The following is a 112,805-nucleotide window of genomic DNA, read 5'->3' as shown; positions in this document are numbered from 1 at the left end:
ACAGGTCTGCGGTCAAACGACCACCCCACATCACTGTCAAACGCTCCCTAAAACACTTCAAGAGAAGGCCTTTCTAATCGACCTGGCCCGGGTATCCTGGAAGGATATTGACCTCATCCCGTCAGTAGAGGATGCCTGGTTATTCTTCAAAAGTGCCTTACTCACCATCTTAAATAAGCATGCCCCATTCAAAAAATGTAGAACCAGGAACAGATATAGCCCTTGGTTCTCTCCAGACCTGACTGCCCTTGACCAGCACAAAAACATCCTGTGGCGTTCTGCATTAGCATCGAATAGCCCCCGTGATATGAAACTTTTCAGGGAAGTTAGGAACCAATATACACAGGCAGTTAGCTTTCCTAAGGCTAGCTTTTTCAAATAGAAATTGGCATCCTGTAGCACAAACTCAAAATAGTTCTGGGACACTGTAAAGTCCATGGAGAATAAGAGCACCTCCTCCCAGCTGCCCACTGCACTAAGGCTAGGAAACACTGTCACCACCGATAAATCCACTATAATTGAGAATTTCAATAAGCATTTTTCTACGGCTGGCCATGCTTTCCACCTGGCTACCCCTACCCCGGTCAACAGCCCTGCACCCCCCACAGCAACTCGCCCAAGCCTCCTCCATTTCTCCTTCACCCAAATCCAGATAGCTGATGTTCTGAAAGAGCTGCAAAATCTGGACCCCTACAAATCAAATTATCTGCCGAAATTGTTGCAACCCCTATTACTAGCCTGTTCAACCTCTCTTTCGTATCGTCTGAGATTCCCAAAGACTGGAAAGCAGCCGCGGTCATCCCCCTCTTCAAAGGGGGAGACACTCTTGACCCAAACTTCTACAGACCTATATCTATCCTACCCTGCCTTTCTAAGGTCTTCGAAAGCCAAGTTAACAAACAGATTACCGAACATTTTGAATCCCACCATACCTTCTCCGCTATGCAAGCTGGTTTCAGAGCTGGTCATGGGTGCACCTCAGCCACGATCAAGGTCCTAAACGATATCATAACCACCATCGATAAAAGACAGTACTGTGCAGCCGTATTTATTGACCTGGCCAAGGCTTTCGACTCCGTCAATCACCGCATTCTTATCGGCAGACTCAACAGCCTTGGTTTCTCAAATGATTGCCTCGCCTGGTTCACCAACTACTTCTCTCATAGAGTTCAGTGTGTCAAATCGGAGGGCCTATTGTCCGGACCTCTGGCAGTCTCTATGGGGGTGCCACAGGGTTCAATTCTCGGGCCAACTCTTTTCTCTGTACACATCAATGATGTCACTCTTGCTGCTGGTGATTCTCTGATCCACCTTTACGCAGGCCCTTCTTTGGACACTGTGTTAACTAACCTCCAGACGAGCTTCAATGCCATACAACTCTCCTTCCGCGGCCTCCAACTGCTCTTAAATGCAAGTAAAATTAAATGCATGCTCTTCAACCGATCGCTGCCCGCACCTGCCTGCCCGTCCAGCATCACTACTCTGGACGGTTCTGACTTAGGTATTTGTAGTTGTCCACATATTCTAGGTGTCTGGTTAGACTGTAAACTCTCCTTCCAGACTCACATTAAGCATCTCCAATCCAAAATTAAATCTAGAATCGGCTTCCTATTTCGCAACAAAGCATCCTTCCCCCATGCTGCTAAACATACCCTTGTAAAACTGACTATCCTACTGATCCTTGACTTCGGCAATGTCATTTACAAAATAGCCTCCAACACTCTACTCAGCAAATTGGATGCAGTCTATCACAGTGCCATCCGTTTTGTCACCAAAGCCCCATATACTACCCACCACTGCGACCTGCATGCTCTCGTTGGCTGGCCCTCGCTTCATATACGTCGCCAAACCCACTGGCTCCAGGTCATCTATAAGTCGTTGCTAGGTAAAGCCCCGCCTTATCTCAGCTCACTGGTCACCATAGCAGCACCCATCCGCAGCACGCACTCCAGCAGGTATATCTCACTGGTCACCCCCAAAGCCAATTCCTCCTTTGTCGCCTTTCCTTCCAGTTCTATTCTGCCAATGACTGGAACGAACTGCAAAAATCACTGAAGCTGGAGACACATATCTCCCTCACTAGCTTTAAGCACCAGCTGTCAGAGCAGCTCACAGATCACTGCACCTGTACATAACCCATCTGTAAATAGCCCATCCAACTACCTCATCCCCATACTGTATTTATTTATCTTACTCTTTTGCACCCCAGTATATCTACTTGCACATTCATCTTCTGCACATCTACCATTCCAGTGTTTAATTGCTATATTGTAATTACTTCGCCACCATGGCCTATTTATTGCCTTACCTCCCTTATCATACCTCATTTGCACACACTGTATATAGACTTTCTCTACTGTATGTTTGTTTATTCCATGTGTAACTCTGTGTTGTTGTTTTATTTGTCGAACTGCTTTGCTTTATCTTGGCCAGGTCGCAGTTGTAAATGAGAACTTGTTCTCAACTATCCTATCTGGTTAAATAAAGGTGAAATAAAATCAAATTTAAAAATTGCTCCCTCAAAAGTGGATACATCTGTGGCATTGTGTTGCGTGACAAAATTGTGCTTTTTTAGAGTAGCCTTTTATTGTCCCCAGCACAAGTTGCACCTGTCTAATGATCCTGCTGTTTAATCAGCTTCTTGATATGCCACACCTGTCAGGTGGATGGATTATCTTGAAAAATAATAAAATGCACACTAACAGGGATATAAATACATTTGTGTACAACATTTTTGAGAAATATGATTTTTGTGCATATGGAACATTTCTGGGATCTTTTATTTCAGCTCATGAAACATGGCACCAGCACTTTACATGTTGCGTTTATATCTTGGTTGAGTGTTGTTGGGTTATTTTTTTAAAAGAGCAAGGTTGGTTTGCTGATGATGGGTTATTGAGATATGACCCAGTGGGTCAGATCAGAAGACTGGAGGCTTGGTTTAGCAGGGCTTTGGCTTTCAGGAAGTTATTTTGGCCACCTGTGAGAGTTAATGTCATTCCGGTTCATCTGTTCTGTTGAATTTTTATCACATGCTACTGGCCAACACTGACAAGTTTGTAGCTTTAATGAATCTTACAGAAGTGTATGAATTTCTTAAGTCCATGCAAATTCAAGCGTGAGATACCCAATGGTATATTAACCACTTTGTTACCGTATCTAAATATTGTTAATATAATCTTTTAACAATCTTTATTAAATCTGCAGATCCATCCATGGTGTAGCAAGAAATTCAGGTTGCTGGCAACCGAGAGGTTCGGAGTTCAAATCCCATTGAGATGAACTTCCAAGTAATCAGAATTTAGCTGGTCTGCAACACCACACCCATCACTATCATATTTTCCAGCATGATGTATTGCAATTATTATTATTTCAGTATCTGTGTTTTTGCATTATACATTGACTGATTAATTAATCAAATTTTACACATTTCATACATTTATAAACTAGTTGTTCTTCCACCCGTTACTGAAATGGTTTTCCACTTTACCTTTTTAGTTAGTCTCATTCATGTGTCTTCCTAACCCTGGCAGTCATTCTGAATGCAGATTGTGGGCATCAACGCTGGCGGGTTTCCAATAGGAATTAAACATTACATTACAAGCCAGCATAATGTGACTTGATGCTTGTTTTAATTTAGCTTATGTTGGTCACCAGTATCCAAAACATAGTGAAGGCTGGCCACCAACAAAAAAAACGAAACAATGAAGGCTGTTCACCAGGGAAAACACAACTAAGTCTGGTCACCAGAAAAAACGCAATGAAGGCTGGTCTGCCAGCATAACCAGCAGAGATATGCAACTCCAGTCGTGGGGGCCAGAGTAGTGCCACACTTTTCTCCCATCCCGTGCAAACACAGCTGATTAAAATGAATTGCATTCTAAACTGAATATCATGATTAGTTGATTATTGGAGTCAGGTGCGTTAACCGGGGCTGTGGCAAAAGCGTGACACCAATCAGGCCCCCGGGGACTGGAGTTGCCTATCTGTATCGATGTGCGCTGAGCGTAGGGAAGCAAGTTCAGGGAGTGAATACATTTTAATAAATAAATTAACAAAACAAGAAACACAAACAGCGCACCAACATGAAACAGAAACAATGACGACTGGGGAAGAAACCAAAGGGAGTGACATATAAAGGGCAGGTAATCAAGGAGGTGATGGAGTCCAGGTGAGTGATGAAGCGCAGATGCGTGTTACGATGGTGACAGGTGTGCGCCATAACGAGCAGCCTGGTGACCTAGAGGCCGGAGAGGGAGCACACGTGACAGTACTCCCTCCCGATACGCGATCAGCAGGATCGCCGGCTCCTCTAGGTCATCAGGCTGCTCGTTATGGCGCACACCTGTCACCATCGTAACACGCATCTGCGCTTCATCACTCACCTGGACTCCATCACCTCCTTGATTTCCTGCCCTTTATATGTCACTCCCTTTGGTTCTTTCCTCAGGCGTCATTGTTTCTGTTTCATGTTTTTGTGCTGTTAGTGGTGCTTGTTTGGATTATGTTTATTTTATTGAAACACTCACTCCCTGAAATTGCTTCCTGACTCTCAGCGCGTATTGTTACGCTGGTAGATCTGAGCTAGACCAGCTTGAACAGCATTCGACCAGCACTGATCAGCATTGACCACCTTGAAATGTATGTTGGTCTATGCTGTTTTTTTCAAGAGGGTTAATGGGGAGGTCTGGAAAGATGGAGCAGAGAAGAGATACGGGAAAGAGAGGCTTAGAGAGAGCGAAGACGAGAGAGGGCGAGGAAGACAGACTATTACGTTATCTAAAGTATCTCCATTTTGAAATGTCCTCTGCCTCAGACTCATTCAAAACTGTACTAAAGGCATGGATAGGCAACATTTACAAAATACAACTACAAAATACAATTACAACATACCATAAAGATCAATGTATAAAAATAAACTACAAAATACTTGCATTTTGTAATGTATTTAAATATATAAAATACAAAATAAATTTGCAAGCAGCAACAACAACATTCTCAGTAACAGTTTTCATAAACGTTTTACTTGCTATGACTATGATATGTTGTTTATCTATCTTAGTTAAATGCACTGACTAAGTCACTCTGGAAAAGAGTGCTAAATAACCAAAATGTAAATGTATATGTGAAAATGAACAAAGCTAAATTAACTGCAAACCACACTGGGTATTATTATTGGCCTTGTTTCATGGCAGAGCTCATTAGATTAATACTCAGCATGCTTTGCAATTGTTCCTTTTTACATATACATTTATATTTAGTTAATTTAACATATGCTCTTATCACACCACAGTGCTATCATACTTCTGATGCCAATGCAGTGTTAAATGGAGCCACAAAATGTGAACTGGTATAGAAAAGTATTTTGTATTTTGAAAATACAAATTGCAGCTCTCAAAAGTATCTTGTTACAAAATACATTGGAGTGTTAGTTCAGCACCGTGTAATTCAAATGTCAAAATACTCAGAAGTAATTGAAATACATATTTCAAATACATGTAACAGAAATACAGCCCATCTCTGTACTCAGGGATGGGCATAAATCACAAATTACAATTACGAAATACAACTACAAAATACCACAAAGATCAATATATCAAAATAAAATATAATAAATACACTTTTACAAAGTATTGTATTTAAAGGCCATGAAAAGTCAAAATCATGTTTTTTATGAAAAATTCTTACAATTACTATTTAATTTCTTAAAACCTTTTTTAAGGGGGTAGATCAGATTTAATATTGCAGATATATTGTTTTTCATTAAATTTGTTGATATTTGGATGAAACCAGATCAAAGTAGGATGACCAAAGTATGAAAAATGACTGTTGGTTCTACATTGATAAAGTTTGACCATAAAGTTACTGGTCCCCTCCCCATGTCAAACACTTGGATTCAGGAGGTGGGATTATTAAAATTAACTCTCATTTTAATACACCAATGGTAACATGTTATTCTCTTACCTAATTTAAATAAGTACCACCTTGTAACCAACATTGGAGAAGATATGTTTGCAGAGGGGTGTGGTTTATTTTAGCAATAAGGCCAGAGGGGGTGTTGTATATGGCCAATATACCACCGCGAAAGCTGTTCTTAGGCACGATGCAATGCGGACTGCCTAGACACAGCCCTTAGCCGTGGTAAATTGGCCATATATCACAAACCCCCGAGGAGCCTAATTGCTATTATAAACTGGTTACCAACATAATTAAGGCAGTAAGTATACATGTTTTGTCATACCCGTGGTATACGGTCTGATGTACCATGGCTTTCAGCCAATCAGAATTCAGGGCTCAAACCACCCAGTTTATAAATAGCTATATACTATAGCTACTCTACTGGTGCCAAAATTTGACTGTCGGGTGTCAGCAAATATAATTAAAAGTTTACACATTTCATCTATGGTAATGATACATCATTAATGCAATTTCAATGTTTGAGTTGCTTTGTGTATCACCAAATTAGCTTGAGATGATTTTACAGCAACACTGCATCCAAGAGCTGTCAGTCAAGGGGAGCTCATAAATATAAGCTCCCAAGCCCACTCAGCCTCTTTTCAAACTTCTTGGTAGTTAGCCATTGGCGATAAAGTACTTTTCTCCAATTTGAGCATTTCTACCCTACTTTTTTTTATGGGTGATATTTTAGTCACTCAAAAGGCTATTTTACATGGGAATCAGAATGACTGTTCAAGACCTTTAATGAAAATAAGAGCGTCTGCTAAATTAACAAAATGGAAATGTATATGTGAAAATGAACAACTTTTAATACCAATGTAGGGTGAAAGGGGGCTACAAAATTGTTAACCGCTATAAAGAAATGGTATAAAAAAGTATTTTGTATTTCGAAGGTATCTTGTTACAAAATTCATTGGAGAGTAGTTCAGCCCAGTGTAATACAACATACTCAGACGTAATTAAAATATGTATTTCAAATACGTCACAGAAATACTGCCCATCTCTGACTGTACTTTCCTTATGACGTGATCACGTGTGATCTCATGTGATTTTATTTGAAGTTAATGTGATCATTTTAAAACATCTCGTGAAATAAGTTTGACGACATGGGGATTCAAAATGTCAACATGTGATACCATGAAACTACACGTGACAACATTTGAGCACATGTGAAAACCAAGGTGTCAAATGTCATTCAGAATATTTTACTTTAAATGCATAGTTGACATTACTTGAATTTAAACAGTCATAGTCGCCTGCAGGTTTTATCTAGTTCCCCGTTAGTTCCAGGGACACCCCCCCCCCCCCATCAGTTTTTTTTAACATTGTGTCATAGTCCGCTGGATCATTTGGGATTTAACCTCACTTGGATTTGAACTCACAACCTTTTGTTGTTAGGTAACTGAATTTCCTTCCTGCTGAAACACCAGGTCTATGTGGACTAAAGGTGACTAGAAATGTCACGAAGTTTTTCAAAAACACATTTTCACAGGATTTCACATGTGAAATTTGGTGATTTTCCATGTGAGATAATGTGTTTTTTCTGTAAGGGGGGGCTCTGTACTGTGTCTCGTTATCTCTCCTGGTGTTATGACAGCTGGACGAGAGGAAAATCCTGCTGGGTACCATGTAGCTAGCACAGCTACAGCCATGCTTATTTGTCTTTCTTTGTCTCCTTCATATGACACTATGAGAACAGTACAGTACAGAAGATTGCTCATTAGTCTCTCAATCAGTCTAGTGCTTCTCTAGGTCATAAACCCTCTGTGACCTAATATATTTGTGTTTGGTGTACATATTATACACAAGCCTGGGGCTCAAACGCATTACAAGCGAGACCAGAGTGACAAATAAAGAACGAAAGATAGATAGATTTAATAGAACTTTACATATAGACAGAGTGAATGCATGGAGTCTAATATTTATGGTCAGCATACAACAACCATATGACACACACCACTATCAGTAAGTCATTCTTAATTCCTCCAACCTTGTCTCAGTGCTGCCCATTATGGTAATCTACAGTGGTTCTTCCTTTGAAAATTGCGGCGTACTACAGCGCAGCTTGCGCGGTGCCGCAGAATTCTATGGCACGTTATTTAATTGTCAATCATTGTTGCAAGAATGACTCAATTTACCAGAAACTGACACCATCTCATCTACCACAAACGGTCGCGGCATAAGCTCAAAACTTTTAAATGAAGAACCACTGTAGCAAGGCAGGTGCCACATATTTAACAGGCAGTTTACACACACACTCACACACAGCCTACCACAATTTTCTCTCATTCACACTTGCATTATCATAAATGCACACAGTCACACAGAGACCAGGGTTTAAATGGCTCCACTGCAGTGCTTGGTGGATGGTAAATAAATCTGACAGTGCACTTCGCTGTGACTAACAACCAGAGCGACACCCAATCCTGAGTCAAGGACAGGGAAACTGGGACATCCATCTCCCCAGGCATTGGGGAGGCAGACCAGCCTAGCACAGAGTAGCACTCAATCCCAACCACATTGCACTACAAAACGGGTTCACCCGGAACTCACATTGGCTACTTCCTTCACGTCATTGACTATAGCTAGTTTCTAGGAAGTATGTGTCAATTCTGTCAATTGGTGGAGAAAGATATTAATATTGACGACACATTATTGACAAGTACTGACATGAGAGTAGGCCTAGTGGGAGTTACCGTGGATGTTGATGTCAAACATCAGATTTGGCCAGAATGAGTGCATAATATTTTTCCTGGAGATAGGTTTCATGTTTTTACCTTACACCTATTTGTTTTAGAGTCTCAAAGGACACAACGTCCCACAGAGGTTAAACACACTAAACAATATAGCTGAGAAAGTCATATGTGGGAGTACTGGCTCCTGAAACTATTTTTTTTTAATGGGCTTTCATGCTTACAGTATGAGTTTATGTGAGATATGCTGCTGGTCTCACAGGGGGGGGAAACTATCAAATAGAAGCTTATAAGCACCATCCAACAGTTGTGAATCTGTACTCAATCAGAGATATGAATATAGAACTACAAATCAAATCAAAATTTATTTGTCACATACACATGGTTAGCAGATGTTAATGCGAGTGTAGCGAAATGCTTGTGCTTCTAGTTCCGACAATGCAGTAATAACCAACGAGTAATCTAACCTAACAATTCCACAACTACTACCTTATACACACAAGTGTAAAGGGATAAAGAATATGTACATATAGATATATGAATGAGTGATGGTACAGAACAGCATAGGCAAGATGCAGTAGATGGTATCGAGTACAGTATATACATATGAGATGAGTAATATAGGGTATGTAAACATAAAAGTGCATAGTTTAAAGTGGCTAGTGATACATGTATTAAATAAAGATGGCAAGATGCAGTAGATGATATAGAGTACAGTATATACATATACATTATATTAAGTGGCATTGTTTAAAGTGGCTAGTGATACATTTTTGATCAATTTCCATAAATTTCCATTATTAAAGTGAGCTGGAGTTGAGTCAGTATGTTGGCAGCAGCCACTCAATGTTAGTGGTGGCTGTTTAACAGTCTGATGGCCTTGAGATAGAAGCTGTTTTTCAGTCTCTCGGTCCCTGCTTTGATGCACCTGTACTGACCTTGCCTTCTGGATGATAGCCGGGTGAACAGGCAGTGGCTCGGGTGGTTGTTGTCCTTGATGATCTTTATGGCCTTCCTGTGACATCGGGTGGTGTAGGTGTCCTGGAGGGCAGGTAGTTTGCCCCCAGTGATGCGTTGTGCAGACCTCACTACCCTCTGGAGAGCCTTACGGTTGTGGGCGGAGCAGTTGCCGTACCAGGCGGTGATACAGCCCGACAGGATGCTCTCGATTGTGCATCTGTAGAAGTTTGTGAGTGCTTTTGATGACAAGCCGAATTTCTTCAGCCTCCTGAGGTTGAAGAGGCGCTGCGCCTTCTTCACAACGCTGTCTGTATGGGTGGACCAATTCAGTTTGTCCGTGATGTGTACGCCGAGGAACTTAAAACTTACTACCCTCTCCACTACTGTTCCGTCGATGTGGATAGGGGGGTGCTCCCTCTGCTGTTTCCTGAAGTCCACAATCATCTCCTTTGTTTTGTTGACGTTGAGTGTGAGGTTATTTTCCTGACACCACACTCCGAGGGCCCTCACCTCCTCCCTGTAGGCCGTCTCGTCGTTGTTGGTAATCAAGCCCACCACTGTAGTGTCGTCCGCAAACTTGATGATTGAGTTGGAGGCGTGCATGGCCACGCAGTCGTAGGTGAACAGGGAGTACAGGAGAGGGCTCAGAATGCACCCTTGTGGGGCCCCAGTGTTGAGGATCAGCGAAGTGGAGATGTTACCTACCCTCACCACCTGGGGGCAGCCCGTCAGAAAGTCCAGTACCCAGTTGCACAGGGCGGGGTCGAGACCCAGGGTCTCGAGCTTGATGACGAGTTTGGAGGGTACTATGGTGTTAAATGCTGAGCTGTAGTCGATGAACAGCATTCTCGCATAGGTATTCCTCTTGTCCAGATGGGTTAGGGCAGTGTGCAGTGTGGTTGCGATTGCGATTGCGTCGTCTGTGGACCTGTTGGGGCGGTAAGCAAATTGGAGTGGGTCTAGGGTGTCAGGTAGGGTGGAGGTGATATGGTCCTTGACTAGTCTCTCAAAGCACTTCATGATGACGGAAGGGAGTGCTACGGGGCGGTAGTCGTTTAGCTCAGTTACCTTAGCTTTCTTGGGTACAGGAACAATGGTGGCCATGTTGAAGCATGTGGGGACAGCAGACAGGGGTAGGGAGCGATTGAATATGCCTGTAAACACACCAGCCAGCTGGTCTGCGCATGCTCTGAGGATGCGGCTAGGGATGCTGTCTGGCCCAACCACCTTGCGAGGGTTAACACGTTTAAATGTCTTACTCACGCCGGCCACGGAGAAGGAGAGGGGGGGCCGGCAGTCCTTGGTAGCGGGCCGCGTCGTGGAACTGTATTATCCTCAAAGCAGGCAAAGAATGTGTTTATTTTGTATGGAAGCAAGACGTCTGTTTCTCTTTGCACGACCCCTGAAGACACCCAGTGGCTGTACTGACTCTGACAACATATCCTGAGAGAACCATGTTTCCGTCAAACAGAGAATGCTACAATCTCTGATGTCTCTCTGGAAGGCTACACTTGCCCTAGTTTCGTCCACCTTGTTGCCTATGGACTGAACATTGGAGAGTAATATACTCGGAAGCGGTGGGTGGTGTGCACGCCTTCAAAGTCTGACCAGGAGGCCACTCCGTCTACCTCTCCTGCGGCGACGTTGTTTTGAGTTGGCCTCTGGGATTAGATCCAATGTCCTGGGTGGTGGTCCGAACAAAGGATCCGCTTCGGGAAAGTCGTATTCCTGGTCAAAATGTTGGTAAGTTGACTTCGCTCTTATACCCAGTAATTCTTCCCAGATGTATGTAATAACACTTAAGATTTTCTGGGCTAACAATGTAAGAAATAATACAGAAAACATTTAAATACTGCACAGTTTCCTAAAGACTCGAAGTGAGGCGACAATCTCTGTCGGTGCCAGATTTTGTAAGGGTAAACATGTGTATGTGAGAGGAATAAATCCTTAGCCCTAATCCCAATATCAGCATATTTGAACTGAGAACCAACTGTACTATATGAACATACATCAGACTCCAGTAGTGGAGGCTCCTCAGAGGAGGAAGGGGAAGACCATCTTCCTCAGTGAATTTCATTTAAAAAAAAATTCAAACAGCTACCATCTGTCCTCCTCTGGGTACATTGACTTCAATACAAAACCAAGGAGGCTCATGGTTCTCATCCCTTCCATAGACTTACACAGTAATTCTGACAACTTCCAGAGGACGTCCTCCAACCTATCAGAGCCCTTGCAGAATGAAACTGACATGTTGTCCACCCAATCAAAGGATCAGAGAATGAATCTAGTACTGAAAGTATAAGCTACAGCTAGCTAGCACTGCAGTGCATAAAATGTGGTGAGTAGTTGACTCTAAGAGCCCGAAAGACAATAGCTGAACAGTTTTGAACAAATTAATTTCTTCGTAGAATGCATCTAGCTAGTTTAGCCTACTCAAACACCCAGTTAAAACAGAAAGGGATGCTATGTTAGCTATTTGGCTATGGCTATCCAACACTGGAGCTCTTCCAAGTCAAGGTAAGCTTTTGGTTTTATTAATTTATTGCCACTGGTGCCCGCCGCTGTAACTATTAAACTGCTTGCTGTACACTGTACTACATGATTGTAGCGGGTTTACTAACGCTTTAGTACTACTATGTTGACTATGATGTTAATATGGTGAAAACAATGTAGGCTATGTGTAGCTGTTATTAGTTATGTTATAAAAGTTTGGCTTGGAAAGGTTTTTGCCAGGTCACAGACAGTTGTTATATTGTGCACTGAATTTCACAAGTGTAGGGAAAAGGTGAGAGGAGAAGAGAGTGTAGATGCGAGAAGGAATTATATATACACAACAAGCAAAATGATCATGCAGTTTATATGTGGCTGAGTTCTGTGTTTGCGTGTGATCAGGGGTGTATTCATTCTGACAATGCTGTTGTTGAAAATGTTTGTTCAACCGAAGCAAACGGAACGAAACGGGGATAAACATACCTGAATTTGTTCAATGCAAACTCTTATTTGCAACTGTTGGACTAATGACTACAACCTAGATCAGCTAGATGCAGGCAAGAGTGTGGAAGGAGGTATTGAATGTGTCACCGCCTTTCACCTTGATTACTCTAATTTCTCTCGACCTGTCCACCTACTTTATAAACTTTTATTTGTAGGCTAGTTTGTAGCAACCTCATGATGGGTATAGGGAAAATGTTTGTATCGTGTAGTAGCCTAAACCTATCGATGTTACATTGAGCTGGGTGAATGTAATATGAATGACAGTCATCTAATATGCTGTAAAAGAAATAAGGCCATGCTTATAAAAAATTAAAAATTGTCCTCCCTCATCTTAAACGGCACTGATCGCCACTGGACACCAGTGATCAAGTGATAAAATACGAAGCAAGTGTATACAATGGTCATGACAGCCCTCATAGTCCTTCACACAGATTGGAATTTGGATTGTGTCTTCTGTCTATAATACATGGATGCAGGCTGGGGACTCATGACATAATGAGGGTGTCAGGTGATATGTCGGGTCATATATACTGTAACTTATCCAACAATATGGATGTGTTCATGTTTAAAAGCAGTTTATAAGAGGACTTTCGAATAGTGATACAATTCTTATAATGATCATTATTTAACATTCCCCAGTATTTCTACACTTTTACCTCTATTTCTCATCTGATCTCCATCAAAGTCTACAACCAAGGCACTTGTGGTCACTCAAACAGGATATTTGCCTCAAACATCAACAGCAATGTTATTACATGATAATCCATGGGAATGTTGTATTAGACAAGAAGATATCCTCTATGTTAAATAATGAACAGAAAAATTCAAATATTTGTTGAGTAGATTTGAACTTGTATTTATTAAAAGAGAAGATTGAATATTTGTTTGTTGTTCATTAAACTGTGTGCTGGGAGGCAGATTGAACTCAGATTGAATTAATCTTTTCCCGACCATGTGTCCAATGCTCAGCTGTGAGGGCTTCAGCACTAAGCTATTCACTAGTAAACAGAGGTAGGCTATAGCCTCACCATAACTGCTAAAGCTAAATGGGAGTATCAAATAGTATGTGTATAGAATTATATAAAGTAAAGTTTAAAAAGAAGAGAACCATGTGTATTGGGCTGTGATCAGAAAAGCAAGTTAAGAATAAATATGACTTCTATATAGTTATACTACTTATACTGTGACATTCATAAAAAATCCACAGTTTTAACATGAATGGGATCATAGAATAATCCAAAACAAGTAGATTATGTGTAATGAAGAGTAAAGTAACATACTAACTGCTTTAAAACTTTACACTTATTGTACACAATGACCAACATCTCTGAAGTATATATTGGAAATATTTCATCCTTTTGATTAAGTAATTGTGTGTTTACTGGTTCAGTTTTTCCAAAGCCACACCGTGTTCTGTTTTTAGGTGAATATTTGGACTGAAGTCATTATCTCCTAGTGAGGTACGTTAGTATTTTCTTTCGAGCCTCTGATGACACATACAGGAGGGGAGGCGATAGGGAGGGTGTGTCACCTTGGGAGGTCCTTGGTTTTCCACACTATTCTAATCCTAACTAGGTTACCTACATAGAACATTACCTCTCCTAGCCATACTGATAAGGCCACACCATTTCACTAGGGAGGTTATCACACTAGAGCAGTGGAAACAAACCTTATTTGAGTAAAAATCACCTTCTGAGTCAAAATGCAAGCCAAGATCTACTGTTATATATATTTTTAACATGACTTAAAAAAACATAAGCCTATGCAACACTAATGTATTAAAAACAGTACTGTAGTAATGGGGTTTGTGCAGTAGGCTATAGGCCCAAAACATTATATTGGCTTTGCTTCAATTGCCCTGTTCTTCTCAGACCATTCAAAAAATGTAAATGTCAACATATTTGATGTAGGCTATGTGATCACACCGGTAATAGATCAGTTGTTGTATTATTTGTGAGGCACAGCTGAGTGAGCATACACTTACATTTCATTTTTATTTTATTTTACTGGGCTGATATAGCCTGCATCTGATGGTCAGTCTCAGTGGAGGGAAAGAGCAGCAGACTGAGAGTCTGCCTCTCAACCTCCTTCCGCTTTCGCTTTCAGCTGATGGCAAAACTTGAGTCGCACAGCATTATTTCTGCCTCATGCACAAATTCATGTTGTTACTCCTATGATCAGAAAAAGTAAAATATTCCTCGATATTGAAAAAGACCCAGGCTTCTAATAACAAGAATGCAAGCCTATTGATACACTTTCCTACTCAGTCATTACAACTACAGTGCTGGTTGTAGCACTCCTTCCATGACATAGACCGGCCAGGTGGTCGAGGTGATCCCTTATTGATGTCACTTGTTAAATCCACTTCAATCAGTGTAGGATTTGTAAGCCTTGAGACAATTGAGACATGGATTGTATATGTGTGCATCCCCGTGGAACACTTTCGACACCTTGTAGAGTCCATGCCCCGACGAATTGAGACTGTTCTGATGACAAAATGGGGTGCAACTCAATATTAGGAAGGTGTTCCTAATGTTTTGTACACTGAGTGTATGTTACCTTTACAATTAACATTGAATTGAACAATGTTAATTCTCTCTCTCTTTCTCTCTCTCCCATCATTCCTCCCTCCACCTACAACCCTGGCACCACTTTCCCCATGAATTCTCTCCTCCTCTCCTCTATTGCTGCTCATTCAGCCAACCCCTCAGTTCACGGCCCACTAGCTCTCCAGTCTATGGTTCACCTCCATGCCCCTACTTTCTTGTGGTATGCTTGGGAGAGGGGCTAGCATTACCCAGGGAGAGTAAAGTTTCCCGAGGAGCGGCAGGGGGTCAAGTCTCTCAGGTTACCACGTGTTGGCAACTGCTTGCCCTGCAACCTCTCAGCTGACACCCAACAGGCCGCATACTGTATTTGTATGCTTGACGTAAGTGAATAGAGACATAGGGTTCCATTCCATCAAACTCGTATTACGGGAAAAAAATATTATAGATTAAGAGAATGCATGGTCCAATAAATAATCCCATTAGTTTCATTCAATTGGTTTCAATCAGTAAGCATAGTAATGTAAGTGATTTCAAGCTTTTTCTTAGTGGGGCGCCAATGCATTTATTATGCAATGCTGGTTTGATTACATTGAACCCACGGTCCAGGCAAGCCGCTTTATTTGAAGGACCATTATATCATCATAACTGATTGGGTGATAAAATATGTACTGCACTTGGCATTGTGTTATACTTGGCACTGAAGCAATCATTTCATCAGACAAGCCAATGATCAATTGTATTATTATTACTGACTAATATTTAATTATCTCTGCCATCAAGGATGTGGATATTGTTACACAACAAAGAGCTCTTGTTTAGCAAAAATCTATTATTTTATTGGAGCATGTATATAAGTGATTGAATATAACCATTTATTTTCACTTTGAACATGTTTAGTGGTTCGCCCTGAACAGTTTTTAGTAGTTTCACTTGTGGATGTGGTGTAAGGGTGTGTGCAACAGTGCTGGTATCTGTTTTGAACAGGCATCTAACCAGAAGATCCAAATTTCGTTTCAGTTGTTGATTGTATCAGTGTCTACTGCATGCTTGACTACAGATACACACATCAGCTTGCACGCACGCACATAAAACAACCCATATCTCCCTAACACATTCACGTGAAGACACATGACATGACATGTAACAGCATTCACATGCAAACACAGAAATTCACACAGACACACACTTTTTGAACATAAAGTGCTCTTGGTTCACCCCACTGGACACAAACTGGTTGAATCAATGTTATTTATCAATATATTGTGACGTGGAATCTACGTGGGAAAATAGATTGGATTAAAAAAAGGAGTAATTGAGGGTGGTATTTCAACCGCAGGATTGTGTCATCGTGGTAACCAAATTCAACCTCGACAAACCTATCTTTAACTTACATTTTTTGGTTGAGATGGAGATGTGAATCCAACATGGAAATTCTTTTTTTGTAGACAAAAATTTAAGCCAGACTAAGTCAGTGGCACTGATGATAAATCTCCTTCAAATGTTGATATTTGTCACATGTGCTCCCTCTCCGGCCTCTAGGTCACCAGGCTGCTCATTATGGCACACACCTGTCACCATCGTTACGCGCACCTGCGCGTCATCAGACTCACCTGGACTCAATCACTTCCCTGATTACCTTCCCTATATATATGTCACGCCCTTTGGTTCCATCCTTTGAGTTGGCGTCCTGAGGCTGGAGGCGAACGTACCTGGGAGGGGGTACCGTCAGGTATGCGCTCTCTCCGGCGCTCTAGGTTGCCATGCTCCTGCGTCTCAGCCGGATTGACAGGTTTCCTGCGCCTCTGCAGAGTTGTCCGCTCCTGATCCCCAGGATTGTCATTTTGGTCGGTGTCCTGCGGTGGTAGCCGGCGTTGGGAAGGGGGTACTGTCACATGTGCTCCCTCTCCGGCCTCTAGGTCACCAGGCGGCTCATTATGGCGCACACCTGTCACCATCGTTACGCGCACCTGTGTGTCATCAGACTCACCCGGATTCCATCACTTCCCTGATTACCAAAAAAAAAAAACTTCCCTGATTACCTTCCCTATATATGTCACGCCCTTTGGTTCCTTCCCCAGGCGTCATTGTTTCTGTTTCATGTCTGTGCATTGTTCGTGTTTCTTGTTTTGTATTATGTTGCGTTTTATTTAAAACACTCACTTCCTGAACTTGCTTCCCGACTCTCAGCTCACATCATTACAATATTTGGTTGCATTGACAACCAAGCAAAATTCAATATCACTTTTGATATACAATAAATAGCCTATTAACTTGTCGACAAGATAAAAAATGATATATTGTATTCACATCTCCAACTCAGCCAAAAATAACAGTTAAAGAATGGGATTAAGGCAATGGCTCAGATGGAACTATTTAAAGCAGTAGATACATATCCTTTGAATATTGATATTTGGTTGCATTGTCAACAATAACTATTCAATATTACTTTTGTAATACAGTAAGCCTTAACTTTAGGCTCTTTCGGCCATCTTACAAACTAATGTAACATTGAAACTTAAAATGAGTATCACATCCATGGTCACATTTTGATGTGACTTTAACAATACATTTCTTCTTATGTAATCATAATGCGTGCATGTTAAAAATAGCATGCATAGGTCATCGCAGGTCTGTGGAAATATACAATTGTTGTAAACTGTGCAGAATCTCAGCATCAATCACTTGCACCATGTATTTTTAACTGGATCGGTGCCCCGAAATCGGGACAAATGTTGCTCAATATGTGATAATGTGACTAGAATGACGGTGTAAACAGCCAACTTCCCGGGACATATGCATATCTTATATGGGCAGAAAGCTTAAGTTATTGTTAACCTAACTGCAATGTCCAATTTGCAGTAGCTATTACAGCAAAAAAATACCTTGCAATTGTTGGAGGATAGTGCACAACAACTTATCACGGCAACTGGTTTAATACATTCACCTCTTTAGGGAAATAATGTACTTGCATTCAGTAATCTTGCTCTAATTTGTCATCCTGAGGGTACCAGAGATAAAAATGTAGCATAGTTTTGTTTGATAAAATCAATTTTTATATTCAAATGTAGAGACCCCACTGCTGTCTCTGGCTCCACACCCACCATGCCTGGCCATCTAGATGTTTGAAGGTTAATGTATTTTCTTTAGGGAGGTACTGATGCAACATGTTTGACATTCCTAGGAGTATGTCAAATGTTTTATTACCATAGCATTTTTGTATGTTCTCTATAGTTATGTACTTGAAAATGTATCAATTGACCAATTCGGCACATTTGGGAAAACTGGTGAAGGACACCTGGCAGACTTGATATAGAATATTGTGTGATGATGTAATTCTTCAATGGATCAGTCTGAAACTTTGCACACACACTGCTGCGATCTTGTGGACAACATCTAAATTACACCTAGAATCCTACTTCACTGTCTCGCCTTTCTCTTGCATTTCAAAGATGCAACAACAAACAAAAAATCGAAAGTGCATGTTTTTTGGTTTGTATTATCTTTTACCAGATCTAATGTGTTATATTCTCCTACATTAATTTCACAAATCCACAAACTTCAAAGTGTTTCCTTTCAAATAGTATCAAGAATATGCATATCCTTGCTTCAGGTCCTGAGCTACAGGCAGTTAGATTCGGGTATGTCATTTTAGGCGGAATTTGGGAAAAAAAGCGCCGATCCTTAAGAGGTTTTTAATGTAATCTCAACAGCAATCCAGGTAATTTGGTTCTGCAATAACAGTGTTTCCCGATTCTGGTCCTCAAGTACCCCCAATGCCTGATTCAGCTTGTCAAAGGCTTGATGATTAGTTGACAAGTAGAATCAGGTGTGCTTGTCATTTGAATTTTGCTGTGCTTTTAAATGGTTGAAAGTGCAGTGAGACATTTGGATGACAACTAAACCAAATATCTGACATTGTTTTTCCATTGGAATTTGGTTTAGATGGTTAAAAGAATAGTGATAACACATCAGAAATTCTACTGACTTTTGGCTGTCTTTTTGAGTGGGTGAATATAGGTTATAATCTCATTGATCAATTTCTCAACCAAATATTACCCAATTATCCATGTTGAAATGACGTGGTGTGCTCAGTGGGATTGTTGTGCATGAACAACAGTAGTTGGTCCCGTTTTTGAAAATGAATCTTTGTGGAAGGATTATTCAAATCCTCTCTGCCCCTGCTCCCTCATACATATACAGCATATAATCATGTGGATAAGAGATTCAGTGAAACCAGAACAATATCAAATTCCCCAAAAGGTCTAAGCTTGTAGACATAACCTTTATAAACAAAGAGACTTAGAATTACAAGATGGCCGTCTTAAAATGCTTTGGAATAATGCTAAAAATCTCTCTTTTATGCAATGTGTTGTGTGCAATAGTCAAGGGGTACTGTGAGAGACAAAGAGCAAAGTACTGTATGTATCACAAAACATCCCTTGCACCTCATGGGAACATAGGCCTTTGCACTTTGGCGCCATGTTTGTACAAGAAAATTGGTTTGAATGTAAACAAGAGTCTATGCAAAGAGATCTAGTCATTGATAGCCCTATACACAAGCCAAACAGTTTTTTGAGGTCTGCAAGGGACTATGGGGACATTCTTCAGAGACACTAGTGTATGACAGCCCTCATGCTCATAATCATTTTTACAGATTGGAGATTGGAATGTGTGTCTATAGTGCCTGGATGCAGGTTGGGGCGTGAGATATGAGAATATCAGGTGAGGTGCATAGCTCACGCGCAGCTGCGCAATGTGAGGCGCCACCAAAGGACTAGGATCGTGGGATCGTGGCATATCTCAAGTCATAATTCAACTCCGGATGATATGGCTTGTATATCATTTGACAATGACATATTGATAGAAGATTTTATTTGTGAGAAGCAAATGACTTATTGCTCTCTCTATCTCACACGCACATGTAGATGCAGTCTCTTACACTATTTTGTGGTTTGTCTGTCTGTGTCTGCTTATGGAGACTTTTGGGGAAGTAGGTTTATATTTTTCACAGGAACATAAGCATGTGATTAAATAAAGCATCTGTACAGATAGGACCTTTACTTTCTCATAATGTGAAAAGTTCAGAAGGTGAAAAGTTCAGGCAATCATGACTTCAGCAGCCATGCGTTATACATAGTTATACATAGATCGTATGAGGAACAAGGAAGGCTACCCTTGAGTGAAACTGAAAATGTTTCATGTGGGGGCTTATTGTACTATTAAGTATTCCAAATACATAATAATAACAATACTTTTTTACAAATAATTTAATCCAACTGATGTACAAAATATTGGAACAAACATGGAACATACAATACATTCACGTGACAAATTCTGCATAAAGTGATAGGTGATAACATCGTTCCTTTGAGACAGCCCTGCACATCTGGACAATACATTGACCTGCTGTACAAGTTAAAATGGCACTCAGTTACTATAAACAGGAAAAAGAGTGCAGACAATATTGAACTGTTCATTGAATTCACTCAGAGCTCAGGGTCACCGGTCATGCGTCATGGGTATAGGGCCCTGAGCTGTTCCAGATCACATAGTCAGGGAAAACTCAGGGCCTCGTGGGAAGAAGAAGGAAGAGGGAGAGTTTCAAGGAAGAAAATGCGTTACTGCATTTATTGGTTGAGTTTTGATTGCAATTCAACTTTATTGAGTTAGAAATGCACCTGAGGCTCGAACAATGGTTGCATCATCCAAAATGTTGTCAAACTTTAGCTTTGGCAGCAAACATGGGAACGGTTGACTTCCTATTTGACAGCCAATAAATAGACGCAATTGATGTCTATAACATGGTAATATACATGTATTTCGTTTTATGACGCATAGAGACAATTTAGTTTTATATTTGTGTAACCAGTGTCTGCCGCTAAGTGTATGGCCACTCATCACATGATCTGCAAAATGTCCCCCTGTACATTGTATCACAGTGTTAAAATTCCACTCTGTAAACAATTCACAGACATGTTCTTATGTAATCGTTTACATGTACTATACCTTCCACCCATAGACCCAACTTTTTCTAGTGACCGTATATATAACACTAACTGCACACACCAGCCGGTTGCTTACTGTGTGATGTGTATACATTAAAAGGAGAAATTCACACCGGAGGGTAAATGTGTAAAAAAAAAAATAAGATACACATGCTATGGTCACTTTGAGGTCATTCTGTTTCAGGAATTACCACGGCTATGTGAGCTATATGGATCACTCCAATATATTGGTATCACTCTGCGGCGGAGGGATACATCTGAGGTGAGGATTTACAGATTTTCTACTGGGTACACCTGTGGTCCACCCCTATATATAGACCCCATGGCCACACCTCATTTTTGAGGCGCCTCTAGCACCGTAGAGGATTGGAGTGATCCATATAGCTCACATAACCGTGGTTACATACATAATCTTCGTTATGTTTCACTATATTGGATCACTCCAATATATTGGTATATCCGTACCAGATTTAGTCGGTGCTAGAGGGACCTGGCCAGCCAGCGGCGAAGTCCCAACGCGGGACCGAGACGCAGGGGCCGTCAATGTGGAAGGGGGGTCCCGGCACAGTCCCCGGAAGGGGAGGCGATGCCCAGGACCGCTGAACCAACCACAGAGGGAGGTGCCACATTTACCCGATAGTACCTAGCAAAGGAGCAAGAGGAAGCCCAGCTGGCCCCAGTACAAATATCAGAGAGGGGCACTCCTCTCAGTAGAGCCCAGGATGCAGCCACAGCTCGTGTTGAATGTGCCACCACAAATCCCAGCACTGGCCTGCCAGCCAGGCGGTATGCTATCGTAATTGTGTCCACGATCCAGTGAGAGAGCCTCTGCTTTGATAGCCCAGCCCCCAGGACACTCTCACCATAGCAGACAAAGAGCTGTTCTGTTGTTCTCACTGACCGTAAGCAGCCAGTGCCCACACAGGGCATAGCATGCCGGAGGGAGGCCCAGACTACCCCGCCACTTCCCGGGGGGTCGTAAGCAGACAGGATAAAAGGGATGTTCACATACCTGTCTGACAGAACCTTCGGGAGGAATGAAGGGTTGGGGCGGAGAGATATACTCCTCCCACCTGGGTCCATCCGGTAGCACTCAGAACTTACCGAAAGAGCATGGAGCTCACCGACCCTCTTCATGGAAGTAATCGCTACCAAGAAAGCCACAGAGGTCCTGGTGGCTATGACATGGAGTACCACAGGGGACAGTGTGCATCGTACAGGGAGGCAAACAGGTCCACCTGCGCCCTCCCGAACATGTCCCACAGGTGCTGCACCACCTGGGGATGTAGGCTCCAGTCCCAAGGTGGCGGGCCCTCCCTCAAGAGCATATCCACTGCCACATTCAGGATGCCAGGTATGTGCGCTGCGCGTAGAGACGCTAGACGTCGCTGAGCCCAGAGAAGGAGCTCCCATGCCATAAGATGGAAACGGTAGGACCTCAGTCCACCCTGAAGGTTTATGTAAGCCACCACTGTGGTGTTTCCATTGTCACCAGGACTTCAGATGTGGAAGGAAAGACCGCAGGGCCAGCAGTACAGCTCGGAGCTCTAGTGTATTGATGTGCCTGCCGCTCCAAGGAGGTAGCCAACAGCCGCTGTCCGACCTGCCCTTTGAGGAGTCTGTGCTGACTAGCACCCGGCGACACATCCTCAGCATCTCCACCCCACCTGAGAGAAAGGAGCGACAGTGCCACCTCAACAATGCCCTGAGGCACTGTGTGGTCACCTGCAGCTGGCGGTAAAGGTGGCGCTTCGGGTGCAGCCGGTGGGAGTTGAACCACCTTTGAAGAGGCCGGAGATGCAGCAGGCCCAGGGGAATTAGCAACGAGGCCGCCGTCAGCAAGCCCAACAGGCGTTGGCAATACCACCCGCCCCTGCTGAAAGCGAGGCAAGATAAGATCGCCTGAACCCTTCTGGTGGGCAGGCGTGCTCTGATGAGGACTGAGTCCGGTTCCATGCCAATGAAGGCCAACCTCTGGGTGGGCCAACCACCACCCTCTCTGCATGGCTCAAACCCAGGCAGTGCATACACAAGGTATGCACATCCCCAGGGGGGAGGCCACCATCACACCTGTCACAAAGGGAAGCCATAAGCTCAGCCAAGCCAACAAGACCACCGCGTCTACGGTGCAGGGAGCAGCATGTTAAAGCAGCATGTTAAAGCAATTCACAACACACACATAGACCAAGCCAGTGGGCAAGTTGTGTAAGGTAAATTACAGTTTGTGGCAGCAAGAGCCGCCATACTAATGGATGCACACGGAGTCGTAGTGTAACGCTAACGAAGCACAAGTACGACAAATCACGGGCGGAAGGTACAGATCAACCACGTGCAGCGAGTGGAACACTCAAGAGGAGGGGCTGGCCATGTGGCCAGCTGCAAACAGCCAGTGAGTATACTTCCACGCAAGATATTACACTTACCAGTGACTTACCAAGCAAACTTCCGAAAGTTTGTACCTCAAAACATACGGACGCCCACAGAGAAAATGAAAGAGAACATGCGGCCATGGGGTCTATATATAGGGGTGGACCCCAGTCGTGACACAGGTGTACACGGGAGTAAATCTGTAAATCCTCACCTCGGGTATCCCTCCGCCGTGGATTGATACCAATATATTGGAGTGATCCAATATAGTGAAACATAACATAAGTTGCGTGCAAGTAGTTATTTCTCATTAAGCCCCCTCCCAAACGAAATACTCATTGAGTTAGTAAACTGTGCTGTGCAGTAGGGTGGGATTGGGTTGGGTTGCCCCCAATCGCCAATCTCTGTCTGACCCTTACAGCTGGCACTGTATGGCTTTCTGATAACTGCAGTGTCTCTCTTATCTCACTCTACAACTCTGCAAAGTCATAATACAGCTTGGTCGTTCCACAAAATGAGTGCCTTTTGCATCCCTTGGATATTTTAAGTAGAAATTGTGTGAGAATATAGAATTTTAAAACCCTGTTATATTAAATGAAGTGCCCTTTAATATAAACCCCATGGAAAATTCAATAAATCTGATTTTTAACATGATTAAAGAAGACTTGCCAAAGTGCATTTTGAATTGTCCGTTTTTGCACCCTGTGTGACTTCTAGGAAGATTTTAACCCACTTAACCCTAACATTTCTCCAAGTTGTAACAATCATTGTAAAACCCTATTTATTATGTTGCCTTGACAAAGTCATTTCTGGCTATTATTATTTATTTAATATGATTATTGATTAATTTTAAGGTAAAACCCTGTTACATGAACAGAACTCTCGTTTTAATATGGTGAAACTATTCCTTTAAAAATATATATATTTTAAAGAAACATTGAACATCTTATAGTCAAACCCTAGTGTAAAAGCAGGTGAGCTGGTTCTACTCTTTTTGGCAATTTTCTGGTGTTTTGTAGTGGAAAACTGAGTGGGTCGAGTATGACACATAAACCCTGTAATCCATAGAAACTTGCATTCAATTGCCCCTCCCTGTTGCACACAACAAGCTTCCATTCGCCCTGTCACAAGGGGATTTATGGCTGATTTAAGATGAAATTGTCAACCCTGTTACTTTACTTGGTACTTACTATGATCACTTTTTTATTTAACCACTTGAGATGGGAAAACATGTTTTTTATTAAGTTGACCATGTGCTCTTTATGGCAGAATATAAAAATGAGGTGAAACAAAATGTTTTTCGTTTTTTGCACCAAATGACACTACTCAAAAGGCACCCACTTGGTGGAGCAACCCAGTGTCATGTACTGTATGCATATGGACTCATAAATGAACACATGCAAGAGACCATTCAAAGAGAAAATGACGAGTGAACTGAGAAAATAAATGTGTATACTGTATCAAATGAAAAAATGATAGCAATTATTATGTCACATCGACAAAGCAAACAAGCATTATTTCAATTCCATAACTATTTATTGAATGTGCCCACTCGAAAACTGACAGGATATTTTGTGGTGTGTACCAGACAATAAAATCCCCAATTGATTTCTGCTCTGCTGTATCTCTCCCCTAGGCCCAGAGCTTGTGTAAGGGTATTAGGCCTGACAGCTCCACATTAATTATGACAAATGGCCAGACGTGAGACAAACCCTGGGGTTCAGGGCTTAAGCAGGAGGATGTTGCGGCGCGCGCTTGTGAAAGTGTGTGCGTGCATACAGTATGGCTTCTGCTTATCACACTTTTGCATCAATGTGAAAAGGTTAAGAGAAGGGTAAGAGAAAGATAAGCAAACATAATTCGATTTATAGCAGGTAGGGACAGATACTATCTTTTCTCTCTCACTAAGATGTGCTTCAGAGACACTTTTGAGATGTTTCACAATAATAATAATAACTTGCCGGATGAGTAAGATGAACTCAACTCTGGGATCACAGACAGCTGCAAAATAGAAAACCACTCTAGAGAAAGAAATTGTAATATAGTATGTATCTTATTGGTGAATATGAACAAAGTTACAGACAATACATTTTTTGGGGGATTGCTCATTAAATCCTCACTGAAATATTAATTGGATTAATACATTAAGAACACATTTATATTGTGAGTGCTCTTTTGGGGGGATAGAAACTTTTTTTAAATTATTAGCCCCTCTAGTTTATTTTGTATTAATACCTGTTTTCCCATAATCAATCAATCAAATTTATGAAGCTATTTTTAATTCAACAGTCCATCATCAGGCATCAGAAAGCCGATTGGATTTTCCTGTCTCTGTTATGTTGTCTGTAGAGCCAGACAGCTACTGTACTGTACAGTCTCTAAACCGCATCATAAGCAACTGACCTCAATTCCTGTTTTGACATATGGTGATTCCGTGCAGAAAATGAGGGAAATTCGTGTAAAACATGGCATGGCTTCCTCACAAACAGAATGTCAGCAGACAGTGTATAATGATGGTGTATATAAAACATTCAATTTGCTTGTTTGAATCAGGTAGCCAACAAGTTTCCAACTTAAAAAACTCAACACACATACTATGTGGTGAAAAAGTATTTGCCCCCTTTCTAATTTTCTCTATTTTTGATACTGAATGTTATCAGATTTTCAACCAAAACCTAATATCAGATAAAGAGAACCTGAGTAAACAAATAACAACAATTACATACTTATTTGACTGTGTGAAAAAGTAATTTCCCCCTTAAACTCAATAACTGGTTGTGCCACCTTTAGCTGCAATGACGCCAACCAAACACTTCCTGTAGTTGTTGATCAGCCTATCACGTCGCTGTAGAGGAATTTTGGCCCACTCTTCCATGCAGAACTGTTTTAAATCAGCGAAATTTGTGGGTTTTCAAGCATGAACTGTCTTGCCACAACATCACAGGGATTAGGTCTGGACTTTGACTAGGCCATTCCAAAACATCCAAAAACATATTTTTTTGCCATTTTCGTGTGTTGATTTGGGGATGCTTTGCTGCCTCAGGATCTCGACGACAGGCCTTATTAACAGAAGGAACCATGAATTCTGCTCTGTATCACAGAATTCACAGGAGAATGTCATGCCATTCGTCTTTGAGCTGAAGCTGAACGCAGCTGGGCCATTCAGCAAGTCAATGATCCAAAACAGACAATCGTCTCTACATGAAAATGGCTAAAAAGCAACAAATTTGAAGTTTTGGAATGGTGTAGTCAAAGCACTTAATGCTTGAAAACCTACAAATGTCGTTGAGTTAAAGCAGTTCTGCATGGAAGAATAGGCCAAAATTCCTCAACAGTGATGTGAGAGACTGATCAACTACAGGAAGCATTTGATTAGAGTCATTGCAGCTAAAGGTGGCACAACCAGTTAATCAGTGTACACAGGGGCATTGGGTGTTGCATAACTTTGTTTATAAAATTAATTAAACAAGTATGTAATTGTTGTGCTATTTGTTCACTCAGGTTCTCTTCGTTTAATATTAGGCAGTTGTGCAAAGTACTTAAGTAAAAATACTTTAAAGTACTACTTATTAAGTCATTTTCTTTGCTACCTGTACTTTACTATTCATATTTTTACCAACTTTTACTTCACTACATTCCAAAAGAAAATAATGTACTTTTTACTCCATACATTTTTCCCTGACACCCAAAAGTACTCGTTACATTTGGACAGGAAAATTGTCCAATTCACACACTTATCAAGAGAACATCCCATGTCATCCTACTGCCTCTGATCTGGCAGACTCACTAATCACAAATGCTTTGTTTGTAAATTATGTGTGAGTGTGCCCCTGGCTATCCGTAAATACATTTAAAAAAATAGAAATTGAGCCATCTGGTTTGCTTAATATAAGGAATTTGAAATGATTTATACTTTTACTTTTGATACTTAAGTATATTTTAGCAATTCCATTTACTTTTGATACTTAAGTATATTTAAAACCAAATATTTTTAGACTTTTACTCAGGTATTATTTTATTTGGTGACTTTTACTTGAGTCATTTCCTATTAAGGTATCTTTACTTTTACTCAAGTATGACAAATGAGTACTTAGGTTTTAGGTTGAAGATCTGATAACATTCAGTATCAAAAATATGAAAAACTACAGAAAATTAGAAAGGTGGAAAATACTTTTTCACAACACTGTACATGTAAACCATTTGAGAGATGAAAATGAAATCATATCTGCGAAGATAAGGACAAAAACTATTTTGAACTGTTCATGACCTACCTCTGACCTTCCTAAGTTAGTTGCATGTCTGGACTGCTGAAACAGGCGCCAGATCGGTCCAATTCACCCTGAAAATGTGGCCAAATGTTTCCCTCTGGACACGCATACACACACGCATACACACACACACACACACACACACACACACACACACACACACACACACACACACACACACACACACACACACACACACACACACACACACACACACACACACACACACACACACACACACACACAGAGAACATCTCAGAGCATATCTCAGCATTGTTGGCAAAGCAAACACAAATACCTATTCCATATGAAGGCAAAACAGACGCTCATAATAAGCCTTTCCGATGGCCATCAGGCTTCCTCCCCAGTGAGCAGGCGGTACATGGCAGGGCATGAGAGGCCGACAGGGGCCTCCTGAGGCCAATGTTATGTAACCAGTCAGCTTCTGATGAGCATACAGACAATAGCCTGTCTAGCCCCCATTCCCCCAGATAAGCACATGGTGCACATGAGGATGTGTGAAACATACTCCTCAGCCTGAAGTGTCCCCACTTGCGCCAACGAATAGCTAGCGTTTCACGTGGCGCTGAATGGTAAGACCCTTCAGGAGGGCCATCACGTGTGCTAAAAGGGCAGAGGTCCTGGGTTTGAGTCTTGGTGTAAGCCGAATCAGAAGGAAGTAGTACTCGCTAAGCAAGCAGCGTGATTTCCTTTACAGTTGTGCCGTGACCTGGATCTACAGTTGCGCTGGAGTCGCTGTTGAGTAAGTTTGAGGGGTGAATGTAGCACATGATGATGTGTGAAACGTACTCCTCAGCCTGAAGTGTCCTCACTTGCGCCGACGAATAGCTAGCTTTTCTTGAGGTACCGACTGGTAAGACGCTTTAGGACACGGATGATCAAATATTACAAAGTACAGATACAAAATTATGTTTTGTAATGTATTTAATTCAAACACATTTATTTTGTATTTTAAAATACACAAAAAAACTCTAAGTAGCCGGTCTGAGCAGCAACAACATTCTCAGTAACATAAACTTTTTTCTTGCTGACTGTGATGTGTTATTGTTAATATACCTTAGTTGAGCAATTCACTCTCAGTAAGAGCGTCTGCTAAATGACAAATGTGAATGTATAATTGAAAATTAACTGCAAAGCACACTGGGTATTATTATTGGCCTTGTTTGTGGGTGGAGCTCATTAGAATAATACTCAGCATGCTTTGCAATTGTTCATTTTCACATTTACATTTTAGTCATTTAGCAGACGCTCTTATCCAGAGCGACTTACAATTAGTGCATTCATCTTAAGATACTATAGCTAGGTGAGACAACATATCACAATCATATAAAGTACATTTTCCCTCAATTAAGTATTTATCAACCTTTTTACATATTCAAGTACATTTAGTTAATTTAGCAGACACGTATCTCACCATAGTGCTATCAAACTTCTGATGCCAATACAGGGTGAAAGGGGATCACAAAATGTGAATCGCTATAACAAAAAAGGTATATAAAAGTATTTAGTATTTTGAAAATACAAATTACAGTGTTTAGAATATACACAACACAAAATACATTGGAGTGCAGTTTACCCAGTGTAATTCAAATGACAAAATACTCAGAAGTAATTAAAATAAATATTTCAAATATGTGACAGAAAAACTGCCCATTTCTGCTTCAGGAGGGCGGTCATGTGTGCTATTAGCAAGGCGGAGGTCCTGGGTTTGAGCCGAATCAGTAGGAAATGGTACTTGCTAAGCAAGCAACGTGACGTCCTTTACACACAAATATTTGAAGCGAGGAACTGGTTTTTCAGATAATATAGCCTTTACAAGGATAAGCATCACACATCCAAATGTCTCAAATGTACTGCTGGTTCAGTGGCCCTGAGGGCGTCCACATACATACGTTTGGTTTGCCCCTAGCAGAACTCGTCTACGCGAAGTGATAGTGTCTTAAAATACATTCGCTTGAAAACAAGAAAAAAAACGGCAATATCAATGTTTGTTCCTGTTGAGACACCGTATCAACAACATAGCCAGTACACTTCCTCAAAATAGTTAGAATTAATATTTCCTGTTGAGACACCGTATCAACAACATAGCCAGCATTAATCTATGATAATTCAAGAAATCTGTCATTAATTTTACATCTAAGATGTTTGATGCAGTATTTCTCAAGTGAAAAAATGTGCATGAAAACGAGTTGTCTGTCATTAAATGACAACAAACACTTCATTGAAGAATCCATACTGTCTACCAATCACTGACGAAGGGATGTAGATTTTGGCTACCGAACTTCAACAAGCCTCAAGAAAAAATTGTGTGTGCTCAATAAGCCGAAAAACCCTTGCTAAATGCTGCTGAACACCAAAACCAACAAAAACGCCATGTGAATGCAGTAATATAGAAGCTTACTGCTCGATTGTACAGCACAGTCCTTTATTGTGCAGTATATCGTGTGAAGAGTTCAGGAGGTTTATTCATTCTGGGCCACGCAAATTAGTTGTGCATTGACAATGAATCTTACCATCAAATCATGCTTGCAAGCATCTGAAGTGAGAGTTGACTCGATTACATGACACACCCAAGCAGAGACAATCTGCTCTCAATCAGCTGATGAAGGACTGACCTGTACATTTGACATTAAGCCTTCATTGGTAAACTACAGATTAATGCAACCTTTTGCATTTATTCACATGATCATTTAACCCTAACCTGTAAGTAGCAGTGCTTATTTTTTCAATATTAAAGAGGTCAATGACTGGTAAACACTCAAAAGTAAACAGCTGCTTAAACTGCAGTATTCCAAAAATAGTTTTGGATTAAATGTCTTTCCATCTGTTTAAAATGTTATTTTGGGCACTGCGGGGGCCGTTTAGTGGACATAAAATCCCATCACACTACACACTCCAATAATACATTTGTATTCTAAAGTATCACAGGAGTAGACATGATTTAGAGATTTTCTTTTAACCTTTATTTAACTAGGCAAGTCAGTTAAGAGCAAATTCTTATTTTCAATGATAGCCTAGGAACAGTGCCTTGTTCAGGGGCAGAATGACCGATTTTTACCTTGTCAGCTCGGGGATTTGATCTTGCAACCTTCCGGTTACTAGTCCAACGCTCTAACCACTATGCAACCTGCCGCCCCAGATGTTGTCGTTGAGTAAAGTGAGTCAGTCAGGGGTTTTCAGCGATTTGACTACAGCTATGCTACTGCACAGTGAATGAAGTGTTGTACAGCCAAAATAGATGGCTACTCAACTTGTCTCTATGCTGAATAGACATAAATAAGGGAAAACGTGTTCTTGCAGTGTTCCAATAAAACAACCTTCTGTGGCTAATATTTTAAGTCTCAACAAGAACTGAGCTGGATTATAATAGCATACTTATGTACTTCCATCTCCATAAAATGATTACACAGGAACAAAGGTCTGCATTTATTGCCATTTAAGATTGGTGTAATTGTTTTAATCCACCAGTACTTTGCACCTGAGGCTTAGTTATGCTTCAGAGACACGAACATTCGAACGAGGAAGTCGCATAAATCCCAAACAGCCAGTCTTTTTAATTGTAATTCTAAAACAATGTAAAACATTATGAGAAGTGCTGAGTTGGTAAAGGCCTCTGCCATCACATTAATGGGTCAAGGTTACGTCTCAGGGCCAGTCATTGGAAAGTAGATCTCATTATCTTAAAAATAGAACACAACGCTTTAATCGTCTTAGTGAAATCCAAAGTATTACCACACACCCAAGCATTCACTATGGCAATTCAGTGTATCTGGCTAGTCACAGACTCGTTGACATTGTTAGACAGGGTTACTAGGATTTCAGATTTCACATACTATAAAGGTGGACCCCAGTGCAGACCACAGAATCTCTTGAGAATCAGTGTTCACCCAAGCACTGTTTCTTCTGTTTCCTACCCTATTGACTCCTGAACTTGACTTAAACATGCACTAATTGTTCAAAGAATGTCGATCCAACTTCTTGCCATGCATTTGATTCTCCATTTTATCCTGTGATGAAAGACCTCTGTGAAGTCTGTTGAAAAGGGGGTGTTCTCGCCTGTGTAAATATAAGGTCTAATTGCATTTCCTTATGTAGAAGTCTCCATTGCGAGGTATTTCCTGTATAAACTGTATACTGGGGTCAACAATTCAGCGAGACCAACTTCATGCAATTAGAGTGATCATGCGAATGATAAGATAAACTGCATGCATGCATGGCCCTCTGGAAGTCACGTCCCATAACGGAGCAAACGGTATCCGAAGGTCAAACGTTCAAATAACCCCCAAGTCCACTTTGTGTTGGACAAACAAGATCCTCCAGTCTTGCCATGCTTTGATGTATGATGTTTATTGTCAAAACAGGCTTGGTCAAAACAGTGATCTAGACTAAACAAGATCTTATGGTTTCATTGCAGTGAAACCACTTGTAGATTATCCTGATTTTCAATTTTGAGATTGGGTTAAACTCAAATTGTGATTAAGTTTAAGGTCAGGATATTCCACAAGTTTACAGCACTACTATGGTCATGGCATGTGGTCATAAATGTCCTACTTCAATTATTCATGTTTTTTATGTTCTGATACATTACCATATTTGATTGATGATTTCCATATCCATCTGTCATGTATTTGACATATTTTACCTTTTGCCCCTGTAGGTTAACAGATGCTGCTAATTTCCCTAATAAATCGACAGTGAAATTCTCCCACAATCCTGCATGTTCTCAAAGCCCCATGGGTATCCCCTCCTTATCTTTCTGGTCCCTGGCTCACTGGAGCTGGCTTTGGTTCTGCTTCCTCCCAATGGGGGATACAGGAACCCGAGGGGGGAGGGGAGTGGGTGGAGAGGGGACACTGTGCCAAGTATAATGTATGTGGGACACAGATCAGGGTAAGCCATGGGCATGGAAATAACAAGGCAAAGCTACTCACTGTTTGTATGTGCCCGATCCTGACAGAATGGGAACAAGAGGAATGCCTGCAGTGACATACATCATTTCCTCCAGTTTACCCCCAAATACATGGCTACTGTTTTCTAGAGCGGTTTTTATACAGTAGTTGCATTCAGCGTGCGTTTTATTAAGAAATTCGGAGTTCCGACCATCCTCCCTAGTGTTGCCAGACAATTCTCCCAAGTGTCGATCAGGTTCGCCAACAATGCATCACTTGCTTGGTGAGTGAAAAGCCGTCCTTTGGAATCACATTGGACCCACCAGGCAAAGGCTAGAATACAAAAGGTAGATTTTAGCATTCGGACCACACATTCAACGGCCTCAAACTAGTCTTTTCACGATTCAATGGTGCTTTAGTTTAGAGGAGCCCTTGTGTATAGATAGGAACCATGGCCAACTGTAATCTCATTCCATTCTGTGGTTCATAGGTCTTGGTAGCCATGACAACGTATTAATCTCTTATTATGGATTGGTGTCAAAAAATAAATAAGCCAACCAACCAGGATCAGTGTTGGTTCTGTAAACAGAAACGGTTGGGGTTCGAGGGTAAGGGTGGTTTTCCTGATGGCAATACATGTGATGTATGCAAACATTCAAAGTTGGCAGGAGATCCAGACTGTGGTACATTGGTATTTAATATTATTTTCACCATTATTTTTCTTGGGAGCCAAACTCAGTGTGTGCTCACTTCATTAAAGCCAATAGAAAAAACAGGAGAAAATAGACAGGGAACATTGGATATTTTCCAAAAGCCCATGTCCATCCCCTTTTAGCTGGCTGGCTCAGGGGAGAGCATAGGATCAACATACTGATTTTTCATCACTTCTAGCCTAGGACATCTGTCAAATGCAATTGAGAGTGCTTCCTTGATTGTAAAAGTGGTGGCACAACATCAGTTACATTTGCTTGAAACAAGTGTAACAAGAAAACATTCTCAGCAGTGTAGTAGCATTTTCTAGTTACTCAACTGTGGGCCTTTTCTAGTTATTCAATTGTTACCAGAGTTACCCTTGGGACAAACTCACAAGGACATGAATGGAATATCAATAGTTTACGGTTGGACAGTTTTCCGCTGTGGGCCCAAAAGTTCTATGGACAGCTCGAAGCCTGTTGGAACGGTTTTCATTCAGATGCCAATGAAGCTTGAAATTGCAGCCTCTCTCTCTCCCTCAGACTCTTATTGAGAGTCCGTCTTTCTTTGACAAAGCCACTTTCACTCTGAATTTTCTGCAGTCCATTTAACTTTTGCTTGAGAATGTGGGATGAATAGTAAAAAGTTCCTGAAGTTCATCTCCAAGTGACTGTGACAAAACCATAGACGCAGGATTTGTCCCAAGGGATGCTGAAAGTAATTTCAAGACTAGAGACATTTGTTATGTGTGTGAATAGATACAATTCACTTTGATCTCACTACTGGAAAACACGCAGTAGATACTGCAATGAGACGGTATCAGAGAATTACATTTTGGTTTGTCGTAGTTGTTTGTGTGAAGAACCCTAATAAGCCTCTTTATTACATCAGCAACAGATATTACGTTGTTGATTCTATTGACCCGTGACCTGGAAGTCAACTCCTTTTACTGTGTGTGTGTGTGTGTGTGTGTGTGTGTGTGTGTGTGTGTGTGTGTGTGTGTGTGTGTGTGTGTGTGTGTGTGTGTGTGTGTGTGTGTGTGTGTGTGTGTGTGTGTGTGTGTGTGTGTGTGTGATACAGTAGGCAATACAGTGGAGCATCAGTTCATTTTACATGCTCTACTCGTCTGCTGTCTACAAGTTTGGAATGTGGTGCAGTGTTTTACATACCGCATAGATGTACTGTACCATTTGACCTTATCTGTGTCAGGCATTATTGGTCCCAATGCTGTGGACAACTATGGCAGAGTTCCCAGATTTATAAAGGTTTTTCACCCCTGTTCAGCTCTACGGATAACCAAGGACATCAGTCCACCACTTCCTGCAGCGCCAACTTTATATTGCTCAATGTTAAATGATCTATTAGCACTTGACAAAAAATAGGCTTGGTGAAAAAGGTAATAATAATGTAATCTACAAGCTATCCATTTGCAAAACATGAATATATTCAAGAGTAAACACATCAAAGTGCATTGTAAATTGTCAGAATATGCACCAAACCTTTTGGCAACCACATACTGATGGCTTGGTTTTTATTTGATTTGATTTTGAGTCGATTCTAATCCATTATTTAATCAGACCTTTAATCTAGATTGAATACAAAATGGGATTATGTGGCCCTTTACATAATGTAATACCTAAAGGAGGGTAAAGCCAATATCAAAGCTGCACCCTGCTGTAGAACAATAGGACATCATCTGCCTATGTGGCCCATTTCCTGTTGAAACTCAGGAGGAGATGTGCTGTACTGTACTGTGCTGAATACCCAATACAACATTCAATGCATGCCAGAAGGGACATCTGCATGCTTTCATGCTTTAAACAGCTTTCCAGAAAATTTGTAAAATTCTCTATATGTCCTCTAGGTTCTTTACTTAATCTCTATTTGCTGGAATATTGTAGTATTATGGGTCATATGCAGATGAAAGGTACTGTAGCAGTGCCTATTCAAATCAACAAAATAAAAAGACAACTCCTGTATCATGAGCCAGCACCGAGTAAATGTAAATCTATCAACTGATACAACCAAGGTTGGAATAATAACAAATGTTCTTACCAAATATGGTTTGAATTAAGAGATGTGTGCTACAAAATCTATTTGGTGGATGAATCCATCCCACTCTGATTAAGTAAAAAGGTCATGAATCAATTACTGCCAAATGTGTTGTCTGTGCTCAGTTTGGGTATTAGTTGGAACCCCGTCTGTACAAAAGCATGTCAGGCAGAGAGGAGAGCAAGCACAGAAAATATCTGTGTGTTTTCCTATTGGAGCAGGGAAATGTCTTATTATTTACCCTCCAAATGGCTCCCTCCATTTCTTTCAGGCCACTGGTCCATGACTAACTTCCAGTGCCCCCAGTCCAAACTGGCTGTCTCCCTGTGCTCTCTGTCTGCCTTATTTGTGAATTAATGTCCTACTTTCCTCCCTGTAAGTACCCATCATGTCTTCATCTAAAGCTGTTACATCATCAGTAGTCGTCAGGGAAGCCCTATGGTTGATACAGTATGTTTGAGCTCAATTACTGGGAGTAAGAAGTCAATTGATGAGCACCGTCTTATTGTCATACAGTACCAGTCAAAAGTATTAGAACACCTACTCATTCAAGAGTTTTTCTTTATTTTTACTATTTTCTACATTGTAGAATAATAGTGAAGACATCACAACTATGAAATAACACATGTAACCAAAAGTGTTAAACACATGAAAATATATTTTAGATTCTTCAAAGTAGCCACCTTTTGCCTTGATGACAGCTTTACATACTCTTGGCATTCTCTCAACCAGCTTCACATGGAATGCTTTTCCAACCGTCTTGAAGGAGTCCCCACATATGCTGAGCACTTGTTGGCTGCTTTTCCTTCACTCTGCGGTCCAACTCATCCCAAACCATGTCAATTGGGTTGAGGTCGGGTGATTTTGGAGGCCAAGTCATCTGTTATAGCACTCCATCACTCTCCTTCTTGGTCAAATAGCCCTTACACAGCCTGGAGGTGTGTTGGGTCATTGTCCTGTTGAAAAACAAATGATAGTCCCACTAAGCACAAACCAGATGGGATGACGTATTGCTGCAGACTGCTGTGGTAGCCATGCTGGTTAAGTGTGCCTTTAATTCTAAATAAACCACAGACAGTGTCACCAGCAAAGCACCCCCACACCATCACATCTCCTCCTCCATGCTTCATGGTGGGAGCCACACAAGCGGAAATCATTCGTTCACCTACTCTGCATCTCACAAAGACACGGTGGTTGGAACCAAAAATCTCCAATTTGGACTCATCAGACCAAAGGACAGATTTCCACCGGTCTAATGTCCGTTGCTCATGTTTCTTGGCCCAAGCAAGTCTCTTCTTATTATTGGTGTCCTTTAGTAATGGTTTCTTTGTAGCAATTCGATCATGAAGGCCTGATTAACGCAGTCTCCTCTGAACAGTTGATGTTGAGATGTGTCTGTTACTTGAACTCTGTGAAGCATTTATTTGGACTGCAATTTCTGAGGCTGGTAACTCTAATGAACTTATCTGCAGCAGAGGTAACTCTGGGTCTTCCTTTCCTGTGGCAGTCTCATGAAACACAACTAATTGGCTCAAACGCATTAAGAAAGAAAGAAATTCCGCAAATTAACTTTTAACAAGGCACACTTGTTAATTGAAATGCATTCCAGGTGACTACCTCATGAAGCTGGTTGAGAGAATACCAAGAGTGTGCAAAGATGTCATCAAGGCAAAGGGTGGCTACTTTGAAGAATCTCCAATCTCAAACATATTTTGATTTGTTTAACACTTTTTTTGGTTACTACATGATTCCATATGTGTTATTTCATAGTTTTTATGTCTTCACTATTATTCTACCATTTAGAAAATAGTAAAAATAAAGAAAAACACTTGAATTAGTAGGTGTGTCTAAACTTTTGACATGCACTGTATATAACAGTGAATTAAGGATGACTTGCCATATGTTGTAACATGCAAAGCAGTACTATGACACTTGACACTGTCAACCATGTTCTGTTTCATGCAGGCGTTGGCCCCCTGCTGAGTGGTTTGATTTATGGTCCAACAGCCTCAGTGTTTTTCCAGCTGCCTTTAGTCTTACCAGAGCTGGATATAGTCATCAGTTCCAAGATGATCTACACCTGATCTGTCTGAGTGGGCACGCGAAGAGAGTGACCCTGTACCCGTAGCGTGTTTGGGTGGATCCATCTGAGGGGCACGGTGGATGAGATATGGTACTCTTTGTACCCAATGACAGGAGGGGTGGTGATGCTGTCCGACTTACTAGATGTAACATAGTATAGTGTGATGGATAGACCACAACCACACCCTATGTGGAGAAGCTGAGCTGAAGTTTACCACAAATAAATGTGTCAGAAAGATGGGTGTAAAGATTACCAGCATGATTTAGATTTATAAACAGGAACAATACCAGTGAAAACATCCACCTGCCTGCTCTAAATGTCATAAAAGCAAGCTAAAGATCCATACCCATCAAATAAATTGTGTCGAACAATAACATCTTTCGTAGAAGCTCAGTCGACTGCAGACTGCCTTAAAATTTGTCATAAAATGGCTTAACGGTGAGCAAACTAATCACTAAAATTTACAGTATAACACTTTTTATGTGAAATGTTAAACATTTGCACATTTACTTTGCTCCTACACGCACAATCACAGCTGAAGCCCAACTAATGAGGCCAACAGATACAGTAGCAAAAACAAAGCCTAACAAAATTCTTACATTCACAGCTGGACATTCAAATATGACCCCGTGACTCACAAAGCTGTAGCAGGCTCTAGACAGCACCCATAAAACCAGGTTGCGCTGGGCCCTGAAGGACTGCAGTTGTTAGCCACTGACCTGACCTACAATATTGACTCCTAGACTCTATATATAGCCCTGACTGGCAGCTTCCTGAGGCTTGTGGTGCATCAAGGCCCTGATGACTGCCTCTGCAACTTCAAAGCAGCAGAGCCTACCATCACCTCAGTGCTATCCTGAGATCCTTCTCAATCTAATTACTGTACGTCTTAATAATGGACAGAGAGGCAGATCGCAATAAATCAGCTTCAGTACAGAAACAGACCTATTTTATGCAGCCATTTCCCTGTGTGCCAATTTTCTTTATCAGAGGTGATGTTTGAATGGAGGATGTTGACTTCAAAGATAAAACAGGTGAGATCAAAACGTTTGATTAAAATTAATATGTGTTTGGGGAGGTGGGGGTACAGCTTGTCGGTTGCGTAATGTCGCTTTGGTGGAGAACTGGGACAGTATCTGGGACTTTGACATACATCAGAGAGGGGACACAATGTGTTTGAAGTTCTAAATCCACAGTGTAGAGCACGTACATATTAAGATAAGCTAAAAATATTACTGAGGGAGAGACGGTGATTACTAATTTTCTGTTACATTTTTTAAATATGTATTTCAATTCTACGTATTTTGTCATTTTAATTACATTGGGCTGAACGACACGTTAATGTATTTCGTAAAAAGATACTTTCAAGAGCTGTAATTTGTATTTTCTAAATACAAAATAAGCCTGATTGCAATATGGTGTGATAGGAGCATCTGCAAAATTAACAATTGCAAAGCATGCTGAGTATTATTCTAATGAGAGCCGCCCTGAAACAAGAACAATAATAATACCCAGTGTGCTTTGCAGTTGTTCATTTTCACATATACATTTCCATTTTGGTCATTTAGCAGACACTCTTTTCCAGAGTCACTTACATTCAACTAAAATAGATTAACAACAACATCAGTCAGAGCAAATATAAAGTTTATGTAAACTGTTCCTGAGAATGTTGGTGCTGTTTGGCTGGCTACTTGCAAATGTAGTTTAAAATATACAATATATGTATTTTAATGAAATATAAGTATTTTGTAGTTTATTTTTGATACATTGATCTTAATGGTATTTTGTAATTGTACTTTGTAATTTTTGCCCATCCCTGCTCATTTTATGGAGAATATGCCACTTACACAATTATGTTACTGGTATATGAAGCTCACTTCCTGACCAGTAAGAGCCACTGTACACTGGAAGGATTTTGATGCATTTTGGTCTGGAAGGGAAATGAATATTTGCATTCTGTGTAGATCATGTAGAAAAGGCATCAGTTATTACCCACAGTATGAGTGGGGCCTAAATGTGGGTGAACAAAATTCAATAACATTTCCTCAGATTCAATGATTCACAATTACAACACTGCACTCTCTAAGGGGGGAAACGAGTTTCAAGTTAGTCTAATGTTGACATAAATGCATGACTAAGTGAAAATTTCAAGTGGAAGTTTGGATTCGCCTCTAGCAAACATTGCCTTTTTAATTTAACCTTTATTTAACTAGGCAAGTCAGTTAAGAACAAATTCTTATTTACAATGACCGCCTACACAGGCCAAACCCCACTGCCCTATGGGACTCCCAATCACAGTCAGTTGTGATACAGCCTAGATTCAAACCAGCGTGTCTGTAGTGACGCCTCTAGCACTGAGATGCAGTGCCTTAGACCGCTGCACCACTTGGGAGTGCCTTTACAAGAGAGAGGGCAAGGCAGGGGAGCATAGTAAGAATAGATACAACCAACAAACAACTTGTACATTTAAACCAAACTGTATATGTGGGAGAGAACTAGTTATTACATAATGCAGACCTTTTTCACACAAAATACACTATAAAGTGCCCTCGGGAAAGTATTCAGACCGCTTGACTTTTTCCCAACATTTTTAGGTTACACTACAGCCTTATTCTAAAATTGATTAAATCGTTTTTTTCCCTCATCAATCTACACACAATACCCAATAATGACGGAGCAAAAACATTTTTTTATAAACATATTTTTTTTACATAAATAGCCTTCATTTTCGCAGAAAAGAATAGACTGACGAGTTTCAGAAGAAAGTTATTTGTTTCTGGCCATTTTGAGCCTGTAATCGGACCCAAAAATGCTGATGCGCCAGATACTCAACTAGTCTAAAGAAGGCCAGTTTTATTGCTTCTTTAATCAGCATAAAAGTTTTCAGCTGTGCTAACATAATTGCAAAAGGGTTTTCTAATGATCAATTAGCCTTTTAAAATGATAAACTTGGATTAGCTAACACAACGTGCCATTGGAACACAGGAGTGACGGTTGCTGATAATGGGCCTCTGTACGCCTATGTAGATATTCCAGAAAAAATCTGCAGTTTTTAGCTACAATAGTCATTTACAACATTAACAATGTCTACACTGTATTTCTGATCAATTTCATGTTATTTAGTGGACAAAAAAATCGTTTTTATTTAAAAAACAAGGAGATTTCTAAATGACCCCAAACTTTTGAATGGTAGTGTAAGTATTCAGACCCTTTACTCAGTACTTTGTTGAAGCACCTTTGGCAGCGATTACAGCCTCGAATCTTCTTGGATATGACGCTACAAGCTCGGCACACCTGTATTTGAGGAATTTCTCCCATTCATCTCTGCAGATCCTTTCAAGCTCTGTCAGGGTGGATGGGGAGCGTTGCTGCACAGCTATTTTCAGGTGTCTCCAGCGATGTTCGATCAGGTTGAAGTCCGGGCTCTGGCTGGGTCACTCAAGGACATTCAGAGACTTGTCCCGAAGCCACTCCTGCGTTGTCTTGGCTGTGTGCTTAGGGTCGTTGTCCTGTTGGAAGGTGAACCTTCGCCCCAGTCTGAGGTCTTGAAAGCTCTGGAGGAGGTTTTCATCAAGGATCTTTCTGTACTTTTCTCCGTTTATCTTTGCCTCGATCCTGACTACTCTCCCAGTCCCTAACGCTGAGTAGTGGCTTCCGTCTGGCCACTCTACTAGGCCTGATTGGTGGAGTGCTGCAGAGATAGTTGTCCTTGTGGAAGGTTTTCCCATCTCCACAAAGGAACTCTAAAGCTCTGTCAGAGTGACCATCGGGTTCTTGGTCACCACCTTGACCAAGGCCCTTCCCCCCCGATTGCTCAGTTTGTCCAGGCGGCCAGCTCTTGGAAGAGTCTTGGTGGTTCCAAACTTCTTCCATTTAAGAATGATGGAGGCCAGTGTGTTCTTGGGGAACTGCAATGCTGCAGAAATGTTTTGGTACCCTTCCCCAGATCTGTGCCTCAACCCAATCCTGTCTCGGAGCTCTACGGACAATTCCTTCGACCTCATGGCTTGGTTTTTGCTCTGACATGGGATCTTATATAGTCATGTTCAATCAATTTAATTTACCACAGGTGGACTCCAATCAAGTTGTAGAAACATCTCAAAGGATGAACCTGAACTCAATTTCGAGTCTCATAGCAAAGGGTCTACTTATGTACTAATGTACATAAGGTATTTCAGATTTTTAATTTGAATACATTTGCAAAAATTTCTAAAAACATGTTTTCGCTTTGTCTTTATGGGGTATTGTGTGTAGATTGCTGAGGATTTTATTTAATTTAATCAATTTTAGAATAAGGCTGTAACGTATCAAATTGTGGAATAAGTCAAGGGGTCTGAATACTTTCCGAAGGCACTGTATATACAAAACTATGTGGTCAGTTCGTTACATTTCTGCCCTGCTAGAGCTGCCCCGATCAAGTGCTGTTATTGTGAAGTGGAAACGTATAGGAGCAATAACGGCTCAGCCGTGAAGTGGAAGGCCACAGAAGGTCACAGAACGGGACCATCTGACCTCGGTTGCAACACTCACTACCGAGTTCCAAACTGCCTCTGGAAGCAACATCAGTTAAGAACTGTTCGTCAGGAGCTTGGGTTTCCATGGCCGAGCAGCCGCACGCACACAAGCCTAAGATCACCATGCGCAATGCCAAGTGTCGGCTAGAGTGGTAACAATTTTGTGCTTCCAACTTTGTGCCAAAAGTTTAGGGAAGGCCCATTCCTGTTTCAGCATGACAATGGCCCCCGTGCACAAAGCGAGGTCCATACAGAAATGGTTTGTCATAGCCCTGACCTCAACCCCATCGAACATCTTTGGGATGAATTGGAACGCTGACTGCGAGCCAGGCCTTATTGGCCAACATCAGTGCCCAACCTCACTAATGCTCTTGTGGCTGAATGGAAGCAAGTCCCTGCAGCAATGCTCCAACATCTAGTGGAAAGCCTTCCCAGAAGAGTGGAGGTTGTAATAGCAGCAAAGGGGGGACCAACTCCTTATTAATTCCCATGATTTTGGAATGAGATGTTCGACTAGCAGGTGTCCACATACTTTTGGTAATGTAGTGTATGTGATTCCGATATGCTTCTCTGGGACCATAGGAAGAGATATTTTTCATGCAGGCCCTTGATGATTAACTCAGGGCTGCAACAACAGAAGGACAACCTCTGTACGACCTTAGTGTTTTTTGTGGCTCGGATATACATCACCGCCGTGAACGCAGTGGTTGGATTCCCTGCTGATGAGGCTGTGTTGACTCAGTGCTCCATCAGCTCAGTGTATGTTACTGTACAAGAAAACAAATGTTGGTGAGAAAAAAGGCCCCTCTATCTCTGACGGGGGGACGGGTATAACATAAGTAAAACTTCAATCAACAGTTCTGCACTCTGAATCAGCACTCGTCATCTTGTCCAAAACAGCACCCAAAAAAAGATGGCAAAGATTGGGACCTGGTATCTGGAAAAAAGGGTGCAGCAGTTGAAAAAGCCATTAACTGTTGGCGATAAGATCGGTAAGAGGCAATGGACATAGAAACTGAATGGGACCGTTTTATATGTTACATAATCACTTGAAATAGGGGGGAGAGAGGTTGAAAGACGAAGGGGGAGAGACATGGGAGAGAGCGTCAAAGACAAAAAGATTGAGACATAAACAATGAGAGTGAGGGACAGAATAACTAACAGAGGTGCAATGAGAACGAGAGAGAAAGAATAAGAGTGAGGAGAGAGAGGGGGGTGATAGGGAGAGATGTTTCACTATGAAAAGCCTCAGATATGTAGTACATTTAAATGTACTGTACAAGCCGCACTGTTCAACTGTGTCATGGTGCTTCTTGTAAGGAGTGGGGGTGGTGACCTTGAAACCACTGTGTCATAATGTAAACATTTAGGTTTCTGGCGCTGCCAGCTCTGCCAGTGATCAAAGTTAAAGGGCAAGATAATGTCACAATGTGTTACCGTCCAACCTTCTTCAGCTTGTCTTACATTACACAACAGAAAACTACAAGAATATATTACAATAGGTCAAAATGGTGTGCAACAATGACAATACACTTTATTTAACCAGATTCAAGTTTTTGTGGGTTAAAACTAGAAGCATATCCCAGAGAAGGGAGAGTAGGAGAAATATGGACATAACATCTCATATCATGCGAAAATAAAAGATGCCCTCGGAACGACTTGAATGAAGCCTCTGTGCTTGCCTTCAAAATGAGCTTTTGGCACTATTGCCACCTAGAGGTGAGGGATAACATGTTTGTTTAGTGGTTGCAGTAGTCTACAGGGTCATAAGGAGAATAATATCAGAGCTATTTCCATCCCCAGGCTGGGCTATAGAGGAAGAACACAAGGTCCCTTATGTGACTCCGTCTGGACCTGAACTCTTGAAGACCAGTAGTTCTGAGATTCCCAAGTACACCTCTCCAAATTGGTCTGACTGAACAATGCCTTTTTTCCCCTTTGTTACTGAACAAACATTTTCATAATAGCTCTCCACTGTAATGTTTATATGTACAAGTTATTTGTTCTCATTTTCGGTATGGTATGTTGTAATTGTTTATTTAGAGGGACAGAACAGTACATCCTGATGCTCCTCTGTTGTCCCTCTTCTCTTCCTAGGAAGTTGTGGAGGCGCCAGTGATAGGCTAAGTAAACTGTTATGGCTGATGCTTTTAGCGACCATTGACATGTCTGCAATATTAAACACAGTGATCCAGACAGAGGATCAAATATAAACACAAGCATGGACAAACAAATAGATGACTGTCACCAAGGAAATACATAACAATGCATGGTTATGACATGCAATATAGCCAGTGTCTCCAATCCAATCCAGGTACATCTGAATTCTATTAGCCAGCACACGATTTGGTTCTGTGTTCTATTAGTCATCTATTTTAGAATGGCATACGGGGGGGTAACAATGCTGGAGCCATGCTTTAGTCAGGATAAGAAAACCCAAACAAGGAGTTTAAATTAGAAGTATTCTCCTATGGGATACCCTGCTGGGTTTTAATTAGGGCAAATCTAATAACATCACACACACACACGTGTGCACACTGCTACACATGCACATATGCACACATACACACTCTTAAGTGACTTAACTTGATGAACCAGGGGAAGGAAATGTTTACTAACACACAATCAGATGATGGCCCGGCTACGTACTTCCTGCTCGCATGACCTTCCCTGCATAAAAAACCCACTCCCTAATGAAAAACAGCACAGGTTGAATGAACCATTCATTTTCTGTGTATGGATATTTAATACCTAATCACAAGTGCATATGCCCAGAAATGTCATACCACCAGAGTTAGAGGAAGCTTAACCCAAATGTGTTAATCTGTCAGCAGATGCAGAATGTCTCTGTCTAGTAGACTGATATTGCCTCCTGCTGGAAAAAGTTTGAAACTATTTGGTACTGCAATGGGATACGCATCACACATGTGGTAAGAACTAGGTATATTACTTTTTCAACGATACCAACATATATCCTTGTAACACATCCTAGTCTTTCTCTCCCTCCCACACACGCCCCCCCCCCCCCCCTAGTTGAGTCAGCAGTGACCAACATCATGTGACTGCTCTCGGTGGCCAGTCATTCTCCACTATCCCCTTCTTTCCATAGTTAACTGAGAACCGTGCAGACATAAGCAGGATTTTTGGATTACTACCTGCTGGTCAAGGGCACAAGAAATAACAACCAGTCTGCAGTGACCACAGCTCAACCCAATCTTCCCCAGTAAACAAAAGTGCTTTTTTATTTTACTAAGAGCTACTGGGCTAAAAGGCTACACTTAAAACATTTTTAGGTACACCAAATACCAAAATAGCTTATTTTGAGCATAGATTGAGACAAATTAGAGACCAGAGAAAGACATAAAACATAATTGTGTGGCCATGCTTGGGCTTTAAAAGTAGTACACTGATGACCCCTTGTGTCAGTCTGAGGTACCTAGTCATCAGAGATAGAGAGGGCAATGGGCACAGAGTGAGGTCCAGAATAGACTTGTTTCCTACATATAAAAGAAAACAAATACGGTTAAAAAATATATACATTCAGGTCCTTTACCAGGGGTTCACTTTTTTCTCAGATAATATGCAGATAAATTCTACATTACCACCTTCATGATCAAATTCAACTTTAATACATTCATTATCATATTCCTAATATTGAGTTGCACCCCCCCTTTTGAGAACAGCTTCAATTTATCAGGGCATGGACTCTACAAGGTGTCGAAAGCATTCCACAGGGATGCTGGCCCATGTTGGCTCCAATGCTTTCCACAGTTGTGTCAAGTTGGCTGGATGTCCTTTGGGTGGTGGACCATTCTTGATACACACAGGAAACTGTTGAGTGTGAAAACCCTAGCAGCGTTGCAGTTCTTGACACACTCAAACTGGTGCACCTATTGCCATACCCCCGTTCAAAGGCACTTAAATATTTTGTCTTGCCCATTCACCCTCTGAATGGCACACATACATAATCCATGTCTCAATTGTCTCAAGGCTTAACAATCCTTCTTAAACCTGTCTCCTCCCCTTCATCTACACTGATTGAAGTGGATTTAACAAGTAACATCCATAAGGGATCATAGCTTTCACCTGGATTCACCTGGTCAGTCTATGTCATGGAAAGAGCAGGTGTTCTTAATGTTTTGTACACTCAATGTACAGTGATTTGATATGTGTAAGTGAAAAAAAATTGTCAACTGAAATGAAATGCCGTTTGTACTTGTTATTGTTTTTTTTCATCTCATTCATTTTCGTCATGAAAAATAGGATCTTGACGAATATTTTTAGTCATAGTGACTAAATTAACACTGGGCAACGTCATGCTCGTTAGGAGCATGAGCTGCCTGGCAAGACCATCACAACAGCATTTCATTCTATCCTTGCCAAGGCAAACACTCACAATGCCATATGGTGGCTTGCGCTCCCACAGTTTGGCCAAGGTCTTCCTGGCGCCACTCCACAGGTTGTTAGAGTAGGTGTCCTGCAGTTTGTTCTTATGCTTGTAGACGTGCAGGAAGAGGATGGAGAGGTAGAGAAAGAACACAATGAAGGGTACGATGAAGACAATGACCAGTGGAGGGAGGATCCAGCCCCAGTAGTCTATATAGCTGAGGTAGTCCTGAAGGTATCCCAGTCCCACATAGTCTTCCTACAGCTGGAACAGGCAGGAGACTGCTGGGCGTCCGTGCAGGAGTGATTTTCACAGGTCATCCTGGCTGTCTCTGCACAGCCCCCAGAGATGGCCGAGGCATCAATGCTTTACGACTGCCTTGGTCCACACCTACATCATACTAAAACCAGGAAGTAGAGAAACAACACATTAGCTTGCCTGCAAACAAATAGCCCACTGCAGGGATCATCAACTAGATTCAGCCGCGGGGCGATTCTTACTTGAGCGGATGGTCGAGGGCCGAAACATAATTCAAAATACATTGTAGACTGCAAATTGACAGCAAGAAGCCCAAACCGATATAATATTTGACTAAAACAGAATCATTTCAAACCTTGTTTACATTTGTATATGATCACGTTTCTCTATTGTGTGTGGGAATACTTGGGAACAGATTTCCAAAATTAAAATAACTTTGCATAACTATTCCACTTGGGGGATGGCAAGGTTTCTATCAGTCACATAAACAAATAAAGCTGTCTGTGTGTGTTATCATATTACAGCAGCTACATATTGATATAAACATTTGTATCAACAGACCTAAGTCAGTGCGATCACCCCATGATGCCACATCTGGGGTGTATTCATTACGCCAATAATGTTGCAAAACGTTTCGTCTGTTGCTAAACGTTTTGCAGCGTGAAACCGTTTACTCCAAACGGAAAACTTTTGCAAAGAAAACGAGAGTTTCCATTGGACAAATTCAGATAGGTCCCGCTCCGTTTCGTTCCGTTTGCTTTCATATAATTAGATTTTAGCAACAGAATCGGAGTAATGAATACACACCCTGAAGCTTCAGCGGCAACTTCCACTGCTAGTGTCTATTGAATTATCCGTGGCAAATAAGCTCGTCTCTTTAGCTCTGATCTAAATAGTTTTCCGTTTTCATGTTTAGCTAAATACGACGTGGAGGAGAACGCGCTGTTGCTGACACTTGTTGCTGTTTAACATCGATCTGTCTTTCAAAAACATCGATCATGTGACACAAGAAGAGTTGTTATCCCAGCATGCAATGCGAGGCACGAATTCTAAAAGACGTGAACTCGAGCTAGTTAGGTACGAAGTTGATTAGCTAGCTAGGTAAGTTGGGAAATTAGTACATTTGGACACATTTAAACACATAATACAATTACAGTTGGCTATAGAGTCATGTCATACTTTATTTTCATATCTGTCTGTCTAATGTAACGATGAAATTGACTGTGTCTAGCTAGGCTAGGTAGTTAGCTAACTAGTGTTGGCAAGCTGGCTGTCTTTACCAACTTGACTTTGCTTGCTATATATAGGCTAAAATAAGTTATAGGATTGTTAGGGAATAATGTTGAGTTAACTAAAGAGTTATAGCTTGGAAAATATCATAGCTAGCTAATGCCAGCAACATTTTTCCATTCAAAGAAAACCCTCTTCACCTCTCACCCTTGCCAGAATATCCCGACCCTATTGTTACGCTTGTTTACACTTAGCTGCATTGGGGTCAGAACGCCATTAAGGTTACATTAAGACACCTTGGAGGGAGAGGGAAATATGGTTAGGAAAATTAGGGATGGTATATGCCACTGTACTCAAATTTTACCAGAATAATATTGTGTGTAATTGCGGACTATTCTTTGGGTGCTTAAATCAGTAGTTTTTGATTACATAAAATGAAGTTAAGTCGGAGCTCCAGTCCGTCCACACTAGTCGCTGCTCAACTGCATCGAAAATCGTGGAGTTGAGTTTAATCGGCTACCCTCACCCCAACCTCCCACAACAGAAAGTAATAGCCCCTCTTCCTCTTACCTAGCCGCGCATGTGCCGATGCTAGATGTATATTGGTACAATTACAAGGGGCATAGCTATATCATTTGAGCAATTTAGCAGATGTTCTTATGCAGTATGACTTACACTTAGTATATCCTAGTATTTTACAGTATAGTGACTTACAGTATATCCTGCAGCAGCATAACCAATATTCATCTGTGATGTGACCAAGAATCTCTAGTGGTTTGCAGAGTGAGAAATACAGTTATTAGCAATGGTCTTTGGTGTGTGTCAGTCTATTTACTGTAGGTGGTGCTGATGGATAATAGTGGTAGGCTGCTATGCACCCAAGACTGAGAAGCTGGCCATTACGAGGTAGTACTAGGTCATATACTGTACTTTCAAATACTTCAGCTGGACATGTATTTAGCATGGTACAATGGAGCTAATGGAATAGACCTAAAAGTGCAAACTTCAAGCTAATTCGTGTGCATCAGACTTTTAACCCAGGCCTGTCATGCAGCTCACAATCTGATTGCATGTCACCAGCATCTTTAATTTGACATAGGCCTAGTTCAGAGGAGGCATCAACGCAGCACTGCTTTATATATTTATGAAAGCGTTTATTACAGTGCCCCCACGTAGTCCTGCTGGAATGCATCTGGCTGGCACAGGCTTGTCTTGCAGGATGTCTGGGACATCACATACAACACCACCCCTTTCGTGCCCTTGCTTGTCAGAGAACAAAATCCCCACTGACACAACACTAGATCTTTTGTTTTCTTTCTTCCTCCATGTTAGTTATTTTAAGAGATACTTTTAATGAGTTAGCCTAATGTGTGATTTTGTTTTCATCTGCAGACAACCAAAGGTACTGGTGATATCGATATATTGCTGTCAATGGTTAATAAAATGTATTATCCAAATTAACCCGTGACACTAAAATGTCCATGAAATTGGTCATTTTCCTAAAATGTAATATTTTTTTGTTTACTACTGTGGGTTCAATCTTACAGAGTGGGGCTGAAATGTCATCTGAAATTACCCCGCTGCATTGGAGTTTATCGTCATTCGTTGGCCCTGGATAGTTGTGAGTTGACAGTTAGGGCCTAACAATTAGCCTATACTAGGACACCCTAGACATTAGGCCTAGTTTAATAATTTAGGAAGGATAGCACAGGCTGGAAGGATAACACAGGCTGCTTCACATTCAGCTGTTTTGGACAGTAAAGACCAGACTGGTATATACACCTCGGCTTCTGGGTACTGCATGGGAGTGGAGTTCACGATCTTAATAGCTGCAGGCTACAACATTTGCCTTGTCTCTGCAAAGGCAGGGAGGAGTGTGTGTGCATCTGCCATTTGTGTTCGCTAATGTATGTCCGTTTTTTTATGTGTTTGTGCGTGTGATTGTGTGTATGGGTTGTGTACATGCATTTGTGTGTGCTCCTGTCTCCAACTGTGTGTGTGTGTGTGTGTGTGTGTAGAGAGAGAGTGTGTTGCTATTCTTCTGAGCCAGCTGCTACACATCCCAAGCTCTCCCCCCTCTCACCTCCCTTTTCCTTTTAGAGCCGACTGGCAAGACCAGTTTGTGTTTGATCGGGAAAACCGGCTCTTCCAGTTGTCCATGCCAACAAATTCTGGTATGATCCCAGCCAGGTCCCTTGGAATGCTCAAAACGCCCGGCCAATCCCATGAAAGGCATATTGGGTTATCACTGGTGGTAGTTTAGTTGGTATAGCAGTTGTTCCCTGGTTTCCTCCTCTCTATGAAGTTTGGATCTGTTGAGTGGCTTTTGTGTGCATTGAGTATACTTTGACTGACAGTTCATTCTAGTGGGGTGAGTGAACAAGGCTCTTTCATTCAGTTTGATATAGGAGGACATTTTCATTTTGCCTGATGAATGTCACTGATGACTGTTTGCAGATTTAGTAGGTAGGATTAGGCTACAAAGTGAAATAGCCTAGTTTATCATGTCTATGCTCAAAAATGGGGGGAAATATATTATTTGTCCTTAGTTATTGGATGATTGGATGATTATTATAAACCGGGTGGTTCAAGCCCTGAATGCTGATTGGCTGAAAGCCATGATATGTCGGACCGTATACCACAGATATGACCCACTTTTTTTTTTACTGTTCTTATTACGTTGGTAACCAGTTTATAATAGCAATAAGTAATCTCTGGGTTTTGTGGTATATGGCAAATATACCACGGCTAAGGGCTGTATCCAGGCATTCAGCGTTGCGTTGTGCGTAAGAACAGCCCTTAGCGGTGGTATATTGGCCAAATACCATACCCCCTGTGCCTTATTGCTTAATTCTCCAATGGTGATTAAGCCAAACCTACTGTACCAGCTTGGGAAGAGAGAGGAACAAGAAGTCAAGGCAAGCTTGAACTCTGTGTGCGTGCACTGGCCTGCACTAATGTGTTTGTGCATTATGTGCTCTGGCTACATTGCCTTCAAAACCCGATTTACATATTTGACTGCCCTTTAGGATCAGATATGGTGATGAGAATGAAAGAGAGGACTATATGAGCATGCCCTGGATTGCAGTCACTTCCAGTGTCTACATAAGCAAAATACTGGTTGTATTACCGGTATCATATTTTACCGGTATTGTATCATGTTTTATTACAGGTATTGTAGTGGCCTGTCAGTGCAGCCATTTCCTCTAGGGGCGCTCGTGAGTAAAATAGGGTCCTCTCTTGACTCATCTTACCCTCTGTTTTCTTTGTCTTTTTTGATTTCCCTTCCTCTCGCAGATTTCCGGTTTGGTGCTAGATGGAGTTGTGTATTGGCTGAGTGAAGCTACCAACCAGTGAGTGATTGGATGATGAGCAGTCCTCTGCTAAGTGGGAGCAGCCCCGGCTCCAGTGGGGCCTCGGAATCCACTGACCTCTTCAGGGACCTATGCGGTCGACTCAAAGACTGTCACGATAGTGCACTGCAAGGTAGGCCTACTGTCTACATGCCAGGGAATCTCCACCAAAACAACTAAGGCCAGTGGGCCATGTTTAATACAACTATCAGTGTTAAGAGTACTTGTCAAAATAAATCATTCAACAATCCCCTTTTCAAGCTCTTTTTTTATCCTGTGTTTAGGTTTGCAAACCAAAGTGAACAAGCTGAAGAAGGAGCGATGTTTGTAAGTACAGTCATTTTAGTTGAACGTTGTGTTGATGATCAATGAATAGAATCTGAAACTTCATATTTTCTGACATTCAACTTGCCATTTCAAAAGAGTGTGATTATTGTTTTACGGCCCCACTTAAGATGAGACCGTTTTCCGTTGACTCCCCGTCAGTGTGTAAGGTTTCAAATGTCACTGAGCAAGTCAGTCTGACAAAGGCCTCTTTCACACTCTTACTTCAGTAGGACAGCATTCTGGGCCCTACTCATTTACCAGGGCTCTGTGATGGGAATCCCAAAATATAATTCCTCTTGTACCCCAAGAATGCACATTCAAATACATTACTTATGTACTCAAACACTCCAATGTTTATTAATTCAAAGGATTTAAAGCAATGTGTTCCTTCCTTTTGTCCCCCTTCTCACCCTGTAGAGATGCCCAAAGACTGGAGGAGTTCTACAGCAGACACCAGCAGTTGAGGGAGCAGCACAAAACCCTGCGGGACACTGTCACAGTTCTGGAGGACAGGTTGGTACCCCATCAACCTGTCTGTCCCTATATGTCTGTTTGTCTCCCTCTGACTTTTTCTCTATCTACCTATATTTCTCTCGATCTCTCCTTTTGTTAGTCCTTTGGTTCATCTTTTCTCCTGTCTTTCTTCTTTCCCGTCTGTCTCTCTCCCTCTGCCCAGGCTGCGAGCAGGGCTGTGTGATCGCTGTTCTGTCACAGAGGAGCACATGAGGAAGAAGCAGGTGGAGTTTGAGAAAGGCCGTCAGCAGAACATGCGCCTCATCGCAGAGATCAGTGAGTTGTACATCATTCCCTTCTCACTTGCACGTACCCTACATTCTGTATCTGAGATTCATTTACCTCCACACTGGTCCCTCTTTTGCACAGCCCATACAGCTCCGAAGCTTTTGGCTAAAGTAGGATATGAGTATGACAAAGGATGGGGGCGGTCATGAGTCATTCACAAGGGAACTCTCTCCCTACCACCCCCATCTCTCTTTGTCCACTACACTCCTTTTTTCTCTGTAACAGGTTCCCTCATAGATCTACACATCACACAATATAGCCTTTCTCTTTTTAGCTAAGTCTGGGGGTAGCGGGGGGGGGGGACAAGTAGAGTCTCTTTTTACATTGATGGAAAAGGCAAACCTGAATGATCTCTTTGTTTCCTATGTTATCTCCCAAATGTAACATTCCTCCGTGCTCACAAAAGGGATGCAGTTCTTCCTCTATACCACTAGTGCTCTGCAAATAAATGGACTAAGAACAATCATCGCTGTAGTAAGACGATTCCATTGGGAGGAAGGATGTTTGACATGCTTTTTACATTTGTATCATAAATAATGTTTAAGCAAAATCATGATGAATGTGGCCATTTTAGGCCCATACTTGCCTCCTGTAAGACCCTATGATCTGTGCATCTTGGTGTCGTTATACTTACAACATGATACAGACAACATCTTGGTGTCATTATACTCCTTATAGTCTGTTCTCAAATATGGATTATGTCTACATTCTGAAATACACTTTTTCACGTTAATGTATTCAATATAAAAAATATTAATTTGAATATTTCAAAAGTACCCTTTTTAATTCTGTGTGTTTTTAGACACTGTTTGGAAAATTATACTCTTCAAACATGTCAAGTGTCCAGATTGGGCTCTCTGTTCTTTTGAAGATATTACCTATTTTATACATTTACATTATAGGTCATTAACCAATCACAGCCCTACTTCAGGATTGATTGCACATTCAGCAAATCACCAGCAGAGGGAGTTCCCTTTGAATCCATTTTACCATTCACTGTGTTGCTTGTGCTCATAAAATGTATCATAACTTCAAAATTTGCAGAGAGCCCACTCTGGAAATTTGATGTACTTGTTGAGTATATTGTTCCAAACAATGTCTTAAAATCTAAAAGGGTACTTTTGCGATATTAATATTTTTAATGTTGAATAATTTAATATAAATAGTTTTATTTCAGAATCTTGACATACTCCATATGTTAGAGCACACTATAAGGAGTATAACAACACCAAGATGTTTACAGATCATACGGTTTTACAGGAGGCATGTATAGTTCTAAAAATGGCCACTTTCATCATGATTTTCTAAAATTCCTCCCAAATTAAGTTTGTGAAAATTGCCAGAACAATCTGAGATAACAAAAATAGCTAAAATGTCATTTGCATAAGTATTCTCACCCCATTGCTGTGACACTCCAAACTGAGCTCAAGTGTATCCAATTTCCTTTAATCATCCACCTGTGGCCAATGAAATTGTTTGAACAGGATTTATGATTTAGAAAGAAATGCATCTGTCTATATGTACACTACCGGTCAGAAGTTTTAGAACACCTAATCATTCAAGGGTTTTTATATTTTTTTTAACGATTTTCTACATTGTAGAATAATAGTAAAGACATCAAAACTATGAAATAACACATATGGAATCATGTAGAAACCAAAAAAGTGTTAAATCAAAATATATTTTATGTTTGAGAATTTCAAAGTAGCCACCCTTTGCCTTGATGACAGCTTTGCACACTCTTGGCATTCTCTCAACCAGCTTCACATGGAATGCTTTTCCAACAGTCTTGAATGAGTTCCCACATATGCTGAGCAGTTGTTGGCTGCTTTTCCTTCACTCTGCGGTCCGACTCATCCCAAACCATCTCAATTTGGTTGAGGTCGGGGGATTGTCGAGACCAGGTCATCTGATGCAGCACTCCAACACTCTCCTTCTTGGTCAAATAGCCCTTACACAGCCTGGAGGTGTGTTGGGTCATTGTCCTCTTGAAAAACAAATGATAGTCCTACTAAGCACAAACCAGATGGGAATGCGTATCGTTGCAGAATGCTGTGGTAGCCATGCTGGGTAAGTGTGCCTTGAATTCTAAATAAATCACAGATAGTGTCACCAGCAAAGCACCCCCACAACATAACACCACCTCCTCCTTTATGCTTTACGGTGGAAAATGCACATGCGGAGATCATCCGTTCACCCACACTGCGTCTCACAAAGACACGGCGGTTGGAATGAAAAATCTCCAATTTGGACTCCAGACCAAAGGACAAATTTCCGCCCGTCTAATGTCCATTGCTCGTGTTTCTTGGCTCAGCAAGTTTCTTCTTCTCATCGGTGTCCTTTAGTAGTGGTTTCTTTTCAGCAATTCAACCATGAAGGCCTGATTCACGCAGTCTCTGAACAGTTGATGTTGAGATGTGTCTGTTACTTAAACTTTGAAGCATTTATTTGGGCTGCAATCTGAGGTGCAGTTAACTCTAATGAACTTATCCTCTGCAGTAGAGCTAACTCTGGGTCTTCCATTCCTGTGGCGGTCCTCATGAGAGCCAGTTTCATCATAGCACTTGATGGTTTTTGCTACTGCACTTGAAGAAACGTTCAAAGTTTTTGAAATGTTCCATATTGACTGGCTTTCATGTCTTAAAGTAATGATGGACTGTCATTTCTCTTTGTTTATTTGAGCTGTTCTTGCCATAATATGGACTTGGTCTTTTACCAAATAGGGCTGTCTTCTGTATATCCCCCATACCTAGTCACAACACAACTGATTGGCTCAAATGCATTAACTTCTTAGAGAATACAGGGGGTGCTATTTTCCCATTAGCATAATTTGCTCTACAGATTAAACTGCCTCTTATTCAATTATTGCTCTTACTATATGCATATAAATAATACCATTGGAAAGAAAACAATCTCTAGTTTCTAAAACCGTTTCAATTTTGTCTCTGAGTGATACAGAAGTCATTTGACAGCACTTTCCATGACCAAGAAGAAAAAAGCAAGATGTGTATGCCAGCTTCAACGCTCTGCCTATATATGGTCGTGCCCCCTATGACCCGAAACACACCTCATTGGCCTTCCTCTGGGTGTCAAGAGGACGTCAGAGGAAAAATATCTTGTTTATCTGGGACTGACGTGAAATGAGAGCTAATTCTTTGGCGTGACCGACAACTTCCGGTTGTCTAAATCGTGCGACTTGTAGCTGCGATTGTCTTCTGTTGTGCGGCCATTATGGATGAAAACTATCTCCGTCTCGAAGTTTGTTTGATACATGTGACCAGATCATCGTAATGTATGTTTTTTCAATATAGTTTAATCAGATTATTTGAATTTTTTCGGGAGTTTTGTGGTGTTCCGTTGTCTGAATTTATTTACGTTTGAGAGATCCGTGCCACTCGACCAGTACCTGTGCTAAATGGAGTGGGAAAGGAACAATTCTGAACGGAACCAACGACTCATCTTGACAAAGGACACTTTGATCAACATTCTGATGAAAGATCAGCCATAGTAAGACCCAATTTACGATGTTATATCATATCTGTTGTGCATGTGAACTGGCCGTGGGCGCCTAGCCGAATCTGCCTGGTATAGCTATGCTAATTTAGCGCTACATTTTGTTTTCGTTATAAAACATTTCATAAATCTGAAACATTGTTTGGATTCACCAGATGTTGGGCTTTCAATATCTGTACGCTGTGTATTTTTCTGAAATGTTTTAAGATGAGTAATTCGTTATATGACGTTGGTCTCTGTAATTGTTCTGGCTGGGTCAGCACTATTTCAGATTGCAGCTGCAATGTAGAACTGTGATTTATACCTGAAAAATGCACATTTTTCCAAAAAAAAACTATGCTATACCATAAATATGTTATCAGACTGTCATCTTATGAAGTTGTTTCTTGGTTAGTGGCTATATATATTTTTATTTAGTCGAATTAGTGATAGCTACTGACGCAGGAAAAAGCTGTTGGGAGTAAAAAAAATCGTGTCCTTTGCTAACGTGGTTAGCTAATAGATTTACATATTGTGTCTTCCCTGTAAAACATTTTAAAAATCTGAAATGGTGGCTTTATTCACAAGACCTGTATCTTTCATCTGGTGTCTTGGACTTGTGATTTAATGATATTTAGATGCTACAAGTTACTTGTGACGCTATGCTAGCTATGCTACTCAGTGGGGGTGGGGGGGGTGGGGGGTGCTACCGGATCAGGGTTGGTGACTCGTGAGAAGTTAAGAAGGAAAGAAATTCCACCAATTCACTTTTAAGAAGATACACCTATTAATTGAAATGCATTCCATGTGACTACCTCATGAAGCTGGTTGAGAGAATGCCCGAGTGTGCAAGCTGTCAAGGCGGCTATTTGACGAAACTCAAATATAAAATATATTTTGATTTGTTTCACACTTTTTTGGTTACTACATGATTCCATATGTGTTATTTTATAGTTTTGATGTCTTCGCTATTATTCTACAATGTAGAAAATTGTAAAAATAAAGAAAAACCCTTGAATGAGTAGGTGTTCTAAAACTTTTGACTGGTAGTGTATGTCAGAGCAGAAACTATACCATGAAGTCCAAGGAACTGGCCGTAGATCTCCAGGATAGAATTGTGATGAGGCATATATCTGGGGAAGGGTATAAAACAGTTTCTAGAGTGTTAAAAGTTTCCAAGAGCACAGTGGTTTCCATCATTGGGGGGGAAAAAAATAAAAAAAAATATGGAACTACCCAGACTCTGCCTAGAGCTGGCCGTCCGCCCAAACTGAGCAACCGGGCAAGAAGGACGTTGGTAAGGGAGGTGACCACTCTGACAGAACTACTGAGTTCCTTAGCTGAGATGGGGAACCTGCCAAAAGGACAACAGTCTCTACAGCACTTCACCAAGTGCCACTCTCCCATAACGCCCAAATTGGTGAAGTGCTGTAGAGACTGTTGTCCTTTTGGCAGGTTCTCCCATCTCAGTGATGGCACTCCTGGAGTTTGCAAAAATGCATGCTAAAGATGGCGCATAAGTCAAAAGTTTCTGTGATCTGATGGTACAAAAATAGAACTCTTTGGCCTGAATGCACATTGAAATTTTTGCCTGAAGAAAACCAGGCACAGTTCATCACCCATCTAACACCATCCCTACCGTGAAGCATGGTGGTGGCAGCAGCATGCTATCGGGATGCTTTTCATCGGCAGGAACTTTGAGACTGGTAAGGATAGAGGGAACAATTAATGGAGCCTAATGCCGGCAAATCCTTGATGAGAACCTGCTTCAGAGTGCAAATGACCTTCGACTGGGGTGAAGATTTATGTTCCAACAGAACATTGACCGCAAGCATACAGCCAAAGCAATGCTGGACTGGCTTCAGAACAAGAATGTTAAGGTCCCTGAGTGGCCCAGCCAAATCCCATTGAAAATCTGTGGAAATACTTAAAGATTGCTGTTCACTGCTACTTCCCATCTAACTTGAGAAAATATGCAAGGAAAAATGGGGGGAAATGCCCAAATCCAGATGTGCAAAGCTGATGCAGACATACCCAAGACGACTCAAAGCTGTAATCGCCGCCAAAGGTCCTTCTACAAAGTATTGACTCGGGTGTGAATACTTATGTAAATGAGATATTTCTGTATTTCCTTTTCAATACATTTACAAAGATTTCTAAAAACACACGTTTTTACTACGTCATTATGGGGTGTTATTGTGTGTGTATATGGGTGAGAAAAATAAATATTTAATCAATTTTGAATGGAATAAGTCAAGGGGTATGAATACTTTCTGAAGGCACGGTATATGTGGTTTGATGTGACTTCCAGTGACCGAGAGGAACAGCCTGCAGGATGAGAACAGAAAGCTGAGTCTTGAGTTGGATAGACTGAATGGAGCTCTGTGAGTTAAAACCATCCCCATCCGGCACTACAGTACTTTTGTAACCAGGATTGTTGATTCCAAAACAATATTCCTCTTGCACATTGAGAAAGCATGGTTGAATTAGAGATTTCTCACTTTGAGCTTAATACGGTATATTATTATTTCTGTGTATTATTAATACTTTCTATTATTAATACGGTATGTTACGCCTCAACGCCCGTTGTATTTCTGTGGTGCGTCTATGTTTGGTTTCCAGCTCCGTGTCTCCTGAGCCAGAGGAGGCGGTGATTCCAGACTCTCCGCTGCAGCAGATCTCGCTGCCTGTGGTCAGCAAGATGAGGAGGAGGAAGGAGACCCACCATGTCCGCTACGCCGAGAAGTCCTTGTCTCAGAGCTCGGCGCTCAACGGTCAGTCTGCTTCATACAAAGAAATGCATACACAGCTACAGCATTCAAGGGTCACACTCAGTATCAAACACACATGCAGGTGCGTGCACACTCAGTCACACTCGCACGCACACAAACACACTCAATATTAGTTTCTTACGATATCAGTTTCATAGACTTGATTGAAGTTCATTTTATTTGTTTTCGTAATGGTAGAACCAAGGAAAGGATTGCCCTCCCGAACCGCGCAGAGCCAAGGAAACGGCATACTGGTGCCTGAAACGTGTTACATGGACGCCACCCAGACCCAACGTAAGGCCTTCATTTACTGACTGATAACATGCGTTTGTAATTATGTTATTGCCTCTAAAATGTCTGAGGGTCTTGAAAAGCACTGTAAAAAAATCACGTAGTATTCTTCTTGTTGATTCAGAGGGCAGCAGCCAGGGTCATGAAGGTCCTGTAGTGGCAGAGACGTGTCGCCTGGATCTCCCAGATGATCCACTGCCTATCCCCCAGAGAAAGGGTCCCCTCCTGGGCTGCCCCGGCACCACAACCACTGAGGACGGCCCCCTGTCCCTCCTCCCCCGCCTGAAGCTCATCCCTGCCAATGCCCAACAGCGCCACCTGGAGGGGATAGCCCGCATCGCACCTCTTAGAGCCACTTCCACCCAATGTGGCCTCTCTCACCGAGAGCTGGAGAGAGGAAAGAGGAGGAAAAGTAGCGAGAAGGAGGAAGATGAGGAAGTGGTTGACAAGCCTTTGGACCTTTCCGACTCCCCACAGAAGGCCCTCGTGCCTCCGCTCAATGCCCAGAGAGGTAGCAGCGTCCCTGCATCAGAGAACCAAGACAGAGGCCAAAAGCGGCACATCCTATTTAAACATCCCTCTACCTCTCCAAGTGATGAACGATACAAAAATGTGTTGCTTAGTCAGCAGGTAGAGCCATGATTTTTCATGTATTTTTCTTAACAAATTACACAAGATGTTATACGGGTACATTAGTCACATTTGAGCATTGTTATAGATGGGTTCATCTTGGAAACCCAGAACAAAAATCCTGATAAATCCAAACAACCAGTGACATAAAACCAAAGCACCTGAATTTTTGGGGCGTTTGTTTGATAATTTAACACTAGGTACACATTACACAGAAAAGTGCACAACTTATTTCCATTCTGATCCTCATGAAGGCATGTGGCAGGATTAAAAAAAACATACTAAAATGGCAGGTCAACTTGGTTATGTTCCTCGTTAGTCGTCGCATACCACAGTCTTTTGACAGACGATACCATTTATGTTACGTTGTCTGTCTATGAGATATTATAGATGGGTAGATCAAGAGCTCTTTTTCTTTGACATGTTCACCCGTCTTATGCATCAACATACTACTGTACCCGAGTAGCACCTGCTTTCCTATTTGTCCATTTAGACCCACAATGTCCACCACGAGCCAATCAGAAAGCGGAGTCGGGAGGATACTGAAAAACTGAAGCAGACCTCTGTCCTGCAGGCCAACCCCTGTGCTCGTGTGAAGAGGAGCCCTCCACAGGACAATACTGGTACTGCATCAACAACGCTGCCCTCCAATGCCCCTGAAACTCCACTGGGAAAAGGTCTTGTGTTGCAACTCTGCATAATAGTCATTCATCGATACTGAAATTGTTTTTTTCTCTCGATTGACTGGCCCTTAAGCATAGTCTAAGCAAGCAATTTGAATAGAAATGTCATAATGTTTCATTTCCTACCTTTTGTTTAGCCAAGCTGATGCCAGCAGAGCAGATGTGGAGCCTTGACCCAGAGGCAGCCCTCTCCCAGTATGATGTAGACACCCCTACTCCAGCAGAGGTATGACATTCACCAAATTCATCTGCTACTTTCCTATACCCTCTGTGTATACTTGCAGTTCTTCACTCGTGTGTGTGTGTGTGTGTGTGTGTGTGTGTGTGTGTGTGTGTGTGTGTGTGTGTGTGTGTGTGTGTGTGTGTGTGTAGCCCCTCTGTGAAGGTGAGTCTGTCGATATGGACTGCACCTTCGTCAGCCCCAGCCTGCTCCACCGAGGAGCTCCAAGAACCAGCTCTGTTACCGGTACAGCTTACTACATTTTCGCACAAAATCTTTGATACATTCCCAATCATCTGATTTTAATTTAATCAAATACGGCAAAGAGGAGATAGCAATGAAATCCTTACTTTTATCTTTCAAGTTGCATTAGATCAGTGATCACTTCAGTGATGGGAGGAAGGACGGTTACATTCGAGCAGGACCCATATAAACAAGCCAACCAACCATGTAACCAAACTCAAAACCCTTCTTTTAGGGATTGGTCAGAGGGCCAACGACAGCTTGGCTGAGATATTCGACAGAACAGGCTACGGGGAGTACGAGTCGTGTCCTCAGCATAACGGCTCATATTTGGACAAAGAGGAACCCCATCATGGGGAGGAAGAGTTTGATGATAAGGAGGAGGAGGAGGAAGAGCATAAGGATGGTAAGGATTTTACACTGTATTTTCTCTATAATCTTCTATACTTGTTTATTTTATTTGACCAGGCAAATTGGTTGAGAATGACCTGGTCAAGTAGTACAACACTTGAGATGAATTTGCACATTCATTGTTAAATATTTATATCAATATTTTAAACTGTAATTTTATTGTCCTCTCATTAAAAGCACACATGCTTCAACCTGGAACACCCAATGGAGAACACAAAGACAGGTGAGATCATAATCGTCAGACTAACCTAGAACACTTTCATGCCAGGTTTCTAAAAGGTTTCTTTTTCTCGTTGTCCTGTAGTAAAAACCTACCGTTTGCACACGTGGTGGTGGTCCGCAAGAAAGCTGAGAGGAGGAAACTCAAGGGGCACACGTGTAAAGAGTGTGAAATCGTGAGTTGACTTGACTGTTTTGATGTGTGGAGCTGAAAGTGCCTGTCCATGGTCGTTTTCATTACATTTACATTTGAGTAATTTAGCAGACGCTCTTATCCAGAGCGACTTAGTGGTGAGTGCATACATTTTCGTTCTGGTCCTCCGTGGGAATCAAACCCACAACCCTGGCGTTGCAAGCACCATGCTCTACCAACTGGACCAAACTGAATAAATGTGGTGTTTTCCGTTTCAGAACTTTTTGCCAGATCAAACACAACCCACGATTTGTGACATATCTATTCCATCTCATCTCCCTCAGTACTACGCCGACCTTTCAGAGGCAGAGAGGGTGAAGAAGTTGTCAGCCTGTTCTCGGCACCGCTTCCGTTATCTTCCTCCATCAACCCCAGACCACTTTTGGGAAGTCGGCTTCCCTTCAACACAAACCTGTGTGGACAGAGGTATGCTACCCTATTCAATTGGATCCATTCAACAGAACGCAATGGTCATCAAATACATAGTATTTAATACTGTAGTCTTTTCTACACAGAAGATCATACACAATTGCCTGATGATCTTCCCTGATGTTTTCCTGAACTTCCCAAAATCTCCCTGGTGCATTTCAGTCACGTCAAACCATTCTTCCTTCAGATTGAAATACTGTCAGACTGAATTGTAATAGATAGCCCCATGTAAACACTGGCTGATGATTATATAATTTGTCACACGGTTGGGTTGTGAGAATTTTCTGATATCAAAATGGGGTCGTGGGCCACAAAGGTTTACAAACCCCTGGTATTAATTGTGACTGATGTCTGATGTCTTTCTTCTGAGGAGTGCATTGCTGTTGTCTCAGCCCTCAAAGGGGCGTTTTCCCCCTTGCTTCTATTCAATGTCAAACTCCACTTAATGAGTTTAACAACATTGTGCTTCTTGTTTCTCCTACCAGGTTATGTAAAAGAAGATAATGATCCAGAGCAGCGCTTAAGGAGGAGAAGACCTTACAATGCTCTCCCCCAAAGGCAAAGAACAGAAGACTTAAACCAGTAGGGGAAAATAAATACCCAAACATAATGTAAAACTGTATTTAATTTTCACTGCAACAATCTGCCAGTATCATAATCCTAGTGCCTCAAAGGAATGTGTGCCTGTTGTGGTATATACACCCAGACATATTTCAGATTATTATAATTGTTTAAAACAATTGAATGGACCGTCAGAGTTCTCCCAATGTCCTCAAAAAATGAATACAGAATATGCAGCAAGAACCTCTGCTCAGTTAATTATTCTTTTTGAAACTAATATGCACCGTTGACCACTACTCTTCGGCTGTCCCCATAGGGGAGAAGTACTTTAAACCACTGCCTATGGGGACAGCCAAGGAATCCTTTTTTTTGTGTTTTATTTTTGTGTATTTGTAGAGAATTTTTTTTGTTTGTTACTCACCTTCAAGTATATCACATCCTAGGAAATTGTATTTAATGGAAATATATAGTCTTTATTTCTGCTTTACAGCAAGTTGTAGAAAAGGCACAGTAAATGAAAAATAATCTCAATTGAAGCATACATTCTTGTGCTATATGTTCCAAAAGCAAAAAAATATCACTGTGGGAAATTGAGTGCAAGTAAACTCGTTGAAACATTCAGTGAGGTAGAAGTAGTTTCTTTCGCAAAGGTCTCATCGCACTTGGGAAGTACTTTCAGAGTACACCAGCAGGGCTTCTCCAACATGGCTGAAGAAAACACTAAGGAGCAAACCAACACAATCACTGAAGTAAATAGTAACTTCAACAAACACCATGATCACCAAACTTGATATATAGGCTTTAAAGTAGCAGACTATAAACTGACTGAGTCTTCAGGGAATATCATCAACTGCTATTTGTCTTGAATGTAAAATTGGTGACTGGATAGATAGACATTATTTACACAGGTAGAGAGAACTCACCAGCAGAAAGATGACGTGTTAACTTCAATGTTAAAAACAAGTGGGGATAGGCATGTGGCAAACACCTAGACAGGGTAGAGCAAGACACGGATATGTAACTGGCACATCCACTGTCCCTGAAGGAAGTCTAAAACATAATTAATTTACTATTTAACTGTCGGTTTTATGACACAATCGTTTACTTAGGTTATTACGGCAGGTTCTGCCAATAATAGCTAATACCTTTTTCTGTAGAGGGGAGATGGTGGAAGGTAACAAATAAAGAAATAAAGATATGTTTACCGTTGATCATTAAGTTGAATTCTGACTTTCATTACCTTGGACAAAAAGATCCAGACCCTGCAGTGCTCAAGGGGTAAACCACTCTTTAGTTTGACTGATGCCAACAGCAAGAAAAAACCCAACAAGGCACTGTGGAAGATAAGTGTTTGTTACTACAGTGTATAATGCCAAAATTGTATATTTTAAAGATTTGGAAACCCTATTAGCAAGTTGATTTTATGAGATTGCTTTTAACATGCTCAACTAGACATCTGAGTTTTACCTGGCACAACAGCCACTGTGAAATCTTGGGGACAGGAGGAAAGGGAATTCCAAGGCACCAAATAGGTCACCTAGATGGAATAAACAAGCAAAGATAAACCCAGCCATCAAAACAGATTACGTTCTCTCCTCCAAACAGGAGGGGGAGGGGGGGGGGGTTTAAGAGATGTAAAATCAGCACTTGACCAAGATTTAAAATCAGTGTAACATTGGGATAACTGGACCAATACACAGTTACTTAATTGCAAAAGACCAAGAATAAGGAAGACATTGAGACAACTGCATTGAAATAGCAAACAGCTGTTCATATACAGTGAATTCAGAAATTTAGACCCCTTCCCTTTTTCCACATTTTGTTACGTAACAGCCTTCTAAAATTGATAACATTTATTTTTTTTACTCATTAATCTACACACAATACCCCATAATGACAAAGCGAAAACAGGTTGACATTGTTGCACATTTATTAAAAATTAAAAACGTAAATATCTTATTTACATAAATATTCAGACGCTTTGCTATGAGAATTGAAATTAAGCTCAGGTGCATCCTGTTTCCATTGATCATCCTTGATGTTTCTACAACTTTATTGGAGTCCACCTGTGGTAAATGAAATTGATTGGACATGATTTGGAAAGGCACACACCTGTCTATATAAAGGTCCCACAGTTGACAGCCCATGTCAGAGTAAAAACCAAGCCATGAGGTCGAAGGAATTGTCCGTAGACCTCCGAAACAGGATTGTGTCGAGGCACAGATCTGGGGGAAGGGTACCAAAACATTTCTGCAGCATTGAAGGTCCCCAAGAACGGTGGCCTCCATTATTCTTAAATGGAAGAAGTTTAGAACCACTAAGACTCTTCCTAGAGCTGGCCGCCCAGCCAAATTGAGCAATCGGGGGAGAAGGGCCTTGGTCACGGAGGTGGAGATGGGAGAAACTTCCAGAAGGACAACCATGTCTGTAGCACTCCACCAATCAGGCCTTTATGGTAGAGTGGCCAAACGGAAGCCACTCCTCAGTAAAAGGCACATGACTGCCCGCTTGGAGTTTGCCAAAAGGCACCTAAAGGACTCGCAGACCATGAGAAACACGGTTCTGTGGTTTGATGAAACCACGATTGAACTCTTAGGCCTGAATGTCAAGTGTCACGTCTGGGGGAAACCTGGCACCATCCCTACGGTGAAGCATGGTGGTGGCAGAATCATGCTGTGGGGATGTTTTTCAGAGGCAGGGACTGGGAGACTATTCAGGATCGAGGGAAAGATAAACAGAGCAAAGTACTGAGAGATCCTTGATGAAAACCTGCTCAGGACCTCAGACTGTATACATATACATGTATACCATCTACTGCATCTTGCCTATGCCGTTCTGTACCATCACTCATTCATATATCTTTATGTACATATTCTTTATCCCTTTACACTTGTGTGTATAAGGTAGTAGTTGTGGAATTGTTAGGTTAGATTACTTGTTGTTATTACTGCATTGTCGGAACTAGAAGCACAAGCATTTCGCTACACTCGCATTAACATCTGCTAACCATGTGTATGTGACTAATAAAATTTGATTTGATTTGATTTGATTTTAGACTGGGGCAAAGGTTCACCGTTCAACACAACAATGACACTAAGCAGACATCCAAGACAATGCAGGATTGGCTTCGGGACAAGTCTCTGAATGTCCTTGATTGGCCCAGCCTGAGCCCGGAATTGAACCTATTCGAACATCTCTAGAGAGACCTGAAAATAGCTGTGCAGCAACGCTCCCCATCCAACCTGACAGCTTGAGAGGATTTGCAGAGAAGAATGAGAGAAACTCCTCAAATACAGGTGTGCCAAGCCTGTAGCGTCATACCCAGGAAGACTTGAGGTTGTAGTCGCTGACAAAACAAAGTACTGAGTAAAGGGTATGAATACTTATGTAAATTATCATTTTATTTTCTAAAAAAACATGTTTTACTTTGTCATTATGGGGTAGTGTGTGTAGATTGATGAAAATGTTCAATTAAATCCATTTTAGAATAAGGCTGTGACGTAACAAAATGTGGAAAAAGTCAAGGGGTCTGAATATTATCCAAATGCACTGTAGCTACAGAAAACTATTTGATCGATTGGTGGGGAAGAAACAGTCCAAAGGTCTTACCAGTAGGGTGTGCAGCGAAGGCCAACAGCAACACACTAGTTTCAGGATTAATGACAATTAGAACTTACATTAATTAATGACAAAACAGATTGAAGAATGCACTGCACATACACAAAGACACACACCTCAGGTGAACTATGAAAGGACATCGGGGAAAAAATCTGCAAAGCCCCCAAAAGTTATTCCCCCTCAAACTTACTCTGTGACAGCAATTAGTGACAATAACTTGATTGCCCCTGATAGTCTACTGAAGCTATAGATTGTAACATTATTTTAACTTTTTACAGTCAATTTAAAAATGCTTTGGACAATAAAGCAGTGATTAGGCCATTAACAGTTTTTGGGATCAAAGTATTTCCCTCTTACCTGAACAAATAGTTGATGTATTGTTGTTCAAGGTCACTGTAATATAGATCAGGAAAACAAACATGTTGTTTCATAGTATTCACAACAGGAAACCAGTTTTTCAATCCTTTTTCTTACACAAGGGATGCACAAATTATAGTTTACCTCAAATGACTGGACTTGAAGTGTGTCTGGAACACTCTATAGGCACCTGAAATTGATGTATTTCTGTATTAATATTGTGTTGCTAAGTGTATTCAGCGATTTTAATTTTATATGCTATACGCTTTAAACATATGACACAATCCCACAGCTGGTTTTATTCCAGACAGACTTGCCAACACAGAAGAGATGTGCCAAGGCCCACATGTAACCACCAGGGTCAAACTGAGGGTCATAGAGGGGGAGGTTGATGGCCGACATCAACAGCAGACTCACACTAGAAAGAAAGCCAATAGATTACAATTCCATAGTCTTCAAGGACAATCAGGCTAGCTTCCAACAGCATACCCAATAGCAGTTGTATGGGGTATAATATAGTATTACAAGGGGAAGCTAACCTAATATCCAAAATGTCCCAAGTGATTCCATACATTGAAACTCGTTACGTGGAGTTTGCCTTCTCTCCCTGCAGTCTAGAACTGGAAAGCTGCAAAAACGGGTCAGACTGGTGACGTGCCTTTGTGCATTGCTAGCTCTGCTCTGTTGTCAGTCAGAGTGATTGAGAAATCTGGAAATCGTGGACAAAGTGTTTTTATTGAAAGTGTATGGCCAATTTCTTAAATCAAAAGTACTATTGGTTTTGAGTCAGGAAATGTGAACTTTTCCACCTAAAACTATTGAGAATTTTATGTGGCTGACAGCAACAACAGTGGAAATGGGTACCAACTGCGCACTTGTGGCCAACTCTGACGTATATGCCCATATTTGGAGCTTTAAGTCACCAGAAGAGAAAGCGAGCGTTCAGAGGTATGTCGTCTAATAATTGCAGTTGAGTTGATCTTATTGTGTTGTAGCCTAGGCGCTTTACCAGTTAGCATATGTTGAGGAGATAAGACCGTAATTGTGTCATCTTACATTGCAGAATAGACTGAATAAAAATTAAAGCTGTTACATTTTAATTACTTAGGATCGGGTCTACTCACTTTTTTTTCTTAATATTCTCCAATGTTTGTGTTGGCCAGCAACTGGTTTTAGAAGTGAGGGGGACATAATTATATTATTTTTATCCAGTCATATGAACACTCCAAACAGCCTACCCTACCGCTCGGGGGGTGTTCGCATGGTCCTAAAACACACCGTTGCCTGTTTTGTATCACATTCCAAAGATAAAACTGGGGGGGACAAAAATACAATTTCACAATGTGGGGCATGTCCCACCTGTCCCCAGTGAAAGTTGCGCTCCTGACATTTCATGCTTTTAACAACTGTATAGGTTTGTTTGAAATACATGGCCCCAGGAACCACCTGGGGTAGGCCTGTTTGGTTGCATGTAGTCTGGTCTATTGTGTATTCGTAACCCCTACCTTCCCCTATCAATAGTGGCCATGAGTATCCTACCAATATAATTACGTTTAGCCACGTGGCCATAAATGTATTACAGATTCAAAATATCGGCACCCCTCCAAGTAGTTTCTAAATCACTCGTGAGTATTTAATCGTCAGACCTGTCTGTAGGTTGTTATTTACTTAGTATAACTAATCTGAAACATTGTATGTCATTGTGAATAAGGGTCTTAATCTATGCCATTTAGCAGACACCTTTATCCAAAGCGACTTAGTCATGCGTGCATACGGGTGGCCTGAGAATTTAACCCACTATCATGGCGTTGCAAGTGCCATGCTCTACCAACAGAGCTACAGAGGAGTTTTTACGTTAAGGGATTCCCCCACGAGAGCGTAGTTGTTACCCATCTCCGCTGTTGCAGTCGGCCACATAAAATAATGATAAAATAATCGTTTTAGGTGGAAAAGTACCCATTTCCTGGTTTAGAACCGATAGTACTTTTGGTAAAAATGGCTAATTCATTCATAAACTTTCAATAAAAACATAATATACGGATTTTTCAATCACTCTTTGACTGACAACGGAGCAGATTTTGCAGTGCACAAAGACACATAACCAGCCATGTGATCCGTTTTTGCAGATTTCCAGTTCTAGGCTGCAGAGAAAGAGGCAAACTCCACCTAACTAGTTTCAATGTATTGAATCGTTTAGGGAATTTTTTTATTTTAGGTATACATCCCCTTTAAAGTCAATAAAACCAATACAAATCCAGTTTTGAAAACTTACTAGCTACTTTTTCTGTTAGACTACTGAATATCGAAACTTTTATTATATTAACGATAAGAAGACTTGGAACAAACCTTAATAGCTTCATCCATGGAGTTCGCTGTTAAAAAAATATATATATATATAAGTGATTGCATGTGTATTATCGACCTTGCCCAAAGTTCAGTGTGGGTACAAGCTTACACTTACCTCCATCTGGGTTAACTTCAGGATCAGGCAATTCACCACTTCAGAAGCATTGTGAAGAGTGAAGAAGAAAGGGATAGGCTGGAATATGAAAAGCGGACATCTTAGATCAGTGTCTATCATGATAGTAGGTATACAAAATCAAGACCTAGAGCAACGTGGAGACCTTATCCCATGGTGAGAGATGCTCCCATCATTTGGGGTCATTTGATGAGTGAAATCCTAGTGTTTGCCCAGTTCCACCTTAAAAGTGTTTGTAACAGAAAAAGCTTGCATGATCAGGAGTGAATGACTCACCAAGCATGAAAGAGCTCTGGACCCAGCATAAATATTCCCTACAAACAGGAGGGATCCCGGAAGCCAGGAAAGTGCTGCTGACCTGTAGGATAATGGGGTATAATACACAAGGTCATCATCCAGGGATTAAAGTTATCTGTCACTGCCATGGATTTCCAACATGGATTTTTTTTTTTTACATGAAGGGGAGGTTAACTTGGCCCTGCAACCAATCAATCTGAGATCAATTTAAATTTCAGTCATGGGATTTTGTTTTGCTTTAATTCCTGTCATCAACCACTAGAGGGTGGTCACAGTCAGACAGTGCCACCTTGGATAACCCCCTTGCATTCCCTAATGCTGGGAATACACAGGACAAATGTAGAGGTTACCTGGGAAAGCCACTTATATCCACCAATCCAAGCTTCCCAGAGAGCAGAAGCAGCAGGCCCCCAATAAAAGTCTGCCATCTGTACAGAATATAGGAAGATGTTTGGGGCATTATTAATTTGCGAGAATCATCCGTAGGCTAATGCTCTAATTACGCAAAAGTTTTTTTATCGGAATATTGCACAGATGTTATTTAACACTAACTAGTGTAAACAAATGTCACTTACCCCTGAAATAGGGTTGGATATGTAAATTTCAAGACAGACAGGACATACTGTAAAACAAACGACAAAATGTATCTATATGGAATTAAAAATTACTACCTCAACTGCACAGAGCTGAACGGAGGTTTAAAACCCGGAAGAGGCTATGAGGTCTTGTTACAGTGTTAGAATACAGCCACACATTAAGCAGGAAACACATAGTTGCTTTCTTTATCTTTGATACAGCGACATACTTGCATGCCAACCATCTAAAATCAATAATTTATCACTGATAAATCAAGCAACCGTTGATGAGAGAGCATTGATGTTGGTAGGTCTGTTTGCCTGACTAGCCTGTATCTGTGGGAAAGCCAGCGAAAACTCACCTTATTCGTGAAATACGATACTACATAAAAGAAACAAAATATAAGACCAGTAACATGTCTTTTGAAATGCATTTGTCTTCCCGTCTCGTAGTTAAAGATTGATCATTTTACATCATCAAGCTTTTGGTTCACCCTCAGAATGGCCGGGCATCTTTGAACGGGGTTCGAAGTCATGACACGTCATCACACAACCAAGAAATTAACCCTTACCTTAACCATTCGGAACCATTTTAACCCTATTCCAAACTTTTACCCTTATGGAGTGAACGTTATTTATAATATGGGTTACATGGATAAATTAAAATGGATGACCCTCCCTTCAGCAAAATATGTTTTACCTAAACCCTCCCTGAACGCTTGAGAGAAAAAAAACAAGTGACCCTCCCCTATACCCAAAGTAATAATTAAAACATGTGGAGAACATGTCTACCTTTTACCCTCACTTCTTGGACAGACCAGGGCTGTATATGCAGTTTCAGAAACTGTTCAAGCTGTATGCATGAACAGAAATTTGATGTTGCGCAGGGCTGCGGGCCAGAAGGTTGATGGTTCGCAGAACACCATGGACCTTTAAAGTAGGTCCATGGTGTTTAAAGTAGTAGGATCTTTATAGTAAAATCATTGCATGACTATCATCGTATTTGCAGGTCCGAGAAGAAGGGAAAAAATCGCCTTTTGTATATATTTCATGCAATTCTATGTAATTTTACATACTAGCTAAATATTTTTTCAAACCACACAAATTACAGGCTAAGAATGGACAAGTAGATAGGCCTGTGTTCATCTTATCATATTTTTCCAATGCCAAATCAGTGTGTCTTGTTTGCAACAAAACTGTCCCTGTTCGCAAATAATTAAATCTGAGACATTAGGAGAGCATGGTACTTTCAAGAGTTAGGCCTACCTTTACACCAGTGGCGTGTATTCATGGATGCAAAGGGTAGCCATGCTTCCCAATTACTTTTTACAAATAAAAAATAATACATTTTTCCTCTGTTGAATCATTTTCCTTTAATTTGCAAGAGACTGAATGTATCTTACAGGAGAAAGCAGTGGTGGTTCTAGACCATTTCAACTGGGGGGGCCAAGCTAGGGCCAGTTGTACTGTTAGAGGGGCCAGTTACATTAGACGTTATTGTTGTCATCGTTTTCTTCACTGCATTGCAGGCATTAGCAGGCAAAAGACCATGTTCATAATCATCATCGTTGCCACTGTCTAATAACGGATGTAAAAAAAGAACGATAGCAAATTATTTCATACTCCACATTTAGGGGGGCCACGAGGGGGTCCAAAATTGTTGTCACAGGGGCACTGCCCCCCCCCCCCCCCAGAACAGCCACTGGGAGAAAGCATCCGGGCGAGCAACTACGTGTAGGCCATCTATCTGATGCTGTCTGGTCCAAACAAGTATGCCATTGTTTCTGGCCGTAGCATTGAAGGCAAGGGAAGCCAGCGAGCATCTGACCTCCCTTGACAAACAGTATAAAATAATTAGCCAATCAGCGTTAATCGAGCTCAACCGTGAATGCACCAAAAAAAAGTGTCAAGGTAAACCAGTTTGGATTTGGCTACTCTTCTTCCATGGCTTAATCTAACGAAAGGTCACAAGTGTTTCCCTAAAAGCTGTCTGGGTTTAAACATCTTCTATTGTACAGAATACGAACAGCTTATCAATTGATAGTGACAGAAGTAGATTACTTTCCAAGCAAAGTAAAAATGTTGTCTCCTCGGTTATAGGTTGTAGCTCAGCCTCTGAATGACAAAGAAACTAAACAATGATATCCCCATATGCATCAGAGTCGGATCTTTCCCTACATGCTTCTGCATTGCTTGCTGTTTTGGGTTTTAGGCTGTATAAGCACTTTGTGACATCTGCTGATGTAAAAAGGGCTTTATAAGTACATTTGATTTGATATTTTACAGCTTGTTTCTAGCATAAAGCATCACAGACCAAAGCGCTGTTATAGATCACTTTATGTAATCGGATCCTAACAAGGGTTAGGCCTGTGCTTTTTGCCATTTTCTTTCATAGAACGTAGACCTATGGCATACTCTCTCATACCCCCTCGAATTCGAATCTTAGTTATAACTTAGCAGCCCTTCACTGACAGGGATGTAGGCTATTTAAAGAGTGCATGGTGGGTGGAGGAATTGACCAACAAATCTATGGATATAGCAGCCTATAACCTAATTTAATCTGTCAAACAGGTAGGCCTACCTCTTAATTCTTACATAGGAAGAAATAGCCATCAACACACAGCCCTCTTGTTGTTAGTAAAAGTCTAATTAACATTAAGATGGTTTAAATGAGTTATGCCTACTCGAATTTGCCTACTTTCAGCACCATGAGCTGTCCATTTCCGATTGATTGTGCTGCAGCTGCTGCTTCAAGTTTCAGCACCAAAATATAAATTACTCGAATCTGGCTTATTGTGAGTTCAATAACTTGAGTCCAGTGGTTCACTCAGGTTAGCTCAGCCAGAGTTTTTCCCCCTCGTGATGTCATCTGCTGGGTTGTTAGCAGTGTCGACATATCTCCACTCCCTAACATGTGAGATATTGTATCTCAGCGACTCTGGTACCGACAAACACTTTGTAACGTCACAACTCCGATTGCAGCCAGTATAAGACGGTTGTTGAATCTGACCTGTAGTCCTGCGGATCTCCAAAGTAAGCTCAGTTTGCAGAAGACGAGCTAGTTGTGCTCCAGTCAGGGCAGCACTGAGATCCAGGCGGGGTATTGAGAGATGGTGCTTGGGTGCGACACGAGATCTTGCCATGAGAAATGAGACATGTACTTGTCCTTGGTCGTCCTCGGTGCGGAGATGGCTCTATCTGAAGCATCGCAAAAGATGTGGATGTTGGTGGTCACTATGGCACTGTCTATATTTGGAGGGACATAACACCTAGGGATGACGACATCTGACAGCGTCGGAAGTTTACGCTCCCACTCCTTCCACTGGTCTAATAGGGGTGCCTGTAAGATGGTGTCTTGCCATCCCCTCTCCTTCTTCCAGAGCTCCTGTACCAGGATCTTTGCTCTCGTCGTGTAGGGGATGATATATCCCAGGGGCTCGTACTGGCTGGCAAGAGTACGGTAGATGGTCTTCATGGTGGGCGTCGGCTTCACCACAGGGCGGTACTTGTACCCCAATGTATCTGTAGGGCAGTGCCAGAGGAGTCCTAATGTGGGCTCTTCAGGGTCCACACAGTCTTGGAAGAGCCACAGTTCTGCGCTCACAGATCTTGCTGCTTTAGGGAGATGCTCAACAATGGCCGGGACATTACTCGCCCATTGACAGATCTCGAATCCTCCCGGGGCAGGCAGAGTCTTTGTCTTGTTCGCCAGCTGGCGTGCTTCCTGGGATGCAGGGAGGCTATGCAGGCAATTGTCGATGTAGAAGGCATGTTCCACCATCTGTAGCACATCCTCGTTATCATCCTTGTGATCTCACACATGTTGCTGCAGGGGCTGTAGGTCATGCCAAAAGGAAGAACCTGCCATTCGTAGACGTCTGGTCCTTGGTCACTCTTCAGATCCCTCCACGGGAATCGGAGGCCTCGGTCTTGGGGTAGCAGGCGCACTTGATGAAAGTGATAGCCTCATGATCTTGCTTGGACCGGGTCACCATCTTCTTGTTGAGGTAAGGCAGTGTATCAATCTTCCACAGCTTCTTCTCATGGCAGAAGAGGCCATCTGAACAGGAGATGGTGGAAGTGAACAGGCGCTGATGTTCCTTGCCGGAATTGGACGGGGAGTTGGAAGGCCCTTGGAGTGCTTGACCAAGTGTTGTGTTGACTGCAACAGGTCCACTTTGAGGGCCCATGCACACCGGTTCCATTGGTGTCAGCAAGTGGGGGTGATCTGAACCGATCAGGACTAGGGGACTGGCCTTGGTGAAGGTCTTGAGGGAAAGACCTCGGAGGTGTTAGTAATGCTTCTGCAAAGCCTCCACTGGGTAGGAGTACTCTGCAAGGTCTAGGTCATCAGCAGTGAAGGCTTTGGTTATACTGAACTGTTTGGACGGGTTGCACACTGGTGAAAACTTAAGTGACTGAGTGGCATTTTAACTGCACCACCTCTTGATGTACAGTCCTAAGCATCAGGGACGCCAGCTGCTGAACAGCAGAGAGAAGGACAATGGTACGCTCTGAGCTGTCATCTAGGACTGCATTGGTTTCGAGGTGTCTGTTACCATTGTGGAGCCGGACTTTGACCACCTTTAGCATCACACGGCCAGAGTGATTTGGTCGGTCCAGGTAGACTGTAGTCGGAGGTGTCTTTGCAGATGTTGCACTGCTTTTTTAGGGTGCAGGAATCTGGCTGGTGTCCTCACCCACTCCGCCAGCACTGGTCTTTATCCTTGACCCACTGAGCTATTTGGTGTTTGGAGAGCTTCTTAAACTTCTCACAAGAACTGAGGTAGTGCTCTTGGTTCTTGCAGAAAGGGCAGTATGGTTTAGGCTGCTCTTTGCCCTTGGATGCCTTCCTTTCCTGCGGAGCTGAGGACTCTGAAAGCTCAGTAGTCTGTTATGTGTTGTAGAGGACGGTGGTAGACTTGTTCTTGTTGTGGGGAGGTGGGCGCTGTTCTTTAGCTCTCTTTTCCTCTTTCTGGTACAACTTGAAGGCTCGACTGGCGTTCCGCTTGGCCCGAGACTTGACATGTAACCATGCAGTCAGGTATACATGTGGTCTGTGTACAGAGGGTAACAGGATAAAATAAATAGAAAATTGCTACAATGTAAATCCAATAAACAATATTACATTAAACAGTAATGTCAGTAATCTCTATGCACAATTTACAATAACAGAAAATTAACACCATAATTCCTCTCGAGAATTAACATTAGTTACTCCAACTGGTATGCTAATTACATAATTGTGCAAAATGGTATGAGAACTGGTGAAGAAAGTTACCCTTCTACATACACATTTATTGTATTTACATATAACAATAGCAACAGGAATACTATAAAAGTATTTGTTTGGACTTACATTTGGTAAATAAACGCACAAATATCCCCTCCACAAAAGCCAACCGAACTGAAAAATTACTTTTTGTTTGTGTGGTTGCATGGTAAAGTGGTTGCATGGTAAATAATCCAATAATAATTGGTAGGACATATGAAAGGAACCATCAAAGAGTTTACCGGAATCTCTAAATGAAAACACTGGCAGATCAATTAAATTTAGAGGATTCTAAATTAATATCTAAGGGGCTTTTATACACTATTAAATAGGCCTACTGTCACACCAGCCTTCACTTTGGCTCCCCCTCCTGTCCAGCTCAGGCGTTCGACGTTGCCGGGCTTCAAGCTGCTGCCGAACATACTGCTGGCAAACGCCCTTCACTCGTCAACTCCGGACTTGTCTCTTCATCATTACACACACCTGGTTCCAATCCCCACTCTATCACTGTATAATTACTCCCTCTGCCATTTGTCTTTGTCGGTCATTGTAGATGTTGCTTATTTTCCTGAGGGGAATCTCTCCTACTATTTCCTGAGTACTTTATATTTTGCACTTTGGGTTTGCCCTGTGCCTTTTTGTTTAAGATATATTTTGAGCACAACATTGTTTGGGTTTCATCCCACTTTGACCTATGGTGCTTAAATAAATTCAGTGTTCTAAACCTGCTCCTGCCTCCTGTCTACTCCTCTCTACACCAGTGACAGAATGACTGACCCAAGAAAACAGGAAGCAGCAGGACATCCCGACCTCTCTGCTGTCGGAGCGAAGCTCCGCCACCACGACTCGTGCCTGGAGCACCTCGGGACTGCCATGGACGAGGTGCTCCGGGTTGTACACCAACTGCAGGTTACACCACCACCTTCCCAGCTCCCCACCCGTCTCTGCCCTTCATCGTAGAGGTGGAAGCCTCCGAGGTTGGAGTAGGGGCTGTTCACTCCCAAAGCACTGGAGTGCCGCAAAAACTACATCCATGCGCCTTCTACTCATGGAAGCTGTCTCCCACGGAGCAGAATTATGACGTGGGTGTTCGTGAGTTGTTGGCCGTCAAGAAGGCGCTGAAGCATGGCGGCACTGGCTGGAGGGTGCTAAACACCCATTCATTGTCTGGAAGGACCACAGGAACTTGGAGTACATTCGAGCAGCGAAGTGGCTGAACCCGCGTCAGGCCAGGTGGGCCCCATTCTTTGCAAAGTTTGACTTTACCCTCCTGCCGGATGGGATTAAAGAACGTTAAGGTCGATCCGTTGCCCTGAGTGCATGACACAAAGGATCGGAGGGAGAAAGTGAAACCCATTATTCCCCTGTCCCGCATTGTGGCTCCTGTCGTGTGGATGTGGACATCCATCGAGCCCTGCGACAGGAACTTTCACCTGCCCACTGTCCCGAGGGGCGTATCTACGTGTGGGACCGTCTCCTCGCCTGGGCACACACCGCACCTGTGTCGGGACACCCGGGTATAGCCCGTACTATCGACTGTCTCTCCGCCAAGTACTGGTGGTCCAACTTGGCCCGGGACGTCCGGGTTTACATCACTTCCTGCTCCACCTGCACACAGAGCAAGACACCTAGACATCTCCCCTATGGCAAACTCCACCCGCTGCTGGTTCCACAACAACCCTGGTCCCATCTCTCTGTGGACTTAGTCACAAACCTTCACCCCTCGGAGGGGCACACCACCATCCTGGTCGTTGTGGACTGGTTTTCCAAAGCTTGTAATTTGATTCCTCTGCCTGGTCTCCCTACGGCCCTGCAGACCGTGGAGGCCCTCACGTCTTCAGGCACTACGGGATCCCGGAAGACATCTTGTCTGACCGGGGACCTCAGTTCACCTCCTGTGTCTGGAAGGCCTTCATGGAACGACAGGGGGTCACTGTCAGCCTCACCTCCGGGTACCGACACAAATCAAATGGGCAGGTGGAAAGGGTAAATCAGGAACTGGGTAGGTACCTTCGTAGTTAATATCAGGACCGGCCGGGGGATTGGGCTGCGTTTCTGCCTTGGGAAGAATATGCACAAAACTCCCTCCGTCAGTCTGCCACTAACCTCACACACTTTCAGTGTGTTCTAGGCTATCAGCAGGCCCTGGCACCGGAGTCAGACCGAGGCTCCTGCGGTGGACGATTGGTTCCGGCGTGCCGAGGAGGTATAGAACATCGCGCACACCCGTCTCCACCGCGTCGTCCGCCGGCAGAAGGCGCAGGCCAATCGTCACCACAGTGTGGCCCTGGTCTTTCACCCCGGTGACAGGGTATTGCTTTCTACGAAGGATCTTCCCCTCCGACTGCCCTGCCGGAAGCTGAGCCCGCTGTTTGTGGGGCCGTTCAAAGTCCTGAGGAGAGTAAATGAGGTGACGTACAGATTACAGCTCCCCGTCAATTACCGTATCTCACCCTCATTTCATGCATCTCTCCTCAGGCCGATGGAAGCTGGTCCCTTGGCTAGTGCTGGACCCCACGACGCACCTCCCCCCCCTTGGATGTCAAGGGGGCCCCGGCGTACTCTGTACGCAGCCTGTTGGACTCACAGCATCGTGGGGGGCTTTTCCAGTACCGGGTCGACTGGGAGGGGTACGTCCCGAAGAGCGGTGCTGGGTTCTGGCGCGGGATGTCCTGGATCGTTCTCTCATTTGGGACTTCCACAGGCGTCGTCCTGACCGACCCTCACCGTGGCTCCAGGGTCGCCCCAAAGGTTGGTGGCACCCTGCTGCTGGAGCAGCGCCTCAGGGGGGGTACTGTCTCACCAGCCTTCGCTTTGGCTCCCCCTCCTGTCCAGCTCAGGCGTTCGGCGTCGCTGGCTTTCTAGCTGCTGCCGAACCTACTGCTGGCAAATGACCTTCACTCATCAACTCTGGACTTGTCTCGTCATCATTACACACACCTGGTTCCAATCCCCACTCTATCACTGTGTATATATATATATATATATATATATATATATTCCCCCTGCCATTTGTCTTTGTCGGTCATTGTAAATGTTACTTGTTTTCCTGAGAACTTTATATTTTGTACTTTTGGTTTGCCCTGTGCTTTTTTGTTTATGAAGATATATTTTGAGCACAACAGCGTTAAGGTTTTGTCCTGCTTTGATCTATGGTGTGTAAATAAATTCAGTAGTTCTAAACCTGTGACTGCCTACTCCTCTCTACACCAGTGACACCTACGTCATGGGCAAGAAACATATTGTTTTTAATAAAATCAATTATAGTAGTAGCAAGCTATCAAAGTTGACCTCCAGTCCATCCTTCTCATCTTCGCCCTCTCCTTCTCGAACAGAATATAGGCTAGTCCTAATCACACATTTTTTTCAGAAGAAGCCTTTGACTCTCCTCCTGAAATGCCACGGTAGGCCTACACAGCACAGCCATTGGTTAGGCAGCACAAAAAATTGTTTTTGATCAGCAAGAGCAGAGCAGGCCCGGGCTCAGGGGTGGTATAGCCATTGCAGTGTGTAATGCAGCCTAGTTTTATTTACATCCCAGCAGTGGTCTTAGAAATATAATTTTGCTTTGTGCTTCTCCAAGCATGCACTTTGTAGGCTATTGATCGTTTTGAAACACTAAGCATATAGGTGCACTTGATATTGCACAGCTAGCAGAGAATCTGAGATGAGGGGCGGCATCGGGCACACATCAATATAGAGCCTAATAAGAAAGTAATTCTAAAACAGAGAAATATAGACATTTTATCCATTACATGACATTTACCTTAACCATTCAGAATGAGTGACTAAACTTAACCCGTAACTTAAAACTTTTAAGTTTGTATAAATTTAACAATACAGAGCAGCATGAGCATTAAAAAAAACACTTTGAAATGTGATGTTTGGAGCAACTTCAAAATCTGATGTTTGGAGAATGTGAATGAAGATCTAATTCTGCAGTGAGACTGTGAGAGCCAGCAGCTTGGGCGCATTCTTAAAGGCACAATCTTTCATTTCAACAGCCTGACCTGGCCACCTCAATGTCAATGATTATTGAAAAAAAGCATCTGCTCATGCCCAATAAATTATGGAACATAAGTTGATAATATTGTAAAGCATGTACAGTTGAAGTCGGATGTTTACATACACCTTAGCCAAATACATTTAAACTCAGTTTTTCACAATTCCTGACATTTAATCCTAGTAAAAGTTCCTGGTCTTAGGTCAGTTAGGATCACCACTTTATTTTAACAATGTGAAATGTCAGAATAATAGTAGAGAGAATTATATATTTGTAACGACTTTCCTCTTCTTCTGACGAGGAGTAAGAGATATCGGACCAATATGCAGCGTGGTAAGTGTCCATTTTAATATGTAAAACTGAACACTACAAAAATACAAGATAACAAAGTGAATGAACAAATGAAAATCGAAACAGTCCCGTATGGTGAAAACACAGACACAGGAAACAACTACCCACAAAACACAATAGACAACAGGCTACCTAAATATGGCTCCCAATCAGAGACAACGACTAACACCTGCCTCTGAGAACCATACTAGGCCAAACATAGAAATAGAACAAGAGCAAAACATAGAAAAAACAACATAGAATGCCCACCCCAACTCACGCCCTGACCAAACTAAAATAAAGACATAAAAAAGGAACTAAGGTCAGAACGTGACAATATTTCAGCTTTTATTTATTTCACCACATTCCCAGTGGGTCAGAAGTTTACATACACTCAATTATTATTTGGTAGCGTTGCCTTTAAATTGTTTAAACTTGGGTCAAACGTTTCGGGTAGCCTTCCACAAGATTCCCACAATAACTTGGGTGAATTTTGGCCCATTCCTTCTGACAGAGCTGGTGTAACTGAGTCAGGTTTGTAGGCCTCCTTGCTCGCACACGCTTTTTCAGTTCTGCCCACAAATTTCCTATGGGATTGAGGTCAGGGCTTTGTGATGGCCACTCCAGTACCTTGACTTTGTTGTCCTTAAGCCATTTTGCCACAACTTTGGATGTATGCTTGGGTCATTGTTCATTTGGAAGACCCATTTGCGACCAAGTTTTAACTTCCTGACTGATGTCTTGAGATGTTGCTTCAATATATCCACATAAGTTTCCTTGCTAATGATGCCGCCTATTTTGTGAAGTGCACCAGTCCCTCCTGAAGCAAAGCAACCCCACAACATGATGCTGCCACCCCCGTGCTTCATGGTTGGGATGGTGTTCTTCGACTTGCAAGCTTCCCCCTTTTTCCTCCAAACATAATGATGGTCATTATGGCCAAACAGTTCTATTTTTGTTTCATCAGAACAGAGGACATTTCTCCAAAAAGTACAATCTTTGTCCCCATGTGCAGTTGCAAACCATAGTCTGGCTTTTTTGGGGCGGTTTTGGAGCAGTGGCGTCTTCCTTGAGGAGCGACCTTTCAGGTTATGTCGATATAGGACTCGTTTTACTGTGGATATAGATACTTTGTGCCTGTTCCCTCCAGCATCTTCACAAGGTCCTTTGCTGTTGTTCTGGGATTGATTTGCACTTTTCCCACCAAAGTACGTTCATCTCTAGGAGACAGAATGCGTCTCCTTCCTGAGCAGTATGATGGTTGCGTGGTCCCATGGTGTTTATACTAGCGTACTATTGTTTGTACAGATGAACGTAGTACCTTCAGGCGTTTGGAAATTGCTCCCAAGGATGAACCAGACTTGTGGCGGTCTACAAATTTTATTCTGAGGTCTTGGCTGATTTCTTTTGATTTTCCCATGATGTCAAGCAAAGAGGCACTGGGTTTGAAGGTAGGCCTTGAAATACATCCACAGGTACACCTCCAATTGACTCAAATTATGTCAATTAGCCTATCAGAAGCTTCTAAAGCCATGACATCATTTTCTGGAATTTTCCAAGCTGTTTAAAGGCACAGTCAATTTAGTGCATGTAAACTTCTGACCCACTGGAATTGTGATACAGTGAAATAATGTGTCTGTGAACAATTGTTGTAAAAATTAGTTGTGTCATGCACAAAGTAGATGTCCTAACCGACTTGCCAAAACTAGTTTGTTTACAAGAAATTTGTGGCGTGGTTGAAAAACGAGTTTTAATGACTCCAACCTAAGTGAATGTAAACTTCCGATTTCAACTGTATATATCAACCATGCCCATTTAGATGGTTCGCTGGACAAAGTCTATGAAGAAAATTAATGGCGTTTTTGTATAAACGCTGATAATAAAGTATGTGGTAAACCCAGGCTTAGTAGATTTTACACGTTTTTTTATATGAGATGATCACCTAACATCGCTTTATGTGATTTTTGAGGAATGTATGTTAATAAAAAAGGCTTCATAATTCATGAAGTTCGTGTTAACTGACTGCTATTATCTCATATAACAAAACGTATAAGACGTATTCTCCTAAACCTGTTAACCTCAGACCTTATTTTCGGCGGTTATTCCAAAACCCTATTCTTTTTAGTTTGTCCCATAGGGATGGCTGAATGAACTAGATCAAACTAATTTCCGGGTTTTAGGACTACACCCTGGCGAGCTCTATTGCGTTTCAAAAACAACGTTTTTCAATTTCGGACCAACTCCACCTATCTCGCTCCTGGTATCGGATTGAAAGCTTGCTTCGTCATTTCTGTCGCAGTGAGTTTCCGTGTTTTTGCCGCGTTCAAAGCAACTGGGAACTCGGAAAAATACAAAGTCAAATCATGACGTCAGCGTTCTTCAGCTCGGAAGGTCGGAGCTCTCCAATTCCCACGTTGGATTTCCGAGTTGGATGACCGTTCAAATAGATTTTTCCCAGTCGGAGCTCGTTTTTTTTTTTTTAGTTCACAGTTGTTTTGAACTCATTGAAGTCGGAAGTCAGAGATTTCCGAGTTCCCAGTTGTGTTGAACGCGGCATTAGCTACAACAACATCTCACATATGCAATGGTTGGTGTGCAGTGATGGCTTTTATAAAGAGGAAAGAACGATCGAAAGAAAGGTTCGTAGTTGGAAAACATTATAGGCTTCCTATGGGGTTGTGTTGGAAGAGATTTGTGCAATCTAATGTTGTCTTGGAAATTGCCAGGGCGCATGCTGACAAGCCTGACCGAGCACAGAGGTCTGACTTCGGGCAAGGAAATGCAATTGAGATCCTGGGATTTCCGTGTTTGTAGGCCAGTCTATTTTATGACTTGACCGTAGATGCTGTTTGTTTTGACTGTCTGGTCGTGAAGAAAATTGATACATTGTTACACGTGTAGTAGAGTAGACGAGATGTTAACAATGTATACATTTTCCCAGGACATTACAATTAAGTTTAATGTACAGTCTGTGATAATTACGCTACATTTGTTGCATTCATTGTTTACCTACTGATTCTGTAAGAATATAACTGATAAATCCTTCATGACCTTAGTACAGCTATCTTCCCCCGCCATAAACTCAAATTAGGTTGTGTACTATAGGCCTATTCCATTATATATATTTTTACTATGAAAACTAAACAATCGGATTCAAAATATGTTTAAAACTGTTATTTTGATATAATGGACTGTCAGTCCTTGCATCCATAGCCCCATCTATGAATTTGAAAGTGGTTTACATTTGTCCAGCACCATACCATCCCTTATAGCCAATGGCATTGCCCAAATGGCAAATCAATTGGAACTTAATGTTATTATGCGACACAGAAAAAAATGTAGTTGAGGTTATTCTAGGTCATTCTTTTGAGTCATGACCTCAAACATGTGGTAGTTCTGTGTGAAAATGCAGCTAAAATGTCTGAATTGAAGGAGCTCTTCACCGCCATTGTTTTTTTTCGGTGTGTCTCCCCTAGGTTTTCTCTCCTGTTGCTGGACCTGGAAGAGTATTACTTTGAACAGCACACAGTGTATCATGTGACAACCAGTTCAGCCAAAAAAAGGTAATGTCTGAAATTGACTGACTGACAGGTCCACCCAATTCTATCCCCTATCTAAGTCATGGTGGATAGCAGCACAGTAGTAGCAGCACTGATACTCTTTACTCCTTGCAGAAAGATCAGAGGGTCACTCAAAGTATGCTCCAAATCCATCATATTTGAACCTGAGGACCATGTGGAGCCCATTTTAAAGGTGTGTTTTTGTGCATTGTAGTACAGCACCACTTACCAAGGAGGATTTACTCAAATGGAGCTCAGAGCCCGTATTTACAAAATGTATCGAAAAGGAGCACTGATCTCGGATCAGTTTTGCCTTTAAAATCATAATGAATGGATAGGAGGATCTGATCCTCGACCAGATCGTTGCTTTATAAATAGTGTACATCGGTTCGTTCATTCATACTGATTTTAACCTCTACCAGATTCCTCTCAGAGATTGCAAAAAGATTGAAGCGGTTGAAGAAAAGGACCAGAATCCTTTCAATGAGTAAGTCTAATTTAATTTGCAATTAAACTGGGTTTATCCACATACATAAACCAATAAGATGACAACTTCATTGATTTGAATGTTTATTTTTTATAGGAGCAAACCAGCTGGCCTCACCATTTTATGCAAACAGGTGTGTTTAATTAAAGTGTTTACATTTTAATTAAGGAACATTTACCAACATTTTGTCATAGAATGTTGCTGACATTATTCTGTATAAATATGTTTAGTACAACTAATCTAATGCACATTTTAACTTCAGGTTTACCTTATCAAAGAGAACAATGTGGTTGCACCTTACAGAGTTGAAAGGGTGAGTACATGAAATGTCAATTAGATCTGTGATGCAGGTTGTCCATATGTCCGATTTTATAAACATGACATGATTTATAATCAACAGCTGTAGGACAATTGATCATTTTGCACATTGTATGACTTTTCAAACCATTTCTAATAGGGAGACAGTACCTTTGTCTTCCATCTGGAAGTTTTCAGTAAAACGGAGGATGTTGTCCAAACACTACTTCAGGTATGTAACGGTACCGTAGCCGGATTATTACAGCCGTGAAAGTGGTTGCCTTCCATGTTGTAATGCAGCTTTTGCTTGTTCTCATTCATTGTTTTCATCCACTTCTCCAGCTGCATAGGGCCTCTTGTCTGGACAAGCTTGGAGACCAGACTGCAATGGTAAGTCATAACTGTACAAAACTGCAACACTAGAAGTACCAAAACATTGTGAAAACAGATGGTTTTATCGTGCAACTGAGAATATTGTTTGTCTACATACCGTACATCGAACTGGATTGAACTGTTGAATAAGTAGTTTCAAACCCCATTTAGCTCCCCTGTTTACCACAGCATTGTTGTATACAGCACATGTAAGCAGTTTATGTTTTTGTGCTTCTAGATTGCTGCTAATTTACAATCCAGATTGGCAAGAACTTCATTTGACAAGAACAGGTATGTACTTAAATAATATGAGAATAAGCTCTTAGTCACAACCTTGGTGTGATACTGAAATACTTAAATAATGCACTGAGTGTCTAATTCCTCTCCAGTTAGCTACAATATATATCACAATGTATGGTTTGTTAGATTAAAATGCATATAATACAATATTTCTGGGTTCTCAGCTTTCAGAATGTTTCAGAAATACCACACATGGAATGCGAGGCGGAGATGGTCACTCCATTGGTTACAAACCCTGGTCACGTGTGTATAACTGACCAATGCCTCTACTTCCAACCACTCAATGGCTATCCTGTGAGTTATCCATACGTACACATGTTATGCCAGTTTGCCATTATTAATTGCGATTTCTCTAAGATGGAAAATGTCTTCCTTGTTGGGATTTTGTGAAGATACAATCTGGTTTCTGTCTCCTCTTCCACAATGTTCGTTTCAGGAACAGGTAGTCCGGATCGAGCTCCATCGAGTGAAACAAATCTATAAGCGAAGGCATGGACTCAGGCCATTGGTGAGTGCGATGCTCAGGAGGTTTTTCAACCGAGCAACGTAGAAACCGATTAATTTCTCATTCTGGTTATTATCTAGTGACCTGAAGAGTAGTGGTTGTATTCGTTTCAAGTCATTAATCTGAAATATTTGCATCATGTTGGTCTAACTAGTCAAACTATGCCGCTTTTTCACACCCCGACCAAGTTTAGTTCCATAAATGTAGACGCCTGAGGATGCTCTTTCCCCAACTATAATGTGTTTTTCTCTCCCTCCCTAACTGACTCACTCTGTCTTGATCAGGGGCTGGAGGTGTTCTGTACTGAAAACGACTTCTGCTCTGACATCTATCTGAAGTTTTACAAGACCAGTGACAGAAATGACCTCTACTACTACATCGCCACGTTTCTGGGTCAGTAACACACAGCAAGTTACATAGCAAACATACAAACACATTTTGCAGGAAGACCTCACGTCAGCTCTTTCTCTCTGAGTTGATCCTGGTGAGACCATAAATACCTCTATTGGCCCTGGTCAAAAGCACTGCGCTATAGGGAATAAGGTGCTATTTGGATTGCATTCCGTAATGACATATAAACATACCAGATTCCTGATTGGTCTCTCTCCCTCTCGCAGAGAACCACATGGTGGAACACACAGCGGAGAGTTACATGCTGCAGTGGCAGCGGGGTCACCTCAGTAACTACCAGTACCTTCTGCACCTCAACAACCTGGCTGACCGCAGCGGCAACGATCTGTCTCAGTACCCCGTTTTCCCCTGGATCATCGCTGACTACAACAGCACAGAGCTTGGTGAGTGGGGCGCAAGGTCTAGTTTTGGGTAACACCTTTTGACAGACAGAAATTTGACGGACTGGAGTACATTGGGATCATGTAGCTTCGGGCTGAAATATTTTGAGCCATTGTTGTATATTAGCATATTTGGATGTTGTCCATCTTTCCTATTCATTTGGAATTGCTCTATACCTGTGTAGTAACACTGTAATTACTGTAGTAACACCAACATGTGGTTCCATAGTTAGTAGGTCATTGTTTTGTAATGGATCCTTTTGATTCTGTCTCAGATATGATGAACCCCGCAACTTTCCGTGACCTGAGCAAGCCTGTGGGAGCGCTGAATAAAGAGAGACTAGAGAGATTGTTGGTGAGACTACCCTTTGTCCTAGGCTCAATGACCCCTTGCATTATTTCCCCCTTCGAGTCAGGACTGATGTGCCGCAGTTTAGAAAATAGGATTAAATACTTGATATTTGTAAAACCTAGGGATGTTAATCGGTTAGCTGCCGAAAATAAATTTGACCGGTCATGCTTATTGGTCTATAGGTTAATTTGCATAATTTTGTGGAATGAAATTGGCGAGTGTGTATTTTCATTAGTCGTTATGTATCTTATTTATCACAGGCCCACAGCATACAGAGCCTAGTTTGAGGAGCGGAATGGCCTACCACCTGTCAGACAGCTCGAGAGTAGTTACTCAAAAAGTTAGTACTGGAGTGAAGCCTGCTTTTGTAAGCCCAGTCATTGCGCAACAAATTACAATTCTAAATGCAATCGCGTGCTAAACTGTTTTGATGGCAACGATTTAAAAATATCTAATTAAAGCGTGCATCCCATTCGCTATTTGATTGCATAGGCTGTAGTCAACGGTAGGCAAGCGATCAGCACTTCACCTACAACTTTACAATGCAAGGAAGATTTTTTTGGGGAAACCTGAATGTTTTACTCTACTTCAAATAATGAGGCATGTCTAACCTTGCTTCAAAGTAGCCTAGCCAAAATCCATCCATAGAAACATGGAGGTAATTATTTTATAAAGACTTCCTCGTGCCATTAACCAGCATTTCTCTCCTGTTCTATTGTTTTTTTATATCAACTTTCTTTCGTTGTCCAAAAGCCAAAGGCACAATCCTAGTCATATTAGCAACCCCCATCCTAGTTGTTCCTTGTAGATTCACCCTCATTCTATGTTTTTAATATATATTTTTCTCGCTCACATATGGATCCGCTGACATTAGGTATGCAGTTTAGAACAGTTTTTCCCCCCCAAATAGCATTTTGGCAAATGTTTGAAAATGACGTTTAGTTAGCTGCATTATTACAGCAGTTGCTGCTATATCCTTTTGACTGTAAAACATAAAGCTTGCTATTGTTGCATGTTTTCATTAAGCTCTTAATGAAAAATGTCAGTTCCTTGCATGCATGCGAAGTATTTTCTGTTGGTCACATAATTTTACTGGTTGGGAAAAAATGTGACCGTTTGTTAATAAAGGTTGGCCAGTCGGCAGCAAAATGTACTGAAATTTGCACCCCGAGTAAAACCACAATAAAATGTTCTAACTAGGGTGCATCTCTCGCTTCCTTACAGTCCCGGTACAGAGACATGCCTGATCCTTGTTTCATGTACGGCAGTCATTACTCCTCTCCAGGCTATGTGCTTTTCTACTTAGTCAGAGTAGGTATGTCAACGCCTTCTTATATTGTTTGACATATAGTACCACATTTTGACTACATACATTGCCACTGTGTGTGTGGTTATTTCAAAAGGAAGCTTTTATGTAATTTAATGTACTCTCTGAGAAGGTTTACATGACATACTATTTGTTTTTTCTGACCATCTTCTCCCTTGCAGCCCCAGAACACATGCTGTGTCTTCAAAATGGCCGCTATGACAATGCAGACCGCATGTTCAATAGGTTAGTAGCTTGCTTCTAGTTCTGCCCGAGAAAGTTAATGTCACCCGTTTTGGTTATTCATTTAAAGAAGGAAAAATCACCTATTACATAACTATTACACAAAAATATAAAAGCAATGTAATGGCCCATTTTCTGTAAGGTATCTGTGACCAAAATATGCATATCTGTGTACCCAGTCATGTGAAATCCATATTGTAGGACCTAATTAATTAATTTCAGTTGACTGATTTCCATATATGAGCTGTAACTCAGTAAAATCTTTGAAATTATTGCACGTGTGCTTATTTCTGTTCAGAGTACTATGTAGTTACAGTGTAACAACCATTGCAGACAATAACCTAACCAGGAGAAATTAGGAGACAGGAGGAAATTATGTGTAAGACTTTTAGTAACATTGTACTACAATGTAACAATCTTTAACAACCAACTCTGTAATTACAATGTTGTTACAAGGATATACTGTACGTCTATTTACAATGTACTTACCCAGGACCCCTTAGAGTCAATGTCAGCTCCCCCGCAAACATCAAATTAGCATAATAAAAAAATCCCCATAGAATTCTGTCAGTTTAAGATGTTTTTTTTTGCTTTGGATGCATCTCCGTCCATCACATCCACCGATGTCGCACTTCCGCATCTGTGGTGAAAGGTGACAGAGCTAGAGCGGTGTTTGTCAGACCATGAGACATCCCTAAAATCGATCTTCTCACAAAATTGAAGGTTTGGCCTACTCTTGAAAGATGAGACTTGCTCTACGAAAACGTCTTGGGACTCGTCTGAAGTCGGTAAAGCCGATCTGCCTGTAGCATCCAAAGAGTTTGGTCTACACACTAATATGACCCATCTATGGAAAGGTGAGACTGTTTTGCTCTAGGACGCCACAGGCATCACGAGACTCGTCTGAAGGTCCCCTGGTACCAGTTAAAAAAATGAATGGAAGTATACAGTGCATTCGGAAAGTATTCAGACCCCTTCCCTTTTTCCACATTTTGTTACGTTGCAGCCTTATTCTAAAATTGATTAAAAAATGTTTTCCCTCATCAATCTACACACAATACCCCATAATGACAAAGTGAAAAACGTTTTTTTGAATTTTAGAAACAACAGAAATACCTTATTTACATAATTATTCAGACCCTTTGCTATGAGACTCGAGATTGAGCTCAGGTGCTTCTTGTTTCCATTGATCATCCTTTCCGATGTTTCTTTAACTTTATTGGAGCCACCTGTGGTAAATTCAATTGATTGGACATGATTTGGAAAGGCACATGAACGGGGAAGCGTGGTGGTAGCATGGTGGTGGTAGCATCATGTATGGAGATGTTTTTCAGCGGTAGGGACTGGGAGACTAGTCTGAGGGAAAGATGAACGGAGCAAAGTACAGAGAGATCCTTGAATAAAAACCTGCTCCAGAGCGCTCAGGACCTCAGACTGGGGCGAAGGTTCACCCTCCAACAGGACAACGACCCTAAGCACACAGCCAAGACAATGCAGGAGTGGCTTCGGGACAAGTCTCTGAATGTCTTTGAGTGGCCCAGCCAGAGCCTGAACTTAAACCTGATCTAACATCACTGGAGAGACCTGAAAATAGGTGTGCAGCAATGCTCTCCATCCAACCTGACAGAGGTTGAGAGGATCTGCAGAGAAGAATGGGAGAAACTGCCCAAATACAGGTGTGCCAAGCTTGTAGCGTCATACCCAAGAAGACTCAAGGCTGTAATCTCTGCCAAAGGTGCTTCCACAAAGTTCTGAGTAAAGGGTCTGTGATTTTTCAGTATTTTTTATTGTGTAGATAGTTTTTTACTCAATTTAATCGATTTTATTTTAGATATACAGTGAGGGAAAAAAGTATTTGATCCCCTGCTGATTTTGTACGTTTGCCCACTGACAAAGAAATTATCAGTCTATAATTTTAATGGTAGGTTTATTTGAACAGTGAGAGACAGAATAACAACAAAAATATCCAGAAAAACGCATGTCAAAAATGTTATAAATTGATTTGCATTTTAATGAGGGAAATAAGTATTTGACCCCTTCTCAATCAAAAAGATTTCTGGCTCCCAGGTGTCTTTCATACAGGTAACGAACGGAGATTAGGAGCACACTCTTAAAGGGAGTGCTCCTAATCTCAGTTTCTTACCTGTATAAAAGATACCTGTCCACAGAAGCAATCAATCAATCAGATTCCAAACTCTCCACCATGGCCAAGACCAAAGAGCTCTCCAAGGATGTCAGGGACAAGATTGTAGACCTACACAAGGCTGGAATGGGCTACAAGACCATCGCCAAGCAGCTTGGTGAGAAGGTGACAACAGTTTCTGTGATTATTCGCAAATGGAAGAAACACAAAAGAACTGTCAATCTCCCTCAGCCTGGGGCTCCATGCAAGATCTCACCTCGTGGAGTTGCAATGATCATGAGAACGGTGAGGAATCAGCCCAGAACTACACAGGAGGATCTTGTCAATGATCTCAAGGCAGCTGGGACCATAGTCATCAAGAAAACAATTGGTAACACACTATGCCGTGAAGGACTGATATCCTGCAGCGCCCGCAAGGTCCCCCTGCTCAAGAAAGCACATATACATGCCCGTCTGAAGTTTGCCAATGAACATCTGAATGATTCAGAGGACAACTGGGTGAACGTGTTGTGGTCAGATGAGACCAAAATGGAGTTCTTTGGCATCAACCCAACTTGCCGTGTTTGGAGGAGGAGGAATGCTGCCTATGACCCCAAGAAACCATCCCCACCGTCAAACATGGAGGTGGAAACATTATGCTTTGGGGGTGTTTTTCTGCTAAAGGGACAGGACAACTTCACCGCATCAAAGGGACGATGGACGGGGCCATGTACCGTCAAATCTTGGGTGAAAACCTCCTTCCCTCAGCCAGGGTATTGAAAATGGGTCGTGGATGGGTATTCCAGCATGACAATGACCCAAAACACACGGCCAAGGCAACAAAGGAGTGGCTCAAGAAGAAGCACATTAAGGTCCTGGAGTGGCCTAGCCAGTCTCCAGACCTTAATCCCATAGAAAATCTGTGGAGGGAGCTGAAGGTTCGAGTTGCCAAACGTCAGCCTCGAAACCTTAATGACTTGAAGAAGATCTGCAAAGAGGAGTGGGACAAAATCCCTCCTGAGATGTGTGCAAACCTGGTGGCCAACTACAAGAAACGTCTGACCTCTGTGATTGCCAACAAGGGTTTTGCCACCAAGTACTAAGTCATGTTTTGCAGAGGGGTCAAATACTTATTTCCCTCATTAAAATGCAAATCAATTCATAACATTTTTGACATGCGTTTTTCTGGATTTTTTTGTTGATATTCTGTCTCTCACTGTTCAAATAAACCTACCATTAAAATTATAGACTGATAATTTCTTTGTCAGTGGGCAAACGTACAAAATCAGCAGGGGATCAAATACTTTTTTCCCTCACTGTATATATTTATTTCCCATCGCTGCAACTCCCATACGGACTCGGGAGAGGCGAAGGTCGAGAGCCATTTATTCTCCCCCGAAACACGACCCTGCAAAGCCACACTGCTTGCTTGACCCGGAAGCCAGCCTCACCAATGTGTCGGAGGAAACACTGTACAACCGTGTCAGCGTGCATTGCGTCGCCTCATGGGTCTCCCGGTCGCGGACGGCTGCGACACAGTGACGCCTCAGCCGCTGCGCCACTCGGGAGGCCTAATTTCATCAATTTTAGAAAAAGGCTGTAACGTAACAAAATGCGGAAAAAGTCCAGGTGTCTGAATACTTTCCGAATGTAATGTGTATGGAGACTGTTTAGTGCCAAAAATAAGGTGTAAATTACATGTAAAAACAGAACTAATGTTTCCTGATCTTATATCGCTCAGAAAATGGGTTTCCATGGCCATGCAGTCTCCCACAAGCCTAAGATCACCATGCACAACGCAAAGCATCTGCTGGAGTTGTGTAAAGCTCGCCGGCATTGGACTCTGGAGCAGTGGTAATGTGTTTTCTGGAGTCATGAATCACGCTTCACCATCTGGCAAACTGACGGATAAATCTGTGTTTGGCGGATGCCAGGAGAACGCTACCTGCCCCAATGCATAGTGCCAACTGTGAAGTTTGGTGGAGAAGGAATAATGGTCTGGGGCTGTTTTTCATGGTTCCGGTGAAGGGAAATCTTAACGCTACAGCATAGAATGACATTCTAGTCGATTCTGTGGTTCCAATTTTGTGGCAACAGTTTGGGCAAGGCCCTTTCCTGTTTCAGCATGACAAAAAAGTGCAACGCGAGATCCATACAGAAATGGTTTGTCGAGATCGGTGTGAAAGAACTTGACTGGCCTGCACAGAGCCCTGACCTCAACTCCATCGAACACCTTTGGGATGAATTGGAACGCTGACTGTGAGCCAGGTCTAATCGCCCAACATCAGTGCCGACCTCACTAATGCTCCCCGCAGCAATGTTCCAACATCTAGTGGAAAGCCTTCCCAAAAGAGTGGAGGCTGTTATCGCAGTAAAGGGGGGACCAACTCCATATAAATGCCCATGATTTTGGAATGAGCTGTTCGATGAGCAGCTGTCCACATACTTTTGGTCATGTGGTGTAGCAGTAAGGCCAAATCAATTTTTAAATCAAATATTTTTTGTATATATTTTTGGGATACTTCAAGGGGTCTTACTTTTTTTTTTAAATCAAATCGCAAAGGGATGCTTGGTATGACCTTCTTAAAACAATTCCATATAGCTTAGTAGTACTTCCCTCCCCTCCCCCTGGTTAGACAGGGCTTAGACTCTTATGGATTTGACAAAGATTCATATTCCAGACTCAAAGCAATAACTATTAGTAAAATGTACTAATTAGTTAGTAAAACGTACTAACACAGGTTGGTAAAGGTCCTAGACTATTTATCAACCTTTGTATTACATGTGGATTCGTTGGTAGTGGTACATGTAACAAGATGAGATTTTGGTTTGAGTTAGCAACATGGTATTTAAGAGCTGACTTTCAAATGTGTAATTACAAAAGGTTAGTTACACAGTAGAACAAGAAAATGTGCAATAGCATCAGTAATTACACATGTGAAATAACCTTCAGCAAGTAGATGTGTAATTACACATTTCTTGTTCCAATTGTGCAACTACTATGTTACTACAGTTGTTGCTGTGTAGTTACATAGTAATAGGGGCAATTTAAAGATGCACTATGCAGAAATTGCTGCGCCATTTCCTGGTTGCTAAAATTCTAATAGTTCGCATCATTTCAGTTTATGTGACAAAACAAGCAAGTATAGTGCAGAGAATCATTGTACCATCTAAACTGCTGTGAAATATCTTTTCCATAACCAAAAATGTTTTATTTTCAGAGGTTTGAAGCTGGTGTACAAATCCAAACGTAAAAGACTCAAAAAAGAAACTTAAGAATGGGAAGCATAGAACTAGTGTGTATAGAACTACCGTTTTTTAGACTTGCTTTCAATGAGAATGACAGATCTATACACACTCTTTTGAGTGAATTTGGTCGGGTCACACAAAAAGTTGCATATTGCAGCTTTAATGTAAAGTGTTAGCCAATTAGGTTTACAATATTTGACTGAATCAACCATGCCATATTGTTGAACATGGGTTTATTAATGTGTTTGCAGCATTGGAGAAACGTGGAAAAATTGCTTAGAGGGTGCAACTGACTTCAAAGAGGTAAAAAGTACCTTGAATGGAAAATCTTTTATAATGATCAGAATTGTATAATACCAAATCTCCCTTTGCACATTATTTCTGTCACATGTGGACGTTTCCTCGTCAACCATCTGTTTCAGTTGATCCCAGACTTCTATGGGAATGACCCCAGCTTTCTGCTAAACTGCCTTAGTCTGGATCTGGGGAAGAAGCAAGGTGGAAGCTCGGTTCAAGATGTAGTTCTTCCGCCATGGGCTGCAGGTAACAACTACAACAGGGAAACCATTTTTTGGGTGTTATATTTTGAGTGATATTATTTTGGTTGTGTGTGTTGTTTATGTTCATTATTCTCCTGTATGTATGTTGTAGATGCCAGTGATTTTCTTCAGAAGAGTCAGAAAGCGCTGGAGAGTCAGTACGTGTCAGAACACCTGCACGAGTGGATCGACCTGGTGTTTGGCTTCAAGCAAAAAGGAAGTGAAGCCGTGGCAGCCCACAATGGTACAAGACACCTGGATCTTATCAGAGACTGAGTATCCATTTGCCTGATGATGAAACGTTGTTTTTAATTAATACGGGTGTGATGTAATGATGTTGATTTCCCTGGTTTTATTGGCAGTGTTCCATCCGTTGACATATGAGGGTGGCATTGACTGTGATAGGTAATGAAACCATTCAGTGTTAACCATTCAGTGTTATCCACCTCTCCATATTTCAGACATATCCAGGAAACTGATTAAATGATTGATGAAATACTGTTTCCTTCTCTGTTCTCTCCCTCTGAACAGTATAGAGGACCCCAATGAGAAGATTGCTATGTTGATTCAGATCCTGGAGTTTGGGCAAACCCCGACGCAACTGTTCACCACCCCACACCCGCAGAGGATAACACCCAGATTCCAGAGCATATCGCGAACACCCAGTGTAAACACACCCCTCAACGAGCTTTCTCCAGGTAACACCCTCACCCACACACTGACAGACAGACAAGCACAGGGAACAAACTCACTCACTTGTACTCACAGGCAGACAGTCAATCAAATACTGACATTGCAAAATGTCGGTTTGTTGGATCTTTTCCCCGTCAGACTCAACATTTTTGCTTTCGCGATATAATCGCAAATGCCAGTTGTTGAAGTTTGGAGGTGTAGTGTTAATTAACCCGTTCTTTTTTTTTAGCATCCACCAGTGAGGACTCCTCCTTTGAAGACCTAACCGAAGAGACTAGGAGACTGGCTTGGAACAACATAGCTAAACTCAAGTTGATGTCCACCCACAAAATCCATAAAGAGTGAGTGAGAATTTAAACTGTAATTTTTCTCTCCGCCCCTAAAATATGTTCACCCTGTTATTGGACAGGGACTTTTCAACTTGATCACCTCTGACTGAATACACTCCTTGCAAAAACACAGGGCTGTGACAGGCATCGCAGTGACTCGGACCGCGTCGTCTGTCTTCACAACATCACAAGGTCTGGAAAACCTAGCAGCTTGTAAAGTAAACTTTGGTTATGTTTTAGAATATGGTGAATTCAAATATTGCTGAGCCTTTCCATGTGAACATTAATGTCCAATTAATATGAGTATCATTTGCTATTGAAGTCTGATAAAGACTAAAAGTACTTGTCTCCTCCAGACTCGACACTGAAGATGTTCTCCAGAGAGTCTAATGGATTGCAGAGAAGCATGTCCTTCTCCAACATGGTACTGAGCAGAATGTTATCCCCTCTCGCCCCCTTTACTGTGAAACCATTTCCATTATTATGAGATGAAAGTATGAATTGGTATTCTGCATTTTATTCCTGCAGGCATTATCGTCGTGCTTGATGCTACCAGAGGATAAGGCCGTAGTCTGCTCCTCGTGGGACAATAATGTGTGAGCATTTTCAGTTCATCACTTGACCATTATCTTAACATTATTCATCACAACATGGCCTATTCCAGTCATCACAACATGGCCTATTCCAGTCATCACAACATGGCCTATTCCAGTCATCACAACATGGCCTTTTCCAGTCATCACAACATGGCCTTTTCCAGTCATCACAACATGGCCTTTTCCAATCATCACAACATGGCCTATTCCAGTCATCACAACATGGCCTATTCCAGTCATCACAACATGGCCTTTTCCAGTCATCACAACATGGCCTTTTCCAGTCATCACAACATGGCCTTTTCCAGTCATCACAACATGGCCTATTCCAGTCATCACAACATGGCCTATTCCAGTCATCACAACATGGCCTTTTCCAGTCATCACAACATGGCCTATTCCAGTCATCACAACATGGCCTATTCCAGTCATCACATCCATTCACACCCAGTGTTCTTCCTCCCCAGGTATTTCTACTCGATACCATTTGGCAGGCGTCAGGACACGTTGATGGGCCATGATGATGCCATCAGTAAGATGTGCTGGAAGGACAACCAGCTTTACACTGCATCCTGGGACTCTACAGTCAAGGTTAGGGACACATCATGATCTTGATGATGAACACCATGGGTGTAAAATGATAGCCTTTTTTCAAATGATCTTTATATTGCTTAATTCATTTCTAATTCAGCTGTTTGACAATATAATAGGCCTGTATGAATGTTAACATTTCTATTGAAGGTTTGGCAATGTGACTCTGTCGATATCGCGAATAATAAGAGATGCCAATTCGAGTTGCTGGCAGAGTTTGAACACGAAGCGGGGGTAAGGGCCTGCCTATCACCTCACATGATGCTAACGTGTCTCTCAGAAATGACTTTACTGTTTGCAATCTGTTTGAGTCTTTCTGTCCAACAGCCTTACCCTAACCTATGTTTTCTCCATTTCCAGGTGAACACTATTAACCTAAACCCAGCGGGTACTTTGTTGGTGTCAGGGACTAAGGATGGAACCGCCACCATTTGGGATACCAGTAGCTCAGTACAACTCCATCAAGTCCACTGTCATTCAGGAAAGATCCACGATATGGCCTTTAGTCCTGGTACGTATGTAATACTAACTAATACATCCCTCAGTCCCAGTATGGACTATACATGGGAGCATTTACCAAATGTTTACTGGTAGTTTAATCCTTATCATTGAGGACTCCACCCACAGTTTGGGAATAACTGTACTAGGGTAATACAATGAATGATGATGTCTGCTGGTTATTGTCAATGGGGTTTATAATTACTCACTTTCACTCTACACCTTTGCTATCTCTGCATAATATACACGAAACATGACTGAGCCAACTTATCAAAGGCTTTTATTTCTTTTCACAGACAGCAGACACATCTTGAGTGTAGGAGAGGACTCGTGTCTGAAGGTAATCGACGTCCAGACAGGCATGATGATCTCATCTGTGCAAGCTGATGAGGAGCAGCGGTAAGGCCACACCCACGCTGTCCCACTTCCATTTCAGTCCATGGCAACTTCCTTTAGTCCCTGCTCAGAAAGATCTGGAAGGAACTTACCAGGTAAAGCAATATGGTGATAGCCTCATGAATCCCTTTAATTAGCTGAGTGGAGCTTCTGCCATATTTCTTACACCTATCCAACCCTGGATTTGTGAACAGAGGTGACGGGCCAGAATGGAACAGGTTACTATGCCTGTATCCTCATTCGTCTCTGGCTCATAATGTGCATCTACACAAATATAATGACCCTTGCCTGACTGTTACCATGTCCCTGGGGACAGGTGTTTCTGCTGGGACGGGAACACAGTCCTGTCGGGTGGTCAGTCCGGACACCTCCAGGTCCTGGACCTGCTAAGCAACAAAGTGACCACCAGGATCCCCGGACATTCAGGTACACCAAACATCATCACTAAAATGTCAAAACACAAATGAAACGGCATAAATGAATACCAGTACACTTCAATTAAATCTGGTATCATTCAAACGGTCCCTCGTGTATACATGTGCAGAATAAATTGCTCTTAATCTTTCATTTTTCTTCGGCCTTGACCAGGTGCAGTCACAGCGATGTGGATGAACGAGCAGTGTAGCACGGTGATCACAGGTGGCGAAGACAAGCAGATCATCTTCTGGAAACTTGACTGTTGACCACGGTGCTAGATAGTCCCTCTGTATGTGTATGTACAGAGGTGAAGTCCAAGAGGGACACTCACAATGAGACATCTTTTATACTGTCTGGCTCCAACCAAAGAGGCTATCATCGTCGGTCAAGGTAACTACTTAGGCTGGCTGGCTCACCCAGAGATGGTAACGCATTATCATTGCACATATGACTTTACAAATATACTGGTCCAGTTAGCAGGGACAACAATCATACTCCTGTCTGGAGTTCTCAAACAAAATCTAATTATGAACAATATAACCATCCTCAACCATGTTAGCGTAACATATTAACCATCCTCAACCATGTTAGCGTAACATATTAACCATTCTCAATCATGTTAGAGTAACATATTGGCCATCCTCAACCATGTTAGCGTAACATATCGGCCATCCTCAACCATGTTAGCGTAACATATTGGCCATCCTCAACCATGTTAGCGTAACATATCGGCCATCCTCAACCATGTTAGCGTAACAACTTGGCCATCCTCAATCATGTTAGCGTAACATATTGGCCATCCTCAATCATGTTAGCGTAACATATTGGCCATCCTCAATCATGTTAGCGTAACATATTGGCCATCCTCAACCATGTTAGCGTAACAACTTGACCATCCTCAACCATGTTAGCGTAACATATTGGCCGTCCTCAATCATGTTAGCGTAACATATTGGCCATCCTCAATCATGTTAGCGTAACAACTTGGCCATCCTCAATCATGTTAGCGTAACAACTTGGCCATCCTCAACCATGTTAGCGTAACAACTTGGCCATCCTCAACCATGTTAGCGTAACAACTTGGCCATCCTCAACCATGTTAGCGTAACATATTGGCCATCCTCAACCATGTTAGCGTAACATATTGGCCATCCTCAACCATGTTAGCGTAACATATTGGCCATCCTCAACCATGTTAGCGTAACAACTTGGCCATCCTCAACCATGTTAGCGTAACAACTTGGCCATCCTCAACCATGTTAGCGTAACATATTGGACATCCTCAACCATGTTAGCCAATAGAAATGTCAATTTGAAACCAGTGAGGGTGGTATGGCGATGATTAGATTCTGCACATGCCCTCTTGCAGCATTCCCATGCTAAGTTTGCACTTCAATGCTTTTGCCAGACAGTGAGTCAACCCAGGTTTCTTTAGATTAGTTTTTTTACATTATCTTACTGTACAGCATATTTTGCTTTTCTGTCTATTGTTTAAGCGTTCATTCAGTTGTCATAGTGCCTTAGTGACTGGCCATTTAATCACGATGTAATTGACCACATAGTGGTCGGAATAAACCTCTGGCACAAAACAAACTGTATAGCAAGCAGTGTTTCAGAATTAACTGCAGTAGAGATTATCATGACAATAAATAAATGTACAATGTAACACACTTTGAGCACCTGGAAAAGCTCTATATAAATCCACTCCATTCATAGTATTATTAAATACACACGTGCTACATAAAAAATATATTCATTCGATTTATTTTCCCCACAATTTTCATTTGAGAGCAGCAGTAATTCATTGCTAATGCATGGAAAATGTCCAAGAGTTATTGTAGACACACAAAAAAAGGAATATATTAATACACCTAACTGTTGAACTTACACTGAGGCATAATTCAAAATACTGTTTATAAGCGCTTTGACCCAACTGTATTTGAGGAACTGCTTTACTGAGACTGAGTAGACTCAGGAACTCTCACCCATGCAAAGAGTGCATTTCTTTCAAGTTTGTCAACCTTGTTATAGCAAGATAAATGTGTGTGTTACTGAAGCGTGGTGCTATGGCATAGACTGCCAATGCACTGTGTAGCTAACCATATACCACCCTGTACGTCCATTTTAACAGAGATGACCCATCTTGTTTTATTACTTTAGATTTGATTTACATTATGTGGAGCTTAAACCTGTATTAACAAGGTAGTTACATAGCCAAGTACTGTAGAATGTAATTGCAGTATTGGAACATAGTTTTAAGTACTATGATACATGTTTGCCATTTGTGTAAAATTACACATTTAGACTTTTTTTATATGCATCGGATTTGTGATGGGGAAACCTCCAATTTAGATGTGGTTTAACCTCCCCTTTTCCTAGAAATATTGCTTTCGATTGCACAGTTGTCTCCACTGTGATCAGTTTATTTGCGAGTCCTTGTAATCGTGTAATCATTAAACAGGTGTAACAGTTGTAAGTAATATGTAACAAAATGTACTCAGACTCTAGTACCACTACTAGCACTGTAAGTAAAAGCTGCCAGCAGCATTTGGCCTAATGGGAAGTAGCTAAAAATGAAGCAGTGCCCTCCTAGTGACGTAAGTGAATGTATTTGAGTGAGATTGCTGAGAAAAACTATGCTGTAAATCGGGATGTCTACTATCTTTCAGGCCTCAGGGCTAACAGTGTTATGTTGCTGCAGTATGTCCTCCCAGCTTTTGTGTACTGTACAGATCCTGCTCAATAAAATATTGCACATCTGTGAATATACAATTTTTTTTTTCTTGGTGTCATTTTGTGGTACTGTTAGGTTTCACTGTAAACATAGCAGAAGACATGAAACGAAGAGGAAAGTTTGTATGGCTTTATTTAATTCATTAACACTGGAAAGCTGTCATGGTAAAACACAATTGTGTATTTTGTTTGTGCGAAAATGACATTGATGATCATGCAGGGCTTTTTAACCCACCAATATATGCAGGAATGGATTGATAAAAATGACATACAGTTGAGATTAAACTAAATTATAGTATCTACATCTTATTGTGGGCTGGTTTTGAATATTATTATGTTAGGATACCTTCAAACACCCAAGCATTTTCACTTTGTCTCAGGTAAATAGTTTTTTCTTAAAGCTTACAACATGTACTAGAAGGCATACATGTGAAACATTTCAAACGTGTACAATAGAAGAGGGCAAAAAAGACGGGTAATTCAAAGTACAGAAGAAGATAGATTGTGTCACTTGACTACAAAGTCATAAAAGAGGAAAGTAATTTCCACTGACAAAAAGGAGGGTATGAGATTTGTTAATTGATGAGCTCAAGGTATCATTCAATCCAAAGACTGTGGCTACAATGGAGCTTTAGACCATTAGGCAAGACGGGGTCTATTGCGCAGGGGTCTATAAAATCAAATCTGTTAACCTGAATTTGTGGGGTAATTCAAAACCATAATTCCTCTAGCGCTGCAGGAATAGACGTCTGAATTCATATGGACTGTTATGTTACAGCTTGAAACAAACATACTGTACAGAGTTGATTTTACACACTGAGTTTTTTAATCGCAGAAACATGGTTATGGGTTTTGATTCAAGTAATGGCATAAAGATGCATATGTGACTGGTCTGTTTCACGAACGCAGGATACAGCATTGAGACATGGGGTTACTAGCACAACTCAGCAGGATCATTTCTCATCAATTCATATGTTATTGGTACTCCTCTTCATTCCCTATCACATGACTGCCGGCCTCACACCTCCGGGATAGAGTGATCCATTAGGCTCTTCACAATGCTGGAAGACATCCTGGAGACACGTAGAGAGAAACAGATGGACAGTATATCAATGATTGTTCCTCCCAGACTATCCTGTGGGCGTGACAGTGTCCTACTAGCCTCGAGAAGCCAATTTAGGTTTCTCCAGAACGAAAATGAGAGTTCTGGGATCGCAAGACTAGTGTTCTACAAAGACAGCCTTATATTAGCATATTCCCATAGGCATTTCCACCCCTTATGTGGTTTCACAGTATTACTGTTGAAAACCAATCAATATTCTGTTCAATTTAGATTTCTGGGGGCGATTAGTGGTTAATGGTTTTTGCGTCCGTTTCAACTCTGAACAGATCACTCGATACATCGTACTCACTTTTTCGTCATGTGCTCAAAGATGATGGTGGGTGTCACAGTGACAGTTATCACTCCACCAGCGGAGTTCAAGATGTCTGTAATCTGGGGATCCTGAACCCAGGAACAAAAGCAGAGGGGAAAAGTAAGTAATTGTTGGCACAAAGAACAGAACAGCAAATTGACAAAAATACAAATTTTCTGATGAATACACTGCAAAATGATCAAAGAAAAAATTATTGTGAAAACATTGGTTGTTTTTGAGTGCAACCAATCAGGACAGCTTGTTTACCTTAAGTCCAATGACATTCTGCCCATTGACTTCACAAATGTGGTGATCAGTCAGGAGGCCGTTGCGGGCAGCAGAACTGTCCTTCACGATAAAGGTGATCTTCCCCTTCTTAAAGATGAAACCCAATTGGCCGTTGATGTCTTTGTGCAGGGTGATGGTGCGCTCAAATGGTCTGTCAGAGGAAATGTACAGTTGCAAACACTATAATACACACCATAGTACTATAATGATATCTGTTGCGGCTAGAGTGTTTTGGCACACAGTATCCTCATCCAGAAGCATGATGGACCAAGTCAAGTCAATAATTCAGTGATGTAACTGGATCCTCAGTTGAATTATGAATGGCTGGTGGGAGCTCACCTGTCCCGTACCACAAAGGCTATCCTCTCGGCGCTGGCGTTCTTCAGCACCTTGTGGGCCTTGTCCGTGCTCCACCCAGCGCAGTTCTCCCCGTTTATCTGCAGCACCTGATCTCCAAAGCGCAGGCCGCCCAATGCCGCGGCAGTGTTCGCCTGTACCAGCTGAACAAACACACCCTGCCAAGCAACACTGATACTCAGCAACAGAACTGTATCCAAGGGAGACATTTTGAGTACAAATGTGGCGCTATAGTCAGGCTTGCTAAAGGGAAAACCTAGGGTGGCCTACTATTTTGTTCATACTTCCAACTGGATCGTTTTATATTACTTGACATGTCATTGAATAGTGCCAGTGTCTTACATTGTCCACAGATTTGAGGCGCAGTCCGATCTTGCCGTCGCTGTCCTTGCAGAGGATGACCTCCCTGATGCCTTGCCTTATCTCAGCCCTGCGGATGCCACAGTCATTCCCTGTGATCGGAGCGCTCATGTAGCTCAGAGCGGAAGTCCTGGGAGCCACTGCCTGCAGAAACCACACAGAGCCAACATATCACTCTCAAAGAGCCACAGAGGTGAGAACATTCATCAGCATCCCATGGAGTAGATGACAATTAACGTCTACTTTATGGTTCATTTCTGCAGTTTTAGATTAAACAGAGACATGATAGTAAAGAAATAGCATACAGGGTTGGTGTCAATTATATTTTATTTCAGGACCGTGGACTGAAATTCAACAAAATCAACCCTGACAATAACTGCCACCATTTTATATCAAATTATAGACCCAGAGTGTGATTACCCCAGAGTAGTCTTCTGCTGGTACCATGGACAGCGCCTGGCGAAGTGCATCCTCACTGAGGTTCAGCCCCATGAACTCTGAGAGCTCAGGGTACAGTTTGGGGTAGAGTCCTGCAAGGCAACCAACACCAACAGATACAGTGAAATGAGAAACAAAGGCAAGCTACGATCAATAATTATTTCCCATTTGCTCTAAGAGTGGATACAATTCTACCATCATTTGTGAGACATGATATCAAAAGGTTAGTAGAGTCAGCACGTGAAGACATTACAACATATCTAGACTGCATCATTGATAATGGAAGACTTATGGGAGGAATTGGTTACTCGTTTCTTCCTCCACAGGATTTGGATTTGGAGCATCCTGTACAGCAAGTAGAGCAGGTGTCTTGCTTGGACTGGCGGAGTAAGTACTTCGAGCCTGGTAAAATAATGAGGCCAATTAGTTATACATGTGCTCAATAACAATGCATTAGGTGTTTCTGAAGTGTTGAAACAAATGTAGGACTCTTACCTGTATAAATTGATCCACCTTCATGTCCTCCAATGATGGATACAGCGACATGGTGGTTTCTAAAGAGAAAAGTTGCATAAGATTGATTGCAAAGACTCATAGCTATTCTAATAGGTTTCCCTTATTCCTCTTTGTAATTACAGGCTTTCAGCATCTGTAGGCCTAACTGGTAATGTCTAATACATCAACAACTACCTAATTTATGTCTGAAAAATGTACTTCAAAGGTCGTCTTGGTCTAGCTGGCTGTCCTATCAAATGTTGGCTAAATACGGATAGGCCTAAACCCAATATTGTTATTTCAGTAATCCAGGGCAGCACCAAATCGATCACATGAAAACAAGCTCCTGTCTATTTTTATCAAACTGCACATGAGTTAGGCTATGTTCTCATTCACCGTAAGGGATTTATTCATGAGACATCAAAGCATAAGCCTAGTATAAAAATTCATCGAAAAACCGCATTATGACGCGAACCCCATTGAGATGCTTCCAGCTATTTTTATACAAGGGAGAATTAGACGCAGTGAACCTCAACCAGAGGGACGAATTAGCCAACTCCTCAGATATGACCTGCGAATATAATAGTCTACTCATATTTGATACGAATAAAAAGCGTGAACTAAACACTATAGCCAAAATGTAAGAGAAGGAAACGGGAGGCAGAGATATAACCGTGTCCAACATTGATAAATACACCCACGCGCAATATTATGCTAACAATAGGCTACCACCCTAATATGCCGGACAAAAAATAACTCATGTCGGTTATTTGGCGTTTTTCTTCTAATGCATCATTTTAAAGACTATATTGTACGCATCATTGTGGCTATTTGCAATATAGATGGGGATGTGTAGCTTAATTGAGAAATTGCCTACATTGTTATGTTTGAGAAAATAAAAAAGACAGGAGGAAAACGCCAAAACTCACCTGGCAAGCGCGAGGAAGTCCGAGAGAATAGCCTACTTATATGTGTTTTTATTATGCGATATATTGACTGTCCGTTATACATGCACGGTCACAAATTGTCTAGTCTACTGTGCTGTTTTTTCCATTGAGGTGTAACGGTTTCTGATATCCGTACGTTTGTTGTGGAGACAGCTAGGCGGCTATGCGCGTGTTGCGCGACCTTGTCCAGCCCATTTATTTATTATAGGACAAGGTAGCGTAACAGATCAGTTACCTAGAACGGCTGCTGTATAGCCTAAAAGCACAACAAGAATAGCCCCTTAAGGCGTTTTACTGTGTTAGATAACTATATAAGTGAACATAGTGGAAAATAAAAACATATGTTTTCTTTAAATTAATATATCAGAGATGTTTTAGTGAAACATTACATTTTTCAGTATTTTATTCGTTTTCTGTCCTTCATCTAACTGCTTTGCCATTCATCTAACTGTTAATTGATTGAACAATTATATGTAGTAGCCTAGCAGAGATTCATCTTTAGTCAACTGAGAAAGCAGTTTGTGTCATAGAAATAGCCTATTAGCCTAATCTCTATGGTTTGTGTATTGGAGACAGAAATGGAGGAGAACCCATTATTTTATAGATTTATTTCTAAGAATATTTGGTGTAGGGGCATACATGTGAGGATGAAATGCTAGTTTACATAGGGAGCAGGCCAGCACAGACAGGATAGGACCAGAACTCTGGAGTACCATAATATCATCATTCTGGTTCTGGAGCATCACAATGCTGTTGTCATGACAACATACCCAACAATCTAGATGTTGCAAAAATAAATTCCACTTCTGAGTCACTTTTGCTGAACACTTGAAGCAGAGCACAATGCAAACCTATAAGCCTGAATGACACCCATAAGTCTGAATCCTTAAACTCAGCAGGTGGAAATTAATATATTTATTTTTAGAATTCCGTAATTTTTTTTCCCACAGACCTGAAAAAACAGAAACAGGATAATGGACAACGTTCTTGTACTGTGAGTTTCCATAATCAATCATCTGTAATTAAGTAGCCTATTTGGTGGGCTATTACAATCTAGCTGTAATACAACTTCCCTTCTGTTGAATTAATGATTCAATCTGACTTTGCCATGTTCATTTTACCTGGCTAGACTAAACTAGACTACACTAGACTGGACTAGACTGAACTAGACCAGTAGATTGGACTAGACTGAATAGAATAGATTCTCAGAGAGAGAGGGCTGGAGCAGAGAACTGTAGAGGGAGATGGAGAGAGCGTTAAAAAGAGTGCGGATGCACAGGTGAAGGAAGAAACTTTGAAGGCTCTCTATGGACTGCTGAGAGAGAGAGAAAGAGGAAAAGAGGTTGAAGCAGGTAGAGAAAGCGGTATAGAGGTTGAAGGAGAGAGAAAGAGGTAGAGAAGATGGAGAGAGAGATGTTTATTTCACTTTTGTATAATGTCTACCTCACTTGCTTTGGCAATGTTAACACATGTTTCCCATGCCAATAAAGCCCCTTGAATTGAAATTGAATTGAATAGAGGTAGAGAGGATGAAGGAGAGACAGAAAGAGGTAGAGACGATGAAGGAGAGAGAGAAAGAAGCATAGAGGATGAAGGAGAGAGAGAAAGAGGTAGAGAAGATGAAGGAGAGAGAGAAAGAGGTAGAGAAGATGAAGGAGAGAGAGAAAGAGGTAGAGGATGAAGGAGAGAGAGAAAGAGAAGATGGAGGAGGGAGAGCAAGAGGTAGAGAGGATGAAGGAGAAAGAGGTAGAGAAGTTGAAGGTGGTAGAGAAAGAGGTATAGAGGATGAAGGAGAGAGAAAGAGGTATAGAGGATGAAGGAGAGAGAGAGAAAGCAGAATAGAGGATGAAGAAGAGAGAGAAAGAGGTAGAGAGGATGAAGGAGAAAGAGGTAGATTAGTTGAAGGTGGTAGAGAAAGAGGTATAGAGGATGAAGGAGAGAGAAAGAGAAAGAGGTAGAGAGGATGAAGGAGAAAGAAAGCAGAACAGAGGATGAAGAAGAGGGAGAAAGAGGTATAGCAGATGAAAGACAGAGAGAAAGAGGAAGAGAGGATGAAGGAGAGAGAGAGAAAGAGGTAGAGAGGATGAAGGAGAAAGAGGTAGAGAAGTTGAAGGTGGTAGAGAAAGAGGTATAGAGGATGAAGGAGAGAGAAAGAGGTAGAGAGGATGAAGGAGAGAGAAAGCAGAATAGAGGATGAAGAAGAGAGAGAAAGAGGTAGAGAGAAAAAGAGGTAGAGATGATGAAAGAGAGGATGAAGGAGAGAGAGAAAGAGGTAGAGAGGATGAAGGAGAGCGAGAAAGAGGTAGAGAGGATGAAAAGGTGAGGGAGAAAGAGGGAGTATATGGAGAAGAGGGTCAAGAACTAAATGGAGCGGGTGAGAGGGGAGGTGCGGGGAGAAAAGGAGAGTGAGCGAGATGATGGAAGGAGAGAAGGAAGAAATAGAAAAAGAAAGACAAGGAAGCATACATATACACATTGATGGAGCTGGAGAGAAAATATATACTGGAGAATGTAAGACAAAACCTGGGAGACGTGAGACAGTGTGTTGAGAAGGCGAGAGATGCTCAAAGACAGAGCAGAGAAAGAGAGAGCAGGACTATGAGATGAAGATTAGCGAGTTGCAGGATGAGGAGAGGGAATTGATCCGCAGACTTGTCAAGTAAAATAGACCGGGGATGGAAAATACAGGTACAGAAACTCCAAATGACCTTCTGTATGTATTCTGTTTTGTACACTGCACATAGCCAGAGCTATAGGAATAGAATAAAAACACTATACAGGTGCCTCTATGGCCAAAAACACTATTCACTAACATTAGGTTATATACCTAACCAGGGACACTATTCACTAACATTAGGTTATATACCTAACCAGAGACACTATTCACTAACATTAGGTTATATACCTAACCAGAGACACTATTCACTAACATTAGGTTATATACCTAACCAGAGACACTATTCACTAACATTAGGTTATATATATATAACCAGAGACAATATTCACTAACATTAGGTTATATATATATAACCAGAGACACTATTCACTAACATTAGGTTATATACCTAACCAGAGACACTATTCACTAACATTAGGTTATATACCTAACCAGAGACACTATTCACTAACATTAGGTTATATACCTAACCAGAGACACTATTCACTAACAGTAGGTTATATACCTAACCAGAGACACTATTCACTAACATTAGGTTATATACCTAACCAGAGACACTATTCACTAACATTAGGTTATATACCTAACCAGAGACACTATTCACTAACATTAGGTTATATACATAACCAGAGACACTATTCACTAACATTAGGTTATATACATAACCAGAGACACTATTCACTAACATTAGGCTATATACCTAACCAGAGACACTATTCACTAACATTAGGTTATATACCTAACCAGAGACACTATTCACTAACATTAGGTTATATACCTAACCAGAGACGCTATTCACTAACATTAGGTTATATACCTAACCAGAGACACTATTCACTAACATTAGGTTATATATATAACCAGAGACACTATTCACTAACATTAGGTTATATATATATAACCAGAGACACTATTCACTAACATTAGGTTATATACATAACCAGAGACACTATTCACTAACATTAGGTTATATACCTAACCAGAGACACTATTCACTAACATTAGGTTATATACCTAACCAGAGACACTATTCACTAACATTAGGTTATATACATAACCAGAGACACTATTCACTAACATTAGGTTATATACCTAACCAGAGACACTATTCACTAACATTAGGTTATATACCTAACCAGAGACACTATTCACTAACATTAGGTTATATACCTAACCAGAGACACTATTCACTAACATTAGGTTATATATATAACCAGAGACACTATTCACTAACATTAGGTTATATATATATAACCAGAGACACTATTCACTAACATTAGGTTATATACATAACCAGAGACACTATTCACTAACATTAGGTTATATACCTAACCAGAGACACTATTCACTAACATTAGGTTATATACCTAACCAGAGACACTATTCACTAACATTAGGTTATATACATAACCAGAGACACTATTCACTAACATTAGGTTATATACCTAACCAGAGACACTATTCACTAACATTAGGTTATATACCTAACCAGAGACACTATTCACTAACATTAGGTTATATACCTAACCAGAGACACTATTCACTAACATTAGGTTATATACCTAACCAGAGACACTATTCACTAACATTAGGTTATATACCTAACCAGAGACACTATTCACTAACATTAGGTTGTATACCTAACCAGAGACACTATTCACTAACATTAGGTTATATACCTAACCAGAGACACTATTCACTAACATTAGGTTATATACATAACCAGAGACACTATTCACTAACATTAGGTTATATACCTAACCAGAGACACTATTCACTAACATTAGGTTATATACATAACCAGAGACACTATTCACTAACATTAGGTTATATACCTAACCAGAGACACTATTCACTAACATTAGGTTATATACATAACCAGAGACACTATTCACTAACATTAGGTTATATACATAACCAGAGACACTATTCACTAACATTAGGTTAGTTAGATCCCAGGTAGCATCCCAGGTAGCATACTCGTGTTTGGATGCATAAACCACCTCAAAGCACTGATGCGGTAAGTACACAAACTCTTTCTTTCATTGTCAGATTCCCAGACAGGACAGCTACAGTGATTACATCCCTGACCTCATCAAAAGGGAGTAGAATGGAGAGAGGAACACACATTTCTACTCAAATGATAAATAAAGGCATGCAAAGGCAACGTGGTTATTTGTAGAACCCTATGAAATGACAATTAAACAGCAGGAAATCTTACCTGGCCTAGGCCTTTAACGCATGTAAGAGCATGGTTTATTTTATTACTGGTAAGTGCAAATATGTTGGAATGGTCACTGACTAGAAAGGCGAACTCCCTGTTGATTGGCTGTTGGTTTTATGAGAAGGGTTTCGCAACACACGTGCTTGTGGTTTTGCCATTTGTGTAAAAAAAGAAGAAAAAAGAACTTACTAAAAGTTTTGCAGGATAATTCAAATGTAATGAAATATAAAAGACCAGGCCTAAGCAGTTGATAAGCTATTTAATACAGTAACAAGCAGAATTGAGCCTTTCATAGTTATGGTAGCAGTTGAAGTGCTATGCATGTCCTTATACAGTATACATTATACAATACAAAAAGATCTTGGGCCACTGGTACATTGCATTGGTGATGCACTGACACGTAGAGCAAGCCAATAGTCCCCAAACGCAACCATCCGGTTCTAATTCGCCAATGAACACAACAGTGACCACATGGAGGAAACTACAGAACCATTACAAAACCAAATAGAAGTTGATAACATGCTTTGCCAGCTAAAGAGTTTATATTCACACAGCGCTTGGACACAGACACACACGTGGGTATTGATAAAAGCACACAGGAGCTAAGCATCAACACTGAACTGCAAATAGCAGAACATAATGCGCCCAGCCTCAGGAATGACTTGAGTATCAGTCCATGTACCCAGACAATGCTGACTGTGCCAATGTTGCCTAACTAGTTGTTTTTGTTGTTGAAAGATAGTAAGGTACTACAGCAGCCATCTTAAAATAAAGGTTCTGTCTTGAGAACTGCAGGTTTGGGGAAGCATGCAGGCTGACAGGACAATGTTTTCAGGACCACAAATACCTATTGTAGATCAAATAATGCATAATGGATAATGAATTACATCCACTGTATCTACAGGAAGCATTTACAACCTTACTGTAAGCACTAGGTAAACATGATGAAACAGCAGCATATAGGGTTACTGTATGAAAACGTCACAGTTTGACATAGCATCACCCTATAGTGCATCCTATCCTTAAAAGACAAAGACCAACACGAATGTTGGCCGTGCGCAGTAGATCACCTGCTGGGTGTCAACGAACGGTGTCGATTCAACATGTAGAATCGTAGGGAAATAAAAAGAAAAGGAAGGCCAATGTTCTGTGGTCAGAGGCGTTAGGACTGCCACCAGCGTGTAGGTATGTCTTGTCCTTTAGTTGGAACTTTGGTTAGCTGTTCTTAGGTCCAAATTTTAATTGTGGGAAGGTTTTGTAATTGGAAACACTTTTATTGGAATGCCTGCTTTTAAACTACTTATAAACACTAATCCATATAACCGTGTTTACCTTTATACAGTATAAGGCCTGTTGTTGATGATTCAATACATACTTTACACATATACATGTTTTACTATACATATGCATGTACTCCAACAAGTGTTTTATGTTTACGCATTTTACGTTTCTTTATCATGTAGATATTTCATAGTGTTTCCGGATGTCTTCATGAGTGACATTAGTGCTATGACATCTGGCATGATAATGAATAAAAAATTATTCAATTGTATTAACTTACTGTTAATAAATGAACAAATGCATAATACATGATGATTTATAGTTTACTATTGATTTACAAATGGTTCAGAAATACCAATAATGATATTATACTTTGACATAAATGCACTGTAAGATGCTATGTTAAATACATCACAAAGCGTTTATCAACTACCTATGTAGTAGTTATCTTTATTTAGTGCTTATGGATGGGTTATGAATGCCTTTTGTAGCTAGTTCCGCTAATCATGACCTAATAAAGCTCGAGTCCTCTCAAACATGGGAGACTTTCTGAGACTCTCGTGCATGTTTGATGCTATACAGCCATTTGATAACGCGTGCATTGCGCTCGACGGCAGATATTCCGTAGGGAACGCGCTCAGCCGAGTCCGCGTCGTCTGTCAGGTTGTCGTTGCTATGTAGCGATCGCTCGCAGTCGGAGCTGATCATGCTGGCGCTGCGGAAGTTGAGGGAGAGGAGGTCGGAGTTGGCCCGGGCAAAGCTCTCCACCACACCGAGGCCCTCCAGCTCCCCGGGGTCCAGCCCACAGTAGTTAAAGAAGCGCTCCACGTCAGCGCCTGCTCGGGCATAGCGCTCACTCAGGTCAGATTTGGACCGGTTCAGGGATGGTCTCCGGGGAACAGAGGCATGGGGCTTGGGTGGCGGGGGCGGGCCGGAGCCACCGCTAATGCCGGGCTTCACACGGAGGGGCAAGCGCAAGTCTGAGGAGCTGAGTGAGAGGTGCAGCAGGCCCTCGACAGGCCGCTCCTGCAGGAGGCTGGCGCTCAGGTTGAGGTTGGCACCCTGCGTGGGGAACACCCGCAGCGACTCAGCAAAGGAGCGGCGGTGAAGCTCGCTGGACCGGGAGCGCTGTGGGGCCCAGCTCCTCGCTCCATTCCCCTGGCTCGCCATGCAACTCTCTGAACTGTTGAGAAGATTCCGCAGGATCTCTAAATTGAGGTTGGCGCGCTTGGCTTGGCACACATCAGATTTACCGTTGTTTTTGTTGGAGGCTTTGAGGGCAGGGCTGCTGCCAGCTCTCTTGGGACCATATGCAGGGCCACCAGGGGGTCCAGGAGGGCTGGGCAGGAGAAGAGCAGACGTCACAGGCTCCTGCTTGGCGTTGATCACCTCTTGGCTCTTCACGTACTTGGCCTTGTCCGCCTCCAGCCTCTCCACGGCGCTCATACGATGGGGTTGGTGCTGTTCTGTGGCCTGCCTGCGGAAGTATTCAGGCCCCTTGTTGAGGATCCGCAATGGCACCGCGCCGGGTTGAGCCGGGCCGGCTGTGGCAGCAGGTAGGGTGACATCCTTGCCCACGCCTTCTGACTGAAGCATCTCCGTGGGCATGTCAGAGATTTTCTCCCCCGCCACAGTCTTGCTGGATTTGGTGGTACTACGCACCACTCACAGCACTGCCTCAGAATAACAGACATCCAGCCGGAGGAATGCCCTGCTGCTGCTGCTGCTGTTGCTGCAACCTGCGTCTGGCCAGTATCGATAACACAGCCTCATTGCACCTCCCAGCAGGTAACACCGGCCCTGTTTTGCTTCCCGTCTATATACAAATCTATATTTATCTATCTCTTTTGTGCTAAATCTATGACTCTCCCTGTATCTATTCCTCTCTCTCTCTACATCCTGAAATATCTCTTTATATTTTTTCCTGGCTGTGCGCAGTCTCGGTCTGAGTCTGAGCAGACGTGGGTAATGGAGCCTGTGGCGTTTGTCTTCTTCTCCCAATCCAGTGGATTCTTCCAATGCAGAGATGGATGCAGCTTTCTCCCCCAGTCCTTTGTGCTGCTCAGCCTAGGCAGCGACCTGAAACCCAGCACAGCCTTCACAGCCAATCATGTCACAGGAGAGTTGACATCACTTTTCTAGCAACAACAGGAAGAGAGGGCAAGGTAGGCTTGTGGTTGGCTGTTATAGCAAACTCTACGATCCGATTGGTTGATCAAGCACCAAGGGGAGGGCTGGGTAAAGGAGTCTCTGTAATAGCATGTGGGAAAATATTACACTGTGGAGCACTACTGATTCTTCAGAGAGGTGAACAGGATTTTCCAGAGTGGAATAAAATGTTTCACAATGAAACATTAATTCCACTATGGTGATGATACTGTCCACATATACTGAAATTATTCCAATCCATACCACAATATGAATTCAGGGAGAACCCTCATGGGAAAAACACGTGAATTTCATATGATTTT

The 112,805-nt window shown here is 41.7% G+C and overlaps 5 protein-coding genes across 8 annotated transcripts; 2 read left to right on the top strand and 3 right to left on the bottom strand.

The window, feature by feature from the left end:
* The first annotated feature begins 47,492 nt into the window (after nt 1-47,492).
* Nucleotides 47,493-62,785, top strand: rbbp8 (retinoblastoma binding protein 8). Its single transcript, XM_071331178.1, is given in 18 exon segments — nt 47,493-47,792; nt 51,219-51,407; nt 51,559-51,601; nt 52,019-52,114; nt 52,278-52,390; nt 58,206-58,278; nt 58,517-58,668; nt 58,864-58,959; nt 59,081-59,586; nt 60,080-60,209; nt 60,407-60,495; nt 60,642-60,735; nt 60,968-61,138; nt 61,321-61,366; nt 61,448-61,538; nt 61,840-61,981; nt 62,470-62,530; nt 62,532-62,785. Coding segments are annotated over 17 exon segments (2,055 nt in total). The 5' UTR covers nt 47,493-47,792; nt 51,219-51,286; the 3' UTR covers nt 62,563-62,785.
* Nucleotides 62,786-62,997: 212 nt separating this feature from the next.
* Nucleotides 62,998-70,434, bottom strand: LOC139533022 (UDP-N-acetylglucosamine transporter TMEM241 homolog). 2 transcript variants are annotated; one of them, XM_071331179.1, is made up of 14 exons: nt 70,234-70,434; nt 69,872-69,918; nt 69,647-69,724; nt 69,276-69,357; nt 68,982-69,059; nt 68,867-68,892; nt 66,838-66,938; nt 66,665-66,710; nt 66,521-66,556; nt 66,155-66,189; nt 64,013-64,082; nt 63,786-63,879; nt 63,469-63,533; nt 62,998-63,265 (listed from the first exon to the last, which is right to left on the bottom strand). In XM_071331179.1, exons 1-14 carry the CDS (start codon nt 70,303-70,305, stop codon nt 63,199-63,201), a joined length of 897 nt encoding a protein of 298 aa, XP_071187280.1. In that variant the 5' UTR covers nt 70,306-70,434; the 3' UTR covers nt 62,998-63,198. The 2 variants fall into 2 exon arrangements, with proteins under 2 accessions (XP_071187280.1, XP_071187281.1); XM_071331180.1 differs by lacking the exons at nt 62,998-63,265; nt 63,469-63,533; nt 63,786-63,879; nt 64,013-64,082 and adding an exon at nt 65,598-65,891 and having other exon boundaries at nt 70,234-70,421.
* Nucleotides 70,435-81,796: 11,362 nt separating this feature from the next.
* Nucleotides 81,797-99,889, top strand: nsmaf (neutral sphingomyelinase (N-SMase) activation associated factor). 3 transcript variants are annotated; one of them, XM_071328808.1, is made up of 31 exons: nt 81,797-82,115; nt 82,953-83,039; nt 83,151-83,229; nt 83,459-83,523; nt 83,620-83,656; nt 83,786-83,836; nt 83,981-84,052; nt 84,163-84,210; nt 84,431-84,483; nt 84,657-84,786; nt 84,929-85,000; nt 85,282-85,390; nt 85,615-85,791; nt 86,064-86,143; nt 87,365-87,455; nt 87,629-87,692; nt 93,312-93,363; nt 93,483-93,603; nt 93,712-93,843; nt 93,962-94,004; nt 94,131-94,297; nt 94,522-94,633; nt 94,755-94,813; nt 94,978-95,045; nt 95,150-95,217; nt 95,685-95,808; nt 95,959-96,042; nt 96,169-96,319; nt 96,603-96,705; nt 97,019-97,128; nt 97,291-99,889. In XM_071328808.1, the coding sequence occupies exons 1-31, from the start codon at nt 82,078-82,080 to the stop codon at nt 97,383-97,385; spliced, it is 2,742 nt and encodes a 913-aa protein (XP_071184909.1). In that variant the 5' UTR covers nt 81,797-82,077; the 3' UTR covers nt 97,386-99,889. The 3 variants fall into 3 exon arrangements, with proteins under 3 accessions (XP_071184909.1, XP_071184910.1, XP_071184911.1); XM_071328809.1 differs by lacking the exons at nt 81,797-82,115; nt 82,953-83,039; nt 83,151-83,229; ... (8 more) ...; nt 85,282-85,390; nt 85,615-85,791 and having other exon boundaries at nt 86,100-86,143; nt 87,365-87,451; XM_071328810.1 differs by lacking the exons at nt 81,797-82,115; nt 82,953-83,039; nt 83,151-83,229; ... (13 more) ...; nt 93,312-93,363; nt 93,483-93,603 and having other exon boundaries at nt 94,136-94,297.
* Nucleotides 99,890-99,967: 78 nt separating this feature from the next.
* Nucleotides 99,968-104,352, bottom strand: sdcbp (syndecan binding protein (syntenin)). The gene is made up of 9 exons (XM_071328812.1): nt 104,135-104,352; nt 103,206-103,264; nt 103,019-103,112; nt 102,693-102,802; nt 102,255-102,416; nt 101,895-102,070; nt 101,535-101,706; nt 101,265-101,356; nt 99,968-100,925 (listed from the first exon to the last, which is right to left on the bottom strand). The coding sequence occupies exons 1-9, from the start codon at nt 104,214-104,216 to the stop codon at nt 100,871-100,873; spliced, it is 1,002 nt and encodes a 333-aa protein (XP_071184913.1). The 5' UTR covers nt 104,217-104,352; the 3' UTR covers nt 99,968-100,870.
* Nucleotides 104,353-109,295: 4,943 nt separating this feature from the next.
* LOC139533020 (protein FAM110B-like) lies at nt 109,296-112,418 on the bottom strand. The gene has a single exon (XM_071331177.1). The coding sequence runs from the start codon at nt 111,940-111,942 to the stop codon at nt 110,866-110,868; it is 1,077 nt and encodes a 358-aa protein (XP_071187278.1). The 5' UTR covers nt 111,943-112,418; the 3' UTR covers nt 109,296-110,865.
* Between the last annotated feature and the right edge of the window lie 387 nt (nt 112,419-112,805).

Source organism: Salvelinus alpinus, chromosome 10, assembly GCF_045679555.1.
Source record: "Salvelinus alpinus chromosome 10, SLU_Salpinus.1, whole genome shotgun sequence".
Taxonomy (NCBI): Eukaryota; Metazoa; Chordata; class Actinopteri; order Salmoniformes; family Salmonidae; genus Salvelinus; species Salvelinus alpinus.
Note: the sequence above shows the minus strand (reverse complement) of the source record. Positions and strands in the feature narration are given on the sequence as shown.

Excerpts from the sequence above, each read along its gene's own strand:
- LOC139533022 (XM_071331179.1), bottom strand. The coding sequence starts at position 70,305 with ATGCATTTCAAAAGACATGTTACTGGTCTTATATTTTGTTTCTTTTAT. Across the intron at positions 66,711-66,837 it reads GGCACATCTCTTCTGTGTTG|GTGCCTATAGAGTGTTCCAG; the intron begins GCAAGTCTGTCT and ends CATCAATTTCAG. Across the intron at positions 64,083-66,154 it reads CTTCGCTGCACACCCTACTG|GTGACCTATTTGGTGCCTTG; the intron begins GTAAGACCTTTG and ends TATTCCATCTAG.
- nsmaf (XM_071328808.1), top strand. The coding sequence starts at position 82,078 with ATGGCTTTTATAAAGAGGAAAGAACGATCGAAAGAAAG. Across the intron at positions 87,456-87,628 it reads TTTCTACTTAGTCAGAGTAG|CCCCAGAACACATGCTGTGT; the intron begins GTATGTCAACGC and ends TCTCCCTTGCAG. Across the intron at positions 93,364-93,482 it reads GTGCAACTGACTTCAAAGAG|TTGATCCCAGACTTCTATGG; the intron begins GTAAAAAGTACC and ends CATCTGTTTCAG.
- sdcbp (XM_071328812.1), bottom strand. The coding sequence starts at position 104,216 with ATGTATAACGGACAGTCAATATATCGCATAATAAAAACACATATAAGT. Across the intron at positions 102,803-103,018 it reads TCCTGTGGAGGAAGAAACGA|GACTCTACCCCAAACTGTAC; the intron begins GTAACCAATTCC and ends GTTGCCTTGCAG. Across the intron at positions 100,926-101,264 it reads TTTGAGCACATGACGAAAAA|GATGTCTTCCAGCATTGTGA; the intron begins GTGAGTACGATG and ends ACGTGTCTCCAG.
- LOC139533020 (XM_071331177.1), bottom strand. The coding sequence starts at position 111,942 with ATGCCCACGGAGATGCTTCAGTCAGAAGGCGTGGGCAAGGATGTCACC.